The following is a 144,179-nucleotide window of genomic DNA, read 5'->3' as shown; positions in this document are numbered from 1 at the left end:
GGTCGGTAAAAATGAGTATCCAGTTTCCTGGAGGTAAAGTGTAGATGACTGGGGAAGGCAATGGCAAACCACCCCGTAAAAAGTCTGCCAAGAAAACGTCGTGATGCGACATCGCCCCATGGGTCAGTAATGACTCAGTGCTTGCACAGGGGACTCCCTTTACCTTTACCTACCTAAAACTTAACAGGTTGTGGGGATGGCATTCCACAGCCTAGTGTCCACCACAAAAAAAGTCTCTCTTTGGTTGCTACTCATACTACTTCAGCAAGTGGAGGTGCACAACTGAAGTCTTCCAATGCCAATCCTAACCGGCAGACAAGTTTGAACGTGTTATATATATCTGAGCTGCCTTGCAAAGGATCAGGGCGTCGGTCCGCTTTGCTCAGCACTGTTAACCCTGCCAGTGGATCTCTACAGGTCTCCGGCAGGCAGTCTTTTCCAGTATCTGCTGTCTGAGATCATTTTAACTTCCAGGGACTGAACCTGTAACCTTCCATATGAAAAACAGGCATTCTATGACTAAGCCACCACCCCGTTTCTTCAATGGACAGTCTGAGAAAACACACAAGACATGAATCATTTTATAATTCTTAACTTTTTTCAAGTGTCCAAAAAGGCTACTCCGTTAGTAAGCCAATTACAATTCAAATGGAGAGAAAGCGGTGTAATGATGGTATGAGATTATGACATAAAACTGAAAAGATCCCAAATATATCCACGGAGTTGTCCTCCTTAGGAATCGATGGCTAAAGGACTAAATGTTAGGGCTGATCCTAACAAGTCCTCCTGCTGTGCCCTTCCTGATATGCACTTACCAGAATATTCCATGTGGTTTTCTTTTCTGGGGGAACTTTGCTCAGGCTTGCTAATTTCTTTCTTCCACCTGAGCTGCTATCAAACAAAGTCAGAAAATCTCCATGCTGTTCTGCACTGCTGAGAAGCAAAAATCACAGAATTAATCTAGAGTCACGAAAGACTATGTTTCTTGGACACTTTCCAGAAAGCATCTGTCCAAACTACAGCGCAAGACAAGAACCCATTCACCCCACACACTATGATTAGGTTTCCACAGCACGAAGGAAGGCCTCGAGGATAGTCCCAATAAGAACTCTGAAAGGGAGGCCTATTAGGCTCCGTAAGGTTCTCTGCGCTAGTTCAGGCCGTCTTAATTTTCAGCACGGAATTTATTTAGGACTCACTTGAAGGCACCATTCACTTGCTGATTAACCTGAGTTGTACTGTTGGATCTTCTCAAATTGTTCATAGCTCTGGAGTTGCCAAACCCTGCATCTTCCTAGTAAACACAGAAGAGAACATGCCAACAATATTTCAAGACAGAGGATTGGTTACCGCTAGGAATCTTCAGGGACAAAGAACTTCTTTTCACCTAGACACTAAAAGAACCTCTAAAATGATGGCGCTGTCTTAACAAATCTCAGGACAACAAATTCGTCTGGACGGCAAGTTAAAGGATGTGTCTGCTGGTGCTCCTTAGCTACCGGTTGCATTTTTTAAAAAGACAGGACAAAGGTGACACTTTTATATAAATCAACAGAGAAAAAGGAGATACAAAATTGGAATGTTGGAGTTACTGTGATGGTTCCTTCTACTCTGAGACATAGAGAATTCCCACCAATCCATCAAGGAGACAGGTCTAAATCATTAAGACAGGTCTTAAATTCCAAACTTCCTATCTCCATTGGTGACAGGACTGATGATAGGTCCAATGATAGGACCATCTCCAATAGTCCTATCTCCTACTCTTCATCTCAGGTGTTCCCTGAACTGTATAAAAAAAAAACTTCTACAACTCTGAGAGTGAAACTATGGAGAGGCACACATGCCAAGTGAACAGTGCCCAACTCTGACCAGAGCAGATAACAAGCAAGAAAACAGGACAATAATTAACAACATAATGAGCATAGAGTCCCCCCTCAATTGTTTCCTCTCTTAATTCAGGGTGGGGTAAAATGCCATCCTTTCCTCACAGTAGAAGGTACTTCTAATGTTACTTTCTCACTCTGAGGGGGTGGGCATCTTAGCACTGGATGTACAAAAGCAGTTGCTCCCACCTCGGGTGGGAATGGCTGACATATTTTGTCTGAACAACTAGTAAGAAGGTTGTTGTGGATTTTCCGGGCTGTATAGCCGTGGTCTTGGCATTGTAGTTCCTGACGTTTCGCCAGCAGCTGTGGCTGGCATCTTCAGAGGTGTAGCACCAAAAGACAGAGATCTCTCAGTGTCACAGTGTGGAAAAGATGTTGGCAGGTCATTTATATCTACTCAGGAGGGGTGGGGTTGAGCTGAGTCATCCTGTAAGAGTTTCCCAGGGTGTGGAATGCTAATGGCGGGAGGCTTCACTGTATCCTGAGGAGGTTCTTTTGCATATGGAGGTTCTTTTCCACACTGACACTGAGAGATCTCTGTCTTTTGGTGCTACACCTCTGAAGATGCCAGCCACAGCTGCTGGTGAAACGTCAGGAGCTACAATGCCAAGACCACGGCAATACAGCCCGGAAAACCCACAACAACCATCGTTCTCCGGCCGTGAAAGCCTTCGACAATATATTGACTAGTAAGAAGACCCATCTGCCAAGGCTGCAAACATCCGAGGCAAAGGTATTTTAAGTCAAACCACAGTAGATGAAGACACCCAGGTGGTGGCTGTACCAGTTTCCTAAGCTGAGGTGCTGGTGACAAAGACTGCAGTAGTTGCAGCCCTACAGACGGAAAGGCAGAGCTTTTCCTTCCGCAGCTGGAAGGTCAGCGTGTGACAGACAAGGGCAGCACGTTGCCTGAGCTATCTGCTCAGTGTCAATCCGGAGACCTTCTTAGCATCTTGGAAAGGTGGAATCTGAAGAGAAAACTGGCTTTCCTGGATGACATTATTATCTTGAGAAATAACCTCTGCATCTTTCTCAAATCCCCACTTCTACCTGTTAGCGTGGTGGTTAATGTTAAGGGGAGTGAGGAAGAAATTTCCTTAGAGCAATGAGAGGAAAAATCAACTTTGCAGAAGTATCGGTCTGTTCCAAGGATGGCCTGTCCTAACAGAAGACATAAGGATCCATGTTCTCTGTAAGGCTCCACCTTGTCTATAAGGCTCCTAGCTCTAAAACTCTGTGTGATGAGGTCACAGCTAAAAGGAAGGACACCTAAAAGACAATAGCACAGAGGGGGCTTGCAAGGAAGTTTGAATGGCAGAGCCGCTGGAGCCAACAGGATCATATGCAGTCTTCACAACAGCATCTCTTGAAGACCAGAGAAGTTATTTGTATTAATTCTAAATTAAATGGGGCAGGAATGGTTATCTGGACACAGGAAACTTGTTTAGAGAATGCAGGATGGGCAATCAATTCACTCCCTGCCTGCATAGGGCACAAGCAATTACTTTAAACAAATTCCTACTGCAAGGAGAGAACTTAGGGTATACTAAGCATAGGTCTAACAAATGATGACAGAACTGTAGAGGAGAAATGAGTCCAACGGCTTAGTGGGCTATAGCTGGCCTGTGGATTTTATTGGTCTTAGGATCTCTTTTAACCAGATCAGAATTAGAGGATTCTTCTTGGAGTAGGGCAACTTGGTGTCTCCCTGCTTTACTTATAAGTGCCTTGTCCATTATACGGTTTGAGTCCAATAGTTTCCAGGGTGTAAGCTTTCATGAGTCAAGCTCTCTTTGTCAGACATTAGTAGGGATACTTGTACCTGACAAAGGGAGCTCGACTCTTGAAAGCTTATACACAGGGAACTAGTGTATAAGGTGCTACTGGACTGAAAGTTTGCTCATCTACTGCGGAGCAACATGGTTACTGCTCATAATATTTGTCCTGGTCTGCCCATGGGAATGTTCAGCCAGGAAAAAAGAAGAGGACCAGGTAGAGGCCTGAACCCCAATAGGCTGATGTTCTTCATCTGGCCAAGGACTTGGGACCTCTTGGTTGCACTGACACACACGCAGTTTACTCTTCACCTGGCTTGAGGCTGGCAACCGTAGTTACCTACACCAGAATCTGCTGACGAAGATTCCCCTGGAGAGCTTGTTCAGTTTGGACTGCCGTCTCCTTTTCTGTTGACAAGAAGACAAAATACAGAACCTGACAATCCTCTCTCTCTGATCTCCTGTTAAGGCAGGAAAAACTGGGGTCACCGGGGTCACCCAGCATGGCATCAAGACCTGGAATTATTTATTTATTTATCACCTACCTACCTACCAAGTGCCTCTTTAGAGAGCCTGCTGCATGCAACTTACAAAGACTCTGTTGAAAAGGGTTCAGAGAGTTCTCTATTCTTGATAAGAAAAAGGCATAATTTTAGGTCCTAGATTAAGATGGCGACATCTCTAAAATGAGTCCAGAAGCAGGTGAACTAGACACTTGTTAATATAAGGATGGATGTGCCTAACATGCTGACAGAGGAAGGCCGCCAAGACCACGAGAAGGCTCTGGGAGAAGTGACTGGAACAGGGGCAGAGCCCTGGATAGCAGTGACTGCTTGTGGGGACAGCTCTCCAAGGTTCCCATTGAATGGGTGAGAATATCACAGAGAGAAGACGACTGTGGCACAGAGCCTTTGCCAAGGAACTCGGGTCTCTCCCTCCAGAATTGCTAATATTTCATGGATTGTTCAGGGAGTTTCTGGATCAAAAATCGCCTGCCCCGGTCTGAGGACTGCAGAGATACAGAGACCTATTCCGCTGTGGTGTCTAAAGGGCACTGCGTATCATGCCGCTGTGTCTTCCTGAAAGCCAGGATTTGGCAATTCACAGAGTTTCCAGGTGGTCTCAGATCCAGACCGGCTTAGCTTCAGCAGGATTGCTGTATCAAGTGCCTTCAGTCCACAGCCTCTATCCACAACTTGTGGGGAGGAGGACCAATAAGCTGTGACACAGCTGATGCAACTGGCTTGCTATAGGTGTTGGAGTTGTCTTGGAAGAAAGGTTCCTGGCCCAACCTGGACCTGGGAGTATCGCTTCTATATCTGTTAAGAGTGCAAAGGGAGGTGATCCATAGGACTGTTTCCTTGCTCTCCTTGCCTGGTATCCTTAGCAGAACCTTCCCTGACCTTGTATTCTACAATCAGAATTGTGCTTAAGGCACAAGCATCCTCCCTCTAGAGGATACTGGCACTGCACCTGCCAGCAGCAATGTAAACTCCCCTACCTTGCTTTCCATAGCAGTCTTGCTACATGGAGGTGGGGGCATTCACTGAGTTGCTGTGAAGCCCCTGAGCCCTTAAGCTCCTTCCCATGTGTGCATTTTGTGCCTCAGGGAGACATACCAGGTCAGATTGTGGCAGATGCCAGCAGCAAGCCAATGCTGTTCTGCTCTCCTTCATTGCAGGGATTTTCCTACCAGAAAAGATCCTCTTCCTTGGCGCTGGCATCTTGCACCGCTCTCCCCTAGCCTGCATTTCCTATTGCATATTCATAGTGGTGTAGTGACAGCGGCGTCTGAGGGGAGTGGAGGGTCTGATCCCTGCTTCCCAGCTTTGCGACCAAAGGGAATCTCTATCCTAGTGAGAGTAAGGCGTCTTCAGCTGTATATGCCCCGTTGCTGCCTTTGCCTCCATTACGGCCATGTTAACACTGCCGTTCTCTTACTTTTGCTTTCCTTTCCCCCCTCTCTTGTTAAAGGGAGAGGAAGGCAGATGGTGGAGAAAGCAATAGGTTACTTTTGAAGAGAGAGGCTCAAAATCCAGGAGTAGGTTTTGGAATAATTACAATTAGCAAATCTCCTCAACGAGGCTGTGCTCCTCTTCTAGGCAGGAAATGAACTGGGGAGCAGGGTGATCCACTGGAGACAAGAAGCTTGGAATTAACATCTGCCGCCCTGACTGATTGGTAGGAAACACCCATGCTAAGATGCCTTCCCCCCTTCCAAGTGAGAATATATCTACTGAATAAAGCACATATTATCTCCTCATATTTACCCAATTATTTAAATACTTATTCATGATCTAAATTACTTCTTTTCATAATGAATCCCAATTGTCTACACATTTCAAAATAACTTGGAACACACAGTTAGGTTGAATTGGCTTCTCCCTAAACATGAATTAGATAGCAACCTTTCATTTTGCTCTTTTTGACCTGGAGGATGGGATATGAGGTTTTCTTGACATACGAGAGCTTTAAATGTTTGTTTAGTAATGCTGAGAGTTTCTATGGATTCAGTAGTTTGTACATGCAGGTTTTTTTCTGTTATTGTTAGTCAATTTGTATCGAGCAATTATCCATGTTGATACTATGTTGTATTTTTATTATTTATTTATTTATTTACTTACTTACTTACTTAAATTTATAGTCCGCCCTCCCCAACCAAGTGAGCTCAGGGCGGATCACAACAATTTAAAGCACACTACAGAATCACCAGCAGTAGCCATTAAAAATATAAATAATACATATCATTCATTTAAAACATATATTAGCACCATGTAAATACAGCTATCAAAAATAGAAACATAGCAGCACGTTATACATTCACCTATCACCGTCTATGGAGCAGATTACAGCGATCATATAAAGATGTGAGATGACTTTGGGTGTTGGAATTGTCTTGAAAGAAAGAAAGAAATTAAAAAGAGGATGGGGGCAAAAGGTTTGGGGGAAAGTAGAAGTCATTGTAAAACTCTGATCCTCCAGTCTCCTGGAAAGGAGAATGTAGCACAAGGCTCCAAGCTATATCCTCAGAGATCTAGTTAAACCAGATGCCCTCTCAAATTTCTTCCCCAGAAGCAATTATTTATTCCATCATTTTCCTGCATGTTAACTGATGAGTTCCATAATATCCCATTGTTTCCTTATGGCAGGTCAAAGAACTGTAATACACAATTGCAGTTTTCTGCTCTAACAATGGAATCTGAATTACTAAATCTCAACACATCCTTGTAATTTAGTGAGTTACTTTCGAAGTTCCCTTACCACAAATAAATCCAGAAAAGCCCTCCTATGGAGGGCTGATTTAGTTCTGGAGACTTTTCCAAGTTAAAAATTCTTGCATTATAAACTGATACTCTCTCTCTTAGGCTACTCCTGAGCCGCCTCTATTCCAAACAGTGATAAAGCACTTGCAACGCAACACACCAAGTTAAAGGCCATTCTTAAATGAAAATATTTATGTGGAAGAAAAATATACCATATAAATTACAGAGGAAAACAAGCCTTCCACCGCTAATACTCACTAGGATATTCCGTTTTGGCTTGTTTTCTGTGATGACGGAAATGGAGCGAGTAATGGGCTTGCCTGGAGAGGCGCTGCTTGGACGCTGAAGCACTTGCATAGGTAGACCTGTAAGGCTAAGATCAACACCACTGGAACTTGCGCACTGGAAAGAGGAACTGCTGCCACGGGCACTCTTCATGATGCGCCAGAAGGCAGGACACTGTAGAAACACAGGCGAGAGAGATGGAATGACACACACGAATGACATGATAAAGGGATCGTGGTGAACTGTATCTCCCCAAATACACTATTCTGAAGAAACCCTAGCATAGTTCTGGGGCCTCCACCAGGCTCAGCTTACTTGAAATCTAGCCATTCAGGTTGAACAGACAAATATGAAAAGAGGAAGGAAGACACCGACTGAAGTGCGTCTGAGAACGCGAGGCTCAAAAATATTCTTTTCGGGGACAGGGCACAGCACCTTTTCATTTTTCATCCTGCAGCTAATTCTGAACCTGGCCCCTGTGTGGATTCATACACACAAAGAATGCCGTCAGGTACAAACAAGAACCATTTCCTACAAACCAGGGAGGATCACCCCCCTCCAAGTTTGCAGAAAAATGTGAAAACAAAAAGAGGAGGAGGGATAAATCCCCCTCCAAGAAAGGAACATTATCTGCTCTTATATAGACAATGTACAATTACCTTGAGGAGGTGGCGAAGACGAGCAGTAGCTGGCTGAGTTCACGCGGTTGGTGCCGGCTCAGAGACTGGCACTGCCAGCAGTGACAACCCTCCAGTGCTGCTTCTCCTTTTCAGGCCAGAAGGAGCCACTGTACCTGCTGTCCCACCCTGTCCCCAACTGAGCCAGGCAGGGTACGGGGTCAGGTAGGGGGAGCAGAAGCTGCTGTTCCTCCCCTGCCACTGAGTCAGCAGTGCAAATGGCGAGTGAGAAGGAGGACCAGGAGTTGCTTCCCACAGCCGCTTCAGCTAGACAGACGGGGGCAGGAAGGGAAGAGGGGAGCAGGATTCTCCACCACCACCACCCTTCCCATCAGCAAGGCAGACGGAGACGGCAGCGGTAGTGCCACAGCGAGCAGGCTGGTCAATGAATGGCGAGCTTACAAGGGATCGTATTCCACACCACACAAGTCAAAGCCTTGGCTGGCTGGTTGTGGGGCAGATGGAGAATAGAAGGGGAGAGCTGAAGCTACTACCACTGTACTTGCCAGAGAGGCAGAAGCTCCGTATGCGGAGGGACAAGTGGACGGCCTAGCAAGGGGCAGGGGAAGACACGACCTCCATCTGCGATTCTTGCAGGTCCCTGCTTATAACATTCCTTCCCTTCCTCGGACCATGAATATCCTATGATTCCTACCCCTCTCTCTCGCTGTTCTACTACTGACGAATTTTACATTTAGTCAAAGGACTAAGTTGACAAAGTAGTACTGTCTCAAATATGTCACTGCATATAGCAAAATGATTTTCAGTAGAGTTTGTTTGCAATACATAAAATTTGACTCATCAATGAATCGTGACATTTCCATTATTTAATCTTTATCTGGTTTTTTATGACTGAAGTTATGATATTTTACTTGCAGTTAAGTGATGACAGAGGAACAGGGTAAGTTAGGCATACCTGTGCATCTCACAGATGGTGAGAGAATACCGAAAACTGACTCTCAAAACTTGACTCAAGGAGCTTAATCTTTGAAATTGCCAAAGGAGATGACTTGGAAACTAAAACGCGGCAAATCCTATTCAATAATAAGGAGGTTTTGTTTTAATTGAAAGAAAACTTGCACGTAGCTTTTTGAAGGAACTTCAGGAGAAGTGCTCACAGTTGTTACATAAAAATTCAAACCAAACTGCCTTTTAGAAGAAATTACCCTATGATAAAGCTATTCTTGACGCATGGAATGAAGCCAAATGACCTTGGTAAAAGATTTTATTGTCAGAAAAGGCTACAACAGAAATATGACTCATTTTTTTTCTACATTCTTGCTGAATCTAATCAAAGAGGAGCAATTCTACAGGTCATGATGTACTCAGCTCCCTACACTGACACAGCTTGTCTAAACAAGAGTGGCCACAATTCTGGATACACAACTTGTGCTTAGGACATACTCACAAAGATGTTTTTAAAAACCTCTCAAGCATTCATACTGTACATGTCCAACCCCTCCAGGGCACATTACAGTATTCAAAGATTGCCTACCGAACAGAAGCATTAAATGCAATCTACATACGGATAGCACTGTCCACATAGTTTATTTTCTCATGTTGGCCCCAGAAAATGCTTCACGCATTTCTTGTCTTGTGATAAAGAATGTACCGGGGGACAGGGGAAATTTCTGTGAGGAATATCTGTGCCTGGTCTCCAGTGATGTCACAGAGAATAACAAATTGATGCTTTTGACACACAAGCACATTGTACACAATGCTCTCAACAGCCATAAATACATCTGTGGGAGAAAAACTGCCATTTGCAAGTAATTTGCTTCAGTAATGTAAGGGACTTGAAATGGCAGTTCTTTCACAACAGGCACATTCACTGGATGAATGTCATTGGATTACAGGCAATGATTTAGTAACAGCTGTTACCATACGTGGTATAGGGGAACGCGTGTATTTGTGAACTTCAGTCCAAATTCACGCTAGGATAACCTAAGCATAAGGAAGCTACCTTCTTTCTGCGGTGCCAAAGGACCTACTGTCTTACATTCTGCCCCCGTCTTTAAAAAAACGCACCCAGCCTTGGCAGGGACACATGCAAACCATGATAAAGTCATCGGCTAACAAAGTTACAAATTTGCAAGGAGTACTGAGACTCTGGGCACGGTGAAGTCAGAGACAGTTTACTGAGGGAAATAATTAGCTAATCCAAGCAGTCCTCATGATAACATTGATCATACTGCAAGACAGTAGAATGCCCATGTTAAGATGTGAATATTCTAACAGTACACAATTGAACTGTACAATGTTTTTCATTCTTGAAGGGTGAGGCCAGAGAGGGAACGTAAGAGTGTGAAGCTGGGGATTAACTAACCAAAACCCTTAAGAGGTCCAAACAGAGGTCCAAATACCAAAGTGGGGTCCAGGCATTCAGGCAGCAAAGAATCAAAAAGGTAAAACCAAATAGGGGGAAACAGTGAAGACACACAAGGTGGCTGTCCGGAGAACCATGTTGCTCGCAGGAAAGAGGTGGTCCTCGGAAATTCAAGCAGGCTTGCCAGGATTCCAGCTCCTGGTTCCGGTTATAGGACCAGAGGCCTGAATTTAAAACAAAAGAATCTTTACATACTTGAAGAGCAGAGAAAAGGCCAGGTGAGTCAACAGACAGGCTGAAAGGGGCAACTTTTGGGTCCTGGTAATAATTCTACATGAGGACAAATAAGGAGTCAAGGAGGTATGCTGAAGGCTGTCTTGGTTATATCACTGAGTAGAAGTTTAGGCAGGAAAATCCCAACAGTCAAAATTACATCATTGAGTGTCTTTGTAGGAAACATTTTAATTCCAAGGAGGCCTTGATTAGCAACCGGAAAGCTAGGTGCAGGACAGTATCTGGATTTTCCCTGGTCATAGATCCAGAGGAGTTAGCCGTGTTAGTCTGTAGCAGCAAAATCCAAAAGAGTCCAGTAGCACCTTTAAGACTAACCAATTTTATTGTAGCATAAGCTACAATTGTAGCGAAAGCTTATGCTACAATAAAATTGGTTCGTCTTAAAGGTGCTACTGGACTCTTTTGGATTTTCCCTGGAGCTGCTACTGTCCAGGGAGTATGGTGAGAATAAAGAGCGGTTCCACGCCTTCTGCTAGTTTGAAGCTGTTCATGACTAGAAACCTCTGTTTCTTGGTTCCCGGTGACTAGCTCAAATAAGCAGGTTCCTTAAGATGGAGGGAGAAAGAGAAAGGCCAACCAAAATGAAGGCTAGATGGTAACAATCTGCACTCCTTGTGAAAAAAACCACATTTGATATAAAGAAAATTCTCTTTTTCTCGCCTGGTGTTTTCTTTTCGAAACTAAAAAAGGAACAAAGGCTGTGACTGAGAATGGGAAAGCAACTAGTAAAGAGATGCAAAATCAAAGAGTCCAGTAGCACCTTTAAGACTAACCAATTTTATTATAGCATAAGCTTTCGAGAATCAAGTTCTCTTCGTCAGATGCCTGATCAAAACTGGGCAGATACAGAAGAGGAGGGGGAAAGAGAGGGAAGGAGGGCTAACACGGCTAACTCCTCTGAGTAAAGAGATGCTTATCCCTTTTTGTTCAAACAAAAACTACTCTCCATACTCAACAGGGGAAAAGATACAGGATCCCCACGAACAATTCTGAATATACAAAGAGGTAAGTAACCATTTTCTCGGAGACTCCTCCACTGAAACTAGAAAGCCACCTTCAGTTGCAGTTTAGTTAACACAGACACATTGTGAGACAATTCACACATCTCAAACACATCCTCTAATTTGACCCGAATCCTTTCATACTCTCATGCTGAACCAGTTTTACAGACCTATCCCCTCTATGGTTCAACATCTCTAGCAGGAGGGCACAGCCCAGAAAGTAATGGATCACACTGCCCCCCACCCCATTGTTTCCATTTGAGGACAGAATGCCAGGAAAACCCACATGGTAAAGGAACAGAGTTTTTAGACTTTCAGAAAGCATACGGCACATGGGACCACAGTGCTAAATACTGGGTACTCTTCCAAGACCAGACACATTATTATTCAGTTTAGCTAAATTATGCAGTTCAGTTACACCACCATTCTACACTCCAATATTACGCAAGCAGATTCAGCTATTCTGGGGCAATGAGTTGATTCTCTAAAAGGCAATCCATGTCCAATTCCAACAGACTATCCTTGCTTAGTTACCTATAACAAAACTGTTCACATATCTACTTCCCTATACATGATGGCAAATGCCTTGGCCCAGGAAAAATAAACAAGAAACTCTCTGTGGAAACGACAAACGCTCACCTCAGTGATATGGGTGAGGCCAACAACTAGGCAGCACATAGCAGGTTTATCAAATAAACATGCAGTTAGTACTACAGATATATAGATTCCTCCCAGTTAGGACAGAATGAAAACTGTGAACTATAGACAGGCTTATAAGGTTTTAGGATCACTTGACAAAACAGGAAAATGTGCATAGCTGCAATTTCTTTTTCAGTTTTGTATTAATTTCTACCTTCTCCTCTGTAGCCCAAGTTTGAGTACCTTTGTGAGGAGCACTGATCTGAAGTACAAGAATGACGTGTAATTGTGTTTTGATGGGAGTCTCTGACAGCAGTAAAATCTGATGTAAGGTACCACATTGACCCTGTAGCAAGTCTTGCGATATATGCTGATGATCACATTTATGCATAATGCTTGTAGAGATACCTTCCTAACCTAGTTATAGAATCATTATGATATATCACATATGTTTTATGCTGGCTTAAGTAACAACAGAACGGACGGTGAAAACATACATAAGGTTTGGGAAGAAGGTTCATGCCCTTCTCACCTGTGTAAGGTGATTCTACAACCTAAAAAACAAGTTTTTCCCTTCAACTCTGCAGACATATATATTATGAATACACAGATTAAGAATAATTGCCTTTATGAGCATTCACATATTTCAAGAACAGAGACATCAAAAAGAGTCACATTCTTAAGAGGAGTCATTACAAACCATACACTCCTGAGTATACAAGACCTCCCAAACAGTAGCACGCTTCAAGCTAATCATGGAAGTATAACATAAAATATCTTGAGTATGATATAAAAAGTCCTGTAGCAATTCAATGGCAAGCCAGCAGACAGAAGAGATACCAGACAGATAAAAATGGGAGCATCTCTTACCTTTTTCTAGATTCCTGCAGCACTGGAAAGGTGCAGAGAGGAACACTGCTCCTTATTTCACCAGAATTCTCTGCCTGGGAACAGAAAAGAAACGGCAACTAAAGATTCTCCCAATATCAAGATGGGTAGCCGTGTTAGACTGTCTGCAGCAGTGGAAAAGAGCAAGAGTCCAGTAGCACTTGTAAGACTAACAAAATTAGTGGTAGGGGATGAGCTTTTGTGAGCCACAGCTCACTTCTTCTGATCTGAAGAAGTGAGCTGTGGCTCACAAAAGCTCATCTCCTACCACTCATTTTGTGAGTCTTATAGGTTCAGATCTGAAGAAGTGAGCTGTGGATCATGAAAGCTCATCTCCTACCACTAATTTTGTGAGTCTTATAGGTTCAGATACTGAAGAAGTGAGCTGTGGCTCACAAAAGCTCACCCCCTACCACTCATTTTGTGAGTCTTATAGGTGCTACTGGACCTCTTGCTCTTTCCCAACCTCAAGGCAGCCAGTCCTTTTCTAGCCATTACAGTTACTAGCCAGACCCACCCCCTATCTTAAGAACCAACCTTGTGGGGCTTTGCAAGACCTGCACTGTTATGCGGCGTTAGCCTACACCAGGATTTAGGGAATAAATCCACACATCGGCATGCAGGAGGAACTTGAAAAAGATGGTTCGAAGCCAGGGAAGCTAGTCATGAGGTCTGGTCTCTTTAGCCTCTCTTTCTCCACATACCTCAGGGCAAGGCGCCGTCCTTTTTTCCTTCTCCCCCGTCGAAGGTGTTCAGACGATGACAGGAGCTTAGATGGGGGGGTGGGGGGGCGCCTGTCTATGTGCCACAGACTCCCGTCCGCGCCGGGGCCTCCAGCGCGGCTGCCCCCCGCTTTGTTCTCAGGGGCCTGGCCCTGCGCCGGGGGTCATTCTTCTCTTCACCTCAGGCGCGCCCCCCCGCCGCCGCCTCCTCCTCCTCGGCCGAAAGCATGATGGGAAATTCCCGCCCCCCGTCCCCCTCCTGCGGCTGGATCGGCGTCTCCTGTAGAGACCGGGCGGGGAGAGAGCGCGGCTAGCAACCCGCCACTACACAGAGGCAGCCGAACTCAGCTGGGCCCTGTCGGCCCGCCTCCTTGCCGCCTTATTGGCTAGAGACTGGAGAAGTCGGCTTCCTAGTGGCCAATTCCGTCGTCTCTCTGGCGGCGGGGCTAGGTTGAACGCGCAAGGAATGAGACAGCGGAGCGCGGAAAGGAGCGAGGTCGTGGCGTTGCCAACCTCCAGGTGGGACTACTGTATACACACGACCATTGATTGAATAGATAGTGTATATATTCAAACCATTGGTTTTTGCACTCTGCATGTTTATAAAACTTACACATTTTGTAATTGTGCTTTTCCCCTGGTTGTGTGTATACAGTAGTTCTGCTAGTCCAGGGAACCCCCCCTTCGTTGTGGTTGTTGTTAACCTCTAGGTGGGGCCTGGAGTCCTCCCTTCATTATTTTCGAGCTACCGTCGGGTTGCCAGCTCCAGGTTGGGAAAATCTTGGATATTTGCGGGGGTTGCACCTGGGAAGGGCGTGGTTTGGAGAGGGGAGGGACCTCAGCAGGGTATAATGCTATAGAGTCTACCCTCCAAAATAGCCATTTTCTCCAGGGGAACTGATTTCTATGGCCTGGAGATCAGTTATAATTCCGGGAGATCTCCAGCCACCGCCTGGAGGCTGGCAGCCATCAGTTCCCCTGGAGAAAATGAGCTTGTGTGAGCCGCAGCTCACTTCTTTAGATACAGCTTGAATGTGAGTCTAGCTTAGTGTTGTCAGCTCCAAGTTGGGAAATTCCTGGAGATCTGGGGGAGTGAAACCTGGAGAAAGTGGGATTTGGGGAGGGAAAGGACCTTGACATGGCATAATTCCATAGAGTCCACCTCCCAAAGTAGCCATTTTCTCCAGGTGAGCTGATCTCTGTGGCCTGGAGACCAGTTGTAATTCCGGGAGAACTCCAGCCACTACCTGGAGGCTGGCAACCTTAGCTGAATCTGAAGAAGTGAGCTGTGGCTCATGAAAGCTCATCCCCTACCACCAATTTTGTTAGCCTTACAGGTGCTACTGGATTTTTTGCTCTTTTCTTGTGCTATAGACAGACAAACAGGGCTACTCACCTTCGGCTATCTCCTGAAGAAAATGGCTGCCTTGGACTCTATGGCATTATATCCTGCTGAGGTCCCACCCCTCCCTAAACTCTGCCCTTCCCGGGGTCCACTGCCCAATCTCCAGGAATTTCCTAACCTGGAGCTGGCATCCCTAGCCCATGCACCCAGGGGCGGTCTCTGCTTTGCGCACTTGCCAATGAACTGGGGTTTTTGTATAATTTTGCAATCTTGTTTTAAGAGATTTTGGACTGGATGCTTATGTGGAGCCAGCTTTAATCTTCCAGAAAGCGTTGCTGCCGCTGGTGTCTCGCTGTCCCATTTGCAAAAAAAGGGGGCTCTTCTTGCCCTGCTGCACATTAGTGCCATCAATGCTGTGTTATGGTTTCCATCCACAGTCTCACCTGACAGTTTAAAAAGAACCGGAGGAGCAAACAGATGCTTGTAGCTGGACTCTTCTAGCAGAGGCTGCACGCAGGAAGGATAGCAGCCAGATTTTCAGGTCAAAGCACCTGACCGGTTTGGCTAGGGTGCCTGATGGTATTTTGCCATCTTCTGGGCGTGGAGCAAGGGTCACTGGTGTGCGCGCAAGCGGGGGAAGGTAGTTGTGAATTTCCTGCATTGTGCAGGGGGTTGGATTAGATGACCCTACAGGTCCCTTCCAACCCTATGATTCTATGACCTTGTGCTGGGCTGGCCTAAGGCAACTCCGTGGAGGGGTGGAGCGTCCCACCTGCTTGGCTGAGAGAAGGTCATTTGAGAAGGCCTTGCCTCGCTGTGTGGCCTCCGATTTGAATGATGTTTTTGATTGCATAACAGCCTCGGCCAGCCTTGTCTTGCTCCATATATGTGCATTTTAGCTGTGCTGAGGGTGCGCTTGTGAAACCAGAGACAGCCAAACGGGTTTTGGCACCCTAAGTGAAGTATAGGGTTGCCAGCCTCCAGTTAGTGGCTGGAGATCTCCTGGAATTACAACTGGTCTCCAGGCCACAGAGATCAGTTCACCTGGAGAAAATGGCTACTTTTGGCTACTTTTGGGGTGGACTCTATGGAATCAAGCCATGCCAAGGTCCTTTCCCTCCCCAAACCCCACTTTCTCCAGGTTATAAAACTAAGTATGAAGGGTGCTCAGCATAGCCTAGATGCCAGCCTGAGCCTCCCCGATTTGAACCGAGAATTTGGCTGTGCCGAATGCATTTAGACTCATAGTGTGTGAAAGTGCATTTAGACCTATAGCGGAACAATGCAGGGGTGGGGAGTTGAGGGCGACTTGTCCTCCTTCACCAGGGAAGTGAGCACTCCGGATATGTAGGGATGCTCCGTTTTTCAGGGGTGAGCTTAAAAGATATGTTCGGGGGCTACGTGCCCAGATATGTTCGGGGGCTACGTGCATTCCACAATGCCAGACGAGAGAGAGGCTTCAGGTGGAGCAAAGACTTCAGCAGCATGATTAGCCTGCCTTTATTTTTTTACCCTTTAAAAGCAAACATCTAGCTCTGCAAAGGGAGATTTTAACCTGGACGGGGAAGGCCCTGTTTAAAGCCATGGAGAAGAGATAAGCCTGGCAGATTTCGCATATGCCACTCGAAGTGCTTTTGAATGTCTCTCCCAGTTCTGGCGTGCGTTTGCGATAAATAGATAACAAAGCTGTTTCAGATGTGCTAGTGAATGGATGGCAATGCGGAAAGGTGTCTTTTTCTAGCCTCTAGTAAGGAACTGCTAGGAATTGAGACTGACAGTGCAATCCTAAGCGCAGTTATGCCAGTCTAAGCCCTTTGATTTCAATGGGCTTAGACTGGCGTAGCTCCTTTTAGGATTGCACTGTAAAATACCCAAATGCTCTATAGACCTAGGATTTCGATGGGAAGCAAGTCAAAGGGGAAAAAATGAATATATGTGTGTGGGTGAGGGTGGGGGAATACATTATACCAACAAGCCAAGGAGAACATGATGAGGTGTAGAAACTGAAAGAGAAGATTAACTGCTCTGAGATATTGCTGCAATTATTTCTCACTTAGATGGCAACTCTGTCTGGGCTATACCACATCAGACTGCAGGTGGGGGCCCACAGAACTGAATGTTCCTCCATACCAAAAAAAAAATCCCTGAACTAAGTAGATTGTGTGTTTGCTTTTTTGTTCATTCTTTTGGCTTTCATTGGTTTGGAGATAACCAGCAAACACCCCTTGTACGCCATCCATGCCTAATTATTAAATGAGAAAAAAGGAACAAATTTAGGAGTCTGTATAAAAAAAATAGCTAAACAGAGGAAAAAGAGAAAGGAGGAAAACCATACAAAGCTAAGGAGGGTGGGGACATGGCATCAGTAGAAACCATGCTGAATAGAGGCTGAAGTAGTAATAATAATAGCAATAATAACATTCAATTTATATACTGCTCCTTCAGGATGACTTAATGCCCACTCAGAGCGGTTTACAAAGTATGTCATTATTATCCCTGCAACAAAACACCCTGTGAGGTGGGTGGGCCTGAGAGAGCTCTGAGAGAGCTGTGACTGACCCAAGGTCACCTAGCCAGCTTCAGGTGGAGGAGTGGAGAATCAAACCCAGCTCTCCAGATTAGAGTCCTGCACTCTTAAACACTACACCAAACTGGCTCTCAAACTGGCACTACACCAAACTGGCTCTCATAGTATATGTACTATGGGAAATATCTCAGTGGTATCCAATTATAGGTGATCCCTCCCTCTTTGACTCAGAGATCAAGAGTATCTTTGGCTCATTGCCACCAATCAGATCATTGCCCTATCAAGGTCACTATTATCTTCTCTAATTGGTAGAAGCTTACCCATGTGTCAGGTCAAGGTCTTTCACATCACTTGCTATCTGACAGGACAGAAAGTTCTGGGGATTGAACCGGGGACCTTCTGCATGCAAAGCCGATGTCCTACCATTGAGCCACGGCCTTTCCCCAGTTCCATAAACTGACCTTCAGCTACTAATGCAGCTCTGTGAATTCAGAACATTTGACAATTAAGAAGCAAAGACTCTTTCTGGGTGTAAACAGTTTCGAAGTTTTAAAAAGGATACTGGACGAATGGGGTACTCCCTCTCTGATAAGCACTGATCTCTAATAGTCTTAATAGTCAGGCAAACTGTATAGCACTCACACACCTACTTGATGTCACTTCAGCTAAAATTCCTGTTATCAGATAACTACTTCCGACTAATAATAATAATAATAATAATAATAATAATAATAATAATAAAATTCAATTTATATACCACCCTTCAGAACAACTTAATGCCCATGCAGAGCTGTTTACAAAGTGTGTTATTATCCTCATGACAATCACCCTGTGAGGTGGGTGGGGCTGAGAGAGCTCCGAGAAGCTGTGACTGAGCCAAGGTCACCCAGCTGGCTTCAAGTAGGACTATCCCAAGATATTTCTCAGCATGAAGTCTGCTTGCCTCAATGTTGTTAGGCGCCCATGGGGTGACAGTAGGACATTTATTTATTTAAAGTAATTTACAGTCCACCTTTCTCACTTGCAAGCAGTTGTGCCAATAATCCCCACCACCGCCTATCCATTCCACTTTAAACTGCCTGCCCGTATTTTGGCTAAGAGGCTCACTTTTTCAGGTACTGAAAGGGCCACCCTGAGTATAGATAACGTCAGCATCTTACCTACTCACAGCTGAATGCTTATGTTCCATTAATCAGTCTATTAAAACCAACAATCTTGACCATTACTAAAACTGGTGGCAAAAGTTCATCTTACTGGGAGGGCTGAGAGATTACACCTCTGGCCTTGATTCTCTCACAGCATCAAGGTTCAACCCTCTCACTTATGTAGAAAGTGCAGATATTGCTCACTGACCAATGACAGAGAATCTCTACACAACATGGACGAGAGAAAAGAGCTTCCATGTCATTTCTAGACAGGTTGGAGCCAAGCCCCACCATGTTTTTTTATATATAACATCTAAGGCTCAATTTCTAGACTGTGTCAGAAATTTTTCTGCTGGTTCAAAACATGCTCTGTTCTGTTGGATCTGGTATTCTATCCCATACCAGCATTTCCCAACCTGCTCATACTGTTTCGTTCTCTACTAAACCACTTCATATTCATGTTGAAGTTTCCCAACGTAAGCAACTTTTTTTAAATGTGGAAGGTTATTTTTTTTTGTCCAGTCACCCAGTTCTTCTAAATTCAGTACCAAAAATACTATACCCTTGATGGGTATAGTACTACACACCATTTTCCTCCCGATGCACATTCGGCATAATATATGAACCATCTGATGCTGCCATGTATTGATTCAAACTAACGATCCATCTAGCCTAATGTTACCCATTCTGGCTAGCAACCGCTTCACGGTGTCAAACAGACAGACCAACTAGTTGAGAGCCCTTTAACTGGAGATACCAGGAACTGAACTGGAGATTTTATGCAAACAAAGCTTGTACTCTACCACTGACCCACATATGCAGGGCATAGGCATCTGTACCTTTACACACAATTCTGCGAATCACACTACCCAGGAATCAGATGCTGGTGGGCACAATGAATGTCATGTTATATTGCACATGGGAAGGTATTTCATATGCTCACTTCTAAGACACAGTATTCTGGGCTTCAGAATGTATAAATCAGCCCTATGACAATAACTGGATGCAACACTCAAAACTAGAAATAACCTCACTGCTGTAAACTGGGACATTATAGCATTTTCTGATTGTTTAATAACTAGAGGCAGGCATGAACCAGGAAAATGGTGGTTCGTTGCAGTTTGTGGTTCACCCTGTTTCACGAACCATGAACCGCCATGAACTTGCCGGTGAGCAAATCTGTTCATTTGGTTCATTGGTTCGTCACTTCCAGGGCTGCAGAAGGTCTGCAGAAAGCCCATCCCCCGTTGCCTAGGTAACAGATTGATCAGCGCCAGGCTGTCTGCAGTGACGAACTGAAAAACAAACCATACAAACCGCTCTAAACATCATACCGGTTCGTTGCGGTTTGTCAGAAATGAGCTCTGACGAACCGCCAATTCGCGAACCCAAAAAAGGCCCCGTTTGTGACGAACTTTGGTTCGTATTTTGGTTTGTGCCCATCAGTTTTATACTCAGTTTTATACTAATGTACGCTTCAGAACAGCTAACCTGACATAAACTCAAGAATGTCAGCAGCTGCTGACTAGGACAAGTCCCTGCCACGTAGCTTTCCTTCACAGAACATCTCCATAGAAACTGAAGTGCATCAGTGCGTTGCATGTCCTTTTAGGCATTCCCATTTTGTACCATCAGAATCTCAGTTCTTAACAAGGGAGAAAGAACGGGACTGTTCGGGAGGGGTAAGTGGGAGAGGTCAAAACAGAGTATGATTAACACAGCCGATTTTTAAAAATGGGGTGCGATTTGAGAGCGAAAGGGAAAAGCAGATATTTCTGTCACTTCTGCAGGAGCCGCGTTGCCTCTTCGATGTAATCGTACCAGGTTGTTGGAGAATTTTGATTCAACACAAGAGCACAAACATTTCTGAGACTCAAGAGAAAACATAAGAGATTCAATTCTCTTTACAGGTGACCCAATAGGAACAGGTGGATGCTTTCAACCCACCCACCCCTTTTCCAGGAATAAGCAGTAACATAAACAAAAAGACAGCAGGATGGACAAGCACTGCCTGACTCGAGGCTTCTGTGTAACATGGAGAAAGCGAACAACCAAGATATGGGGTGGAGCTGGCAAGATGTCAATGGGGTGCCAGCTCAGCTGCCCCACAGTTGAATCTGAAACAGGCCCCGCTACACATTGAGAAAGGGGAAAGCAGACATTTCTTGGCTGTCCTCACTGTCTCTAGTGTTCCCAGTACAAGATGCTGTCCGTGGAGCCGAAGAAATGCATTCTGGCTCAGCAGCATCAGCCAACGTCATGCTTGAGGGTACTACCAGCTCCATGCCAGCAAACAGTGAAACCGTACCATCTGGATCCCCCCTTGGGGGCCTGTCCTCTGGGGCATCAGATCCTGGGAGTCTGCGTTCTGTCTGCTCTTCATACAGAGACGGTGACAAGTCCCCCAGCTGACTACAGGACCCAGATTCTGGCGTCAGTTCTTTTGGAAGGCACATAATGCTCGCAAGGGCATTGGGTGCTTGGGAGGGCAGTGGTGCCAGGCTGGTAGGCTTGAGGACAGTCTCTTCTGCAAAAAGCACTGTATCTGTCAGCAGATCATCAGTATGCTTGGCTGGGGTCTTGGTGGGGACAAAGAGGTTGACGGCAGGGGGAGAGTTCTTGGAAGTAGGGTGGTTCTTGCACAGGGCTTCCAATTGACGCAAGATCTGTTGCAAGGGGACAGAGGGAGAAAAAGGGAAGCGTGCCCGATGTAAGAACAGCAGTGGCATTCAAGACACAAGTGATCCCACACACGTTGGATAATGCCCTTCCCATCCTCTTTATAGAACGTTTGGAATGGATTTTTTTGCGTGCGGAACAAAAAAATCCTCCTCAAACGATTGATAAAGTGCATTGAAAGTGCATTATCCAACATGTGCGGAATCAAAGACTCCTCTGACCACATTATAGGCTCCACCTGAAGAGGATGCCACTAGGAATTCACAGAAATACATCTTCACAGCCCTTGCTGAACTAATTTTCACACTTCTCACTGTCTACCTGTTTTGTATCAAAACATTCTGGATTTTTCATTCAGAAGATTGGACCAGAACCAATGGATTGAAATGAAATCAAAAGAGTTTTCGGCTAAACATTAGGAAGAACTTCCTGACAGAGCGGTCCTTCAGTGGAACAGGCTTCCTGGGCTCTCCTTCTTTGGAGGTTTTTAAGCAGAAGCTAGATGGTCATCTGACAGCAATGCTGATTCTGTGAACCTGGGCAGATTGTGAGGTGGAGGGCAGGAAGGGTTACATCACTGCTTAGTTCTTGCAGCCTCTTCTTACATGCCCAGGATAAGGCCAATCACCGCCTTGGGGCCAGGTAGCGATTTTCCCCAGGCTAGTTTGGCTAGGGATCCTGACAATGTTTTTCCATCTTCTGGACATGGAGCAGGGGTCACTGGGGATGTGGGGTGGGGACATAGCTGTGAATTCCCTGCATTGTGCAGGGGGTTGGACTAGATGACCCTAGAGGTCCCTTCCAACCGTATGATTCTATGTATCCTGTTCTTCCACGGAAACCAAAGAGCAACACCAAATGTCTCCCATTTAGTCACTGGTCAAGTACACACTTGTGCTTAGTTAATGCTACATCATCAGTTTATTCTGGGCAAGAACTGCCATCAGTGTTTGTGCAATGCCCGTGTTCTTAGGTGGTGCGTACACATATGACAACACAGATCACCTCCGTTAGAAGTTAGTATACACAGGCTGCCTAATATTATTAGCTGTCTCCATAAAATCTCGTGTGCCTTAGCTGTGACTGAACTGCACACAGCGAAGAAATGACAGCAAATCCCATATGACAAAGGACAGGGGTCTGATGGGTTGCTTCTTGAAGATGAGGATACTCAAGGGTAGAAACAAAAGAAGCAGGAATTACCTTTCTTGCTTTGTTGGCTACAGGCCCAGGGCTCTCTTGACTGAGCTCCAGCAAGTGCTGTTGGGTAATGGCAAATATCTGATCATGGGAGAACAGGTCAGAACACACCAGAGAATAGATGGCACACATGGCCCTCTGCGGGGGAAGAATGCAAGGTTAGGAAGCAATCTGGGCTCAGTTTGGGAAGCTGGAGGGGAGGGACACCAATTTCAGCCTCTCGTAATTCACTGCAAGCCACCAACGCTCGGCTGTCCTCGGTCCAGGCCCAGCCTGGTGGGTTGGGAAAGGAGTGCCGCCGCTCGTCACCAACCCTAAAGGAGGGAGCCCCAAACCTGATTCGAGGTGAAGGTGACCCAGCCTGCTTTTCCTACAATCAGCCTACAGGCATCTTTCCTGGGAGACTCAAGGATTCCCTCACCATGCGGATGCACTCACTGGGGTCCTTCAGGGTTCGGTTGAGCATAGCCAAGACCACCTCACAATTCAGTCGCCCACACCTGTGAAGAAGGACAGCGCTGAGCCAGGCGTCCAGGTACAAAGGAAAGGAGCAGTGAGCAACAGTGATAGGCATGAACCGGAAAAACGGCGGCTTGTTGCGGTTTGCGGTTCATCACGTTTCATGAACCACGAACCGGCATGAAATGCCCGGTTCGTGAATTGGTTCGTTTGGTTCGTGAAAGCGTCCCTTCCAGGGCAGCAGAAGGGCTGCAGAAAGCCCATCCCCTCCATTGCCTAGGAAACTGATCGGCATCAGGCTGTCCGCAGTGACGAACCAAAAAAGCGAACCAAAAATAAATAAATAAACAAATAAATAAGAAAGGCAAGCATTACTAAACAGAGCTCTTTGGGGGAAGAGTGGGATACAAACAAATATACGTTAAGCAGGCCGGCCTCCAGTAATACAGAGCAGCTAGAAAGGGTTGGGAACAGTGGTATCCTAGGTTAAGGATCAAACTCACCCCTTGAGGAAGTGCTGTGTCTCCTCACGAGTTAGGAAGACTTTGGAGCCCTGAGTGACGCTGCTGACAAGGCTCACTTCCTGCAGGCAGTCACCGAGGTTTTCTGCTTCCATCCTGCGAAAAATGGGGAGATGCAAATTTCTAAGATTGTTTTTCCTTCTCGCCACCCCCTCCCATATTTCCTCTCATATGGAGGCACACCTGTTGCTTCTGGGTTCATGTATGCTGTAAGGGAACCTTACCGCACAGTGCAGGGAAGATGAAGAGATACACTCGATCTAAGATGATAGAGCTGGGGGTACTTCAGGCTCAAGCACGGTGTTTGGTATTGGACACAGGATTCAGTATCCTCCCAGCCCCGCTCTGCGCTAAGACAGAGTTGGAAGTGCTAGAGCTGCTGATATCACAAAAGCTGGAAGGAGGGGGGGGGGGAAACACCGCTAGCACCAGGGTTTCTGGCGCCTGCAGCCACTCACGCACGTGCACACCGCGCACCTGGGGACTGCATGATGACGAGACGACATCATCACGCAGTAAAGGCGGAGCCACTGGCCAGCGGGTGGCTGGGGTGGTGCGAGGAAGCTGCCCGCACTCCATACACCGCCCCGGCCACCAACCGTCCCTGGCCCGCAGCTCCTGCGCCTGCCCGGGGACGTGTGGCAGAGGCGGTGGTGCGGGGCTGGCCGGCGGCAGCGGCGCAAGGCAGGCATGCCAGCTCCGTGGTGCACGCCTCCGCCCCCGGCACACCCTCTGGCCCTGTGGCCCCCGCGGTGCCCGCCTCACCACCTCAATGGTGGAACCAGCCCTGGGGGGGAATGACATTACTGATCAGCATCTACAGCGGGCAAGTTTCCTTGCCTTTGCATGTGATTAGCAAAAGCAGAATTATGGAAAAGGTGATACAGTATTCTCCCTCACCCTCAGACTGGTCTTTTTCTCTGGATAGTATACCCAACCCTGCAAACAGTAGAATCACGTTGTCTGTCTACATATCTGCCATGAGTATCCTCTGTGCTCTGTATTGTGTGCTGATCTTCTGAGAACATGTAAAGTTGCATATTGGGGCCTGTTTAGCTGGGAGTTGCTTATCTTACAGGGGCCTACTGTGATGTCTACTTTCGATTTCTCAGCTGCTTGAGACTGTGTCCTTGAGTGCCGGCTTCTTCCTGGGAACTGAAAATAACTTCATCTCTCCTACAGTTCTTCTCTTCTCCTGCCTCAAAACCCTTCCCCCCTTTTGGCTCCTTTGCGCCAGAATCCTAACCGTCCAGATCCTAAAGGCGAGAACTTTCCCTATAACTAACCCCTCCAATCTTACCACGTCACTTCTGCCAATACCCTTGTCTGTGTATGCTGATACTGATGGATCTCTAATAAAGTAACTTTAACTCATACACTGGAGTGCGTGCAGTGGAGTACTATGGGGATCTAACTGCCAGAACCTGACACACGTTTCTCAATAGTACTCTAGACCTAAGGTTACAGTCCCATGCACTCTTACTTGGGAGTACGTCCCATTAAATTCAGGAGGACTTACTTCCAATGAAACTTGCACACGCTCGTGCTGCAAGGCAGAGGCCAAATGAATATTCGCCCCATATAAGCCAAACACTCTGAAAAGAAGGGGGAGCCCAAAGAAAATACAGTAAAGTATCAAAGATTCCATCTATTAGGCTGCTGCTGGGACAGTGTCTAAGGGAGCCATACACTTTTGTATTTATACTTGACCCAGGGGTGGTGGTCTGCCCATCCCCAACCTCTTGCTCCCCTTCCCCTTCTCACCTTTCAGCAACATGCCCTGGTTCCGGGGCAGACGACTGATTGTCACTGCTTGCCTTGCTGTAGGAATCCGACATCCTGCTCAGCTCACTGTTTTCCTGCAAGGAATTCTGGGAGCTTTGTCCACTCTCCAGCTCCTCCCAGCCCCCTCCTGCTTGCCCTGGCTGATGGTTCACTGTGGGAGAATTCCGGGAAATTAAGAATATGAGATAAGCAAGGCAGGAATTATCAAATTCAAGGGGGGGGGATCTGCTAACCACGCTTGTCACATCCTTTAAAGCCCTGCACAGTTTGGAATCAGAGTATTCGAAGGACTACCTACTCCCATATGAACTTGTCCAGCTGTGAATCAGCACTCTACTGGTTCGAAGCCCACTACTGCCCTGAGCTCAGTAGGTGGCCTTGGGTAAGCCACTCCTCCCAGCCCCAGGTCCTCAGCTGTATTGTAGGGATAATAACACTAACTAATTTGTTCAACGCTCTGGGTGAGGCACTAATCTGTCTAGAAGAGCGGTATATAAGCACAGTTATTATTATTTTATTATTATTGCAGTGATCAGAAGCAGTCCTACTCTGTGGCACCATAGATTGAAATAAAGTGGATATGAGACAGGGCCTTTTCTGCGGTGGTATCTTACTTATGGAATATTTCCTGCACAAATATTCGTCAGGTACTAAATCTGGCACTGGCTAAATGTTTACTCAGGCTGTCAATTATTTTAAAATCTTATTTTAATGTGTCCTAATTTTTAAATTTGTCTGTAAGATGCATTAATCACCACTGACAGAGACATTGGGACAGAAATTATTATAAACAATGATCTGCAGAATCAAAACACCTACTCAATCAAGCGTTCTTCAACCTCACTTGTACTCCCTTGCCAATAGATCTGTCTTCAAGATGTCCAGCAACCACAGAACTATTCCTGTGTGTAGTTCAACAAGTAAGCTTTACCCCAGAAGTAGCAAGGCTTACTTTTACCACTGCTGACAGTGAGGCATAAGCTGTTACCTGAGAGATTTGAACTGGTTGCTTCAACTTATTTTGCTTTAAGTTCTGATCTCCCCATATATTTTGCTTTATTTGCTTTAAGTTCTGATCTCCATATACGCCCTGGAGAGCACTCACATCAGCAGGAAAACATCTACTGGAGGTCCCTGGCCCCAGGGAGGCTCGGCTGGCCTTGACCAAGGCCAGGGCCTTTTCAGTCCTGGCCCCAACCTGGTGGAACTCTCTGTCGGAGGACACTTGGGCCCTCCAAGATCTTACATCTTTTCAGCGGGCCTGTAAGACAGAGATGTTCTGCCAGGTGTATGGCTGAGGCCAGTCTAAGGTTTTTTAGAAATACCTCTCTACCAGTCTCCCGTCAAGGGAGGGTACATAATCATCTGCCCCCTCATATGTGAAGTCACAATGCAACACCAGTTTGTACCCCCTCTCCCTTCTTGTTTATATTTGGGTTGGGGAAGAGTGGAAGGGGCTGCCATCTTGGATTCTGATTGTATATATATTGATGACCCTGGTTTTAATGTATTTAAATGTCTCTTCTTGTATTATTATATTGTTGTAACCTGCCCTGAGCCCACTTGCGGGGACGGTGGGCTATAAATTAAATTAATAACAACGACAACAACAGATGACCTCTGCTTATTGTTGATTGTGTTTTGGATAATTCAAACAATAATAATAATAATTGTAATAGTAACAGATCCAGAGGAGTTAGCCGTGTTAGTCTGTAGTAGCAAAATCAAAAAGAGTCCAGTAGCACCTTTAAGACTAACCAACTTTATTGTAGCATAAGCTTTCGAGAATCACAGTTCTCTTTGTCAGATGCATCAGACAGCACTATGGTTCTCGAAAGCTTATGCTACAATAAAGTTGGTTAGTCTTAAAGGTGCTACTGGACTCTTTTTGATTTTGTAATAGGAACAGTAACAGTAACAACAACAACAGAAAGTTCCGTACCTCGCATACTCTGGGCAACAACAGGAGGCATCTTTACAGGTAGCGCACAGCTTTCACCGGGAGAGGGTGCCTTCACCGGCTCATAGGCATCTTCCTTCAGCTCCCCCACATGGGGGCTGGCCAGCTCATGACTAGGGAGCACGGCACTAGCAACCGCCTCAGCCGCTTTCTGGATGGTGGCTAGCAGAACGTTGCCTGTGGATGCTGCAAGAGAAACAGAAGCAGGCTGTCCGCCCAAGCGCTTCCTGAATACGGCTCCCTGGCTGTTTGCGGACACCGGAAGACCCCAAGTTTCATGGGACCGACCCAGCAAGGAAAGGAGCTGGCTCACAATACGGGGGACAGAGATCAAGGTCACTGTTGGGATTTCCCCATTGCGGAGGCTCAGACAACACCAGGCTAGGCTGTCCCAGATATAAGGATGAATTTGGCTGCCAAAGTCCCTAGTTTCAAAAGCAAGATAACTGATGATGATTCCAGAGGGCATTTTTAGAGACTTTCTATCCCAGAAGAGGATATTAGCCACATTGCTGAGTTCTCTTGCTGCACGGTCTCCGTTGTCTTCCGCCGTATACCCTGAAACCTTCTTGATTCAATATGTCAAATGGCTCGGGGGCAGGATTGCCAACTTCCAGGTGAGGAACAACACAAGGGAAACGCCCGGATAGTAAGAGCGCAAACAAACAACGATTCCGGGAATCAACAGTTAATAACAATTCATTTTCATTTTATAGTGCAAAAGTGCCAATGTGCAAAGTGCAAAGATACAGAACAATAAATATAATAAATACAATAAGAACTTATGTTTCTCGTGTCCAATTAATCATGGAATAATGATGTCCAAAAAGGGAATAACATGAAAACCCACACAGGGGCTGAACATAGAGTCACAATATGGGATAAGAGATGACCCCAGTCCAAATTGTAGTAAAATCCAAACGTGCCGACGGGATTATGCGAGCATCTTATACAATTCCCGTTTCGTATAGATGATACTTCTTCCTGGGCACAGTTAATTCTGGACTGTAACAAAAATATAATCTCTTCTTAAAATTGTGAAATTTCCTTAAAACATTCAACAACAATTTATCACAATACATACTTACTGGTCACCATATGAATAGATACACCAATGTGACAGTACATATGTTCATCCCAACTTCAATACTTCAATACATCACAGCAATGAACAATAGCATGGACATGAAACATACAGGAAGAGGGAACCTCCTAAATACATAATTAACAAATGAATTGATTAATAGGTCCTGTCATCAGGGACCACAAAACTTACAGCAATCATACAGCCATCAGATAGTAAAACTTACAGATAGTAAAACTTACACACAGCTAACAAGTAAACCCATCATATCTATGTATCTGAACTGGTTACCTAGTTGGGCTTATACTAATGTGCAAGGAGAAGTGGAAGGATTACTGGGGAAAGTGGAAATAATACCGGCAAATTTCAATGTTACCCCAAAAAGCAGGAATAGTCAATTTCATTATTAAGCCCGCCCGGGGCCAGGCTCCGCAATTTGAAAATCCACCTCGTTTCCAATTGCAATAGTCTCCTAGGACTATCTTCAGTGAATGGTTCTTTAATCATGTCGGCCACTGTAACCCTAAGGTCCCCCAAGCTATGATGATAATTCAAATAATGCAAGACCAGAGGTGCCTCCCTGACTTGGTTCCTTATCCTGGACACATGCTCCTGGACTCTGATTTTGAGCGGACGCGTAGTGCTGCCCACGTAATACAGTGGGCAGCTGCATTGGATGACATAAACCACGTATGAAGACCTGCATGTGGTAAAGCCGCGGCAATATTCCTGTCTATCCCTAGATAGACCCATTGCCAGCGATCAGCTCGGCAAAAAATCGAGCTATGGGCACGCCACGGGAACAATTACTTGTTCCAAAATCCCGCGTAGGTAATAACCGTTTAAAGTGGGCTCTTAATTACACAACTTTGGCTACCCCAATTTCCCGCATTATTCGGAAGCATTGGCATTTAATAGATAATATCCCTGGGTGTGAAGTCTGTCCAGCTATCGGCCTCCGTAGAACTAAATCTCTCAAGGATATACTAACACGTTCTGAATTTGAACGTTACGATCCTTCTCAGAATCGTGGTGGAACGGCTCCCAAGGGACATTTTAGATGCGGGGATTGTAATGTCTGCCCATATATGGTTAAATTTGAGGAAATAATTAGGGATAGACAGGAATATTGCCGCGGCTTTACCACATGCAGGTCTTCATACGTGGTTTATGTCATCCAATGCAGCTGCCCACTGTATTACGTGGGCAGCACTACGCGTCCGCTCAAAATCAGAGTCCAGGAGCATGTGTCCAGGATAAGGAACCAAGTCAGGGAGGCACCTCTGGTCTTGCATTATTTGAATTATCATCATAGCTTGGGGGACCTTAGGGTTACAGTGGCCGACATGATTAAAGAACCATTCACTGAAGATAGTCCTAGGAGACTATTGCAATTGGAAACGAGGTGGATTTTCAAATTGCGGAGCCTGGCCCCGGGCGGGCTTAATAATGAAATTGACTATTCCTGCTTTTTGGGGTAACATTGAAATTTGCCGGTATTATTTCCACTTTCCCCAGTAATCCTTCCACTTCTCCTTGCACATTAGTATAAGCCCAACTAGGTAACCAGTTCAGATACATAGATATGATGGGTTTACTTGTTAGCTGTGTGTAAGTTTTACTATCTGTAAGTTTTACTATCTGATGGCTGTATGATTGCTGTAAGTTTTGTGGTCCCTGATGACAGGACCTATTAATCAATTCATTTGTTAATTATGTATTTAGGAGGTTCCCTCTTCCTGTATGTTTCATGTCCATGCTATTGTTCATTGCTGTGATGTATTGAAGTATTGAAGTTGGGATGAACATATGTACTGTCACATTGGTGTATCTATTCATATGGTGACCAGTAAGTATGTATTGTGATAAATTGTTGTTGAATGTTTTAAGGAAATTTCACAATTTTAAGAAGAGATTATATTTTTGTTACAGTCCAGAATTAACTGTGCCCAGGAAGAAGTATCATCTATACGAAACGGGAATTGTATAAGATGCTCGCATAATCCCGTCGGCACGTTTGGATTTTACTACAATTTGGACTGGGGTCATCTCTTATCCCATATTGTGACTCTATGTTCAGCCCCTGTGTGGGTTTTCATGTTATTCCCTTTTTGGACATCATTATTCCATGATTAATTGGACACGAGAAACATAAGTTCTTATTGTATTTATTATATTTATTGTTCTGTATCTTTGCACTTTGCACATTGGCACTTTTGCACTATAAAATGAAAATGAATTGTTATTAACTGTTGATTCCCGGAATCGTTGTTTGTTTGTTTTAACTTCCAGGTGAGGCCTGAAGTTCTCCCAGAATTTACAACTGATCTCCAGACTATAGAGATCAGTTCCCCTGGAGAAAGAGCAGCTTCAAGCAAGTCCACCTTGTCCTAAAGCAAAACATTTTGGTCACAAACTCATAATATAGAAAATTTTGAAGATCAATATACAACTTAAACCAGAGGTTTAAGTTGTAAGAAGCCTCTTTGTTGGGACTAACAGGCAAACAGTTGGAAAATAAACATGGTATCCTGTTTCTATATATGACAATGGCGGCTAGGCTTTTATATGAACAAAAATGGAAAAGTACAGTATTGCCTTCAATGGAGGCTGGATTGTGAAAATGATGGAGTTAGCGGAGATGGCTAAGCTTACACCTCTGATCAGAGATGAAACACTGTCCACCTTCATGGTTAATTAGAAAGCCCTTATTGACTTTCTGCGTGAGACAAGAAAAGAATGAATGAATGATTTATGGATTCGATTTCTAAGAAAAATTGGGGGGAAATAAATAGAAGGGGGACAGGAGTGAATAGGCAAATTTTGGAGGTATCAAAACTACAAGTATGTTTGTAAAGATATGATAGGTGTTGTAGAAAAAAATGGAAAATGAAATATGTATTATTTTTGGTGTTTTAATTTTTGTTTTCTCTCTTTTTCCATTCCTTTTTCTTTACTTTCTCTTTCCTCTGCCCTTTTTATTGGGCTTTTAATCTTATTATTCAACAAAAAGTATTCTAAAAAAAAAGAAAAGAAAATGGCAGCTGCAGAAGGTAGACTCTGTGGCATTACATCACTGCTGAACTCCTTCCCCTACATAAACTCTCCCTTCCCCAGGCACTGTCCCCAAATCTCCAGGAATTTCCCACGCCAGAATTGGCAACCTTCCTTGGTAGTGAATCGAAGCACTTAAAAGGTTAGAATCATTTAGCGTTAGAGCAGGAACTAAGAACCTGGTGCGAGTCTGGACCATTAGAAAGCTGGTATGTGGAAATAACCATATCCTTGCCCAGGGAACTAGGGCTGTTCCACTGAAACAGAAGTGATATCACTCAGACCCAGGGGTTTTTTTCAGCGGGAATGCAGTGGAATAGAGTTCCAGCACCTCTTGAAAATGGTCACATGGCAGGTGGCCCTGCCACCTGATCCTCAGACAGAGGGGAGTTGAGATTGCCCTCCGCGCCGGCAATCTCAACTCCCCTCTGTCTGGAGATCAGGGGGGCGGGGCCACCGGCCATGTGACCATTTTTGCCAAGGGCGATTTAAACTTTAAAAAACTCCCCCCTTGTTCCAGCTGACCCAAAGTGACGTCAATGTGCGGTCCTGAGTTCCATCACTGAGTTCCACCACCTCTTTTCCCAGAAAAAAGCCCTGCTCAGACCCATGTATCCAGTACTTACTGGAGCTGCTTCTTTCAAACCCAAAGCCTTGGAGGCAGCTGTGGGGACTGGGCCTGGAGCCCATTCCTAGGAAGATAAAACATTAGGGGAGTGCTGTTAGGAAACAAGTCTTAAGGTAGAAATGTTTTCTATCCCTTCCACAGAATTTAGAGAGCGTTGAGGCTGAAACTAGATGTGACTTATCACAATCTATAACAACAACAACAACAACAACATTTGATTTATATACCATCCTTCAGGACAACTTAACACCGACTCACAGCAGTTTACAATGTATGTTATTATTATGCCCACAACAATCTCCCTGTGAGGTGGCTGGGGCGGAGAGAACTCTGAGAGAGCTGTGACTGACCCATGGTCACCCAGCTGGCTTCAAGCGGAGGAGTGGAAAATCAAAGCCAGTTCTCCATATTGGAGTCCCACTGCCCTTAACCACTACACCAATCTATTTGGGACGTGTCACACTCTAACCCTAGTTATGCCAAATCTCATAAAGCTAGGAGGGAATCAAGTGTTGGGAGATTTAAAGCACAGCCAAATGATACTCTTTTAAAACAGCTTTCAGAAGGACGAGCACATGTTAATCTCCAGCAAGGTAACTTATTGTTACGGAACTCCAATAGGGAAAATATGGGCAGCAGTTAGTATCAAGCTCACCCCTCCCATGCCATGCTTTCTATTCCTGCTCCCCTCCTTGGAGTGATCCAGTTCCATTCCAATCTGACACATGGCTTTGACCATTTCCACACAAATTATTTGTGCCAGATTTGATGCTGTTGGGAAGAGTTCTTTTTTTTCCTGCTTCCCCATAGCATCACTTCCCAGTTTTCTCCAGCCTTTCCCTGAACTTTCCCAAAGCTACTTTGTTCCAAAATTTTGGAAAAGATTGCAGTAAAGCCAAGGCCAGATATAGCGTTCCCGGCGCCGGGGGGCAACACCTGTTGGTCCTCGCGTGCGTGCTCCCGACGCGGCGTGATGACGTCATTTTGGTGACGTCATCGCGCCGGTGCCGGAGGCAGCGTGCGGGGCTGGGAAGCTGCCCACGCCATTCGTTTCTCCGTAGGCGAATGGCATGGTCGGCTTTGCAGCCCCCCATGCTTTCTTTCGCCTGCCCCGTGGGACAGGGGGCTGCCGGCTGCCCCCTCTCCTGCGGGGCAAGCGAATGTCGTGGGCGCCCACGCTGCCCTTTGCTTGCCCTGCGGGACGGGGTGCACAGCAAGCCGGCTGCCCCCTGTCCCACGGGGCAAGCGAAAGGCAGTACGGGAGCCTGTGAGGCTGCCCGCGTCATGCACCTGCCCCGCGGGACAGGGGGCGGCCGGCTGCCCCCTCTCCTGCGGGGCAAGTGAATGGCGTGGGCGCCCGCACTGCCATTTGCCTGCCCTGCGGGACGGGGTGCGCTGCAAGCTGGCCACCCAGTCCCGTGGGGCAAGCAAAAGGCAGCGCGGCTGCCCATGCTGCTGCCTGCGCGCTCCAGCAGCTGGGAGCTGCTCCCGGCGCCCCCTCCCTGGCGGCGCCAGGGGCAGACTACCCCCCTGCCCCCCCTCGATCCGGCCCTGAGTAAAGCCTGAATGGCTGCTGGTTTGGGGGGAAAGTTCAGATTTTTCACAGTGCCACCAACACAGCAGCCATTTTCCTGACAGCAGCCCCCTCGTGATCACAGTTGAGGGGGAAAGACTTGTTTCTTTTTACTTTAGCAATTGAATATACTCAGGGCTCATTTCGAGGGGAAATGCACAGGAACACAGTTCCGGCAGTTCCCCAAAGAGGTCACATGTCAGGTAGCCCCGCCCACCTGACTCTCGGCCATTTTGGGCCCATTTCAACCTGGATTGGGGCTGAAACGGCCTGGATCGGGCCTCTGACAGGTGGTGGATCACTCTCCCACTCAGCAGAGGCCCAGTCCTGACCATTTTGGACCCCTTTTCAGCCATTTTCGGCCTCTTTTTGCCATTTTGGGCCTAATTTCAGCCCTGAATGGCCAGGATTGGATCCAAAACAGCCAGAATAGGTGATGTCAGGGGGTGTGGCATATGCAAATCAGTTATACCCATGACACACTTCCAGTGATGGCAAGAGGCATGGCATGTGCTAATGTGTTATGCTAATGAGTTCCTCCAGCTCTTTTTCTATGAAATGACTCCTGAATATAATTAAATGGAACAGTTTCTCTGAATTTCCCATTTTCATTTTTACAAAAATCTCTAGACACCTTTTTTTTTATAGAGATATAAGGGGAAAGGCATACCTCTGCAATAAAAAGGGTTAGAGATTTATTCTTTTAAAAAAACGAAAGGTGGGAGTTCAGAGAACCTGATACAATTATACATATTGTTATAACATCCTATCATAACAACAATATTTGCTATAGCCTCAAAGTGGAAGTCGCACTCTCCCCCAAATCTAGATATGTGGTATTCTAAGGTGCGGGAACAACTTATCATGGAAAAGATTACAGAAAGGATACAATTGTCATCAGATCCTAGTAAATCATCCAACTTTTATGAGAAATGGCACCCTTTCTTGGATTTTCTTACAAAAAATGATTTCCTAACTACAAAACTACCATACTATATGATCATTAACCCAGAAATTTGAACCTCTATATTTAAATATTTAGCTACTAAGCAATTTCTAGTAGTTGTACTTAACATGTAACTTAGAACTCATGACAATGCATGACTATATTACTTACTCAGCTGTGGACATCTATTGGCAATACTGTACCTTACTTGATGTTATCGCTTTGTTGATTGTTGAATGTTATGTTATTTTTTTGAAAAAATTTTTAAAAAATAAAAAAATAACAATATTCAGTTGCCAAGTTAAAAAAATTGAAAAAGCCCTGGTAGTGCAGGGGTGGGAAATGACCACTGTCAGGAGAATGGGGCAATCTGCCATATGGAAGCCACGCTGCCACTGCACTGGCAGCCACAGGGAAAATGTATGTGATGTCCCAATGTGGTAAACACTTCTGCCACCTTCATGTCTGGTAGGGTTCTATCGACAACACATTATTTGTAATGCACCACCTGGTGGGGAAATTCTGACAGTGCAGCAATTCTTCATCTCTCAACACACAAAGCTGCTTCACATGCTGTTGTTTCTAATACAAAGAGGTAAACTACAAGAGACGAATTACACGAGGACACTCATGTGAAGGGAGTCACCATGTTAGCTGGGAAGCCAAGTTTTAAAAGACAGATTGGAAGGCTCTGTCAATTTCCCTTCTCTACAGAGCAGCAAAGATCACTTCTCAGAGGATTTATTTGTTTCCTCTTCAACTCCTAGAAGGGGAGGTGAAACTGACAGAGCCTTCAGGAGGTGAAGAGGAAATAAACAAACCCTCTGAGGAGCATCTTTGCTGGCTCTGTAGAGAAGGAAATTGACAAAGCCTTCCGATCTGTCTTTTAAAACTCGGCTTCCAGGCTAACATTGCAACTCCCTTCATGAGTAATTTGTCTCTTTTAGTTTAGCTCAAAGAGTGCACATGCTCTCCAAGTGTTCGAAGGCATGTGACCCAATCAGGAAATAAGCTATATTGCCTGATGGAAAGGACAATGGCAGGTCCCTTCCATTGGCGGAAACAGTCCGCTGTAGCAATGAAGACTCACAGCTCTGTTAAAGAGAGAGAGGCTTACATATTCAGGACAAGAAAAACCAATATGCTAAACTTGGTGAGGTGGGAGTGATGGAGATCCACTCCCTAAAATCTATGAAGGGACTTTCGGAGGGGGGGGGGGGCTGCAGCTTTTGGGCTCACCCCGCAGCCAATTGCCCAGATTAAGAATCACCTCCACCAGGCTTTTTCAAGGGCCACATGAAAATAGATGTACCATTGATAGCTTGTTTCTGCCTCTCCTACTCTAGTATTAGGATATGTGAGGTAAAATGGCCGATGTAAAACATAGCTACAGTTACCACTTACACCCCTGAATGCTCAAAAGAGGTATATGCTGGAATTTATACTGAGATTTTTTTAATGTTTATAAATAAGAATATGAGCAGTAGTATTTATTTATTCTATTTATGTATCTATATGAGAACATTTTTAAGCCCACCTTTCTCACCATTCATGGTGAATAAAGCAGCTGACATCGGCCGCCAGAACTAGCAGACAAAAACGTTCAAACCAATATAACAACTTCACACAGATGATATCCTCAGCAGAAAATGCTGACATCCATTAAGTATAGCTCGCCACCGTTGAATCAAAGCCTTGTCTAAAGAAGATCGTCTATGCTGCTTGCAAAACTGAGCCAAAACAGGAGCCTCTTAACTTTTTACAGAAGGTTGTTAAAAAAAAAGAATTGGGGCTGCTACTGAAAAAAAACGTTGGTTGGCGACCAACAGAGTGAAACGCTTCTACCCTCACCAACTTCAATGAATTCTGCTTAGGATTGCAGGGTAAAGGTAAAGGTGCTGCATCTGACGAAGAGAGCTGGGGTTCCCTGAGCAAGCACCGAGTCATTACTGACCCATGGGGGGACGTCACATCACGACGTTTTCCTGGCAGACTTTAGGAATTGGATACTTTCACTGCTACAAACTAATACGGCAAACTGACTGCACACCAAAAGGAGATGTTTACATTTCCAAGCAAAGGAATGTTTTGACTGCCTCCACGCTAATTGCATTCTGTCTCCTTGTGATATATGTCCCCTTCTTTCTCCCCTCTCTCCCCTCCTCTTCTGTATTTGACCAGTTCGGATCATGCATCTGACGAAGAGAACTTAATTCTCGAAAGCTTATGCTACAATAAAATTGGTTAGTCTTAAAGGTGCTACTGGACTCTTTTTGATTTTGTTCTGGGGTGGTTTGCCATTGCCTTCCCCAGTCATCTACACTTTACCCCCAGGAAACTGGGGACTCATTTTGCCGACCTTGGAAGGATGGAAGGCTGAGTCAACCTTGAGCTGGCTATTTGAACCCGGCTTCTGCCAGGATCGAACTCAAGTTGTGAGCAGAGCTTGGGCTGCACTACTGCAGCTTACCACTCTGCGCCACGGGGCTCATCGATTTAAAATCAATTTAAAAGAGGACTCCAACAGAAGGAGAGTCTGAGAGAGCCCAAGATGGCACACAAGCTGTTTGTTGGATTTAGAGTCCTTTTGGATTGTTGGATTTTGAGTCCTTTTCAAAGGTAGCAGTATCCTCCATGCTTCCTTAAACAATGCAAGGGGTTAGGAGTCTACTTTTCTATTTAGCACACAGGAGAAATGGAGAGAAATGTTAATATCTGAATCCCCACATAACAGGCAATGCAAACAGGAGCGCTATCCCGGTGAAGTTAGCATGGAAATTACTGTTGCTTGAAAAAAGTGAATGTGCACCCAAGATTTCCAGTGCTTAATTGGGATCTATAAGACTAACCAACTTTATTGTAGCATAAGCTTTCGAGAACCACAGCTCTCTTCATCAGAACCCAGTGCTGCACCTGACAAAGAGAGCTGTGGTTCCCGAAAGCTTATGCTACAATAAAGTCGGTTAGTCTTAAAGGTGCTACTGGACTCTTTACTATTTTGCAACTATAGACTAACATGGCTAACTCCTCTGGATAAATGGGGTCTGGTTCTAGAATGTACCCCTGTTCTCCTTGGTAGTCGTGTTTTACCTGTTGAAGGCAGCTCTTTGGGTGGCTGAGTCGCAAGCGGAGGCAACAAGGCATCTGAAAATAAAGTGCTTGCCAGGTCCTACAAGGGAAAAAAAGAAAACTGCATTGTGGTAAACCCCTCTGGCCTTTGGGGAGGGGCTGTGGCTCAGCGGTAGAGCATCTGCTTGGCATGCAGAGGGGCCCAGGTTCAATCCCCAGCATCTCCAGTTAAAAGGACCCGGTAGTAGGGGATAGGAAAGACCTCTGCCTGAGACTCTGGACTGCTGTTGCCAGTCTGAGTAGACGATACTGATCTTGATGGATCAAAGATCTGATTCAGAATAAGGCCACCACCTGTGTGTTTGTACGGAGTTTGGAGAGTCTGCCCAAATCGCAGAGGACTCGAACCTGTCACTCACCTGTGCAGTCATCCGCACCTTCTGATATAAACTGTTGCCATGGAGAGGATCGGGCGGCCCTGAGAACACTGCAAAGCAGAACAGGGTTGTGGGTGAAGTGGTTGTCTTAGAGCCAAGCTACAAGTGACGCCTTACACAGGTTGGACACTTGTCAGCTTCCCTCAAGTTTTGATGGGAAATGTAGGCATCCTGGTCTTGCAGCTGTAATGGAGAGCCAAGCTGTAAAACCAAGATGCCTACATTTCTCATCAAAACTTGAGGGAAGCTGACAAGTGTCGAACCTGTGTAAGGCATCACTTGTAGCTTGGCTCTTATATAAGAACGAGAGAGGGAGGGCGGCTTGTCTGGGGCCTGCTGCCTAACACAGTCACAAAAGAAGCGAGCACACTAATACCAGAAGCTCACCATTCCCAGCTACACAAAACAGCCCAAATGCCACTTTTACAATTGCAACATTATAAATTGTTATGTAATTAGAAAGCATGCTAAGAACGTCATGAATCTAGCTAGAATTATAGGAGAACAGTTGCTGGATGTTGACCAAGAAAATCACAGCACATGCCGTTGCACACAGAAACGGGGCTAGCCCAGCCAGCCCCATATCACAAAGGGAGACTAGAGGCCTAGACTAAAACAACAACCTTGGAGAGAGGCACAAAACAGAGGAGTAACACTGTTATACGGCCTTGTTTAGATTAGAAGAGCCATCTAACTCATATCAATATATACAATGTGTTGGGGCCCATTTGTGGTGTACCTCTTGCCGGGAGTTAAATGATTTGATACAGGAAAACTCACTAGACACTTACAGCTTCTTAAGTGCATGCTTATATCTGAATCAGGCCTAACCAGAGTCATCCAGAACAAGGCTATAACTTGATTGTCCTTGTTCCTCAGCATGGACACCCTACCATCACTGACATACCTGTGGCTTCTTGGATGAAAGAAGAATTCCGCTTGAGTTGTAGAAGGAAGTGTGAGGAGCCATGGGTGCACATATACAGCAGGATCTTGAGTACCTGAGAATGTCAGAAGAATTTCATGGTGATTATTAGTATAGGGCTGAAAGTCTACAAACAAGGGCTGGGCTGGTCTCAAGATCCAGGGATGTTTATGCTACGGACCAATCCTGGGTCATCCAACTACCCTTTACCTTCAACTTGACATGGCATGAGTTGTTCTGAAGGCGGTTGAGGAGGTACTCAAGGAGACAGTGACTGCTTCCTGTTGAATCATGAGAGATCTCTGGAAATTTGTCAAGTTAAATAGTCAGCAGCAGGGGTCATTTAGTAGAAAAAGAGCTGGAGGAACTCATTAGCATATGCCTTGCCCCTTGACAACACTGGAAATGTGTCATTTGAGCAACTGATTTGCATATGCCACACACCCCTGACATCACCTATCCTGGCTGTTTTGGACTCAGTCCTGGCCATTCAGGGCCGAAATTGGGCCCAAAATGGCAAAAACGGGCTGAAAATGGCCGAAAAGTATCCCCAAATGGTCAGGATCGGGCCGCTGCTAAACAGGAGAGTGATCCACCACCAGTCAGAGGCCCAATCCAGGACGAAACAGGCCCAAAATGGCCAAGAGTCAGGTGGGCAGGGCCACCTGACATGTGAGCTCTTTGGGGAACTGCCGGAACTGCGTTCCTGCGCGTTTCCTCTCAAAATGAGCAGATGGATGGACTGGTGGCCAGGCCTCCAAACCATCATACCAGTCTCTAGCTTACTGTCTTGTTTCTACTGTTATCATTCACCTCATAACTACCTTCTCTCAACCTCTTTAAGAGAAGACGAGATTTTCTGTAACTTGTTTTTAATCTACAGCAATGCAATACTGTAATAAAATAACTGTCTATATACAAATCTGGTTTCAAGTACAGAAAGGGAGGGTGAAATGAAACGATAGCATGAATCTGGAAAACTACAGCTCCTTGCATTATTCCCAGGGACATGGAGCATCTGTTCCAGGTACTTAAATAGTTCAGTAAACACTATTCTGCTTTATGTTTCTTAATTTTCGTATTAGGCCAATCAGCTATCACTGAACTCACCTGACCAACAGGAAGCATTATTATTCATTACGATTATTTATTCGATTTGTAGTCCGCTCTCCCCACAAGCAGGCTCAGAGGGGATAACGACCAGTTAAAACACAATACAATATACAATACAGACAATTAAAACTGGGAACATTAAAAGAGCAGTTGCAATTGCACAACCCAGATAAAGAAACTTGAGTGATTTGACCAGGGCTATTTGTTTACACTTGAATCAGATCCTGTTTATCAGACCTGGGAGACCCAGGTGTGAATCCCCATTCGGCCATGGGAGCTCACTAGGTGAACTTGGGCCAGTCACACACTCTCAACCTCAAAGGGTTGTTGTGTGGATAAAACAGAGGAGAGGAGAAAAATAAATACAAATAAACAAGAAGCACGCTCTTTTAGAACTCTCATCAGTTCACATGCAACTTCCAAAGGATACTAGCAATTTCTTCAAACAAGTATCCGGGGCATGGGATTTCATCATCAGCGGTGCTTTTGATCAGAGTGGGTAGCTAGGGGGGGAAACACACTCAAATGAAAGGTTACCTGGTCCCGGCACATGTCACATCTTGAGAAGATCGTAATTGCCCTTTATGTTCTAGCAGGCTGTCCCTGAACCACTGACATCCAAGACAACAGCTGTGGTAGCCTTGTTCTTTTTTCACAAAGCTCCAGCTTTGATTAGAATCTGCATCTCTGCTATCCACAAGAAAGGCAAAGAAGCATAATCCGTTCCCCAGTATCTGGCAGTAAACAAATCCAACGCTGCCTCCCATTCTCAGGCCAAAACGAGCCCTAATCAAAGCCCACCTAAAATCCCTGTTTACTGTCCAGCTGCTCGTGCAAATCAGAACCATCTCTGGTTACCTGAGAGGGAAGCTGGTGAAACCTGTTCCTGCAAGCAACAAGTATGAAACTTTTAATTTCAGTGCAGAATTTTGCTGTCCTTGTTGAGCTGAGGGGTTGCAATTTTCTGATGCAGTTAAGGGTTAACCCAACCAACCTTTGCCACCATTTGCCATATCATCTAAATAGGGGGGTTACTAAAAAGAGATTAGATAAATTCATGGGGCATGGGTCTATTTACAGCTATTAATTATGAGGACTAAAGGGAGCCTCTATGGTCAGAGGCAATATGTCACTGGACACTAGTTACTAGAGGCAACAACTGTATAACTCCACTCTCATAAAGTCCCAAAACTTGGTGCAGGGACAGCCACCTAAATTAACTTTTCAACACTATGATCAGAAAATTATGCTTCAAGGCAAGGGCCAAGTTGTGCTGTTGCCATGATAATGCGAGTCATAGAGATTTCTGGGCTTTGCTTCCACTTTCTAAATCAAACTGCCAGCTAAGAGTCACTTTGCATGTCCACTTCCCCTGTGGTTAGAGTCCCATATTCATCATTTCCCTCGAGGATCTGCCTAAGGTATTTATTTTATTATTTATTTATGTCATTTACAGTCTGCCTTTCTCACTGAGACTCTAGACGGATTACACAGTGTGAGATTAGTACAATCAGTGGCAAGGACTTTTCCATACAGTGTCGAGGACATTTCCATAAACAGTGCCATAGGGTTAATAAATACAAGTTTACGAAGACATAGTATTAGCAAGGATCCAATACAGACTTGAAGAAATGCTGAAACAGAATATAATTAGTTCTAGGAATGAAATCAGACAACATGAAGCATAGGTAGCACATAGGAGAACATATTTAAAGCAACAGATAATATGTAAGAACTGAACACGGTAAGTGATACGTAGCCAGTGGAGAGACTGTAGGATGGGAGTGATGTTCATACTCCTGCTCGCTCCTGTTAACAGTCAAGATGCAGCATTTTGCACCAGTTGGAGTCTCCTAGTTATTTGTCTCCACAGAATAGGGGGAGAGTGTAAAGTAGGGTTGCCAGCTCCAGGTTTGGAAATTCCTGGAGATTTGAGGGGTGGCGCCTCAGGAGAGCAGAGTTTGGGGAGGTGATGGACCTCAACAAGGTATATTATCAAAACAGCCGTTTTCTCCTGGGGAACTGATCTCTGTTGCCTGGAGAGCAATTGTAACTCCGGGAGATCTCCAGCCACCGCCTGGAGGTTGGTAACGCTAGTGTAGAGTGGCTCTCGCCGTGCAATTCTAAACATGTTTACTGATAACTAAGCCTCACTGACTTTCATGGCTCTTACTCCTTAGTAAGTGAGCAAGAATTAGGGCCATCGAGCTGTCAAAAGAACCGATGAGCTCTTTGGCCGACACCAAGCCCTGCAAAGTCGCCGCAGTCGTCATGACGACCACCAACGAGCATGGTTCCCGGCTGCCCTGAATTCCCCGTCCCCAATAAATTTCCTCAGAAATCGCGCTATCCTTGCAGTACCCGACTCAAGAAGCTCAGCCGATCCCGCAGAGGTACCGCCGCCATGATAATCTCCGACCCCAACCAGGAGCTTCAGGATCCCGCCTCCCGGGGCTCCAACTGTCCAATCGAATGATGAGTTTGTCTCAGAGAAGCCAATCCCCTCTTCGGATCGCAGGAAGTAGCTGTCACACATAGACGCCGCCAGCTGGGGGCGGGACGAAGGGGAATCCTTTCCCCGGTTTCTCACCAATCAGATGCTTCTGTGTGTGCTCGGTATCCAATCAGGGCAAACACAGCCTGCCTCAATCGGAAAGCGAGGCCGTTTGCTGGCCTATCAACGAAAAGCCGCCTTGCGGGGCCAATGAGGCCGTCCTTTGGCGTAGCTATGGCCGCGCCCAGGCTGTGGGGCTTGAGGCGCGTCTGAACGGCCATGCCCAGCCAAGGGGTCTGGGTTCGTGTCCGAGAGAGGTTACGACGCTTCCCTTCGTTGCTAGCGAGTTGCGAGGAGCAGGTACGGGGGCCGGGAAAGACCATTCGTCCCGAGTCGTCAAGGCAACCGATTTTTTCTCCCCTCCCCCCCCCGGCCCCCATTTTGGCATCTGCAAAGCTTGTTTTGAGTGATCATTGGGGCTCACATTATCCTAACAACCCCGCACGGTAGGGCAGTATTTATCACTCTATTGTGGGAAAGAGAGTGGAGGATAGCGACTGCTTCCTGTGAGCTGGTTTACTCAGAAGTCACTGTAGGGTTGCCAGCTCCAAGTTGGGAAATTCCTGGCGATTTGGGGGTCGAAGCCTGGAGAAGGCAGGGTTTGGGGAGGGAAAGGACCTCAGCAGGGTATAATTCCATACAGTCCACCCTCCAAAGCAGCCCTTTTCTCCAGGGGAACTGATCTCTGTGGCCTGGAGATCAGTTGTAATTCCGGGAGATCTCCAGCCACCACCTTGAGACTGGCAACCCTAAGTCAGTCTCATTGGATGCAATGATTTACTTTTAGGGCCAGAGGAGTTAGCTGTGTAAGTCTGCAGTTGCAAAATGCTAAAGAGTCCAGTAGCACCTTTAAGACTCATCAACTTTATTGTCGCATAAGCTTTCGAGAGGCACAGCTCTCTTCGTCAGATGTATCTGACGAAGTGAGCTGTGATTCTCGAAAGCTTATGCTGCAATAAAGTTGGTTAGTCTTAAAGGTGCTACTGGTCTCTTTACTTTCAGGGAACTCACAGGAGTGCATTTTTGCAGCAGGGTGACTTGGGGGGAGAAACAGGAACGTCTCGGCTCATAACTCGGTCTTGAATAACGCTGCATCACCAATTTTGAATCCCACCCCCGCTTATATTACTTTCTGGGGCCCTGCAGTTCGGCAAGAGCTGTCTATTCTCTAGAGGATCATGCACAGGTATCTTTGCACACAACTGCATGCCCAGAGCCTGCTACTGCTCTTGCTGAGGACTGTAGCAGTGTTCCGTAACGTCTGCTCCGGCATTAGAACAAGATCTCTCTAACCCCATCCTAAAGCCATGCACAGTGGAAAGCCTGAAAGCCCCATCTGGCGCTGAACCCCTTCCCAAATTACGTTGGGATAGTGAGGCGCTGAGGATGCAGTCACACCCACAGCCCATAATAACAACAACATTTGATTTATATACCTCCCTTTGGGACAACTTAACGCCCATTCAGAGCAGTTATACAAAGTATATTATTATCCCCGCAACAATCACCCTGTGAGGTGGGTGGGTCTGAGAGATCTGTGACTGACTCAAGGTCACCCTGCTGGCCGCAAGTGGAGGAGTGGGGAATCAAACCCGGTTCTCCAGATTAGAGTCCTGTCGCTCTTAACCACTACACCAAATTGGCTCTGTGGATCACTGAGGAGTGGGAACATTTAATCCTTCCTAGTGGTGGAGGAAGTCACCATTGCTTTGGGGTTTTCCTCCTCCGTGCAAGTTTTCAGGTGCCCAGTGTCCCCTCCCCCTCCCCTCATGGCTCATGCTAGAGTTTGAGAATCACTGTACTATACTAAGATATATAACAACAGATGGTATGACTGTCAGTCATCTGCATGTGTTTTCCAAGGAGAAAGTAAGATAACATAGTACCTTTTTAAGGATTAGAAGAGGCCAGACATCTACAGGGAGTTGTGCTGCAACCCTCTTTCACCTTGTGCCAGAAAAGTAATCCATAATATCCAGAAAACAAAGAGAGAAACACGGTAAATAACCTCAAAAGCAAAAAAGACCCACGTAGACTTACTAAGTAACCTCATATGTAAGTTGTAATAAATATCTAAGTACTATTGAATTGCAATTCATCAATCCTTTAAATACACAGTGAGTAATTCAAACTTGCATTGAAAGAACCTTAAAGACATTCCAGCTCAAAGCAGGAATAATAATTCATACACGTGCAATATTACAACAGACCTTGCAACATTCAATCAATATAGCACCAGCACGTTATGAATATTGATTGAATATTTGTATATTGATTGAATATATTTATTACAACTTACACAAGAGGTTATTTAGTAAGTCTACCGCGGGTCTTTTTTGCTTTTGAGGAGAAAAGTAATCCATGGTTATTTCAGTCTTTACTGTTCAATGTACAAGGGTGGTAAGGTGTTGCTAACCCTTTTAAATTCAGGGAGGTTCCTACGCACCCACAGCAAAGTAGTACTCTAGAACATGGTGACCAGTCTGGTATCTGACTAGCACTAATTGTTGCAGGCTTCAGTCTATGGCAAGTGTGTCGCTTCCAAGACAACAGGTCACGGGGATCTGAAGAAGGGCGTGTGCGCCAAGGAATTTCAGATGCTGATGGAGTGCTTCACAAAGGCAGTGAGTCACATCTTTTTTGTTTTTTAAATTACAATGAGGCCTGCCTGCTTCTTCAGTTAGAGTACCATCCAGGCTTTAAACAGGTCGCTCAGGCTGGCTCTTTTGATGGGCGGTACTTATCATGTGATGTTATTTAATTTCATATCATTAGAAGCTTCAACTATTCATTTCCAGTCATTAAACATCTATTGGGGAACAGGGTTTTGCCCCCTGGCCAAACATCTCTTGGGGAACAGGGTACTGCCCCCTGGCCAATTGACAATCTTAGCTGTAAACTGGTATAGAATAGTGAGACAATACTGTGTAGGTGTGCTTTTGCAGTTGGAGCTCAGTTAATGGCATACGTCCTTAAGCTTCTTCCAATCAAGGCTCAAACTGTTTTAACGGCTAGAGCAACTTAAGCACCAAAGAAATTCATAGTGGCTCCAAGTTGATTTATGGAACCGTCTCAGTATTTATTTTATTTCTATAAATAATCCTATGATGCTGCTGTGCTGCCAGGAGTGCTATAGAATGCCTACCAACTTGCCTAGGCCAGTATATCTTGAAAATACGCTCTGTGCCAGCATAACATTAACACCGAGGTACTGCTGGAGCAACTTGACCACTATAGAGGCCAGGATTGCATGGCACTGAGGGTGTGTTGGGAAGTTATGGGCCTTGCCTACAAATTCAGCTGCAGTTATCTATGGACAAAGCTATGTACTGCCATGTTTGTTCTCATTAAAGAGTCCCGTGGCGCAGAGTGTTAAGCTGCAGAACTGCAGTCCAAGCTCTGCTCACGACCTGAGTTCGATCCCGGCGGAGGCCGGGTTCAGATAGCCGGCTCAAGGTTGACTCAGCCTTCCATCCTTCTGAGGTCGGTAAAATGAATGCTCATTTTCCTGGGGGTAAAGTGTAGATGACTGGGGAAGGCAATGGCAAATCACCCCGTAAAAAGTCTGCCAAGAAAACATCGTGATGTGACGTCCCTCCATGGGTGCTTACACAGGGGACTACCTTTTTTATTCTCATGTGCTCAAATTCCAGAGGGCCAACCATGTTAAAAGGAGAGTAACATTTCTTGTGGCAAAAGCTTCTGTGGATTAAATCACCACATTCAAAGCCTATTTTTTTCCTGCTGAAGAGGACTCTAATTCATGAAAGCTTGTGCCACGAGATCATTGCATGTTACTGTTATGCTTGTAAAAGGGTTTGGCTAAAGCAGCTGATAAAAGCAATTTGTGGTCTTTTGAGCAAAGGTTTTATTCCCCTGCTGGGGAATTATAGTAGTCTTGCCTTAAACTGAGGAGCAGTATAGGAGAGTTTCACAGTAACTGCCTGAGAACAATGGCTGGCCTATTATGCCATGACTTCAGCCAAGTGTTAAATATACTGCAGCATATATAAATCTAAATATATAATATATAAATCTAAATAAATAAATGCAGATACTTATGTAGTACTTGGTCAGTGATGTGAATCCTAAAAGTGGTGACTCATCAGCACTGGTCTTCCTTTATAGGCAAAGAGCAATGTAAAGTAAAGCTCTGAAGTGGATACTACTGGCTGGACACTTGGATTTATAGTTGCTTTCAGCGGAGAAGGACAAAGTGCTTAATCCATCTCTCATATTGCACTGAGAAGAGAGCTCTGAAAAATGAACAGCTTACAATATACAAGGAGCCGTGGGCTTTCAAATAACGTATCTCAACAAGCTGTGTCTAGAACTAATTTTTCTAAGCCAAAACTCGGTCCAGATCGGCTTTGATTTAGGCCCTTGCTACAAATCTTTACGGGCACAAATGTAGTTTTTGCTCAAGAGTTCCCTTGCACACAGAACTGAAGGCTTCTTGCTTTGGGAAACCTTGAATCAAACTCAGTGGTGGCACCTGGGTAAAGTGGAGTGGATGTCCTCCCCACAAATGGAGGTTTAGAATCCCCGTTTGTGGGAGGAAACAGACTTCAGTCTACCCTGTCATTTGCTTTTGGACATCACAGTTAAATAACTGGGAAGCCCTCACCGGCACTCACGAAAAGGAGCACATAAGCAGTAGAATAAGTTGCATATGTCCCCTGTACAAAGAGAGGTTTATTATGATGTTTGCATGTAACCTTAGTGTGGAGCAAACATGTCTGACAAGACAGTTTAAGCTAGAGGAATCTATGATCTCTCCAAAATCAGATTTTCTAGTTAGAATTTTTTTTAAAAAAATCTTCAGTCAGTAAAACTGGACCTGAATCAAGGACCAGAATTGTAATGCTGGAAGATACACAAAGGCCTTTTAATCCAGCTAATCCCATTCAATTATGGGAGTATTTCCCCACTATATTAAGATTATCAAAGTGCTGTAAGCAAGAGTAAGGTCAGAGGCACCTGTTTAGCAAAGTAAGGATTTAATAAACACACAGCCCCTTCCTTCCTTCTTCTTTCTCTCGCTCGCTGTCTTTTTCTGTCTTTCTTGCAGCAAGAGTCTATAACACAACTAAACTAGCATTTAGCATCAGTTTTGCCCTGAGGATTTTCTCATTCCCTTCCCACTTTACAAGGAGCAAAATAGGACAGTATGTGATTTTGTTGATTTTAGCTTGTGAAGATTTGGGGCAGACAGGAAGAAACCATAGGATGTCAGGACTCCCAGTCCTGGTTAATTTGCATAAGGACACCAATCCAGTTGCGGTGTTTTTTAAAAAAAAGACCTGACCCCCGTGTTGAGGGATCCAGGACTCTGAACCTCTAATTTCCCTTCTGAACACGGATTTCCTAATTGAATCTTGTGGGGGGGGGGATTCTAATCAGTGAAACTGCCTAAGGAGAAAACAGCTTTATAGGCCAAGGTTAAAGAACGGCTTGGGAATCTGCCCAATGGAACTGCAGAGATGACTGCAGTGCCGTGGTTCCCGCTGACCTCAGACAGCCCCTGCTTCATCATCTTAGTCATAAAGACACGGCACTGCCAAGGCCCTCCGGGGAACTGGAGGAGATTGCTCAAATCTGGAGTCAAGTACCAGCCAGATAAGTATTTTAAGTGGAGTCTGCTTCACAGAATGCTAGATCTGACCTTTTCACGTGGCTGGATGGCAGGAAAAATATTAAATTGTAATTCTGCGGTATGTCTATAAAGCCTTTTTAAAGTGTGCGAGACTGTTCAACTAATTATGTCTCACCAAATGATTTACCTTCTGCATGGAAGCCTCAGTGGCAGATCTAGCCGGGGTCAAGTAACCTGCCCAAGAGTGCTTAGTAATTTCACAGAGGAACTGAGAACTAAACTGGGGAGGATAAATCTCAGCGCTGATCTACTGGCTGTATGAATGGCACCTGTGATTTTAAAACAGTATTTAAAAAGCCAGTATTTACAAGAAAGTAAGAGGTGCATACTACATGCAGTTCCCCCGCTCATTACATTTAATTTAGTGTGAATTGACACCGTTTCCAATGAAAAAGAAGGCTCCAGGTAAAAATGCTTGAATTTATTTTATTGGTTTGTGCAGCCTTGTTATACCCCCAGCTGCTTGTCATCGTAAAACAGTGTAAATTGGAACTGGTGCTATGGCAGAGGAGGAGGAATTCCAGCAGAAGTGCACGCCCCCTTCCTTCCATTTCCCTCCCCTTAGGTTGCTTGGAGACTGTTTGTTTAAAATTCAGTTGCTCTATGGAGGAATGTCAGAAGTATCTTTGGTCCTTTTGGTTACAGGCACAGCACACAGTCACACCATTCTTGGTTGGAAAAACCCTGACAGGACAATAGTTGGCTGACACCTCCGTAGCCCAAGTTTCCTGGTATTGACAAAAAAACCCTAAAACCCTGAAACAAAGAGATCACATTTACATATAATTCCTTTCACTTTAGAACAATGCTTGAAGTGATAATAGTAATCCTGGCTATAGTTTAATTGTGCTTTAAGCAGCTTCACTGAATGAGACTCCTGAAGATCAAGGCTATAATAATGTTTATGACAAGGCAAATAACCTTCGGAGCAGGCGAGTGGAACCAGCCACGTTCCTCCGTCTCCTTTAATGGAGATATACTGAACACACTTTGCAGGACAAGACACGGGAAAAGACAGCATCCAATTCAATTCCATTTGTCAGGATCAGCAGCGTAACAACCCGGAAGGCCTCAGGGGTAATATCATCACTAGCATTTCCCAGACCCATGGTTGTTCTAGAAAAACTGAACAATATGAGATAAGAGGCCAATGTACCAAAATCAAGGATTTTTTTTTGCTTACTTATAACAAAAAATGCTCCCATGTGGCCAAGTTTTATCATGTTCATAACTTGGAAAATCACCATCAGATTGGATGGGCTGTTAGGCACATTTAAGAGTCAAAAATATCTCTGCTCTGTCATGTCGTTCGTTAACAGAAAAAGTCACAATCTTACCAGGACACCTGAAACAGACTGACTGTGCTCAACTGCACACACTGAGAGTCCAGAATCAACGTGACCAAATTTCACACAAATGACTGAAGAACTAAAAGAGCGGGTAGGGAGAGCTTTAAACAACACTGCATGCACTCTCACAATGGAGGAAAGAGGTAGATGCAAACTTTCCGCACACGTTGGAGAATGCACTTCCAATCCTCTTTAGAGATCTTTTGGAACTGAATTTTTCAAGTGTGAAACAAAAGATCCACTTCCAAACAATAGCTAAAGTGCATTATCCAACGTGTGCGGAATCAGCCTTTGATAATGCCTCCTTGAAATCCCTTCATTTCACTTTCTCACTGTTTCCTCTTGCAACAAGTAATTTTCATTTCATGCGCAGTATGAAATCCCAAAGTGTACTTGGGATAGAGATGGTTTAAAAGCATAGGCCTTAGATTTGCTAGCTGAGAAAGAACGGGTGATCTCTTTATTATTGCTAATCAATGAGCTAACTGGAAAAAACACCTGAACAGCAACTTACAAACGCGTTTAAAAATGAATCCAATCCTAACTAGCCCTGAAATCCTAAGAAGTTACCCAGGACCAATGGATCACCTTCCCATTTTAGACACTAACAAAACTTCTTTTTTCGCTTTCTTGATACTATTTGCAAAGGCAGATCAACTCATGCCCTAAATGGGTGAACTTGGAACGGGGAAGGATCCAGAATGAATTGAAGTGACACACAAACACATACAGCGTTTCCAACAAGAGCAAATTACCAACATGAAATTAGACTCAAGTTCCAAACACAGAAATTAAAGCAGACGGGTTAAAGGCAACTGAGCAAGAATCAAATTCAAACGTTTCTTTGGAAAAGTGACGAGCACAAAGCATTCTTTAAAACCCAGAAGGTGGGTGATCCTGGTTTCTGCGGATCTGTCACCAACCCATTGGAGAGACTAGGTGTTAACAGTATTGGAACATGAAACCGTCTGGCAGCAGCAGAGTTCCCTTCCCTACGGGGCAGGCACAGGACAGTTTGCTCAGTCGTCATTGCCTAGCGCAGGCAGACAACTGATTAAGGCTGCCAGCAGTTACGTTCTCAATTGCAGTTAGTTCAGTAACAGGCATCCCCAAACAGCGATCAGCCTCCTACGACCGGTCAACATTATAAAGTCCTGATCTCACACCTCTTCTTCTGCCACCGGTATCTGTTTTATCTGCCGACTATGAAGTGCTTGCTGGGCACCTTCCGCCGCCTGATTCAACTGAGTCTCCAGTGCGCTGCGTAGGTCATTGACTTTCACATCTGGGAGGGGGTTAAGTCCAATGATCACCCTCCCTATCTCCTCCTCCTCCTCCTCTTCCTCTAGGTCTCTCCTCCTGCGGCGCAAGTCCATCCCATCCTTCAGCTTCAGATCTCGGTTCGGTTTCACGTTTTCACGTTCCCTGGGAGCAGCGATCGTCTCGGTCTTTAAGATGGGGTTGCCCTCCGACTCCTGCGCCTTCGCCGGGTTTTTTGGCTGGCTGAAATCACTGGCACGGCTTGTCTGTGGGACGTGGAATCCAGCCGCTGCCCTGTCTTTGCTACTGCCTCCCTGGCCCTGCAGTCCATCAACCTGGCCCAAAGAAAAGGTCTGTTTCTCCCCAGTCCTGTCAGCGTTGGCCGCTTTTGGGATCTCCTGATTCTGCTGGACGCTTTCAGCAACCTTCGGCTTGTTTGCAGAATCCGCTTGCCGTTCTTGATCCTGGCGCTCCTCTTTATCATCTCCGGCAAGCGGCTCTCTCGCGGAGAATTTCTGAGGAAACTTCCCAGGCACCGCAGGGACTTCGGCTTCGCCAAGCACCTCATCGTGGCCTGCCACCCGTCCCCCAATCTCCTCTATTTTTTTCTGTGCGCTCTTCATTTTCTCCCGGGCGTCTTGGGCCAGCTGAGCACCGTGGCCTTCTTTCTGCTTCTCTTGATGTTGTCCATCAGCCCGGGAGATGTGCGAATCACTTCTGACTGGCTCTACTAACTTCTCTGCTGATTTTTTTCCTATTGGGTGTTGTGCAATATTCTCGCCCTCCTTTAGAGAAACTGGGTTTTTGGTTGGCGCTCTAGATAATTTGTGTATATGCTTCAGCTCTCCTTCCGGACCCAGGGCCGGCGGTCCTGGCTGCCCATCTGAGTCCAAGGGCTGGTTGTTGAGCCCGTGCAAAGGATGGTCCGGTTTCTCCTTAGGGGCATTCTTTGCTGCGTCTTCAATGGGACTTGCCAGGCCTTCCTCTCTGACCTTGTTCTTGGAAAGAGGCAGGCCAGGTTCCTGGTGAGTTTCTTCTGCAAAGAGAAAGAGATTTTTAGTTACTGTACACTTTGTTAAAGGGAAGATCTTTCTAACAACAGATGAGGAATTCACACACAGCCCTCTTGAACAACTGCCCATCCTCCCTATTTCACTTGCAAGTGGTAACAGTCCGATTCTCATGGTGGTTAATTTTGAAGCCACGAGCAAAGCATAAATGCCGTAAGAAGAGACTCTTAAGCTTCATGGACCTCTGACCAACTGCTGAGTAGCAGTGGATGGATCTCCAAGCCCAAGTATTACTTCCCCCCCGCCCACTTCCCGTGCCTGCAGTTTCTACTGATGTCTGAGCTGGAATTTTCACCCCACGAAACTCGTTCTCGGCCCGCTCTTTTGGCGCCCAGAATGAACGCGTGTTGCTCGACAGGAAGGAAAGCCTCTGGCAAGCGGCAATCTTGGTACTGAAGCGGGCCTCAGTAGTGCGGCTTCCTTCCTACGTTGCCCACTTCATGTCTTGTCTCGTGTATTCTTTTTTTTTACCTTGCTTCGGCTTTTCCTCTCCTCCCTCCTCTTGCCTCTGCTGGTGGATCTCCTTGTGTTGCTCCTCAATGACGGCCAGAAGTTTTGCTTGCTGGTCTAACAGCTGCTTCTGCTGAACTTGCTGTTCCTTAATCACCTGCAGCAGGACTTCATGGTCCAGTAGCTTCTCTTTGCCAGCTTCTAGAGAGAGAGAGAGAGAGAGAGAGAGAGAGGTGAGGCTAGAAGGAATGCACCAGCCTTGCCCCACTGTGTGTATGGATAGATGGACTCTAGAAAAGTTGGGTGCATGCTCTGGTCTTCACAACGTCTCCACCTCTAAACCTGAGGCAATGCCTATTCCTTGCTTCAGGCTAAAAAAAAACCCTCTCTGGCAAGACCTTGCTGTAATAACTCCGGCTTTATTTATTGTCTTACGACGTCTTCTTCGCCTGTACCTGAAAGAACAGCAACGTGCAATGCGTTTCGAGATGGAAGGAACAGAAAGCCAAGTTAGGCTGAAAGCAATCGGCGGATCCTGGCAGGAGCTCAGGCAGGCAGGCAGGCACTCAGAGAACGTACTTCCTGACATTTGAAAGGAGATGCACGTCCACTCGCTGTACCTGTCCTCAAAGTGCGGGGATCTTCAAGCACTTGAAAGGCAGGACAGGACTGTGCAAAGGCTGGTATGCATTAGAGGCCCTGCTGGAGTCCCCCATCAAAAAGAGAGGCTGTTATTTTGTGAAAAGAGTCCCGTAGCACCTTTAAGACTAACCAACTTTACTGTAGCATAAGCTTTCGAGAATCACAGTTCTCTTCATCAGATGCATGGAGGGTAAGAAAAAACTGGTCAGATATATAAGTGGAGAGGGGAGGGGGAGTAGATGCAATCAGTAGCTTCTGATAATGGGATCAGTTTGCTTCTGATAATGAAATCAGTTACTTCTGATAATGAGATAACCATTCATAGTCCCTATTCAATCCAAGCCTGACTGAGTCAAATTTACATATGAATTCCAATTCAGCAGCTTCCTGTTGGATTCTGTTTTTGAAAGGTTTCTGTTGAGGACTCTTCAGTCTATCAGGACATTCCATCAAGGACTTAAAGGTTACTGTGGTTCAACAGAAACCTTTCAAAAACAGGATCCAACGGGAAGCTGCTGAATTGGAATTCATATGTAAATTTGACTCAGGCTTGGATTGAATAGGGACTATGAATGGTTATCTCATTATCAGAAGTAACTGATTTCATTATCAGAAGCTACTGATTGCATCCCCTCTCCCCTCTCCACCTATATATCTGACCAGTTTCTTCTTACCCTCCATGCATCTGACGACGAGAACTGTGATTCTCGAAAGCTTATGCTGCAGTAAAGTTGGTCAGTCTTAAAAGGTGCTACTGCTCTTTTCTATTTTGCTACTACAGACTAACACGGCTAACTCCTCTGGATCTGTGTTATTTTGTGTCTCACAGTACAAGGCTACAGCAGCTCTAGTTAACCTGCAGATTGCAGGACTTGCTTATGCCAGGACTTGCTTATGCCGGGACTTGCTTATGCCGGGACTTGCTTATGCCAGGACTTGCTTATGCCGGGACTTGCTTATGCCGGGACTTGCTTATGCCGGGACTTGCTTATGCCAGGAGCAACTCTTATCATTTTGAACAGGACAGAGCCCCTCTCCACCAGGTAGGAGGGAGAAATATCATTAAAGACAAATGTACGGCTGTGTTTGTTTTTGGTCTCCAAACTCATCTTCAGCTCAAACTCAACACAACAGTGAAGGCGGGGCGGGGGGGGGGGAGGGCAAGGTTACCTCTCTTTTTGTAAAGTAACCATACAAGCCCCAACCAAGTAGTGGGTCTTCTGTCTTTCACCCCCACCCCCAGCTTTGCATCTAGAATTTGGACTGCTTATGAGCTGCTTATCAGGCTCCTCCTACTTTCCATCCTCCCTACTAAGGCGTACACAATAGCTGCACCTCGGGCTGCTAGATGACAAGCAATATCCCCTGCTCATTGGTGCTGACCGAAACGGGAGGTTTCTGTTGCCTAGCTACAGTCCAAAGAGAAAAGAGGCACATGGCTCAGGCACCTTCTCCCAGCCACTGGAGGTATAACTGTATTAGGCTGCATCTGATCCAGGTGTATCGGATCTTGTTCCCTTGCTCTACGCCCGTTTCAAATTGGCTGGAAAACACTGAGAGATCCATTTCCTAGCGGGGAATGGCCCCCATGTTCCTGTTCATTAATCTCTGCCATTTAAATGGATCTCTTGGAGAAGCTGGCGTCACCATGAATGTATGGTTGGGGTATGATGGGGGTGGGGGGTTCAAATCTGATGGGGGTGGGGGTGGGCTTAGGTCACACCAATTTTTAAAGAAAAATGGATATGAAGCTAGGTGTGAGAACAGGGTGCAGCACAAATAGTCACTCATCCACCCGTAGGGACAAGACAGGTCGTGGCTTTAATATTTTTTAAATGAGATGTTGGCATTCAACTTTGTTTGGAATCCATGCCCATCTTAACATGGGTGTGTAGACAATGCTTTTCAGTGAGGAGACCTTGGCACTTGGCATATGTTTTTATATGCTTTTTCTTTGCCTTCTACCCTTCTTTAGTAGGGATATGGGTCAGAGCCGTCTTTCCTATGTGGCGTCCACACCACCTCCCTTGCATCTCCTCATTCCCAATACGTTCAGCACGTACAAGTGCCAGTTAACCCTCGGGGCTCTCGCAACCTGCTGAAAACGGCTGGCCGTTCTAAGGAAAGGAACCTCTCTTATTCTAGAACGCAACTGCCCCACAGATCCTCATGGATCTGGCTTTGTTTAAAGAGCTCTTGATTTCCCAAGTCTCTCTCTCTTTCAGGACCAAACCTAGAACTGTTCAACTGGCTGAGAAAAGGGATGGAGGCAGAGAGTCAAAAAAACGTGCGGGAATTCAGGGCAAAGGAAATATAGTCAAGGAAGAGCATTCCTTTCCAGGAAATTACAAGAGGTGCTGCCAGCTTTAGCCAACGGAGGATATGTTTCAGTGCAAACTAGGAAACAGCACGGTCTGCTCTCCATTACAATCCTGGCCACTTCCCCCTGCAAACAGTTGGTTTAGAGGGGCGACAGGACTGTGGCGCCCATCTGGCTGCAGCCTCAGATTACGTGCTCCCAAACACCAGGGCAAACCGACCTGGCCTTGCAATGGAGCCTTGATTCAGTTGTTTCCTTCTTGCCTAGAACTCTGGCAGTCTGAGCTGGGCATATTGCGCAAACAGGCTGCCAGAGAGGCAGGTGGGGAACCTTGGCGCATGCTCCTGCTGCGTGGAGCAAGGACAGAGCTTACCCTCCAGCTTGCTGTCTGCGTTCTCCTCCGCGTTACGGATCTCCCTCTGCTCGGCTTGGGCAGGTTCCGGTCGCTCTGGTGGCAACGGCTCTTCTTTTTCACCTGCAAATGAGGAACAGAGAGAGATCACTGTACGGAGCAAGAAAAGGGACAGATGTTCTCTGCATCTCCCTGTCTTGGCTGTGTTCAGTATGCAGTTCCTGTACAACCTGACGTCTGCAGGAGAAGTCATAAAAATATTTAACAGCTTTAGAGCCTGCTGGCAACAAACCAGCACTCACTGCTTAAGCTGATTAAAATGCAAAGTCTGGCTCTTACAGAACTTTTGCAGCGGGCAGTTAGCAACGCGGTTCTGTCAAGCACTTCTAGCTCTGGGTTCCTCGTGAACAGCGAGGTGTGTACCAGCAAGACACATCACCTGCATCACCTGACACCAGCAAACAACTGTGCAACAGGTAGCAAAGGAGACTGTCTCCTACCCAAAGGGAGCTGTGCCATTACACACTGCTAGTTATGAGAAAACTTGGGCAGCAGGCAAGTGGTAGTGCAAGAATTCCGTGACCTAAGCCACAGACCACACTTGTTTGTATCTAAGTGCAGAAGCACACAATCTCATAAGCCCAAGGAATAAACGAATCGCTCCAGGAACAGAAGAAAAAGGCCGTGCAAGGGACTTACCAGGTTCATTCTCCTTCTCGGCAGGTTTCACTCCTTCCTTGGAATGTTCACCCAGCTGAAGACCAGCACTGTCCTTCACACCTACGGCCTTCTCTCTCCTCTCATTCTGGCTGTCCAGTTCCAGGTCTTTGTAAGGGGGGTGCTCATCCTCACGGGCAAGCACTTCTGGCACAAGTTTGGGGTCTTTCACAGGATGGTCCTTCAACTTTTCCTGGGCACCATCTTCCTTTGCTTGTTCAGGAACAGGCTTAGGCTGTCCCTGCTCCTTCCCCAGGACAGGTTTCCCTTCCACCAGGACATCCTTGTTGGCTGGTGGCTGCTTCTCTTCAGGCTCCTCTCGGTCCTGACCCTCGTCCACCACCACCTCGTCATGTGGCACCGGTGGCTCGTGGCGGTGAGCTTCCCCTACAGGGAGCGCAATGCCTACAAGGGAAAGCAGGGAGACAGTCCGTCAGGAAAAATACAGAAAAGGTTTGCTTTATGCAGATTCTTAAGATGGTCCTTGCCAGGGGTTTTTTTCTGGGAAAAGAGGTGGTGGAACTCAGTGGGTTGCCCTCCGAGAAATTGGTCACATGGCTGGTGGCCCCGCCCCCTGATCGCCAGACCAAGAGGAGTTTAGATTGCCCTCCGCACCACTGGGCAATCATAGAGTCGGAAGGGGCCATACAGACCATCTAGTCTGAACTCCCCCCTGTCTGGAGATCAGGGGGCGGGGCCACCAGCCATGTGACCATTTTCAAGAGGTTCCGGAACTCTGTTCCACCGAGTTCCAGCTGAAAAAAAGCCCTAGTCCTTGCAATCTTTTATCTGGCTGTGGACAAAAGCAAACGAGAATGGGAAACAGCCACACAGAAAAATCTCGAGGCACAGGCCATCAGTGTCTGGCCTGCTGCTGCTTCTCTGCCTTCAGAACTCCCCACCTGAACTCAACGCTACCTTGATCAGGTCGATCCAGCTGCACCTCCTCCTTCGGCTTCTCCTTCTCGTCTCTCTTGGGAACATCAATGGGGACCCTGATCTGCGGCTGTTCCATTTCTTCTTTCTCAAGCTCTGCTTTCGGTTTGTCATGGTTATCACCTTCTTTCCCCAGTGCCAGGTTCTGGTCTGAAAAGCATGGATACCGTTAAACAAACACACAAATCCACGCACTGTCCAGTTGCCAAGCTACTTGTTATATATAGAATTGTGCCTAGATCTCCCACCCTCCCCCTTTTAAAAATGAAGCTGAGCTACCAATTTGATTGTAACTGTGGAGCTGGGGATGAAATGCTTTACCAACATGCTGTTGCCCAACATGTGAACCTAGGCAGATCATGGGAGGAAGGGCAGGAAGGGTTACACCAGTGCTTCGTTCTCGTGGCCCCTTCTTACATGCCCAGGATAAGGCCAATCACCACTCTGAGGCCAGGTAGCAATTTTCTCCAGGCAATTTTGGCTAGGGATCCTGACGATGTTTTGCCATCTTCTGGGCATGGAGCAAGGGTCACTGGGGGTGTGGGGAGGGGAGGTGGTTGTGAATTTCCTGCATTGTGCAGGGGCTTGGACTAGATAACCCTAGAGGTCCCGTGCAACCCTATATGATTCTATGAAATTGTACCCCCCTCTCTCTTATCTCCTCCAGGCTGCTATAGGACGGACAGCAGTCTGGAGGAGAGATTATTTAAATCAGGCAAACAAAGTGCAAGGAAGGAGGTAAGCAGGCTCTTCTCCAGCACTTCTCTTCCCTGGGGCTGCATTTCATTTGGAAAAAAAAGGAAGGAAGAAAACATCTCCAGTTACAGACTTCCCTCCTCCGTGGCACAAAATGAATACTGCTGCTTGGGACATCTGGCCACTAGATGGCAGCATTGCACTTGCTCATTTGCATGCCATGCATAGAGGGGGGAAGGGAGACCATCACCCATCATGCAAGGCCAAAGGAAGCCACTTGGTAGAGTTAACCACCCAAAGTGGCCATATTGGGGGCTGGCTAACAAGACTGAAAGGAAAGGGCAGAGGCTGGAGCAGCAGTTGGGAAAGACTGCAAAAAAACAAGAAGAAAGATAAGGACCAAAAGAGCCAGGAAGGCCACAGCAGAGAAGCAGCAGGCTGCAGCCTTCTCATTTCCATCTCCTTCCACAGGAGTAAAAGCGTATCTTGTAAAGACCTGGGCAAGAAACAGACTACACGACTGAACAAAGGGAGACACGGTTTCAGGTATATCCGATGATACCCCACTTTCAAGCCTACAATTACCCCTCTGTGGCGATTCAGCCTCCAGCAAGCAAGCAAGAACAGCTGCCCGTTCCCAATTTTTGATAGTCTGGAGACCAAATCCTGGGTGTCTGACGAGAAGGGGAGGACGTAGGGCACAGTCATCTTGCTGGCAGCTGCTCTCGCTGAACACCCTCTGCATTGTCCCATGGAAGCAGCTGATATTCGTACAAAGAAGTTGTCATGAAGGAGCAAATAGACGAGATCTTGTTTCTTACATTATTGGGGGCCTCTGTTATGGAAGTGCCTGAAGGAAGTCTCTTTGCCAGAGAAACAGCAGCTCAAACTGTTCCCTCACTTTGGGAAGCTGAAATCACACCAAGTATTTCCTGCACAGTCAAGTCTGAAATAGTCATTTTCACACTTACACGAACACCTTTCTCCACCTTGTCCCGTTCGCACTCTCTCTCCTCCTCCCGAGAATCAACTCTGCCTACGTCTGCACTCCCTCAAAGAGGGAGGGTAGGTACAAGGCACTTGGGAGTAGAAGGGAGAAGGCCGGAGAACATATGAGCAAGGGTGCGGCGTGCCCTGAGTTTAGGTGGCCTCTGGGGTGCTGGAAAAGCTGGCCAATTACGAGAGAAAGTTAGGCAATACGGAGTAGTGGTTAAGAGTGTTGGGACTAAAACAGGTAGACCAAAGTTCATATCCCAACTCAGCTATGTAACTCCGTGTTTGACTTGCGTCAGTCACTTGCTCTCAGTCCAACCTACCTCATTGTATGAATAAAACTGGGGAGGGAAGAACAGTGTATGCTATTCTGAGCTATTTGAAAGAAGAGTGTGACAAAATAATGTGAATAGATAGGAAGAAAAATAGAAAAACAACGGTCAGGGCTTTGCTTGCAAGAGGGAACCTGGTTCCTTCTCCCTCAAACCTAAGGAGATTCGCAGCGACACATCTGTGTATTCACACAAACATGCACGTATTTTAGCAAGTGGACTGATTTCTGTGGAGTGAATTACAGCTGTGTATATATAATGACATAAAAATCATAAAAGCTCCGTGCCAAGGAAAGCTGAATTCGACAAGAGGCATGATTACCTCAAAAACATCAAGCCCACCTTTCCACATTAAAAAATTGCCAGCAAAAATTAGATAAACAGTTAAAAACAAACAAAAACTATAGAACAGAGATTAAATTTATTAAAAAGTGGCAGAACAACAAAAAATAGCAGCACAAAACAACACTCGACAAACACTGGGGAGGGGAAGTCTTAATTTGGTGCCTGAAAGCTAACAGAGAATGTACTGTTCAAACCTCTTTGGAGAGGGAACTTCCGCAGTAAAGGCCCTCACATGAGACACCAGTTTATCCTCAGAAATGGCGGGGGGAGGGGCTAGTAATGGGCTTTTGAAGACAGTATCAAAAGGTGGACAAGTTCATATGGGAACAAGCTATTCTTTGGGTATTCCGGTCCAAAGCATTTAGAGCTTGAAGGTTATAACTGAGGGCCAAGCTACAAGAGACGAATTACACGAGGACAAGTGCGTGAAGAGAGTCGCAATGTTAGCTGGGAAGCTGAGTTTTAAAAGAGATCGGAAGGCTTTGTCAATTTCCCCTCTCTACACAGCCAGGGAGATGGCTGCTCAGAGGGTTTGTTAATTTCCTCTTTGCCTCCCAAAGGCTCGGACAGTTTCGCCTCCCCTTCTAAGAGGCAAAGAGGAAATTAACAAACCTTCTGAGCAGATCTCCCTGGCTCTGTAGAAAGAGGAAATTGACAAAGACTTCTGATCGCTTTTAAAACTCAGTTTCCAGTGGCTACCATTGTGACTCCTTTCACATGTGCACCCTCATGTAATTTGTCTCTTGTAGCTTAGCTCTGAGACTTGAAGGTGTACTTGGAAAAAGCTTTTAATTCTAGCACAGTAAGGTCCACCTGGCCAGTCCCTGTTTATAGCCCATACTTGGGGTCAACTGAAATTTCCAAACACTCTTCACAGGCAGTGCACTGATGCAGCCTAAGCTGGGCGTTACCAGAGCATGGATAACTGTGGCCAGGCCCCCTGGGTTCCAGAGGGACCACAGTGGATGTCCCAGCTTATGCTGGGTCCTAGAAGGGGTGTGTGATCCAATATACAGGAGCTTATTATAAAAAATGGAATCTGATTCTGCTGGCCATGAGAAGGCACAAGGAGTTATACAAGGTACCTAAATCCCATCCGTCTGCAGAAATCATGGTCAACCCGCCTGTAAGAGTCAAACTACAGAGCGAGAGATCTATGGCTGAAGTCTTGTGCACTTTTTTAGGAAGTGAAAACCAATCATCAGTATGTGGGGAATTAGGGCTGTGACATTGGGAGGGAACTTTTTTTTAACCCAGCCTGTTTTCATGATCTGAACTGTCCCCTCCACTGCGCTGCTACTTGTTCCACAGGGTAAAACACACAAACACCACAGCAGCAAGACAGGGAGACAGAGGGAGATCTAAATGAAGAAAATGGCACTGCTTTAAGTTTAGAACAAAACGGGGAGAGAGACTGTATTTGCTGAGAGAGCTTTACCGTGGGCTACAGTACACAGCTTCAGACTGCAATTTGGAGGAATCACATAATCCATACACACACCCCACCTCAAATTTCTCCAGGTCTCCAGATAACGAGGAGATCTTTCTATTTCAGCCCTCACACCACTTGCAGTGGTACAGCTCAGACACAGTTGTGCCATCTCATAGAGAACTAGGCCTGAAGCAACAGGAAATCCATGGCCAAAGCCATGGCACAACAAGGGGAAAAGAAACGGGCACGGAACGCAGCTGAAAGGCCACTCGCTCTGCAGTCTGGAATTGTATCTTAACCCTACAGAGTTCCAGATGTTAACAAAGCAAATGAGATGCACCAAGAATGTTCAAGATAGCCAGAAATTGTCCAGAACGGTCCGACTTCATTACATAACCAGCCCAGATTCACCAGAATGATTGATTGCAATACTACTGGCCCTTTTGCAGGGTGAAAGCAGCAAAGCTGGACTGGTCAGAACTTGTGCTAGATCAAGGTGACACAGGCAGAATCCATAGACATCTGACTTTTCAGACCCCAGCACTGGCTACTCGAGTGAACATGAATTCACTGCCTAATGAGACCAGGGCCCGGCAGGATTTGTTATCATTCTGCTGGGCCTATAAGACAGAGCTGTTCCGCCAGGCGTTTGGTTGATGCTGGGTAGAGGGTCCCCGCCGGCTGAACAGGGCAGAACGGGGCTCTCCCTATCAGTACATCCACCTCCAAAAAAACTCTTTTTCTTCCTTTTTAACTATTTTTCAGTGATGGTTGGAAACGAATCAATGAACTGTTTTGTGCTGCTTGTATTTGTTTTTAAATATTCATATTGTATTTATTGTGTTTTAAACTGGATTGTAATTTTAATGTATATTAATGTGATCCGCCCTGACCCTGCCGGTGCAGGGAGGGCGGAATATAAATTTAAACAAACCAACAAATAAATAGAACAGGAAAACAGGCACTTTTGACAACTCTTGATAAACAGCAGCTTGCATAGCTGCCGTGAAGATATAAAATCGGCAACAGGTGTTGTCAAAAATACGAGACTAGCACATTAGAGGAGCACACCCAAAAAGCTTTGCGCCATACTGGGCCTCTGCAAATGTTTTCCCAACCTCTTTTTGCTCTTATGTGAGATGACTGTGATTAGCTATCAACCCCCCACCCCCACCCCGAGAGGGATTTATAACTGGGCAGTGCAATTTCAGCCGTACACTTCTTGGGCGAGTTGCGAAACAGAAGAGATGCTGCAGAATCAGACGCTGGCATGGCAACTTGCCCAGAACACGGGTGAATCTTTGCCCTGTAGCACCGCTGCAAGAAATGCCAGAGATTTAAAGCCCGGCTCCAAGTCGAGGCCTCTGCTTACATATTGTAGGTCGAGGGGTGAAGTAATAACATCATCGGCCCCCCTCTCCCCACCCCCAACAAGGTGTCAGGTGCTGCAGGTCATACGTCTTGCAAACTCTGTGGTGTTAAGTGGAAACCGAGCTCACGTTTCTCACGGAATTGCGGGCAGAGGACCTACAAGGCTCTGCTAAAGTATTTTGCTTTCTGTGGCCTGAAAGTCCAAATCCAGCAGTCAGAATGTATCGTGCAAATGTAGTTCAAACAACAGAGTTTCCCTACTTCATCCTTGTCGAGCAGCTTATCAGCTTTCTTCCCCTGCCTAATCAACATAAGGCTGGAGAAGGGACAAGGATGTCCGCACTGCAACAGAAGAGGACAGGCATGGGAAGTTGCAGCGAGGAAGCAGAACTGCAGAGCACAGGGCTCTTGTTCTCCAGTCTCGGAAGGCCACATCTTAATAATAATAACATTAATAACATTCGATTTATAATATCGCCCTTCAGGACAACTTAATGCCCACTCAGAGCGGTTTACAAAGTGTTATTATTACCCCACAACAATCACCCTGTGAGGTGGGTGGGGCTAAGAGAGCTCAAGAGAACTGTGACTCGCCCAAGGTCACCCAGCTGGCTTTGTGGAGGAGTGGGGAATCAAACCCGGCTCTCCAGATTAGAGTCCCGTGCTCTTAACCACTACACCAAACTGGCTCTCAAGGGATGAGGATAAGTCTCAAGGGATGAGGACCACTTCAAGGGATGAGGACCACTTCACACTGAGTACTTTTCTTATCTGGCTAGGGAAAGGAACCACAGATATCACTACATATGAAAACAACATGTATCTTTTTTATTACATGTATATGTGTTTGGAGGCTGCTGTAAACTGCTGCTGTGCGTGTACATACATCTACAACAACAACATTCGGATTACATACCGGCCTTCAGGACAACTTAACACCCACTCAGAGCGGTTTACAAAGCGTGTTGTTGTTATGCTCACAACAGTCACCCTGTGAGGTGGGTGGGGCTGAGAGAGAGCTCTGAGAGAGCTGTGACTGACCCAAGGTCACCCAGCCGGCTTCAAGCTGAGCAGTGGGGAATCAAACCCGGTTCTCCAGATTAGAGTCCTGCCGCTCTTAATCACTACACCAAACTGTCTACACAGCACATCAGTTGCAAGCACAGCACTGTCGCCCACCTATACCCACATTAGAAAAACATCACGTGTGAAGCAGATACAGCCAGCCAGTTCTCAACTTTTCTTTCGCCATAGTAATATTTACAAACAGTAGAGGAATGGGGCAGATATCAAACGAACCAAACTGCCTGGTATGTTGGCAGCCATGCTGACTGCCACGACCTTCTCCTCTCCTCTCTTCTCTCCACCCAAATCCTGATTAGGAGTAACTTTGGAGATGCTTACACCGCAGCTGCAAAGCCAGAGGTTTAGATATAAGCTTGCCTGCTACATTCCAGGCTGATAAACACAACTGCAGCATTAATAAATTAACACCACAGAGGCTCTCGTCTTATCAGAAGGGAATGGAACGGCAAAAGAAACACTGAACATGCACTATCGTTCCTCCTCCTGCGGCCTGGCTGAAGTTTAGCCAGGCAACCGGTACTAATAAACCTGTTGATTGTCCAACATTCCAGAGCAAGTGAAAAGACCCAAGGTCTTTGGGAGACAGTCAAATTCCTTGCAGAACCTCCTCCACGGCAAGGGCTGACTCAGGGATAGCCCGCAAGCTGCAGATTTATATTATTCACTCACACACACACACACAGCCAAACAAAAGGGGAGAAAGAGATAAAAATCTCCACTCTGTAATAAGACAAAGTTGCCTCTAAGCCGTCATTTTCTCAGCAGGAAGCAAAATTAAGTTCATCATCAGGGCGTGAATTAATGGCCTCTCACGCTGCTTGGAAATCTATAAGGGGCTGTATGTGGTTTGCAGAGAACCATTTTGCCCAGGATGTGTAATAATCGCTGAAACTGTAGAGTCGCCCTTGTGGTCCCTTTGGATAATGTTACAGTAATGCTGTGCCTCTTAATGTTTTATGAGGGGTGCTGGGCTTAACAGGAAAAGGCGAAGAGGCAGTAAAAGCTTCTTGGCTTACAAAAACAACAAGAAAAAATATCTCGGGGCTAAAGAGTTGGGCAGGCAAAGGCGGTGGAGGGGGGGGGGGGACCCAACACTGGGAGGAGGCCCGAGCGCTGACGGCTGAACGATGGTGCGCACAGAGCCAACGCAAACTAATCAGACTCTTCTGCCTGCATTAGGACCTGAGTGAGGAAGGGACATTTCTCACGGGTTTCTGAAGCATCCACTTTTGTTTTTAATGGTACGCTATCATTCTCCAGGCTGTAATAAAATCGCATCGCGAGCAACCCTAAAAGCTTTTCCTACCCTCTCTCCAAGAATCTGACTAGGAGAGCAGCCCAGGAAGACCAGGCTCTGCACTAACTCTTGCCCACCGTGCCTGCCGCATCGCAGCTGGTTCAAATTCGTAAGGAGGCATGCAAGAAGTCTCCCTCTTCGGGGCCCGCACCACTGCAGAACGTGTATCAGAAGTAACGTACTTAAAAGCGCCACCGGGTCAACGTCTCCCCGGGTGACAAAAGTGCGTCCGTTTTGCTTCCTCCACGGGGCTGCACAACTTGCTCAGGGTACAAAAAAACGTTTTTCGTTCCGCTTGATCGTGGAAAGGCTCCCCCCTCCTCCGTTTATTGTTATTTGTTTGGCTTAATAAGGTCAAAGCCTTGCTTGTTGTCTTGTATTAGCTCCAGTCTGGTGCACAACTTGGAGAGTATCAATGAGATGTTCGCTGGGAAACTCTTGTGTCATGGAAAAGCTTTTAAAATAAATAGTTAAAACCTCCCTCCAACTCAGAACGGATCCTTCCTCGTAAAACCGGGAAGGAACGGAACACGCTGCGGAAAAAAAGAATTAAGGAAATGGCCCGTGGCCCGCATGAGGAGCAGATTATCATCTGCAGTGCAAGATATTTTAGGGTCAGGTGAAACTGGGTAAAGAGGGGGGAGTAAGTATACGTTTATCCAGTCCTGTAACATGAATCCCAAAGGATCTAAAACCTCAGCTGCTGTGTCAGAGATTGAAGTGTGTGTCTCACAACAATATCTGGCACAGCTCCTCTGGCCGTTGCTAACTTGATATCGCACTTTTCTTCTACTCAGGACAAGCTGCGTCTTGGGAAGAAGAGAAAATGCATGACTTGGGCAGGGGGAAGACCCAGCTCTTGTTTCTGACGCCAGATGAACACAACTGAGCACGGGGCAGTGGTCAGTGTACCGGACTAGAATAGGGAAGAGTCCAGTTCAAATTCCCACTCAACCTTGAAGCTTGTCACTCTCTCTGAGAGCTCAACCTACTTTGCATGATAGCTGTGGGAGAACGACAGACACACACACACACCCCGAACATCTTGGAGAAAAGGCAGCAGATTTAAAAGGTACTAGACAGACAGGTAAAATATGGCGTTTCTTTCCAGTAGAGGGAGATTACAGCTGCAGATGGGTTCACTTTTGAGTATCTGTTTCCACTGCTATCTCCACTACGAATACCTCCATAAAAACCCAACGGGTTCCTAAAGGAGATATCTGTGCAGACATCTGTTGTTTTAAAAAATCCTCCAGGTTCTGATAGCATCACTTCTCCATGGCCACAGTTGCTGTTGTCCAAATTCTTCCCAAGGATTACATGTTAAGCAGCCTTTGGAGCTCATCAGCCCTCATGCTTCTATACTTTTAAAGTTCCACCGAGGAACTCAATGGGCTCACAGAACACTGTTACACTGAAAGCTACACTGAAACAGTAGCAGGCCCTTTAAGTGTGTGGGGGTGGGGGCGGGTACAGGCAGAGAGCTTAAGAGATCAAAGTGTCCCCTAACACCCCTGGATGCATAACACAAAGCAGAAATTTTGAAAAATAAACCCGAAGTACTCAAGCAGGCAAGCCAGCCACTGCATAAGAGAAGAAAATAAAAAGCTCCAAATAGTTTTGGCAGGGCGGAGGGGAAGAAATTTCTTTCCCTTTCATAAACGGAGAATTTCTTGGACTCTTAGCACAGAAGGAAGCACTTTTAGCAGTGAAAACACCTGGTGCTTATTCTATTCTACTGGTGGCTTCATTTCATTGTTGTCTTCGGTGTTTCTGAAGACAGTGAAAGAAGAGAGAAACCTCCTCAAATCAGGGCAAGAAGCTTTAAATAAAATAACCCGTGGCAGAGTCTTTGTATGTGTGAGCACAAATGCAAGACTGCCAACGTTTAGCAAAGAAACGAAAAAATTAACATTTCAGCAGTTTCAAGAGTTCTGAACAGTGCAACGTGGAACACTGACAGCACGAGCCGTTAACTACTGAGATGCAGCCAAAACAGGGCAATAAAGACAGCGACAGGACGATTTGAAAAGGGGGGGGGCACAAGAACAGCAAGGAAAAAGAGTGCAGAGCAGATACCTACCCAAGCCGATGCACCTGAAAGCAGGTAGAAATTGGATTCAATAAAAGAGAAACTACCAAGAAATACTATAGAGTACATCAACTGCGACTTCTGGTTCATAAGACAGGAAAGGTTGAATCTGTCCGAGAAGATCCTGCAGCTTCATGCTGCTTACCAAGGGCCTTCCCAGCGCCAACCCCCGACCCTACTATGCTGGCAGTCATCTGACATTTACTCTAAACCCGGAGGAGTGGCATTCATGGCTGAGCACCTTTCCCGATTCTGACCCCTGGCACGCTCTGGAAGGTCTGCTTGGTTGGGCCAGATCCTTCACGGTGTGTGGGCCACATCCCAAGCTAGGACTGCATTGTGCAGATCACACAAAAAGGAGGCGGCAAATGAATCTGCATGTGCTAGCCGAGCTGGAATAAGGAGACAGACTTTCCCAAGATCGGTAGACTGTACCCCATTCTCGTTTTTTTCACAAGGTTACCGAATGGCATCAGGGAAACTAGTTCACCGTTTTCTCCTGACACACCAACTGTAAAACCGAACCCAAAAAAAAAAAATGACAGCAGGGCAATAGCTCTTTTTTCTGTGTCGCAAGAGCTATTAAAAGATTGCTCTCCCAAAGCACTAGGGAGTGCTCCAGCGAGCCAAGCTGTTCTTGCAGCTATCAGAAATTAGAGGAGGAGCAGCCCATCATCCACGTTTTATACAGGGCCGTGGATTCTTTTCTAAATAATAACCTACCATCAGGCGGGTGGGGGAGAGAGAAGACAGGTGTATTCAAAATGGCTATCCCAGGTACAACCAAAAACTTGTGTTGCCTCCACCATACCCCCCCCCCCCCGCAATATCCTCTCTGGCCAGCATGCAATGCAGATGCCACGAATGCAGGCTAATTGTGCATGATAACCATACATTACACAGGCCAGCAGCATGCACGAGACACCAAGTCACAGCCCCATCTCATCGTATGTAAAAACGGTGAATCCGAGCGGAGGGATTCAAAGCAACAAAGCGCTGTGTCCAGTTTTTTGTTTGCTTAAACGACTGTCTGGAACTGCTGAGGAAAGGGCACGGAATGAACGTGAATCGGGCCTTTGATTCAAGCAGGTGCAGAGGGATTGGTGCGGGGGGGGCAGGGCGGAGGAAACGAGCAATGATGTTCAAGTAAGGAGCTGAAAAAATATTACAAAATCTTAATCTGCCCAGGGAGACCCTCTGGGGGATGGGAAGGTATCTTTCAAAAGCAGAAAGAAATTGCCTAATTAGATCCTTTTTTTAAAAAAAAAATGGATAATTGCCTTCATGTGCTTTCAAAGGCAGCTTAGCAACCTTTTAACGTCCGTATGCACCGTGTGTAATAGCAGAGCCTCTCTGAAAGGGATTTTATACCTTCCCAAAGAGCAGCTGACAGTAAACCCTCAGCAATACAGATGGGGGCGTAATGGGCACTTGGGTGTCGTTAGTGAAAACGCTATTCAAAGTTCGCTGGTCAATACGTGTTCACATAAAAGGGCAGCGTTCTAATATTCATAATCCTTGGACCCGTGGGGCAGGGTTTTTAATGAAAGTCTGTACAGTTCTGGGCTCTGCAACATCAAAGAAGCCAATAAAATAAAATAAAATAAAATAAAAACTCCTAGTGTATGCTGACAGGCAAGAGGCATACGGCAAAGCAGAACGGAGAAAAAGGCACAGCGTAGTCGCAGGGCTCGCCTCAGCAAGCCAACCCATCAATTAAAGGGGGGTGGAAGTGACCGGGAGAGGGGGAGGGGGCCAAAATCAGGAACATACTAAAAACAAACTGCATGCTGCCTGACAAGAAAAGCCATGTGTTTCTGTGAGAGGCTCGTGCAAGAAATAAGAAACAGATGTGGGCTGAAGGAGGGTGCGCTGGTGATAGCCCAGCAACCCTGCAGCCCGTGCATGCTTTGAACGACAGGATGCAGCTGCCTGGGGAAAGCCAGCCCTCTTGCCAAACAAGCCGTAAGAGGATGAAGGGTGTAGATCAAGACTGTACGATTCCTTGACAGTCAGTGAAGTGAGGAGAATGAAAGCACTGGAAACAAAGTGATCTGTGGAACTAACTGTGGTGCAACGTCACTCCCATCATGCTTTGTGATTTTGGCTCATTGTTGCTTTTCCTTCAGGTACAATTTTTCTTTCTGTTCCCTCTCATGTGTGAATGAGGGAGTTTTCATAGGTAAGAGATGCAGAGAAGTTAGCCGTGTTAGTCTGTGGTAGCAAAATCAAAAAGAGTCCAGTAGCAGTCTCTGTATCAGGCATCTGACGAAGAGAACTTGATTCTCGAAAGCTTATGCTAAAATAAAATTGGTTAGTCTTAAAGGTGCTACTGGACTCTTTTTGATTTTTCATAGGTAAGGCTTCCGTCAATCTGTGTTTCAATTTGCGATAGCCAGGGGTACATTCCATGCATACTGCTTCTTGAGTAGGCCGAGATCTTTTCTATTAGATGAAGACCTGGCGGCTGTCATCCATCCTTCTGTCCCCTCAGGATTAGACTACTGCAATATGGTTTACATGGGTCTGCCCTTGAAATCTATCTACAAGACTTTACTGGTACAGAATGCAGTCGCTTTTCTCTTGACGGGCAGGCTGCAATGGTACATTACCGAGATGCTCTGCTATCTATATGGACTCCTTGTTGTCTTCGGGACGCATTTCAAGAAGTTGGTTCTAACCAACAAAGCCCTATATGACTTACGATTGCTGGGATCCGCTAAGGATGCTAGCTAACCACATCACTTCTGTACCAGGTTCAGTCAACAAAAGCATGTACATTCCTGATGGCTGTACCTGTTACAGAACTCCACCCCACTACAGGCTATCCAAAAGCTCCCACCCAAGCCTGCCCAACTGAGCCTTCTGGAAATGACACAAGACTGACGGCAGCATCAGGAAAGGGTGGGGAAATTCCACGCAGAATAATCTTATTGTTTTGCAGAAAAAACATTCTGGGATTCCAGTTTTGGGGATGGGATCACACACCACATTCAGTAGGTGAGGCGCCTACTTTGGCTAGAGCGTCCGCTCCATTCTTCTACGCATTCAAGCCTCTGTCAACAACATTCGCTGAGGGTATAAATAGCAGGGGAGAGACTCAAATACAGAATAAGGGATAAAAAATGTTCCAGGGCCTTAGAACTAGGAGATCTATCCTAGCAGTCGACGCTGTAAATATAACTTGGAAGGAAAGCGGATAAGCAAGATTTTGGTGCTGGTGTGCAGAGGAGGAAAGGGCCGTTTCCCCCAAAATGAAGGGTATACTTCATCTTCCTCCAAGGCAGCCAGTTTGCTTAATCCAAGAATGGACACCTTTTTCAACCCTCAGGGCTGCATCATAAATATATCATGAACTAGAGAGCCGCAGCTAATTTGTATACTTCGGCTGCATGTAACTAACAATTTGTATATCAGTTTTATGAGTCTGGAAGATCTCCAGGTACAGTCAGTGCACATACTATCCCTATACCACCACATCCTTCTGCTGAACTCCCTCTCTTAAAACCTGATGTATTTGATCCACCCCTTAAAACTGTTAGGTAAAACTGGCAAAAATCCTGAAAACGGCATTTTTAAAAATGACAAAAACAAACAAAAAAAACCTGGCATATTTTCAAATGCATTGTTGCTGCTACGAAGGCAAGCCACTTTTAAACATACATAAACTGGGATCCTTCGGGCTCTACAAGAGACACAAAAGCATTTCCTGGAGGATGCAAGCTTAACAGTGCCAACCGTGAATGCCAGCCAATGCCTGGCAAGAGCCAGGCATGTGCTAGGCTGAGTCTCGGATTCACTATGCTGTAGCAAGGCTGCGTCGCGGTTTCTTTCTCAAAGTGAAATGCAGTGAAAAGGAGACTGTGAATAGATGCAAGGAAATTTGTTATTTTTTTCTGAAAAGTGATTTAGGCACTTAAACCAGGCAGAGTCTCTTGAGAGAACCATGTGCTCTGTAATGATTCAAGATTCCCTGCTTCAACTGAATTAAACCCATGAAGCTGTCTTTCCCCTAGTCAGACCATTGGCCCATTCAGTTCAGCATTCTCTCTTCAGCAGAGCAGCAGCTCTCCAGGGCAGAGATCTTTTGCCAGCGCCTCCTATGGAAAATCCTTTAACTGGAGGTGCTAGAGATTGACCTGAGACCTTCTGCACACAACCCCCTACCCCACCCCAACCATGGATCCTCCCCAATGGAATTCTAGTCCGCCATATTTCTCCAGGGCTGCACTCCTACCTCAAAAAGGCCATCGCAGAAGGCCTTATAAAGCCATTACAACTTCACCCCTCCCCTCGGGCACTGGATGTTCTCGGGGTGGGAAAGGAGTTTGCAGCGCACAAGCTACTCTTAGCAAGAGGTACATAAAAGGCTAGCAGCTGCATGGGTGAGCGAAACCCAAACGTGAATGTTAGTGGCCAGGGCTCTAGCATCTCTGAAATGCTCCCGACCACAGCAGGGACACAACCAACAGCTCCAAGGGAATTAAAAAGACCTTCCTTTACCTGTTTCCATTCTAAGTTTCCACAAGGGCATTTCAAGGCATTTTCAAACATAATAGGTGGAAAGCGGGAGGGGAGGAGAGAGCAGCACACAGAAACGGGACATGGCCTGAGCGGAGGGGCAGCGAAGGGTCAGCCGACACCTGCTTGCGGCGGCCTTGTGAGATGGTACTGCAGCTGTGGCGAGGCGTGCCAGCCCAGAATCCCATCCACGCTCTCGGCAAACAAATAATAAATAATGCAAGCCAGTCCACAAAGCTGAGGCATAATCACAGGCTTTTGTCAGGGCTAAAACGAGCTCCAAATTTATATCCCAGCTACGTAAAAAAAAAAAAAGAAAAGCGGGAGGGGGAAAGAAAGCAGGCTCCCATAAATTTACATACCTTTTTGAGCATGATGAATGGGTCACTACTGAAACCTTGGGGAAATACATCAGCGGAGAGGCTGGAAACAGCCGAGGTTTTGGCTGCGGGCGCCTTTCGTACAGGTGGCCCGGACAGCGCTATCTTGAGACCGGTGTTCAAAGAGGCTCTGATGGAAGCGGCTTGTGCAGTTCCTAGCTTGTTCAACAGAGGGCAGTACAAACTGCCGCCTCTCTACTCAGCAACTCTCCCATCCCACAGGACAAAAACACGAGGACAGCCCGTCTCGTACATTTCAAAGACGGCCCCAAGAGGGGGAAAGTGAGATGACAGCCTTCGAAGTTCAAACTTTGTGGAAAGGTGCCCCTCCGCCCCTTTTCGGTTCGGTTGGTGGATTCAGACACGTGGCAGGGATTTGGCTGATGTGGTGCAAGAATACTTACAGCCGGAGCAGGCCAGGATCTTACATACCTGAGATTTTGACAGAGTCTGGATCCAGTACATTCTTTATCCCTTCGGGCAGCTTGCCGGGTTCCACGGCTTCTATTTTTGCTGGGGAATCTTCTACTGCTGATAAGGTAGTGTAGGTGCTCAGGACCAGTACGCCCAAACCGATCCCTAATATGATCTGTGCAGAGAACGGATTAGATTCTTTAACGCAAAGGACAAAAGGAAGAATGGAAAGAGAAAGGACATGTAACAAATAAACCTAGAGGCCTGCAGCCAAAGATCTGGCGGGTTATTTCAAACCAATGTTCTTCGCCTGGGTGCAACTTCCCTCTCCCATGAAGACAGTTTCTGGAGGGTAGCCACGATGGTTTGCAGTAGAAGAGCAAGATTCGGGTCCAGTACCACCTTAGAGACCAATTCGATTTCCAGAGTATGAGCCTTCAAGAGTCAAAGCTCCCATCTAATTGGTCTCTAAGGTGCTTCTGGACCCAAATCTTGCTCTTCCCTCTCCCAGTTTTCCTTCCTCTAACTTCTCCCCGTAGCCACATTCATTTGGACCAGTTCTTTCCCCAGCCTTCCATTTGTAGTATCCTTGCCCATTGCCTTCTCGAGCCCTGGTTTATTCCTTTTCTAGAGTTCTTCTACCCCTTCTTCTCTAAAGACCACTTGGCTTCCCTGTCTCTCCGGTTACCTAAAAAACGCACTCAACAGAAGCCAGAGGCCCTTCTTCCCACTGGGCAGACCTTTGTGTGAAGTTGCACAGCTCAACCCCCTGTGGGCAGAGGCTTCCTCATCACCATTACAAAATCCTGAGTGCGCTGCAGAATCGATTACACTCCATTTATATCATGCTTTGCATTATATTCCGTAGAAGTGAAAATTAAGTGTGCTTAAGTGTGTCAATGGGCTTAGATACAGTTTAAAAAAATAAGCTACCTTGATTCAAAAGGTACTTGACAGTCTCTGGATTGTATCATAAAATATAAATCTTCAGGGTATCAGATTTTTTTTTAAAAAAAATTATAATATCCAGTTTACAAATGAGAGCTAAGGTTGGGCAACGGCTTTTTTCCTTGTAACAATTTGTTTCTCGCCACTTCTATAAAGGAGAAATATGGAAATTATGGATGTTTTTCTTACAAAGGTCACCTAATCAGATATAAAGGTTCTGGAAACCTGGGAGCTGTTGTCTGAGCTGTTATCCACAGGCACAACCAATAGTTGCATACAGATCTGTACAGACTTTCCATCAGGGTATAGCAGAGCCTCTGTATAATAAGCCTCCTCCCATACAGCCCCTCTAGCCAAAAATTGTAATTTGATGTCGCTCCTGCCACGGCCAAATAGAAAAACAAAAATGGCAACCAAGATTCAGGGCGGGGTGGGCTTGTGCGGCCCTCCGAACACCCGAGGGTGTGTAGCAGCTGTTCAGTAAGAGTGATGTGGAAGCTCACAGTCGTGGGAATGCATGATCCCATCAGCTATGTGCTGGAAGCTAAAATGTGTTTGGTTCTGACCACACCCCATCTAGGCAGCTTGCATAGAACCTAACGTCAGATGTGATCTTGGAGCCCACTAAAAACCACAGAAAGTTTCCCAGCGTCAATCCAGGGGAGCAGGGCCTGAAGACAAGGGAATAGTGTGCGCTAGTGACTCAGAATCGGGGCAAGAGGCTGTGGGTTTCACAGTTGTCAAAAGCAAGAATTCTCCAGGCACCACATTCCTTTTTTGCTCTGTGCTTCCTGGCCCAATATATTGGCTCTCCAATGCCCTACTCATCCCTTCCGCACCCACTACGATAATCCCTGCCCTATGATTCTGCAATTAGAATTGGGAAGATTAAGAAAATGTAAGCTAGGAAAGCTTACTTTGTATTACTGACTGCAGAATCTGGTTACAGAATCTGGAGGAAAATCGAAAAGACTCCAGTCGCACCTTTAAGACTAACCAACTTTATTGTAGCATAAGCTTTCGAGAATCACAGTTCTCTTTGTCAGATGCGTCTGACAAAGAGAGCTGTGATTCTCAAAAGCTTACGCTACAGTAAAGTTGGTTAGTCTCAAAGGTGCGACTGGACTCTTTTCGATTTTGCTACTACAGACTAACACGGCTAACTCCTCAGAATCTGGAGGGTTTCGTTATATAAACGCTGCAGAAATGTAGCGCGCCTGATCATTACGGCACAAGCTTCACTGCGTGCTCTGAAAACACGCCCACACGCGCACACACATACAGCACTTTGATTTAAGATATCCCTTGAAGTTTCAGTAATTTATGGGGTACTGGGTGGGGGCGATCAGCTGAGCAGATACACAATAATAAGGGATAAACAATATGGGCACTGGGCACATTTGCCTCGCTTGAGCGGCCGGGGCTGCCAAGCTCCAAATAAAAAAAAAAAAGGTACTGGCGGAGAGAGAAGCAAATGGATTGTTGGCTGACAGTGAAGGAGATTTAATTAAACTCTGATGTATTATTTTTACCTAGTTAATCACTGTAATTGTCACTGCAAGGGCTTTACGCGGAACCCGGCCTGCATGTCAACGACATTACTAGTACAGGTGCTGGGAGAACCATGTTAAGAACCGTGCCCGGATGGCAGGCCAAACGGTAGCAAAGGAGTCAGCAGGGAAGCAGAAAAGAGGTCATTAAGGTATAAACGGAGCCTCTGTTATTCGTCCTTACCGTCCTCAAAGGGATATTAGATCAAGTGGAATAACGGTCTGTCCAGGGCTTTTTTTCTGGGGAAAGAGGGGGTGGAACTCAGTGGTGGAACTCAGGACCGCACAATGACATCACTTTGGGTCAGCTGGAACAAGGGGGGAGTTTTTTAAAGTTTAAATCGCCCTTGGCGAGAATGGTCACATGGCTGGTGGCTCCGCCCCCTGATCTCCAGACAGAGGGGAGTTTAGATTGCCCTCTGCATCAGGCGCGGAGGGCAATCTCAACTCCCCTCTGTCTGGAGATCAGGGGGCGGGGCCACCAGCCATGCGGCCATTTTCAAGAGGTGCCGGAACTCCATTCCACCACGTTCCAGCTTAAAAAAAGCCCTGGGTCTGTCACAGAACATAGAGGTGGTGTTTGAAAAAAGGGAAAAGTTACTTGTAGGAGATATGAGGGAACAGGCACCAGACCCTGAAAAATGGCAGTGACTGTCAAGCTGCTCAACTGGAAGGAAGATTTCTAAAAGAGATCTTGCAGATAGAATCCTGGCTCCACAAGCCACCTCTCTCTCTGTCACTAGGACCTCAGACCGTGTTCTTCTGAGATTTCAAATGCTCATCACTGATAGGCTACATCTTTCATTGTTCACCCACATCCCAGTAAGACATACCTGTGCCTAGAGATGCATCAAGATCTTGAAATTTTTATTTATTTATTTATATTTCAATTTATATACCACCCATCCCCAGGGGCTCTGGGCAGTGAACAGTTAAAATCGATAAAAACAAGAACTAAAATCAATATACAAACAATAAAACAAATTAACAAAGTGCAGTGATGGGGAGAACCCTCCCCCACCCCAAAGGAGGGTGGCCGACATGGCACCGCTCCCTTCAATCACCAAACGGGCCCGGGTTTCCATTGACAGAGCGTTCCACCAGGCTGGGGCCAGGACTGAAAAGGCCCTGGCCCTGGTTGAAGCGAGGCGGGCTTCCTTAGGGCCGGGGACCACAAGTAAATATTTATTCGCTGATTGAAGCGATCTCCGGGGAACGTACAGGGAGAGGCGGTCCCGAAGATATGCCGGTCCCAACCCGCTCAGGGCTTTAAAGGTAAGAACCAACTCCTTGAACCTGATTCAGAATTCAACCGGAAGCCAGTGCAGCTGGCGCAGGACAGGTGTGATGTGTGACTGGTAAGGTATACCAGTCAGGACCCGCGCCGCCACATTCTGGACCAGTTGTAGTTTCCGGATCAGGCCCAGGGGTAGCCCAGCATAGAGTGAGTTACAGTAATCTAGCCTGGAGGTGACCGTTGCATGGATCACTGTAGCCAGGTCCTGGGGCGTCAGGTAGGGGGCAAGTTGCCTGATCTGATGAAGATGGAAAAATGCAGACTTGGCAACCGCTGACCTGGGCCTCCATCGATAGGGAGGCATCCAGGAGCACAACAAGACCAATGTTCCCTCTAAGCTTTGCAGTGTTGTGAGCTAAAAATCTACTTTGTGAGCCGAAACAACAACTTTTATTAAAGTTTTGAGTGCACCTCCTTTAAAAAAAAAATTACAATCAAATTGTTTTGATTACAACCAAAACAATTTAACAATAAAAGCCATTAGGTGAAAGGGCCACAAAAATCAGAGTATACTTATGTATAAAAATGGATATGTCCATGCTGATTACAAAGAGGTAGTTGTATTAGTCTATTGCTACAAAATAAAGCAGACACGCAATGGCACCTTAAAGACTAGCATGTTTATTTCAAGATGAGCTTTTGTGAGTCAATGCTTCCTTCTTCAGGCTCCTTCTGCACCAAGGCCAAGTTAAATGACGCCTTCACCATGGTGGCGGCTGAGACGCTACCTCCTCTCTTCAGCTCTCTGGGGCTGAGGGAATCCTAGAGATTTCAGGCTGCATGGGTCAGGCCAGACCCGATCACTCAGCTCTGCTCTGTTCCCCAGTTAGAGAGCCAGCAGTGGCTGGAGGCGCTCTCTGGAACCACCCTGGGGGCCAAACCAGCCACAGCCAGGAAGGGAGGAGAGAAGTGGGATGAGGCTCCATCCCTGCTCCATCCCTATAGGGCCCACCTGCAGATGCTGGCTGACTGGGAGGGCGGGGCCGCCTGAGGGTTAGATTCTGTGAGCTACATCTGAGAAGCTGTGAGCGGAGGAGTCAGGATCTGTGAGCGATTGCTCACGTGCTCACATTAGCGGGAACACTGACCCAGACTCTTTACCACTGGCAAAGTTGCCAGTGGTGTCCCATCCAGGGCAGGGAGCTGGATCCCAACATCTGGCAGCCCCCGTCCCAGCTGCAGGACCTCCGTCTTCACTGGGTTCAATTTCAGCCTGCTCTGTTTCAACCATGCCGTCACAGCCTCCAAAGCTCTGGCCAGATTGTCTGGGGCCGTGTCTGGCCGGCCGTCCATCAACAGAAAAAGTTGGGTGTCATCCGCGTATTGATGACAACCCAGCCCAAACCTCAGCACCAACTGGGTGAGGGGGCGCATATAGATGTTAAATAACATCGGGGAGAGTATCGCCCCTTGGGGAACCCCGCACACCAAAGGGTGACGGGGCGATAGATCTCCCCCGAGCGCCACCCTCTGTCCCCGACCCTGGAGAAAGGAGACCAGCCACTGTAAGGCTGTCCCCCTAATCCCCACGTCGGCAAGGCGGCTGGCCAACAAATCATAGTCAACCGTGTCAAACGCTGCTGTGAGATCAAGTAACACAAGCAGCGCTGACCCGCCTTGATCCAGATGCCTGCGAAGGTCATCTTTGAGGGCAACCAAGGCTGTCTCCATCCCATGGCCAGGACGGAAGCCAGACTGGAATGGGTCCAGGACTAGAGCATCATTCAGGAATTCCTGCAGTTGTACCGCCACCACCCGCTCAATCACCTTGCCCAGGAATGGGAGGTTCGACACTGGGCAGTAACTGGATGGGTTGGTGGGGTCCAAAGATGGTTTTTTTCAGGAGAGGCCGCACTACCGCCTCCTTTGAGCAGGTCTACCACAAGTGACACACACTGCTAGTGCTACACTTGCTCCATAGCTAATGTGCAACTTTAACACCAAGGCAGCAACACAGCCTAACTGTGCAGAGCTCCCATTGAGCTAGCCCATGGGAGGTACAGTATGAGGAGCCAGAGGTTCTCAGTAGAGCATAAAGCCTCACTGCCCAGTATTCACCGTTAAGTATTTCCTGTGCTCTTCAGAGTAAGAACAGCCCATCATGATCAGTACCACAGGCAGGTATAACAGACAGGAAACTGAAGAAGACTGTAGAGTATGAACGAGGAAGAAGAGAATAGGCCAAGCAGCAAAGTTGTTCACAGAGGCCAACCTAGCATGATGCCAGATGGCAATTAGTTATAGACATTTCAGAGAATTAGCTTCAACAAGCAGCTTCTCACAGATGTGACTGGGGAAGAGATCTGGAAGGCATCAAATCTGAACGTTCTGCAATTAAAAATTTTGGGGAAGAGTTGCTCCATGTACAAGGAGAAAATGGATGATGCTTTGACACAGGAATTGGCAAGGCTTTGCTTCTGAGAAAGAGCCCAAATGGTTAGGATGAAAGGATCAAAAGCCTTTCAAAAAGAAAGGTTCGGGGAACGGGAGAGAATCCGAGAAGAGCGCAATGACAGGGACGCATAGGAGACACTGGCAGGTATTCCAGCCATTTTGAAGAACCACACATGAAGATTAAAAGATCCAAACACATACATATATTAGCCAGGATGGAAGATATTGTAGTTCTTTGAACTATCTTAGAAACCTTGACAGACAAAACCCAAATCCTTGGTCAGGTCACAAAGGAAAAGGCTGGAAAGTGGTTTACAACCTCCATCAAGAACTGGATTTTGTGTGCGGATTTTCAGGACGAACGATATACCGGCAGACCTTACAGATTCTGCCCTCAGCCCTTCATGCTAGCACGAGAGATTGTGAAACCTCTGGGCACTTGGGCAAGAATGAAAACGGAACAGATTATATTGGCCACCAAAGAAACAACACAGGGGAAGAGAACAGAATGGCCTCAAATGGATTCCTGAGGCAGCAAAACAAATTTGAAAAAGATGTGCCTTAAAAAAATACAAAGAAGTAAAACATGTTTAGAGATATGCGCGTACATTCTTAGGCAGATACTTTAAAAGTTATTCTAGATTGGAACCACTGCCTGGGAAGACCGAGGCCAGTTGTTAGCACGGAATGCAACATTCCACTTCAGAGAACCAGAATCTTTTAAGGTTGATCTATTAAACAAATGTCTTAGGAAGGCAAGATCCACAATCACAATTAGCTTGCAGAATTGTGCAGAATTAGACGCAAGCTTCCTGTTTCAAACTCCTGCGAGCAAGCATCAATGCTCTCTAGCCTAGGTTTGTACCTGTGACACCAGGGCTCATGCAAAAAACACCACAGTTGCTGGCATAAAGCCACCTTTTCTTAGATGATCTTGCAAAACGGCTTGCTTGAATAGGCTATGCTTGTTGCCCCATAAAAAGACAGAACAAACAGCACCAAGTCTCTGTTTGCAATTTGCAACAGATCAGACATGGACAAAGGGAGGGTAGATAAGGAAAGGAGGAAATCCACCCGTTTATTTTCAAGTCCTTGAAAAAGGATCCTCGTTGTGTCAGGTTTCAGGAGGTCAGACCCTGAATCTCTCACTACTCTTCCGATCAAGCCTCAGCTCTGCCGCTACTTAAGGCGAGGAGGCACAACAGCCTCCAATTATGAAAATGCAATAAATAAATAAAACCAAATAAAGAAGAACATCAAGAGAATGTTCTGGAAAAGTAAGGATACAATTGGTTGCTCAATTGTGAAGTTTTCAGCTGGTAATTACAGCCGGAATTGAAACCGGGCACTTGGGGTTTGTGGTATGGGTGTGCTGGATTCACACTTAATGAGATTGATACACTGGAGTAGTCAAATCAAGTTAATTTCCCCCAACGGACAGGAGTCTAACTGTCAGTTCCCCCCCACCTAGAAGTACAAAGTAGCACACACACAGAGCAGAGTGCAAGCACCAGGGGCTGGGATCCAAAGAGCAGTCATGTGGGTGGGAACTGGGTACACACAGTGGGTGCTTCGACTTGCTGTTCTCGCTGATGAGAACAGCCACCGTTCCTTTAAAAAGCAGCTTCTTTCTTCAGCAGGAGCCTCAGCAAAACAGAAAGCGAAGCTCCAGCAGCACGTGCAGTTCTCTCCTGTGTGTGCCTGTCCTGTCCTCTGTGGAAAATTAACGTTATTTGGCTTCTCTGGTGTATCAATCTCATTAAGTGAGAAGCCAGCACACCCAAACCAATAGAGCCCAAGTGCATGGCTTCAGCTCCTAACACAGAAGATGGAAATCTCCATGGTCTTTAGCGAGAGTGAGCATCTAGTCACTCAACTTTTCAGAATCTTTTCGTTATAGTAATGTCTCCAGTGCTTTCCTGACCTTCGCTCACCAGCTGAAAATCTGGCTTATTTTAAGCCAATATAAGAACTTCAGCCTCCCTCATCTCATCAGTTCCTGGAGAGACAGTTGCCTTTTGTCTACATTCCTCTTCCCCCAGTATCACTCCCAGGGCTTTTTTTCTGGGAAAAGAGGTGGTGGAACTCAGTGGGTTGCCCTCAGAGAAAATGGTCACATGGCCGGTGGCCCTGGCCCCTGATCTCCAGACAGAGCGGGGTTTAGATTGCCTTCCGGAGGGCGATCTCAACTCCCCTCTGTCTGGAGATCAGAGGGCGGGGCCACCGGCCATGTGACCATTTTCAAGAGGTTCCGGAACTCTGTTCCCCCGCGTTCTCCCTGAAAAAAAGCCCTGATCACTCCCCTCTCATTGCTCCTCATTCTGGTAGACTCTAAACCACTCCCTCCCTTTCTTTTAATAATTATGATGATGATGATGATGATGATAACTGCGCTTATATCCTGCTCTTCTAGACAGATTAGTGTCTCATCCAGTGTGGTGAACAAGTTAGTGTTATTATTATCCCCACAATACAGCTGGGGCTGAAAGGAGTGGCTTACTCAAGGCCACCTGCTGAGCTCATGGCAGTAGTGGGATTCGAACCAGTAGAGTGCTGATTCACAGCCAAACCACTTAACCACTGTGCTACAGCAGCTCTCTACAGGCCCCTGCTTTGCCTCCCCATCTTTGCCTTGCCCAGAACCTTCTTCCTCACATGTCCCTCTGAAGGACTACAGCAGTTTCATCCATGCTAACCAGAACAATGAGCCAAAGGCAATCAGAGGTCCTTTTGACTGACTGGGCCAGTCCCTCATGACAGCCAGGCAACTGAGCCGATCATTGCCAGAGACGTTATCACCAATATGAATCCTTTTACAATATTGGTTTCATGGAAAGGTTAGCTATCGCTGGGACAATTTTTTTTTTAAAAAAAATGTATGCTGGGATCTCATGTTTCTTGTCCCCTCAGGAAGAGCTTGATTCATTAAGTCTCAGCCCCACCCCCCCATCCAAGCAAAGCGTTTCTGCGGGGGTTAACATCTTTAAAAGCCCCCTTCCCATCTGCAGGTGGATAACTATTAAATATAATGGAGAGGACAAGGCATCTGTAGGCAACCAGCAGCAGTGACCTCAACGGAATGAAATTAAATATTTTTTCTTGAGCTTCCCGTAACACCAGCACAGTAATTAACAAGATGGTGGTGAGAGCACTTAAATAAGAATAAAGGAACTTTGTCTGCTTCTGCGTCACCCATGGGGAGAACTGTCACAGAATGGCAATGAACTGAAGCAGATACTTAGGTAGGTTGAGGTGTGCGATTTGAGGTCAATGTCTAACAGAAGCATTCCCAGACACAGTGCATCAAAGGACACGTATGGGTATGGGAGGAAATCACAGGAGCCTTGCAGATAGTTTGGCAACAGTGGGTGATCGGGACTGGGCACCAAAGGGAAACAGGAGAAGAAAAACAGGAGAAATTACTTCCAGAATCAGAGACAAGGGAGGTTCATGCCACTAGAACACCTCGGGGATCACAGATTAGCTCATATTAGAGGTGGGCACAAACCAAAATACGAACCAAAGTTCATCATGAACTGGGCCGTTTTTTAGTTTGCGAATAGGCTATTTGTCAGAGGGCATTTTTGACGAACTACGACGAACCAAGATGATTTTTAGACCGGTTCATTTGGTTCGTTTTTCGGTTCGTCACTGCAGGCAGCCTGGCGCTGATCAATCAGTTTCCTAGGCAACAGGGGGAGTGGGCTTTCTGCAGACTTTCTGCTGCCCCGGAAGTGACGTGTTCACAAAGCAAATAAACCAGTTCATGAACCGGGCAATTTCATGCTGTAGATCATACTAAAACAGACCTCTGGAAGTATTCAAACGTATCTGCTTGGTATCAAGAGCAGAGGGCCTCTCTGCCTCCTATGAGAGACTCCAAAGGGCTTCAGGATTGGAAACAGATGCCCTCCTCCCTTGCTGCACTCATCCTCACAGCTATCCTGGCAGGACCACATTCCCAGCACTGCCAACCTATTTACTCCCAAGCTCTCATCAATCCAAGAACAAAAATGACTCAGAAAATTCACTCTGCACATACAAAGCACGTATGTGCAAACCTCTCTGAGTACAGACTTTGTCCTTGAAAATGAGAGCAGCTGTTAGAAAAAAAAATTAAAGAGACCAGCATTCCTGTAACAGCCACAAGAGAGCATGATTATTTTTAAAAAAAAAAAAGTGAACAGCATGCAGCTGCTTTGGTATACTTCTCAGTATCAGTAACCTAGTGGAGGTAAATCCAGCTTCAGAAGGCTCCCTCTTGTATTGGCAGGGCTTTTTTTCAGCTGGAATGCGGTGGAATGGAGTTCTGGAACCTCTTGAAAATGGTCACATGGCCGGTGGCCCCGCCCCCTGATCTCCAGGCAGAGAGGAGTTTAGTTTGTCCTCCGTGCCGCTCAGTGGTGGGGCCACCAGCAATGTCACCATTTTCTCCGAGTGCAAGCCACTGAGTTCCACCACCTCTCTTCCCAGAAAAAAAAGCCCTGTGTATTGGTAATACGGTATGGAAATAGAATATCATTCTAGGGACAATAGTAAAGGGTCCAGTAGCACCTTTAAGACTAACCAACTTTATTGTAGCATAAGCTTTCGAGAACCACAGCTCTCTTCCTTTAAGCTCCTTTAACCAAAGGTCTTGAGCAACCAAGTCAATATCTACGAGAATTCTAGAAAAAGTAGCTTGCCTAAAAAAAAAAAGGCAACAGTTGTGAATTTTCTAGACCAGTCTACAGTTATGAAGGACACATAAGGAAGAGCTGAGGGGCCCCAAATCACGGCAAAATCTAAAGCATATTATGTAGAAAGACTTCTACAAATCTCTTAAGTGAATGTCAACAAAACGGCAAGTGAGATATGAGAAAAGTAAGTGGAAAGTGTTGCACATAGGGGCAAGAAATCCTGATTGCCAGTGGACATCTACTGACAAAGTGGGGAAAGAAAACTTGTGCAACAATAAATTCGTTCATCTTTTAGGTATCACAAAGCTCTGTTATTTTGGTTGCAACAGACGGTAATCCCTTGGAATCTGACTTCATATTTAAACTGCTAAGATCTGAATCAGTTGAGATAACCTCAAAGAGAGATCTTGGGGGGCAAAGAAAGCAGCAGCAAAGAAAAAGGCAAATGATACTGAGAATTGAAAACTGCCACATCATAACATCTTCCTATAAATCAATTTGGAGCACTGTATACAGTTCAAAATGCTCTATACCAAAAAGGTTATAAAGGCACTAGAGAAGACATCCAAAATGATCAAGAGGGTCGTGCACATTCCCTATGAAGAAAAACTAAAAGATGTGGGACTTTTTAGTATAAGAAAAGAGGACTCTAGGAGGAGGACATGACAGAGGCTAATAAAATTATGAATGATATGGAGAGATTTCTCTCTCATTCTACTAGAATGCCAGAACATTCAACAAAATCTGACAGGAACCAGGTACAGAACAGACAAAAGGAAATACTATTTCACATGATCTATAGTTTTCATGGCACTCCCTGTCACGGGATATGATTATGGTCACTAGCTTAGAGGGCCTTTTAAAAGGGTGCGAGACGGAGATGTTCCACCAGGCCTTTGACTAGGGGCCAGCATTTTGTCCCCCTTCTGACCGCCATACCCTCCTTTTGCAGCCGCCCTGGAGTTACATCATGGCGGTGCCCGTAGTTTATGGTGATTTTGCAGTAGTCTGACTTGCTTGGTCCCCCTTATCCCACACCGGCTCAAAGTGCCAAGGGGATGGCAACGTATGACTTACCATTCGTGGCTGTTGTACGGCTAAGTGTGTTGGGCTGGGGAAAGCAACGGTGAACTACCCTGTAAAAACTTCACTGCGAGACTCTGCGGATCTCTCTCGACGCGCTATAGGACAGAAAGGCCTGGAGGGGGACGATCTACGGAGTAGCTGAGGGTCGGACGCAACTGCGTGGCTTGGATCGGATCGGACTTGCTTGGTGGTGCCTGGACTTTTTATGCTATGTGGATCAATATGGCTATGATATTTTACTGTATTTTAACAGTATATCTTGTTGGAAGCTGCCCTGAGCCCGCTTGCGGGAAGGGCGGGGTGTAAGTCAAATAAAGTAAATAAATAAATCCATGGATAGGTCTATCTGCTATGATAGTTAAACGGAACTTTCATGTCCAGAGATAGTATAGCTCTGAATACTAAATTCTGGTGATACATTATGATGGTGGGCTGTCTTGCTTGTGGGCTCTGTAGAAGAGCCTTGGCTGGTTGTGGCCTGAAAGAGGACTAGATGGACCCTTGGTCTGATCCAGCAGGGACCTTTATTACTCTATCCCCTGCTGTGGATTAAGTTGTCACAAGTTGTCTAAGGGCCAAACTAAGTTACCCAGAACAAGATGTAACATTGGCCCACCGGTCCTTTGGGAGGGGGTGCTTTTAAGAAGAGAGTGAGAAGTGGGGTGCTTAACCCTTCCTGTGCAAGTTGCTTCTAACCCAGCCAGAGTTCCAGGCCACGTTTGCAGGTCAGGAAACACAAGGACACTTGGCAACGGGGAAAGGGCTGTTAAGATAACATTATACACAATTGTAACAAGTAGTCTGGTTCTTTGAGCCAGTAAGACTAAAAGTAAAATGGCACCAGTTGTCAGTGGCCCAGGAAATATGTATCCTTTCAGTAGTGTGTGTACAAATCTAGATTTCCAGACCCCTCTCCACAAAAATCAGATGTGATTCCACATACATTACAAACCGATCCAGCTACAAAATCACTGGTGGGTGGGTGGGTGTTAAAAAAGTGGATTTTAAAGTGACTTGATAGTTAATAGAAGCTGAGGACATGTAGGGAAGAAGGACTCCAAAGGGAAAAGCACAGTCCAATTTCTCCCTGTGGTAACTTCGTATCAGTGCCTTCTGGACTCCAAAGTTTAGCATATTCTGCCACGTAGTTCATGCTTTTGTCCCAAGAGACAATGCCTTTCAGCAGGCAAAGGTTAAAAGTCATACACTTCTAGATTTGAACCAAGAGAACTAAATTCAGGAGGATTTCGATGCATGGGAGTCTAGCTACTGTCTCAGCAGCAGTTTAATGGGGGGGGGGAGTGCCTGGTGCTGCCGTCATCCCACCGTGGTCAACACAGCTACAACCTCCTCATTCACCTGTTCCCTACCTGCCCTGCCCCACCCCCATCCAAGAGCTGGAAGAGCCAAGGGCTCCTTCTCTCTGGGTTCCTCATAGCATATAAAGGTGTATTGTTTTGAAAACGCCTGGGGATCCCAGAGAGAAGAAACGCTTGCTTTTCTGAGATGGGTGGTGAGGTGTAACAGGGCGGAGGCCAGGCAATGTATAGAACACAGGCTACCTAACCCATCCCCCCTAAGGCCACTGCCTCAACGCCTCCATGCACTACCTGTTCATTTACCAGCTAGGTACAAAGAAGGCTCTCCAACACCAACACCAGAAGGCTCTTCACACCAAGGCTTCCCTTGCCTGTGAAACATGGGACAGCACCATGAGCTCGCTCTTGCTTGGAGAACCTTCCACAAGGACAAGATTTTCCCATCAGAAATTGAGCCCTTTCGTTTACAGGCCTTCACATGACCTGGGTCTGTCTCCATGCTGCCCCACACAACAAGAACGGATATGGTCCTGCAACAGGAACTACAACAAAAGGAGACAGTTCCCCAGTTCGTTTGCGCCTCCGCAAGCCTGGCTCGATGTCCCGATACTTCCCCGAGTCACTCAGTTACTCACTCATCTTTCCAACATTCCAAGCTTTTTAACTGAGCCACCCCCGCCGCTTAATCCAAGCTGCCGTTCTTGGGCTCTGGCCCACTGCCAGCTGTTGACTGACCAGCTGTCTGTAATAATTAACAACTCCAGTTGGCAGAATTAGACACCCTTTTGCCGGCCAACAAAAACATCTGGGGATGCATTTCCTCCTCCCTCTTGGGAATGGGTTTGATGGGGAGGGAGGAACAGGTTTTGGATTCACCTCCACCAGGTTCCACCTTGAACTATAGCACCTCTACTGTCCTCTGGCTCGCAGCTCAACAGGGCATCCCATTTCCTGCAGAGCCCCCACGACTGGCAACTGGCAACTAGTCTAATCTTTGTAACAGCAGGTGCGAGTTAGAGAAGAAACACTGCTTGACTGAGGAGTGATTCATCTACGCATATTAAGAAGCTCGTTAGGATGGATTTAAAAACAAGTTGACTATGTAAACTAACTCAATGGCAAGCTGCATAGGCCTACACGGAGGCTGTAGAGGCAGCAATAAGTTATTGCCGGGGGGTGGTGGTAAATGGGGGCGTAATTGTCTAGCTTGAATCAAGATGTCATTCAGGCCCCTCTGATCTGCTCAGTGCCATGCGTGCCAGAGCTGTGAAGGGTTAGGGAGGAAAGGAACGAAGCGGCATGGGGTCCTCTGCCTAAAATAGAGATGATAGCTTGCAGCACTTTCATTATCACTAACACAGGATGCCAGTTTGCTATGCCCGAGATCTCTCAGAACAAGCTCAAAGAGCACACCTGGTTGGGACAAGAGCCCAGTCCTCCAAGATCCAGCCTGAAAAACCACCTTGCTTGAACAGTCGCAGGTGAGCTTCAGTCACAAGTATATAGAACAAGGTGCCCAGAGACCATGTTAAAAGGACTATGGGCAAAAGGGGGGGGGTGTATATGGAAATAAGTGAAATAAGTCTGTACTTGGTGGACAAACAAAAGGTAAGCCAGTAGTACTTGTGATGGACGAGAGTGCAGAGTTCTGCAGGGTCTGATAGAAGCTTCATGACTCTCGGCTCTTATCAAAAAAGTTGTGAAAATGTGGGGATGGTATCTGTGGAATGGGTAAGCATTCCAGTAGCTTCTAGTCACCATTCTTCTATTCCCCTCTCCGATATCTTCTGATACACCACAAAAGCCACAATCAGAATATCCAAATGTAATACAGTGCCACAAAACTGAACTATTGGTGTGTTTTTACTTCCTGCTTCGAGAGGGATGGATACCCTTTCTGAAACTTTGCACAAGTGTCTGGCCAAAGAATCCTAGTCCGCCTAGACAACTGGTTGGCCTCGTGCTCTCTAAACTCAATGGGCATTTTCTTTTACAATCCGCCCTCCCAGGGTCAGGGAGACAGTAAGCCCCAGTTTTGGATTGGAAGCAGCTGACACTTGCCTCTGGGCAGCTAATCTTAACAGATCATAACTAGAGTATAATTTTCTTCATTGAGGGGAAGGATTTTGCTCCGCGTGCATTAAAAAAAACACTTCCTGACAAACATGCTTCTTCTCATTGTAAGTCCAGTCTGCAATTCAGTCTTTCAGTTAAAAGTAATTCAGTTAGAACTAATATTTGCGCCAAATAGATTGCATTGCTAAGCAGTTCTGTTCATTGCTTGTAGAACACAGATGTATGTGAAATAGAGATGGGCACGAACTGAAATACGAACCAAAGTTCGTGACGAACTGGGCCGGTTCGGGGTTCGCAAACTGGTGGTTTGTCAGAGCCCATTTCTGATGAACCGCCACAAACTTTAGGCTGGTTGGTTTGGTTTGGTTTTTGGTTCGTCACTGCAGACAGCCTGGCACCGATCAATCAGTTTCCTAGGCAACAGGGGATGGACTTCCTGAAGACCTGCTAACACAGAAATGGCCTTCCGCTGGCCCGGAAGTGACCTTCTTCTGACCTGGAAGTGATGATTTGCTGACCTGGATGTGACATTTGCATGAACCAAACAAGGTTCATGAAAGTTCGTGGTTCGTGAAATGCGATGAACCACGAACCACATGGTTCGTTTTATTTCTGGTTTGTGCCCATCTCTAATGTGAAAGCATGAAAGATTGTGCCTTAGGATATGTGGTCAATCTTGGTAACTTTGGATTCCTTCCAATCCTGTGAATTCTATGACACATCATGATGATTCAGAGGAACCACTTTGCATCAGTAACACTGAAGCAGCCACAACATTTGTCATGCCAGTTTTTTAAAAACCACACATTTGAAGTCCCTTAAAAGAGCCCTGATGTTATGCTATGCTATGCATCAACAACTTTTTTTCATTTCAAGTAATAATGACATGAATGAGAACCACACTTGGCAAAATTATGGGCTAAAGAGAACACTGAAGGAATACCCCTTTTATTTCAACATTTTTTTAAAAAGTATGTGACGAAAAATAAATTCAAAAGACTGAAATAAGCCTTGTTGAACTTGAGTGAAGCAACAGCTCCCGTATGAAAGAAACAGGGTTTTTAAAAAGAACACTTTTTGCAAAGCAAAATCTATTCCTGTAGCAACACTTGTTTGTGTATGTGTGTGTTCCTTTTTATTATTGTTATTTTTGGCTGGAAACCAAAAGCCAAGGGTCAGCAGTAGGACTCACAGTGTCAAGAGGGGCTGTTTGTTTTAGCCAAACTCAACGGGTCGAAACAGGCGGCTTTGTTAAGCTGCCTAAGTTGTCCATACTGGGAAAGCTGGAACATACTGGCCTGGAGACTGCAGGCAGTTATTTAATGCACTTCTGTGGCTCCTGGAGACAAAAGTGGGGGATGTTCCAACACTATGCAGGCTAAAGCATGCGCATGTATGTATGCGCACACAAGCACACACATCCTTGAGGCTGCATATTCTGTTCAGGCAGCAGACTGCAACACCTCCCATCCATGGGAAAACAGGAGGGTTGATTGGGTTTCTTGGCTACAGGAAAAATAACCAAGTTCCCAGACTCTATTGCTGGAGACAGGGCTTAATTAGATCGGCACTGACCTGTGAGCAAAGGGCATTCTTGTGGATTTTCTTGTAAATAAGAGCTGGGCAGATAAAACAGATGAGGCTTCCCATCGTCGCACCTGTTAGGCCCAAAATGGTCTCCACTGGCAAGGAAGATCAAGAACAAAAAACAAATGGTAAGCAATGGCCCGAAGTTGAGACAGACAGAGACTGCAGACAGTGCAAGGCAAGGGAATAGTTCTCAGTGGCTCCAAGGGGACACCCTCGGGGTTAATTAACTTGGATTCAAGAATCATTCACAACCAGAGTTGTGAAGGAGGTGCTTCTTCTGCCCTTTCCTCATACACTTGTGCCCACTGTAATCTGCTTTAGTGTCTGGGACACCACAATCACCGGATCACGCTGTTAATACGCTGCATGCCTCAAGCTGATGAACACATACCCCTTGTGTCATACTCTCATTCACTAAAGTGGAGTAGAATACCTCTTCATCCATAAATATGCATTAAAAGTGTGGGGAAAGTATGTCTCTATGGCCAGGTTATGAAAGGGAGACTCATTTGTATTAAATAATTCTACAGATGTGCCTGAGAATAAGTCCAGGAATAATGGCTCTTCTTGATTTCTTAACAAGGGGCACAGGGCTTGATCGTTTACCTGAAACTCTGTATTGAAAGACAGCCCTGCTAAGGACGAAGACCTTGAGGTAAGAAGATTAGTCACTGGGACGCATCTTGCATGGGACCCTCCAGCGAATTCATCCAGCTAACAGTTCACATTAGAAACACCCTTGCCCCTTCCACTAGCCTTGAATTCCTTAAACATAAATTCAGTTCTCTACCATTATCTCCTTGCATGAATCCACAGCAATCCTTCTGGGGCTCAGCTCCACCCCCAATACGTTGTTGTTGTTGTTGTTGGTAGTAGTAGTAGTAGTAGTAGTAGTAGTAGTAATAATAGTGATAATGATAATAAATAACCAGGGCTTTTTTTCAGCTGGAACACAGTGGAATAGAGTTCCAGAACCTCTTGAAAATGGTCACATGGCTGGTGGCCCCACCCCCTGATCTCCAGACAGAGGGGAGTCTAGATTGCCCTCCACGCCACGGCGCGAAGGACAATCTAAACTCCCCTCTGTCTGCAGATCAGGGGGCGGGGCCACCAGCCATGTGACTATTTTCACCAAGGGCGATTTAAACTTTTAAAAACTCTCCCCTTGTTCCAGCTGACCCAAAGTGACATCAGTGGTGCTGGGAGCATGTGCACACTTTGTACGCGTGCATCTGATATCAGGGCCACCACCTCCTGCCAGAAGTTGCCCCCTGTGCTGGCAACCCACTGAGTTCCACCACCTCTTTCCCCAGAAAAAAAGCCCTGACAATAACAATAAAATAACAATGATAGCAACATTTGATTTATATACCACCATTCAGGTCAATTTAACACCCACTCAGAGCGGTTTACAAAGTATGTTATTATTATCCCCACAACAATCACTGGGTAAGGTGGGTAGGGAGCAGTCGTGGCCTGACTAACAAAGCAGCTGTAAGGATAAAGGGAACTGAAGGCAACAAAGGCCAAATAAGCATTTCAGAACCATTGGTCATCCATGGCACTATGTACCCTAAAACGATGGCAGGAAGGTGAGGGAAGAGAAGGTTCAGGTCTAGTACCGATTAAGGGACTATAGGCCACAGGATACTTCCAACACGTTCAGTCAAGTAAGGGACATGCTAGCAAGGGACATGAGCAGCCGGGCCCAATTATATATAAATTCTGTCAAACTGATCTCTTTCCCCTACCTTTCCCTTCAATGTCATGTCCTATGAATAAGGCCTGCCTCTCTTTATGGATGTAAGTTGCTTTGGGAGACAACAACTGTCAGAAAAATGGGATTTAAATATAACAAATAAATCAAACCAAACCTAAAATACTATGACTTCAAAGCAAAATGTCCCAGATCTTGAAAAGTGTTAGGAGCAAGAATGCAACAGAAGCGTATGGAAACACAAACGTAGGGTGGGTCACATGAAACAGGGATGCGTATGTGATGAACAGCTGCTCACAAATATGATAATTCCAAGCGCATGCTGTATATGTACACATACAAGTCCTCTAACGCAAAGCTTTAAAAAACAGCATACAGATACACATTGAAGCTTATTCTAACACATGCTGCTATACGACACCCACAATCATCAACTCAAGAGGTGGTAACTAGCAGCATGCTGTTTATCCACACCCACACACTATAAGGCATGTTCAGAGGCAGTTCACAAACGATGTTTACAAAACCCACGGCATTCTGAGCAAAGAAAATAAAATGAAAATAAAAAGCAACACCGCGTAAATGGCTTGAGACCTATTTAGCAACTGGCTTCTTCTTCATATTATGTTATGTCCAGGAATGATTCTATGATTCTTCCATCCAAGCATCTAGCAAAGATACTGAAGGGCTACTGAGAGGAGCTCAGTGACTGCTTCAGAATCCCTGGACTCTGGTCTACCGCAGAGTAGTCAGTGCTCAAGCACTTTCTGGAAGAGCTTGGAGTGGGATTTCAGTAGCTAAAATCCAACTAATACGGTGTGAGCATTTCTAAGCTCGTTCCCAGAACAGAAAACAATTATTTTAAATATTTGTATAGCCTAAATACATGTATACTAGAAATGGGCATGAACTGAAATAAGAACCAAAGTTCGTCACGAACGGGGCCATTTTGGGGTTCGTGATCTGGCATTTTATAGGAGCGCATTTTCTGATGAACCGCAACAAACTGGTATGATTTTAGAGTGGTTTGTTTGGTTCGTTTTCCCGTTCGTCACTGCAGACAGCCTGGCTCCGATCAGTTTCCTAGGCAACGGGAGGAGAGGGGCTTTCTGCAGACCTTCTGCTGCCCCAGAAGTGACGAACCTCAAACCAAACGACCGGTTCACAAACCAGGCAATTTCATGTGGGTTTGTGGTTCGTGAAACGAGACAAACCACGAACTGCAACGAACCACCGTTTCCCCGGTTCGTGCCCATCTCTAATGCATAACCATTATAAGACCTTAAGATTATAAAAAATATAACTAAATAAATACCAAATTTCACTTACCATTTGGGATCATGATGCCTCCCAGCATGGTTCCAAAGACAACAGCCAGTGTCAGGGCTTTAAATCGGAGAGGTGGCATATAACCTCCTGCAGCAAATGTCCCATCTTTTTGCTGTTTAAAAAGATAAGGCTAATAAATCAAACCATATTGATTTTTTAAAAAACAACTACCCCTAAATGCCCCATGGCGCAGAGTGGTAAGCGGCAGTAGTGCAGCCCAAGCTCTGCTCACAACTTGAGTTCAATCCTGGCAGAAGCCGGGTTCAGATAGCCGGCTCAAGGCTGACTCAGCCTTCCATCCTTCCGAGGTCGGTAAAATGAGTACCCAGATTCCTCCAAGTGTAGATGACTGGGGAAGGCAATGGCAAACCACCCCGTAAAAAGTCTGCCAAGAAAACGTCGTGATGCGACGTCCCCCCAGGGGTCAGTAATGACTCAGTGCCTGCACAGGGGACTACCTTTACCTTTACCTACCCCTAAATGCATGCTGCCTCTAGAAGATCCTCATTAGTTGTCAGCATAAGATGTGGATTGCTAAACGACATCTTTTCTGCCATTTCATATTACATGCCTATTAAAAGGTTTCATCACTGCCTCAAATGATTTTTAAATGTATTGAATGGACTGCAAAAAAAATTTGAAAGAGCAGGCCGAAAGAGTAGGAGTTATACCCCAAATCATTTCTGACATAGGGACTACCTGTGGGCCCCAACTACCAAGTTTTCAGCATGACAAAATAATTTCATTTCCCTAGCTGCAAGATACTTCTTAGAGCATTCCTACATTACACAAAATATCTTCCACATAACTACATGTGATCTAATCAAAACCCTCAGCCACGGAGTCAAACCATTCAAAATTTGGGTTTGGTTCTGGTTTAGGTTCAGGATTATTTTTTAACTTTCCAGTTCAGTTCAGGCAATATTTTAAAAAAGTGGTTCCGTAACCAGTCCAAACACATTTCATGAAATTACACTGTGGGTAGGAAAGGGACTGGGGTAGATTCTGTTTAGCAGCTTTAACCTGATTATTTTATTAATCGCTTTGTTACTTTGCCTGAGATTTCCGGGGGGCGGGGGGGCGCTAGGCCTCATCTCCACCTTGCTCCTGACCACTGTATGAAAAGGTTTTCCTCCTGGGATAGAATGATAACGTACTGATTGCTTGATTGTGTGTGTGTGTAAACTTTTGTTTGCAATTGGTGTAAACTTTTTGGTGTAAACTTAGTTTGGTGCAAACTGTGTTCGCAATTTCCTGGTGCCTAAGCTAGCTATTGAACTATATGCACTATCGACACAGTCACAGTTCTTTCTCTCCCCTAGGCCTTGGTTTTTACTAACGTTGCTTTGCCTGTACTGTATAACATAAAACAAACAAAAATCTAGCTTTTGCATCATGAGTCTGCCCCCACTCCAAGTCATATGAATCATAGAATCATAGAATCATAGAGTTGGAAGGGGCCATACAGACCATCTAGTCCAACCCCCTGCCCAGTGCAGGATCAGCCTAAAGCATCTCTGACAATGCAATTTGCAATTATTCTATTTTAAGAGAAAAGCCACCTCTTAGATAGCGGCCAGAGATGAAAACTAAGCTTTAGGTCTAGCCATACAGGAAGAACTTGGGCAAAATAAAGTTTTTTTAAAAAAATTCATCTGCTAAACACCATTTTACCTCACCTTTCAAACAGAGCTCCCTTTCCTCCCATTCTATAGACTTATTTCCTTTTAAATATCTCCTCCCCTACGCCAAACTGCCTAGGGCTGTAGCTTTTCTTTCAAGAAGCACAACTAGCATAGAGAGAGAGAGAGAGAGAAATCACTTAACCTGTTTAGATATGGTAGAAGGGCAGCAAGAAGGAACTACCACGCCAAGGAAATACAAGAAGCATCAAGGTTTTAAAAAACCCTTCACGCTGAGGCCCTGTGTCTAGCCAAGAGGGGGAAACCCTCTCTATTAGTATCAGGAAGACTGCCGCTCCTGGGCCTTGCCTACCAATCTCTCCTGCTCCTCTTCCTCCTCTTTTCGGCTGGCTCACTGGGAAATACAGTTTCTACCAATATAACCGGAGCAGAGAGGCACATTCACCACCCCTTCAAATGATCTCTTGAGCTTAGATCATTTTGAGCTTAGATCGTTTAGAGTCTCCTGACTCTTAGATCATTTATTTTTTCACCAATTTCTGCTTTTTGTACTACAGTGAAGAAAGCTGACAGGAAGAAAATTGATTATTTGAAATGTGGTGCTGGAGGAGAGTTTTGCGGATACCATGGACAGCCAAAAAGACAAAAAAGTGGGTACTAGAGCAAATCAAGCCTGAATTCTCCCTAGAAGCTAAAATGACAAAAGTGAGGCTATCATACTTTGGCCACATCATGAGAAGACAAGACTCTCTAGAAAAGTCAATAATGCTAGGAAAAGTGGAAGGCAGCAGGAAAAGAGGAAGACCTAAAACGAGATGGCTGGACTCAGTAAAAGAAGCCACGTCCTCCAGTCTGCAGGATCTGAGCAAGTCTGTTAATGAGAGGACGTGTTGGAGGTCTTTCCTTCATAGGGTTGCCATAGGTTGGAGGCGACTTGACAGCACATCACACACACACACACACACCTTTTTGTGTTTAAGGTATTGATTCTGGTTCAGGTTCAAAACAACCATGATTTCAGGTTCAGGTTCAGTTCACTGAAAAAATCCACTCTGAACCTGTTTTTGGTTGGGGCACGGTTTACCTCCCTGCTTTTAAGTTATATTCTAAGGTGCTGCTCCAGGTATTCCCCACTATTGGAGGTATAATGAAGCAACAGTGTCATCTTGGTGTTGGCACCAAAGTTGTGGAACACTTCAAGGGAGGTCTGCCTGAGATGGTTTCCACAAGGGGGGAGGGGCTTAGGTGGTTTCCTCATTCCACATGGCAGGTTTTCCTGCAGTTCCCTGCCCCGAACTCCCCGCAGTGGCCATCTGCTCCTTCCCTAGGTCACAAGGGCTTTTGCCATTTTTCTTTTAAAAAATCAGCACTACAGTATCATTATAGATATACCATTGTAACAATAGATATAACAGGTTATTAAAATTCCCAGCTTTTATTTTTTTTGGAAAAAGCAAGTCTCTAGTACCTCCCATTGCCAAGATATATCTTTCTCTTTATACCTCTGCAAGGGAAGGGACTAGAGACTTTTAAAATGAACGGCGAGAATTCAGAGAACCTGTTACACCTACTGCTACAACAGTATATCAATATAGCAATATTCTAGTAAGGATTTTTAAAAAAAATAAAAATAAAGAAGTCCTTTGGTAGCGAGGGAGAGGGAAATGGATGCCGTAGGCTGTCGTGTGGACAGGAAAATCTGGATTTTCTCATGCACACAGCAGCCATCTAGGCTTTATTCCAATTTCTCCCAAAACCTTGGAGCAAAGGAAGTTTAAGAAATATCTGAGACAAGCTAGGGAAACCTTGGGAGGTACACGAATGTACCATAAACATGCTCCCCAACAGAGGAAAAACCTGCTCCCCAACAGCACTGAACAGGCAGATATCCTGTGTGGAAATGGCCTGACTCTGAAACGGCTATCATTTAGGAGACAAGCGCAGATTATTATGTTTCCAGTTGTGAAAAAATATAATGGGCTGGACGGAAATTCTTGACACTTTAATTTTTTTAAATGCTCTTTTAGTTTGGAAACAGTTGTTTTAAGCTGTCAGTGGTCCATTTTTATGTTGGGCTGGGGTTTTAATGCTGGGTTTTAATTAATATATGTTAATGTTCTGTTTTTATTATTTTTATTTTGCAAGCCACCTTAGGCAGGTTCTTGGAGAGGTGGCATAACAATCTTCTAAATAAAGAAATATCAAGCCATAAAAGCTTACCTGCTGCTCGAAAAGAAGAGTATTTAATGCCTGCCGGCACGGCAGAATCATCATTGGAAATCCAACTGCTACAGACATCATGAATCCCACACGTATCATCTCCGTCACTGGATTGGACGGGAAGTTCATTAGAACATTCCCAGCAATTTCTTCAGTGTGGCTCACATAGCCAAAGAACCCCACCTGTTCAAGCAGGATACAGGAATTACTTCCAGTGCTTGCATACATTCATTCATTCATTCATTCATTCAACAGAAATGGTAGAAGCCTGGACATCCCTTGGGCCTGTCCTCAAGACAATGGAGAAAATGTATTTTCTTCCACTCATCATCCTTAATTTATCACATTCCTCTTCCCCCTCCTCCCCCACTTCTAAAACTGATTAGACCTAATCCTTTATACTATATCATTTATACTTTGCTCACAAGGGAACCATCTGGAATTCCACATTGCTTTTGCTGCATTTATCCGTGTGTTTCCAAATTCCGGTGTATCTTTACCAAGATTAGATGACCAGAGCTGCGTGCGTATTTTAAAGAGCAGATGCACAACGGGATTATGACTGAGCAAAACAAATGCTCCAGTGTAACAGAAAGAAGTGGGGTGGCATCAAGCCCCGTCCACTGCACTTGGCTAAAACCGACATGCAAAGTTGCTTTGTGCAAAGAGAAAATTTTGCAATTTTGTCCAGCTTTATAAATGGCAAAATGGGGACTTTTACCTATAAAAGCCAAGCCACATTTTTATGTACATGGGGAATGGGAAACTGAAGAGTTACTGAAAGCAAAGCTACAAGTGACTTTCTTCATGTGGAGAACACTAGATTTTTCTCGCAAGGTTACCTGGGAAGTGAAGTCCGAGTGGTCCTTCCCCTCTCTGTTAGAATCGCTGCCTGAAGAGCCACAAGAGGGCTTTGTTTGGGGGCGGGCAGCTGCTACTTCCTCCAGCGCTGGATCTAGGGTTGCCCACGCCCGGGGCAACCCTTGGCTGATTGCCTTGCGCGCACGCACTCCCCACACTGTGTGATGACATCACTTTGGTGACGTCATCACGCAGGGTGGACGGAAGCAGCGTGTGGGGCTGAGAAGCCACCCGCCCCATTCACCTCCCCGCAGGTGAATGGCGCGGGGGGCCTCGCAGCCCCCCGCGCTGCTTTTGCCTGCTCTGCAGGACAGGGGGCAGCCGGCTTGCCGTGCACCCCCTGCCCTCCAGGGCAGGCAAAAGCAGCGCGGGCAGCTGCGAGGCTGCCCACGGCATTCGCCTCCCCGCAGGACAGGGGGCGGCTGGCTTGCCGCGCACCCCCTGCCCTCCAGGGTAGGCAAAAGCAGCGCGGGGGGCTGCAAGGCTGCCTGTGGCATTCGCCTCCCTGCAGGACAAGGGGCGGCCAGCTTGCCGCGCACCCCCTGCCCTGCAGGGCAGGCAAAAAGCAGTGCGGGGGGCTGTGAGGCTGCCCGTGCTGCCGCCTGCACGCTCCGGCAGCTGGGAGCTGCTCCCGGCGCCCCCTCCCTGGCGGCGCCGGGGGCAGACTACCCTTCTGCCCCCCCTAGATCTGGCCCTGACTTCATCCCAGGGTGTCCTGCGGGCTGCCTGCTCCCGGGGAGCTGCTCTGGAGAAAGCGGCCGCGTCGGTGAAGCTTCAACCGCAGCGACAGTGGAAGAATCTGCAGCAGATCCTTTCACTGTTGCTGCGGCTGAAGCTTCGCCGACGCGGCCACTTTCTTCAGAGCAGCTCCCCGGGAGCAGGCAGCCCACAGGACGCCCTGGGAGAAAGTAGCAGCTGCCCGCCCCCAAACGAAGCCCTCTTGTGGCTCTTCAGGCAGCGATTCTAACAGAGATGGGAAGGACCACTCGGACTTCACTTCCCAGGTAGCCTTGCGAGAAAAATCTAGTGTTCTCCACATGAAGAAAGTCACTTGTAGTCACACTCTGAGATGCCTGCCATGATCTCAAACTGCTTGGAATGCAACTACTGAAGGCACGATAGTATCTGAGCTCCAAAACATCTCCCTTTTAAAAAGGAGAGGATATAAAAAACCTCTCAAAAAGGAACTCTCCCCATGCTCTATTCTCTACATTCAAATTTGTTTTACTTACTGATGATTTTATGAAATATGGCATCCTCGAAGTCTTCCTAGTTGCAACAAGCTTACTAGAAAGTATCTCAGCCCATTCTACAAAGGTCTCTCAGAGCCAAGCTACAAGTGACTTTTTTCACGTGTAAAACACTTGATCGTTTTTGCGAGTTTTCCTGGGAACTGAAGTCCCAGTGTCCTTCCCCTCTCTGTTAGAGCCTGAAGAGCCAGAGAAAGCTGGCAGCGGCAACAGCTTTTGCAAATCATTCCTCCAGTCACAAGCCTGCTCTCAACGATCTTTGGGGGCGGGCAGCTGCAACTTTCTCCCTGGGCGTCTTGCTCCCGGGGAGCTGCTCTGGAGAAAGCCGACATGTCGGTGAAGCTGAGCACGATGCTCAGAGAGAAAGTTGCAGCTGCCCGCCCCCAAAGATCGTTGAGAGCAGGCTTGTGACTGGAGGAACGATTTGCAAAAGCTGCTGCTGCATCTGGCTTTCTCTGGCTCTTCAGGCAGCGATTCTAACAGAGAGGGGAAGGACACTGGGACTTCAGTTCCCAGGAAAACTCACAAAAACGATCAAGTGTTCTCCACGTGAAGAAAGTCACTTGTAGCTTGGCTCTCAGTATGGGTGGTTAAAATTGGGTTTCCTTGCTCCTTGCCCCCCAGATGACGTCTATTAACGACTCAAGAGCACTCAGAAGAGGACTTACTGCAGCTCAAAGATGTAGTTACTTCCAAGAATTGATGGGATGCTAACACATTCACAGTTATGCTTCAGAATGACAACAGGGAGCAGCATTTCACAAGTTCTCCCCCCTGCCTCTCCAGAGTCTTTTATCACTTCTAATTCCAACGGCAGCAAAGGACAGATCAGTATGCAGGGAGGGTATGCAGTGTTTACCCTGATCTCTGGATATATGAAATGCTGATCATTTTTTTGATCAGCAACAGGATTTTCTCTTCTCTGTTCAGGCACTGCTGAAAATTATGGATCAAGTAGTTTAAAGGCAGCATCTCTATTTGGTTAATTGCTCAGACAAAGTACAGCTAACCTATCTGGATGAAAGATAATATTTTGGGTTCTGTGACTGTCTCCCCAAGGAACACACACTGAACACGCCTGAAAGCGTCATTACTCACCACCGCCAGTTGTTCTACTGCTCCAAAACTTACCAGGAAGAACTTTTTTATTGGGGGGAAGGAGGGAACGGTCAAGCCAAGGGAGGACTCAAGAAGGGTTCTCACCATAACGTAGAAGGTGGTGACTACATTTAGCGAGGAGGCGAATATGGAACTCATGATTTTAACAGACGGCTCATCCAGACTATCGTAGGTGGGCAAGACCTGGCTGCAGAAAAGACAGGTAACATTAACTCACATCAGAACATCCTTTTCAAGAAAAGAAAGGTTCCTTTGCTACGGGCCGGCAGAAGGGAACTGCAGGCATCTTCCTCACATGGAGTTCAGACACTTGCCACTCTACCGCAGTTTATGCTGCTCGTGCCAAGAGATTTCAGAACACTCACATGTTTAAGCGTTGCACAAATATCCTGGCCTCCCCCCACATCACTGCCACGTGTGCAATGTAAATATTTCATGTTTCTTTTTTTTAAAAAAAAAACACGTTGCAACGTGAATGACCGCTTGTTTGCCTGAAACACCAGTGGCAGAGCTCCAGACAGCACACTGGAGATTATTGTTCTTGGAGCGCCCCGAGTTGATAATTAAAGCAATGCAGTGTTTACAGAATTACGAGCAGGGAGAGAGCGAAAGCATCATATTGTCAAAGAGAAAAGTTAAACAACCCGATTCTAAACACTGCGCCTGTCATATTTCAGCACTGGTGCTTGAGTCCAAGCTTGCGGAAAATGCAGAGAGCCAATTACACAGGGCCTGACTGGGCTTATGTGCTTGAGAAAAGATTTTTCCCAACATCAGATGGATAGATTATAACAGCAGCCAGAAGCTGCGTGGACCTAAAGAGATACTTTGAGGGGGTAGAAAGGAGGGTAAGAAGAAAGGCAGACACTCCCAGTGCTTCCAGGCAAAAAGCCAGCTCAAAGTATATCCGACAGAAGTGAGCATCGGGAGGGAAGGGTTCAGCTAGTGAAGATGTTCTCAAGTTCACCATCAAGCTGATCAACAGAGGACAGTTACGCAGCATACTGGTGGTTAGGCATTTATGGAGACCACGGTTGGTATGCTTTCTCACACGCTTGCTGAAGATGTCAGCTTCGTTGCCATAATTATTGTTTAAAACATTCATGAAGCCTGCCTTTCTCTCAGGCAACTGGGACCCAAAGTGGTTGACAGATTGAAAAAAAACCCTTATCAATCACAAAAAGTTTAAATCACCAAACTATTAAAACTGCCAGCAGAATTCTTACAAACAATACCCTGAAGAGGCCACTGCCCCTTAAAGCCAGGGCTTTTTTTCAGCTGGAACGCGGTGGAACAGAGTTCCGGCACCTCTTGAAAATGGTCAAATGGCTGGTGGCCCCGCCCCCTGATCTCCAGACAGAGGAGAGTTTAGATTGCCCTCCGCGCCGCTAGAGCGGCGCGGAAGGCAATCTAAACTCCCCTCTGTCTGGAGATCAGGGGGCAGGGCCACCAGCCATGTGACCATTTTCACCAAGGGCAACCCACTGAGTTCCACCGTCTCTTTTCCCAGAAAAAAGCCCTGCTTAAAACCTTAACAGGCTACAGAAGCCATCAAATACCCCCCCCAAAGGATCGCTTAAAAGGTTCTGTCTTACAGCCCTTTTGAAATGGCAAGAGAGTCGGGCCTCCTAATTCCTTCTGGAAGGCTGTTCCATAGGGAGCGAGTAGCTATAGAGAAAGCCTGCGAACGGACAGAAAATGGAACGTGCTGCATGCGCAACGTAAACATTATCTGTCAGAAATGACCGCCCGGCACATATGCTTGTATGCAGAGAGAGAATTCACAAACCCCAGAAAAACCACAGACTATGCTGTGATCATTTAGGGTGCGAATCTACATGACACTGTATCAGAAACCTTCCACAGGGAAAGGTCTCTTTTGCTTTTTCATTTTCAATAGGCTAAAGTGGAACAAGTTGTAGGATGGGATTCTTGAAGGCACTAGGGTAAGAATGAAGCTTCCATATTTGGAGGCAGTATATATCTGATTACCTGTAAAAGGGGTGGGGGTGTTATCTCCACCGTGGGCTGCTCTGTGAGCATTCCAAGGACGTCTGTCTATTTGGAAAAAGAATGCCAGCCCTTGTTACTTGCCAGGCTAGAGGGGCTTTTGGGTTTGATACACCAAAGCAATTCTTACATCCTAAAGAGACAGTAAGATCAGGAGACAGTAGGATCATATCGCTGACCACCTCTGCTCCACGTAAACAAGCCTTGAGACATCTTGACTTTCCGACCGCAGCTGTGCAGAGTCCCTCAAGCCCCACACAAGGTATGCAAGCCAAACCTCCCTGCTAGTCAAGATTCCAGTACACGCACCACGCAGCACTTCTCAACGTGCACGGGTATTATTTTTAAGCTCAAATGCCCATGCTAAAGGCCAAGACAAGAGCGAGCCACACAGGATGCGCAAGCCTTTTGTCTGACAAGCGTTTTGTATGCTACAGGCTGAGGATTCTTCACTTCACTTGCAATCACATAAATGCAGCTCCTCAGGGTAGACAGAAGAAAGATATTTAGACCAAATGCCCTTTACATTTATCTCTCTATTCCCAAGATGAGCACAAGGAGAGAAAGAGCACAAATAAGCAGCTTCGGCGCTTGATACGGAGAAAAAAACAGCAGTTTCCTCTTGGTGAAGAGAGAGCCATTTCTTTTGTGAGCAGATTTTCATCTCTATCATAAAAACCTCTCCCTTGTGTACAGAAAACAGAAAGGGTGCCTCTCCAGCGTTATTCTTAGATTCATTATGGGCAGCAGGCAACAACCGCCCAGAGAAAGGATCAAATCCTGCAAAAAACAGATCTCAGGTCTAAGGCATTCCTCCGTTACAGTCAGGGAATCAAGAATCCCATTTCATCTCAAGCAGGAGGGCCACTCAGCTGTAAACAGGGCTGCTTCCCTCCTGTTGAGGAAGTCAAAAAAAAGCTACGCATTGTCAACATGCCCAACAGCCACGAATCATGCCACACTGTGTGACTTTTATTGCACCAGCAATGCCAATGAAGTCAACCAGACAGCAGATTCACACAAGATTCCACGGCAACGCTCTTCAAAACACATTCCCCACGAAGGTTATGTCCTCCTCATCCACAGAACAGAGGAACTTCTGAGAAAGGGAGAGTATCCAAAGGTCACCCAGGAAGGCTGTAGCAGAGCTAATATTCAACTTCTAGGCTTCCTGGCTCCCAGTCCTACGCAGTTTGTTACCACCGTTACCACAATTAACACTGCTGCACCGCCGGCCTGTGAGCCTCAGCTGCTGATCTGCAGCAAGTTCAAGACAGAAAGAAACATCACACAGGGATTCCTCCAAGAAGGATTATCAGTCAATAAAGTCGACATTATTGACATTTCCAGATTCTCTGGTAAAGTCAATAATGCTAGGAAAAGTGGAAGGCAGTAGAAGACCTAAGACGAGATTGCTTGACTCAATAAAAGAAGCCACGTCCTCCAGTTTGCAGGATCTCAGCAAGTCTGTTAATGATAAGATGTTTTGGAGGTCTTTCCTTCATAAGGTCACCATAGGTTGGAGGCGACTTGATATCACAGAACACACACAACAATATGAAATAAGAGAACTGTGCCATTGCGCCACAGTATATACAGTATATGTATCACATTAGCGCCCCTCCCACCAACTGAAGTGTTTTCTGCACATGTGCAGAAAATACACCTTCTCTTTTCTACTCAGTTCCATGGTGTAGCCACTAGGGCTGGGTCAACCAGCACCTCAGCAAGGCGACCCACCCCGGGGTTGTTCAGCAGGGGCCCCCAGCCCTTCAGAGATGGAAGGTAAAGGGTTAGGGTCTTTGAGAGAGAGAGGATGTAAAGAGTAAGCTTCTTTGGGAGGTAACAACAGTAACAGCCAAGGATGCCTGGGGGGCCAAGCAACAGGAAAGCAGGGGGAACGTAACAGGGAAAGGTGGCTGGGGCAACTTTGGTGATAATTGTCTCCACAATCCACAACATTTTGTTGCAGCACCCTGCTTGCAAGAATCTATACTTGTTTGTCATTTGGGACAATCAGGGCTCATTTCGAGGGGGAATGCACAGGAACACAGTTCCGGCAGTTCCCCAAAGAAGTCACATGTCAGGTGGCTCCACCCACCTGACTCTCGGCCATTTTGGGCCCATTTCAGCCAGGATTGGGGCCAAAACAGCCTGGATCGGGCCTCTGATGGGTGGTGGATCACTCTCCCGCTTATCAGTGGCCCAATCCTGACCATTTTGGGCCTCCTTTCAGCCATTTTCAGCCCCTTTTGCCATTTTGGGCCCAATTTCGTCCCTGAATGGCCAGGATTGGGTCCAAAACAGCCAGAATAGATGATGTCAGGGGGTGTGCCATATGCAAATCAGTTATACTAATGACACACTTCTGGTGATGGCAAAAGGTGTGGCATATGCAAATGAGTTATGCTAATGAGCTCCTCCAGCTCTTTTTCTACGAAATGACCCCTGGGGACAATCTTTTCAATCTTTTTTAAAATGACACTTTTTTTGTGAACTTCTTTATTCATTGGGGTTTAAACAACTAAAGTAATATTTTCTTGGATCTTAAATGAGTAATAGTCATTTCATACTGTCTGCACAGATGCCAAGCCTTTCCGTCAGTCTTCAATGTACTGCATACTTCCGTTCCAATTAATACAATGAAGAATGTTAGTTTTTCGGAACGGATGTGCTACGTACCTATGTCAATACCAAGATTTATGCTATATTATTATCGTATCAGTCCTTGGCACACTAGAAAACAAATTTCTTGTTTGCCACATCTGATAGTTCGAGAAGTACTTGGACCGTATGGGATGGGGGGAGATATGTTTCGTGTTGAATATGGCAAAGGTGACATCAGAAGGCACCAACTCCACGAGGAAAGCATACTTGGGCATTCAGGGTCAAACACAGCACTTGGCATTCCAATGCATAGTACGCCTTCACCTGTAGAGGGAAGAATTCAAGACTTGCATGTCATAATCTTTTAAAGACTACTGGGAGGTCACAGCCTATCCACTCCAGAATTCATCCATACGTGACATCGCACCGGCCAAGAAATATGTGTTATTCTTGCCCTTGGGAAAAATTATAGGTTTGAGCTTTGGGGTTTGGCTTGCCACATTGATACTGTAAAAATCTATATTTAGACAGATATGTGAATACACTAGCCCAGAACATATAATTTTCCTGTGTTTCCCACTCCCAACAAATGAAGGCTGGTTACTGAATGGCCACCACAAGAAAATGGACAATTTTGGATTTTAAAAAAGCCTGCTGTGGCTAACTAGGAAAAGCTATAAAAGAAAGAATCGACCCTTCTGTCACCAATTATAACAGAGACACTTAAACTGAATGAGGCATGTTCTGATCGAGAGAAGAGCCCAGTTATGCAAAACTAACACCAAACAACTGTCCATCTCAGGTCCATACTCTTCCCCTCGATACTAAATACATGCCTATATTTTCAGCTAGGGTCCTTTTCAGACCAATCATGAATCATAGGCTGGAGAAACCAATGCTATCAGACAGATGGAAAGTGGGACTTCTTTGGCGCTTCCATGTCCCACCACAATAATTACAAATCCCACACCTAAACGACATGCATGCTCTCCAATAACCCTCCTGCACCAACACACAAAGGCGTTCAGAATAAACCGTTGCAATGTGCAGCGCCGCTTCTCGTGACTGAGCTTTGCTGAGCGATTTGGAGTGGAATGGAGTTGAGATATACAGAGGAAAGAATAGGATGGCAGAGGAAAGAACGCCATGAAGAGAGGACAGGCAAGAGGAAGGAGAACAGGTTCCCCAGGGAAGAACAAGAGGGCTAGGTTTACAGCACAGAAATTCCACTAACTACTGTGACTTCTGAGATCCTTGTACCCCCAGCTGTCAGTGACTCAAGTTTCCACCCTAAAACCCAGAAGGTTTAAAAACTTGTTTTGAAGAGAAAAAAAAAGCTTTTCTTTGTGCAATGCATAAACATACTGCGAAGAGCCCTGCCCATAACCCAAGAGGGCAAATGGAACCCTGTAATCATCGTTGTGAACTCGGACCAAATGCTATTTCCTTTTACTTAAATATTCTCAGCTAAAAATGTTGTTCAGCTTAATGAAGATGCTCACGTAAATCATTGCTGGCCTATTGTGGCGTAATTACGTCCGTTTAAGTTCTTGTTACCTCTCAAGAACTGGGGTCAATACCATCCTTAGCGACAGACATTAAGGCCAATGGAAAATTACACTGGGGATGTGTTTGCCTCCTACGAACAAGAAGCTTCTTAAATACAATGACTCCGGAGTGAAATATAACTCCCTCTCCCAGCTAGGTAACAAAAGGGTCACAACCCAGTCAGATGCTGTACCTCAGTGGGCTGTAAAATATTTTGATTAAAATAAAGACGAAGGGACCAGATGGTATCTATCCCACACAGGCCACCCTGACCCTTTGCCCTTAGCAAAAACTCGTTCCCCCCCCCCCCTTACACACAATCTCTAAGTAGATAGAGTTGCTGGTACTTACGACTGACAGGCAAAAGACATGCCAAAGATAGGAATGCAACGAAAAATGCCCTCCCAGCGTGCGTAACTGACCCGCTGCAGCCACTGCCCGCCAAACAGGCCGTGTTTGAAAGAACTGAGCACGATCTGCAGCCAAGGAAAAGAAAAGAGAGGTTACAAGCTAGACAACAGAGACGCCAAATGAAACCATAGTCTGGCAAGCCAGGTTACAACAACTTCACTGCTGCTGTGAAAGCGATCACGGGGGGCAGCAATTCCAGCAGGGAAACTAACAGACTCAAAACTGCTTCGAGGAGACTTCACGGCACGATGTCTCCTAAGACTTGCTCCCTGCACAAGGTGAATGGAAGAGCAAATGCCCACGGGGGCTGCGCATATTACAGCAATCCACACACAAGAGGGATGTGAGGGGATGATACCATCTATCCATCGAATTCGCTGTCAAGTGAATGTTTTGCATGTCACTCAAATCTCTTCACTGACATATTTATCCATATCTAGCAAACCTCTCCAGTCTCGTTCCACAGTATTTTTGGCCCCCTTCCCTCATGCTATACCCACCCATGACATTCGTTCCTCAACCTCAGCTGTCACAACAGTTCTTGCCCTCTAAAATAACTCCACCCTAACTGCCTCTGTGATGATTTTAAGTAAATGTGTGTATGCGTCTTTAAATGCTTGGTGTAGTGTTAGATAAGAGTGGGGATGAAAGAGAGGGCTGAGGGAGTGAGATGATCAGTTGATGACTGAGAGGGTGGGTGGAGTGAATGCAGTTTAGACTGAGAGTGGAGAGGAAAGATTCAGTCAGGGCAAAAGAGGCAAGCTGTGTGCAGCATGAGTATTTTTTAAGCAGTTTAGTTCTGAGAGAAATATAACCTATGTGGAAACCTGAACTGTGTGTTTGTGAAAGAACATTCAGTCAGGGAAAAGCAGGCAAACTATGTGTGCACCTGAGAAAAGGTTTTACTTGTAACTGAGAGAGAAATTAATATTAAAAGCAGGCAAGCTGTGTGTGAAGCCTGAGAGAAGATCTGTGTGACTGGGTTTAAGTAAAGTAACTTTAAGAATTGAGAACTACTCTTTTGAAACGAGAAATAAGATGAAACTGATACGCTTCTTATAAAAATAAAAGTTTACTTTGTGTTTTTTTTTAATCCCAGAGTTATTCCTATATCCCATTCCTATCCTCAGGGCCACATAGTACCATGAAAAAGCCTGACCCTTGGGCACATTACTAAAAGGAGAAATGTAAGCTATTCTGGAATTTAATTCCTGGTGGCAGCAATCTACCAAGAGGGGCAAGAATAAAAGGCTTAAAGACCAAATCTACCCCAACAGGAAGAAAGGGTCATAACCAGGGCTTTTTTTCAGCAGGAACGCGGTGGAACAGAGTTCCGGAACCTCTTGAAAATGGTCACATGGCTGGTGGCCCCGCCCCCTGATCTCCAGACAGAGGGCAGTTGAGATTTCTCCCCGCACCGCCGAGCACGGCATGTTTTGATCTACAAGTATAAGGCAAGCACTGAGAGAAACAGGCTAAAAGCTCTACCTAATCTCACCTCAGAGGTGAGATGAGACAGGGCCTAAAACACAAGGCCCGTTTCTGGAGAATTTGATAACTGACTCTTGGCTTGAGAGAGGACCTGGCAAACCTTGACAGTGCCAGGCCTGAAGGAAGCATTTGATTAAACGCCCTGGGAGGGAACAGGAGAAGCAATCAAGGAATTTGGGTGGTCCAAGAGCCCAGAGTATAGTGTGGTATATAAATACACCAAATTGCTGGAAGCTGGGGATGTGGCACAGTCCCCCTAGAAGAATATGTAGTGTTAAGTCACCTACGGGAGACACATTCTCGCAACTGTGGCCACTTAGGACAGCAAGAAGCCTTCCTGTTACTGGTAGCGGTCGGCTTTTACCACACAGTGCCAGGAACGTTAAATAGAATCTTTTCAAAATGAAACCCTGAGCCTATGAGCTGCTGCCAACAGGCAGACCTGGCATCCCTTTATGGGTCTTCGGACAGCCCACCCACAGGGAAAAGCAATGGACGCCACACAGAACTGAATTTGCACTGAGGTTTCCCCGAGACGAATTAACCACTAACCACTGAAGAAACAAAAGCCTCCCAGTCATTAATACCGACCACAAACATAAACACGGTGTAGAAGATCAGAGCCATGGCGCTGAAGGACTGTATGGAAGCCATCATGTTCCTCTGGAGGCTCAGCGGAAGCACAATGCAGAGGGAGACGATAATCAGCAGGACGACCCGGAAGACGCCGTTCACCTGAAAATTGAATACCAGGACCAGTGAGGGACACCTAGAAGATGCCTAAGGGCACGTGGAAGGAGACCAGAGAACTAGACATACAAGAACAAGACTTAATTGCCAAAAAAAAAAGAAAAAGAAAAACATGGAGAGTTTAAAGGTCATCTTGCCGTTCTCTGAAAGCAAATTAAAAGGAAGGTTTAGAAGTGTAAACCCAAGTTGCTCTCCGCAAACCCTTCTGTGATGAGCCCACCTAGTCACTGGGTGCCACTGTTGCTCTACAAAACTCTTACAAATGCAATTTTAGAGCAAACGCTCGCTGGCTCTTTTAAATGATAATCCGAACGCAACCTATTTGAATATCTTTTATGCACTCCCGGAAAATAAAACTAACCTTGCTGCAGAAACGAAAATGAAGGAAGAGATGGAGGCCTTGGAAATTCTGACCCAGAAAATTAACCAGCAGCTTTCCCCCCCCCCTCCCTGGTATTTATTATAGCGGAAGGCTTGGAAATGGCTAGAAATATTTAATACCTAATTTGGCTTTGGTTATGACGCATCGTTTTAACTTTTCAGCTTCTTAATCAGAGCTTAACTACATCAGGCTGGAGCAGATAAAAACCATGCCAAAACTCTAGTGAATGTCCATTTAGCTTTTCTGGCCTGTCTCTGCCCCTATGGATTGTTCTCTGGTCCCTGTTTCTCCACTGGGAATTAAGCTATTGCTGCACTGAAGAGGCAAACAACAGATATGGTTATCAGCATTGTACTTTCTTGACCAGGTTAGTTGGGTTATTCACCATCTAGCTGTGCTTCCCTTTTTGAAGTTCTGAGATTAACGAAAAAACTGATACATACACTCACTCAGTTCTCCAGTTCCATCAAAGTCTACCCCCAGAGACCCTGATAATATAAGTTTTGCATCTCTGGCTTTCAGCTCTTCATTAACAGGAGGAGAATAATAGGCCTATCTTGTCCTACCTCACATCACCAGCAAAATAAACATGTTCTAAGCATCATGAAAAGGCTGAAATGCTACTATACTTGGGGGCTGGAAGAGGCGTGATGGGGTATAAATTTGCAAAGGTATGATTGCTAAGTAAACAGATTGCAGAAACACACAATCTCACTGTTATGCAAAGGGATCCACATAGGAAACATTCTTTGTAAAGCATGCACTTGGAACCAGGGCTTTTTTTCTGGGAAAAGAGGTGGTGGAACTCAGTGGGTTGCCCTTGGAGAAAACGGTCACATGGCCATTGGCCCCGCCCCCTGATCTCCAGACAGAGGGGAGTATTAGATTGCCCTCCACGCTGCAGTGCGGAGGGCAATCTAAACTCCCCTCTGTCTGGAGATCAGGGGGTGGGGCCACCGGCCATGTGACCATTTTCACGAGGTTCCGGAACTCCATTCCACCGTATTCCAGCTGAAAAAAAGCCCTGCTTGGAACTGACTCTTGGCCTGTATCAGTACGAGGATATTTGCCTTAGGTCAGCCTATTCCAGGGCGCAGCGTTCCATGACTTCAGTGCTTGCAGCTAAATGGCAAACTGGTGAACGATACTTTCAAAACTTTAACATGTCTTATATGTAAAACAACAGGAAAGGGAAAATGTTCTAAATGTTCTGATGCTGATAAGGTCAACAGAAGCAAGCTTACCTCGACTCCAATTAGCCGGGCAAAGAAGTTTGATCCCAAGTCACCAATAACAACGTAGAAAGCAACGCAGGTTCCTAGCATCAGTCCAATCATACTGCAAAAGAACACAAATGGGCAGGTCATTCCAAAGCAAAGAGCTCCCTTGGAAGGCAGCCTTTATTACTTTTGCCAGATATGTGATAACTGCTGCATTCAGATGGGATCTGCACTCTTGCAACGTGTTGAACAGGGGCGTCTTCTACTGCAGATGTCCTAGACGTCTTTCTCTGAGAATTTCGCACCGTCTTGCCAATAGGGCACTTTCCGGAGCAGCATTGATTATGTATATCAGGTACTGAGAATCAAATTTATCACTGCTTGGCAGACTGCAACAGAGACGCCGCATTGTATTTTCCTAGGCATCAACTCGCTGCTAGCAGAGTATGATACCAATAAGCTCACCTGTGTATACTGAACGGTCTCTGTATTGCATATCATCCTGCAGAACTCTAGAGAGACCACATACAATCAGAAAGAATAGGTCACACAATAGGTCACATTATCCGTCGTTGAGTTTCCCCTGAATTTGGTAAACCAACTATCGTGAGAGGCAAAATTAAAGCCTAATTCTTGTAAATTATTTTGTAAATTATTTAGTACATTTTTATCAAAGTTTTGAATATTTAAAGTGCTCAGTACTCAGTGTAAGCACTTTATTCAAAATTTTGATAAAAATTTACTAAATAATTTACAAGAATTAGACTTTAATTTTGCCTCCCACAATAGTTGGTTTAGCTTGTTCAGTGGGTGGAGGCGCCCTAGTTTTGTCAGTGTTAAGTTTCCTCTGTCAGCTTTTATAAGCTTGGAAACAAGTGCTCTGACTTAAGTCTTACGTGGCAGGTGAAGCCCAAAACAGTTTCATCTGTAGGCAACATTCCGGACACATCCAAGATGAATGAAGAATCGGTACCTCAGAACTGGGAAGGACAATGGTTCTTCAACACATCAAGCAATAAAGTGATTTTTTTTTTCACTCCTGAAATTTATTCAGAAAGGGGTGCTGAGTGCTTCTTCGCAACTTTTTCTGAGCAAATGTCTTAAAATGACTTTGGATTTTTAAAAAAAAAATTATATATCAGTTGTACAATTGCTTTCATGTCATGAAACTGTTTTATTAAATAGTTTCAAACAGCCACACGTTTGATACTAGAGAAAGGGCCACGGGGGCACCTGCTTTATGAGGCTCTAATAAAAGGGACACGAAGCGCCATACAGCAAGGAGAGTTTAAAGCCTTCAAGTGCATGCATGTTAATTTAACTGCTTTCCCAGAGCCAAAGATGGAAGCTGTACTTTGGGAGTGTGCTTTAAAAGAGGCTATTATTCACTTATACATTGGAGGGGGGGACACGGACTAATAAGTGATTCTCACAATACCCAAGGGTGCTCCATCACAGTGAAGGAGGGAAAAAACAAGGAAACCTAAACTTATTCAGTGTGTGTGTGTGCGGGGGGGGGGGGGGGTTCTTACCTCGCTTTCCCAGTGGAAGGGGAGCCACATTTTAATTAACACATCACCCTGGGAACACAAATGCCCTTCCCTTTCATGACGGCGTGGACCACTTCCCCTCCCGTTTCCGATCATATAACATCCCAGAAGCAATTATAGCAATTGCTTACATAGAAATTAATGGCAATGAAGCATTGAGAATATTTTTAGCCATCTTTTTCAAAGCCGTTTAGCGGCTGGGAACAAGGAAGAGAGCCAGGATCACACGACTGGCCAACTAGCCAGGGATCACAGTTTGGGGAAACTCAGTCAAAAAGAGCAATCCTGTGATACCACTAATGCTCAAATTACAGCTTGAGTTTGCCGGGGGCCCTCTTGATATTGTGTTAGGGACACACAGCTACACATCCACAGGTGCAGGAGAAGAGGAGCCAGAAGCTTAGGTTTCACAATTCAAGCACTGGGCACACCCAAGTAAGATCTAGTAACATTTCTCTTTATACAGAACCAGCACAGGCCTTCAGACAACAAGAGCTACAAGCCTTTATCCCAAAGACATCACTGTTAGCATTTGGCTAATGTTGTCCAGCGCCCTTCTGGCTCTATGGAGAAGGAAACCATCACAGACAGGATAAAAAAGCAGCTACTGAATTATGCACAACTCCCTGCACAGACTGAAGTGAGAATGACGAACGGTTCTCGCCTGTGTCAAAAACCAGGCCATATGGGGCTTGCTAAAGGTTTTGTGAAAAAGTGGGCAGCAGGAAGGGAATTAACCGCAATCTCCCAAACGCCTCAAGTGGACTTCCATTACCTCCAACTTGATAATGCGTGGGGCTGTCCTTGAAAACAGCCCAGAAACTACCACTGGTCCAGAATGCGGCTGCCTAACTATTGTCAGGGGCTAGCTACTACGAACAGATGTTGTCCACCGTAAAAACAACTACACTGGTTGCCGGTATGAATCCAAGCTCAATTCAAGGTGCTGGCCATGACCTTTAAAGCCCTTCATGACCTGGGACCAACGTATTTGAAGGACCTGCTTAAATAATCAGTGCAGCCATACAGATCTTCAGTCCAGTCGAGCACCCCCCCACAGACACACACACAGCTGAAAAGTCCAGGGCACTGGGCAGAACTTTTCAAAAAGGGGTAAGTACCTCTAAATGTGCATCACAGAGACAAGGGAGACATCATGGTCACGCTACAGATTAGAACAACATAGGTAGTATGACAAGTTTCCTCAAGACAGCTGTTGTGATTGGCCAGAAACCAAAAGCTAGATATAAAACTGTAGACAGACCACAACATCTTTAGGGCTCATACTTGAACAATCTGCAGTCACTCCATTGCCTACCTATCAGTTACCGTGCTCAGTTCAAAGTATTGGTTATCACATACAAAGCTCTTCACAGCCTTGGTCAAGCATACCTACGGAGCCGCCTCTCTCGATATGCTGCTCCACAACAGCAGCAGCCCGTAAACGGGCTTTCTCTGTGGTGGCCCCCTACCTTGTGAAATGGCCTGCCTGAGGAGATCAGGAGAGCCCCCACTCTCTTGACTTTCCACAAACGATGCAAAACTGAATTATTCAAAAAGGCTTTTTACTCAGATATGAGGGCTGTATTGTAGGGAGAGGGTCTCAGATGCTTCGCTAATGAGTTAGGGGCCATAGATCTCACCACTATGTTGCATTATGTATTATCTGTCGCTTTAAATATGTACTCCGATGTACTACCTGTGCTTCATGTTGTCTAATGTCAGTCCTAGAATTGATTATGTTCCGTTTCAGCATTTCTTCAATTCTGTATTGGATCCTTGCTAATACCATGCTTTTGTAAACTTGAATTTATTTAACATATGGCATTGTTTATGGAAATGTCCTTGACACTGTATGGAAACGTCCTTGATAATGATTGTATTAATCTCACTGTGTAATCCGCCTTGAGTCTCAGTGAGAAAGGCGGACAATAAATGACATAAACAAACAAATAAATGTATTTAAAACTACAAGCAAATAATTTAAAATACTTGAATCTCGAGGACAAGTTTACCTGGTTTCCACCAGCATTTTCCCAGCTTTTCCATAGGCATGGAAGGCTAGCAAGAAGGAAAAAAAAGAGGGGGGGGGGGAAGACATGCACACATCACCACAATTATTCAAACATATGTTCAAAGTATGGAACGTTAAAAATGAACAACAGTCACCAGAGGCAATTCAGAAGGCAGGACTCTGCTAGTTTTATATTTCAGAGTTGGTTTTCTCTCCCCCCCACCCACCCCCAGCTGCCAAACCCTGCTTTACTTTTTTTCCTCTTGACATACCATTCACAAATCAGAAGCCACATAAAAACAAATTTGGGCAAAAGATTCAAAGCAGGTTCCCCCCCTCCCATCAAAAGGCCAACAGCGCTAAGTAGGAGTTACACATGGCAACAATTAGAAGAAGAAAGTCAGCGCAGAAAAGAAAATATGCAAGCCTAAGAGACTGTGTGGCAAAAAGTTACTGCAGTGCAAAATTTCAATCAAGTTCCCATTTTTATCCCTTCCTTCCCCATCGTGACTGAACCACTTTGTGTTGCTGTTGGGAGGACAGAGATGGAGCCCACACTGTTCAGCCACCCTGAGCATGCCCACGATTCACAAACCACACCAAAGGGATCTGACCAGAGAGATTTCTTTTTCATTTCATAGGCCAGTCACCACTTTCGGCACAAAGCAATCAGCACCCTTGAAATCACTGCTTCTCTGGAAAGCAGCAGCTTGTATTTTCAAAAAGGCATTTTTAACATGGGGATAAGAGGAAAATTACCACCTCCGCTTCTGAGAGAGAAACCCTTTTTAACCAGCCCTGTTACTAATGCCACATTCATGTGAAATGTTTACAGAGGGCAACTGCCTTTCAACCCTCGGTTGTGCAAAATGTTCATCTTCGCTTGGTGGAATCCAAGTGTTAAAAAGGGATCAGTCACCCTAGGGCAGGAATGTAACAACAACAAAAAGCGGACAGTGGAAAGGGCACAGTCCTTCCCCAAAGTGACAGCCAGGGTTGATGCCCCCTTAGAAATTTTTTTTAAAAAACAACAACTCAGAAGCAGAACCCAGCTTCCCATCAGGACCTAAGGAACCACCCTTGATAATGTAGGATTCCTGAGGGGATTAGAGGAGATGCCTCCCTTATATTTCCTTTGAAAGCCAACGGAACTTATTTTCAAGTAAACAAACATAGGACTTGGCTGAAAGTTACTCGTGACAGAAGAGAAGATGCCCTGCTGAGTACACGCATGGGCTGGATCAACATGAGGGTCAATCCTTCTGAAGCAACCCCCAAATAAGGCTATTTCAGCTGAGAATAAAAACTGGGAGTCTGCTTATTGCTTAATTTTGTGGTCTTTGAAAAGGGTAACTGTAAGATCCAGAAGGTACTAGTAACATGAGGGGGTCTCAGACGTTTCGCGAATGAGTTAGGAACCACAGACTTCACCATTATGTTGCCTTACATATTATCTGTTCTATTTTATTTACTTTATTATTTCGATTTATCAACCGCCCATCTTCAGGGGCTCTGGGCGGTGAACAACAGTTAAAATCAATAAAAACAAGAAAACAATCATTCTAAAATCAACATACAATAAGCAATAATAAAATAAATTAACCAAGTACATTAAAGTGTAATGGTGGGGAGGAACCCCCCACCCCAAAGGTGGGAGGCTGACATGACACCGCCTCCTTCAACCACTAAATGCCTGGTGGAACAGCTCCGTCTTACAGGTCCGGCGGAACGATAATATGTCCCGCTGGGCCTGGGACTCCATTGACAGAGCTTTAAATATGTACTTCTATATACTACTTGTGCTTCATGTTGTCTAACGTCAGTCCTAGAACTGATTATGTTCTGTTTCAGCAATTCTTCAACCCCGTATTGGATCCTTGCTCATGCTATGTCTTTGTAAACTTGTATTCGTCTACCCTATGACATTGTTTATGGAAATGTCCTTGACCCTGTATGGAAATGCCTGCCCTTGTCCCTGCTACTGATAGTACTAATCTCACACTATGTAATCCGCCTTGAGTCTCAGTGAGAAAGGTGGACTATAAATGACATAAATAAATAAATCATAAACTTGTAGGACTAAGATGTCTTCTGTTCCATTGTGGAGATGTTTTAATATAAAGATATTAAGAGAGCACTGAAACAATGGGGCCCAGAAAAGGAAGTTAGCCCAAGCCTAGCCATTAATTCAGCAAATGTTCTTGAGTCTATTTCTCTCTCTCTCACAGACAATTCCTATGCTATCTGAGCTGGCTAATACATGCAAACAATTGTTCATGTGAGCAGTTTCACATCCGAGGATGCGTTTACAGAAGACCACAGGGGCGAAGGGATTCCTGGTTTCTTGTACAACATTTTTATGGAAGTACCTCCTCAAGTATTACATTCAGGGCTCATTTTGATGGGGAATACGCAGGAACGCAGTTCTGGTAGTTCTCCAAAGCGGTCACATGTCAGGTGGCCCTGCCCATCTGATTTTTGGCCATTTTGGGCCCGTTTTGGCCAGGATTGGTCCCAAAACGGCCAGGATCGGGCCTCTGACGAGTGGTGGATCACATTCCCGCTCAGCAACTGCCCAGTTCTGACCATTTTGAGCCCCCATTTGGCCATTTTCAGCCCCCTTTTGCCATTTTGGGCCCAATTTCGGCCCTGAATGGCCAGGATTGGGTCCGAAACAGCCAGGATAGGCGAGGTCAAGGGGTGTGACACATGCAAATCAGTTATGCTAATGACACACTTCCAGTGATGGCAAGGGGCGTGGCATATGCTAATGAATTGTGCTAATGAGTTCCTGCAAGTCTTTTTCTACGAAATGACCCCTGATTACATTGCTCATACGAACAGGCCACTTGTGGTAACAACCATTTGTACATGTGGGCTTGCTCTCTCAGTACCCCATTGGTAAGTGGAACCGTGAGAAGGAAGAGCTCCTACCTGATTCAAGACTTAGCAATAAGGCATGGCAGAAATGCAAGCTAATAAACAAAGCTTATTCATCTGTGCCTAGCCTGGCTCATCAGCCTTTCAGATTTTTAATTTGGCATCTCATCAATGTCAGAAGACAACTGACTATATAACAGCAGGGGGGCAGAACGGCATGTGAAGAGATATCCCACAGAAAACAAACTGAGCCAAGCTACAAGTGACGCCTGACACTTGTCAGCTTCCCTCATGATGAGAAATGTAGGCATCCTGGTCTTACAGCTTGGCTCTCCATTTAATTGAAGTTTACAGAAACCCACAGTCACACACCCAGCGGAGGGGAAGGAGGGCGCCTGGCGAGAGCCCGACGCCAGCAATCCCTTCCCAACCACATGTTCTTCCTCCCATAGACTGCTGCTCTGTAAACTTCAATTAAATGGAGAGCCAAGCTGCAAGACCAGGACGCCTACATTTCCCATCAAAACTTGAGGGAAGCTGACAAGTGTCCAACCTGTGTCAGGCATCACTTGTAGCTTGGCTCTCAGACGAGGGTGTGAGAGAGAAGGTGGAGAATGATTCAGTGAAAAATGGCTGCTGTGTAAACAGAAGGATCCTGTCAGACACTAAACTCCGTGTCCACAGAGAAGGAAAAGGGACATCAAAAAGAGCAATGCTGTAGGATTTCTCATTATTCCTCTTAGGTGGTTCCTAACTAATGAGTGCTCAAATTAAGATGTGTGCCTGGGAGCAAAAGGAAAATTCGATGCGAAAGTAAGATAACCCCTTAGGTGACAAGTTATTGTTAGGAACAATTTAGACAGTCCTTTGGTATACAAAGTACTTTACAGTCCTCATTACATTCATCCTTACGATGACCTGTTAGAAAAAGATCATTACTCTCATTTTACAAATGAGGCCTCTGGGATAGTGAGTGACTTGCCAAAGGCCGTTTAATAAGACTGTTGCAAAACTGAGCTTTAGACCCAGGTCCTCCAGATTCAAGGCCAACATTATATCTATCACAAATGAACCCACCAATGGTTTTTAAAAAACACACACACACACAATATTGAATTGTTTCAGGGAAGTTCCTGATACAACCATGGCATTAGGATATAAAATATAAGCATTAGGGTGTTGTAAAATGAATAGGTGGATATCTCAGACTTCTTAAACTGAGACAGATAACCAGGGTGCTAGATTAACACAATGCAGTTCTAAGCAGAGCTGAACCCACAGAAGTCAATGGGCTTAGAAGAACATAACTCTGTTTTGGACTAGGGCTGCCATCTTCACATTGTAAAATTCCTGGAGATTTGTGGGTGGAGCCAGGGAAAGGTGGGATTTGGGGACTGGAGGGAGCTCAGCAAAGGTACGTTGCCGTAGAGTCCATCCCTGAAACTGCCAGCTTCTCTAGGGAAGCTATTTCTATAGTCTAGAGATGAGTTGTAATTCTGGGAGAACTCCACTCCCCCTTCGCCCATGAAGTTAGCAAGCCTATTTAGAATTGAATCATTTTAAAGGGAAGGGAAGATTCTCCTATACAAAAGTATTCATCCGCCTTCATAAGCTTGATATGGTCTGGGTCCAGACTGGCGATTCTCCATCTTTCCATGAAGTCGGATCAACCAGTTAACGACAAGCAAGCTCCTCTTTGGCCAGTTCTCATCAAGAGCAGATGAGGACGTCCACATGTCCATCTGGGCTGCATCACTTCAGACAGCAGCTGACTAATTACATAATGGAATGCTCCTCTAGCAAATGAAAATCCTTGCACACAGAAAACAAGCACAGGGAAAAGGCTCCCTCCTTGATCAGCTCATTTTCTGCCTGCAAAGATATTTTATATAATGCAAGAAAATCCAACGTTGTGAAGGGGTACAATCAAGATGTAAATATACCTCCTCTTCTGCTGTTTGTGAAAGCTAGGCTTTTGTGGGATGTCTTTGGTATTCCTTTCTAAAAACTCAGGTGCACTTTCACAGGCATGAAAGTGAACTCAGAGAACCACAATACACAAAACGATGCTTTAAAAAAGAGCCCCGGAGCGTTGGAGCATCTTGCTATGCGCAAGTCTTTCTTTAGGTGAGTTTGACCCACAAAGCTGTATCAGTCAGTGCTATAAATAATAATCAGAAGGGGTCCCAAGCCAAGACTTCATCTTGTCCAGGGTGCTGACGGTGAGAGTTTTCAGTCAATATCTTGACCGATGCTATAGTCAACTAAAAATCAGTAAAGTATTCATTCATTATCTTCTACAGGAAAGGACTATATTCACTGTTGCTTTACCAACAGGTCTCTTTAAACTACCTCTGCAATCACTGCTTCTGAATATTCCAATTTCTTGCGCAGTGTATAAGTGGCTAAGCAACTACACAGACAAAGAAAACATTTTTAACCTATGGCTTCATGTATTTAAATTTGTATCCACTTATGTGAAAGGCATCAGGCAGCTAACAACATGTACCTACATTCAGATTTCTGTATTTTTATTTCATAATATGGAGGGGGGGGTTGCGACACTGACCACAACAACCAGGCTTAGTAATCCAGGCAAGGTAGAAATGTTTTGTGTGTGAATTTCACAAGTCCTTGTAGACACACAACCTTATATATTTCTGAACAGTAAGCTTGTGAGAACAGTAGTACCTTTACAGATGTGATGACTGTTTTAAAAAGATAAAAATATAAATTCTCCAGCTGCCAAATTCCCAAGCTTACACAAAAATAAGTTGTCTTCTTGGAGGTAATTAGACACAAATTTTGGTAAATGTCTAAGTGGTAACTAAAGAACAATTGCTGGAGTCAGTAAATGACTTTGTCTTTGAACCTGGCTAGTGTTCAATGAACACCCAATTCCTATTTGACAGCATACAGGGAACGAGATGGTATGTGGAGGCTCTCATCAGGCATATATTCCTCTGCAAATGGGTTCATATTGATTGATTGATTGACTTTATTTATACCCCACCTTTCTCTCCAATGAAGACCCAAGGTGATTTACATAATCCTCCTCTCCTTCACTTTATCCTCACAGCAGCCCTGTGAGGTAGGTGGGGCTGAGTGTGTGATTGGCCCAAGGTCACCCAGAGAGCTTCCGTGGCAGAGTTGGGATTCGAACCTGGGTCTCCCAGCTCCTAGTCTGACACTCTAACCACTACACTGCACTTGCTTCCAATAAAGGTGAATGACACTAGGTACATCTTAGGAACAGCTATTCAAGAGTACTGTTCACAGACATAAAAGAACAGGCGCTCACAAGTGCAAACAAGGATACGGCGGGATTACCTCTACCTCTGAAAAATGCACAGAAAACTCTTTGAGTTAAATGGTTAAGAACTTTGTTTTGAATCATCAGATCAAAGCCCGAGAAAACTGACACCCATAAAGTGTACATGCTATATATTTTTTTTTTACAAAGAGGGTGCTTACTTTCAGAAGAGAAGCGCTACTGAATTGAACTTGACACACATCAAGTGTTTTTCCTCTCCCCTGTTCTATTTAGAGGTGTTTATTCCCATTGTTTTGCTGCCCCTTCAGCTCTTGCGGCAACAGCTTTGAATATGCTTCCGGAAGACACTGCTTAGATTAAGTTAATTTGTAAAACTTTCCTGCGCTCTTCAAAGCTGCCAAAGCCTCCCACAGAATCGGCTTGGGCCTGCCAGGATCTCTTGCAGCTGGACCGACGTAGAAGAAAGCGAGCGACAAAGGCTGCTGTGTGTAGCTGCTCAACCTTGATGCATTAGGATGACTGAAGTTGCACTGCCTTCATTGGGGCCGAGGGCCCTTTTCCCAGGCACTCGCCTTACCCGGTCTGATGGCATCTCTCCCAGGGCAAAGGCGGGCAGAAAGAGAGACCATTTCTTTCCGTACCAATGTTTGTGAGCCAGGGAGTTTGGAAGCCTTCATTGGCCCTTCTGTGTATCTAAGCTGCTTAGCTTTGGAAAGTGAAGGGGACCTCTTCTTCCCGGGAGACACTCCAAGGTGAATGGGACTCTATGTATTCAGGCAAAGAAGAGGCATGTACAAAGGCTTATTGTAACACAGAAAGGGAAATCAAGGACTGTGGTGGTAGGCAGAAAGAACTATGTTTGACTCCCTCCCCCCAATTGGGAAGTAAAAAACGGAGACTAGTTATAATGAGGCATATCTTTCTTTCTTTCTTTCCTTCCTTCTTTCCTTCCTTCCTTCCTTCCCTCCCTCCTTTTTGATAGCAAAGGTTTAGCCTTCAAGACCATGGGAGTTTTCTCATTTTTGTTGTTGCCCCAGACGTATCTTGCGGTAGCTGTACTGTGCAGCTAAATGAGGGAGCCTCAGGCAACAGAGAAACTGAGGGTATCCATCTGTCAGCAGTCACTAAGGAGACTGCACATTTCTTCGAATCCTTCACAGGCGGAGACACCAGCCAATTCCCCAGCCTGACTCCCCAAGAGGCAACTCAGGAAATATAAGACTGGGTTATGGTTGTGGGAGGATAGAAAACAGCATGTCCTGCCATGGGAATCTTTCACTTCTGCCACCTCAAGGGGGGAAAAAAATCCCACCTCTGCAACAAGCAAATGTGCAGGGCAGGATTGTCGCTGCTCAAGAAGCAGCGGCTTAGGAGAAACTGCTGAGAGGGGCTATTCCACCCAGCTCACGACTTGTTTTCCAGCGAGAGGAAGAGCATATCAATCAGGAAGGCTCCAGTCCTCAGCCATGTCCATCCATCTCCTCCCCCACCCAAATCCTTGGGAATTGGAGGAGAGGTCAAAAATAGATGGCGATCCCAGCGCCAAGGCACAGCAGACAAACTATGAGGAAGAGGGCTGCTGGGCTCTGCCAAAAACCCACACATGAATCTCGCAGATGTTTCAGTTTTCTTGGCTGTTTGAAACCTTGTACGCTGTTTCCACTAGCCTCCCTCTTCGCGCTGCCGCAAGCACACGATCCAAGGAGCCCACACTCCATGCCAGGCACTCTACTGGCAGAACCCAATGTCCTCGGCCACATGCAGGGCGGGGAAAATGAGTGGGGTTTGGGCGAAGACCAGTCATTTACAGCAGACGCCCACTATGCCAGCTCTCTAAGAGCTTATGTTCGGACCATTCTCCTCTTCCTGGCCGGGGCAGTCAAAGCCGCTCCAAGCCTTCTTCAAAGAGTTAAATCGTCGTGCTACGGGACTGCTGTTACATGAACAAGGAGAGGAACAAGCAGGCCGAGGGGGGAATAGATCTCTCTCTCTAGAATAATGTGAATAATTCAGCCACGCCAGTATGAGAACTGTAAATGAGGAAACGGGAGGAAAAGCAAGGCACAGAACGACCCTCCGCTGCCCCCAATTGACCACTCTCACCTAGCCCAGGGTAGGTCCGGCGTTTGCTTTGATTGGCTGATTTCACTAAGAACATACAGGATTGATGAGTCATCCAGGAGCAGAAAACCAGCAGCAGGGCTCCCAAAAAGATGCCGCACTAGAAGAGAGGAAAGGAGGGGAGGAAACACAAGCACCGGATGAATAATAAGCATTCCCCCCCCCCCCCGTACAGCTCTTATTTCATGCATTCTTATTGCTGCCCCACATCACCTAGAGGCTGCCTGGGACATTTGTAGCCACACGCTAGCCTGTTAAGGGAGTTCCCCTGCCTCTCAGCAGCAGTCAGCCCAAATGTGACGTATGAGTTCAATTTTATTCACACACACAGTTTATGACAGAAACATAGAGCGGCCACCTGTTTACTAAGTGGCTCGGTTGCAGTACCTCCTTGCCTGGAAAAGGAAGCCAGAGCAATCTGGGGAAAGGAACAAGCCTTTGTGCCTTGCTATGGCGCCGTTTTCGGGGCACGTTCCAGAACAGTGATCCATCTCTAGCTCCTACCAGATTCATGTTAAACAAGTTAGCATGCTTTGTCGAAGGCTTTCACGGCCGGAGAACGATGGTTGTTGGGGGTTTTCCGGGCTGTATTGCCGTGGTCTTGGCATTGTAGTTCCTGACGTTTCGCCAGCAGCTGTGGCTGGCATCTTCAGAGGTGTAGCACCAAAAGACAGAGATCTCTCAGTGTCACAGTGTGGAAAAGATGTAGGTCATTTGTATCTACTCAGGAGGGGTGGGGTTGAGCTGAGTCATTCTGTAAGAGTTTCCCAGGGTGTGGAATGCTAATGGCGGGAGGCTTCACTGAGTCATTCTGTAAGAGTTTCCCAGGGTGTGGAATGCTAATGGCGGGAGGCTTCACTGTATCCTGAGGAGGTTCTTTTGCATATGGATTGGTGCTTGATGTGCTAATCTTCTCTGCAGGGCTATTGTCGGGTGTGGAGTGTTTTGTTGGCCTGGTGTTTTTCAGAACTGGAGCCCATGCTCTGTTCATTCTTAAAGTTTCTTCTTTCCTGTTGAAGTTTTGCTTATGCTTGTGAATTTCAATGGCTTCCCTGTGCAGTCTGACAAAGTAGTTGGAAGTGTTGTCCAGTATTTCGGTGTCCTGGAATAAGATACTGTGCCCTGTTTGAGTTAGGCTATGTTCAGCCACTGCTGATTTTTCAGGCTGTCCAAGTCTGCAGTGTCTTTCATGTTCTTTTATTCTTGTCTGGATGCTACGCTTTGTGGTCCCGATGTAAACTTGTCCACAGCTGCAGGGTATACGGTATACTCCTGCAGAGGTGAGGGGGTCTCTGCTGTCTTTTGCTGATCGTAGCATCTGTTGTATTTTTCGGGTGGGTCTGAATACTGCTTGAAGGTTATGCTTTTTCATAAGCTTTCCCATCTGATCAGTAATTCCTTTGATATATGGCAAAAACACTTTTCCTGTAGGTGACTGTTTTTCCTTGGTTGTTTGATTCATCCTGGGTTTGATTGCTCTTCGGATTTCATTTCTGGAGTAGCCATTTGCCTGAAGTGCGTGGTTTAGATGATTAATTTCCTCATTGAGAAAGCGCGGCTCACATATCCGTCTTGCACGATCCACTAATGTTTTCATTATGCCTCTTTTCTGTCGGGGGTGGTGATTGGAGTTTTTGTGTAAGTACCGATCAGTGTGAGTTGGTTTCCTGTAGACCTTGTGACCTAACTGAGAGTTTGCTTTGCGGATGACCAAGGTATCCAGGAATGAGAGTTTTCCCTCACTTTCTTTCTCCATTGTGAATTGTATGTTCAGGTGGATGTTGTTGAGATGATTCAAAAACTCCATCAATTCTTCCTCCCCATGGCTCCAAATGATGAATGTATCATCCACAAACCGGAACCATACACTGGGTTTGTGGGGTGCTGATTCTAGAGCTGTTTTTTCAAAATGTTCCATGTAGAACATTTTGAAAAAACAGCTCTAGAATCAGCACCCCACAAACCCAGTGTATGGTTCCGGTTTGTGGATGATACATTCATCATTTGGAGCCATGGGGAGGAAGAATTGATGGAGTTTTTGAATCATCTCAACAACATCCACCTGAACATACAATTCACAATGGAGAAAGAAAGTGAGGGAAAACTCTCATTCCTGGATACCTTGGTCATCCGCAAAGCAAACTCTCAGTTAGGTCACAAGGTCTACAGGAAACCAACTCACACTGATCGGTACTTACACAAAAACTCCAATCACCACCCCCGACAGAAAAGAGGCATAATGAAAACATTAGTGGATCGTGCAAGACGGATATGTGAGCCGCGCTTTCTCAATGAGGAAATTAATCATCTAAACCACGCACTTCAGGCAAATGGCTACTCCAGAAATGAAATCCGAAGAGCAATCAAACCCAGGATGAATCAAACAACCAAGGAAAAACAGTCACCTACAGGAAAAGTGTTTTTGCCATATATCAAAGGAATTACTGATCAGATGGGAAAGCTTATGAAAAAGCATAACCTTCAAGCAGTATTCAGACCCACCCGAAAAATACAACAGATGCTACGATCAGCAAAAGACAGCAGAGACCCCCTCACCTCTGCAGGAGTATACCGTATACCCTGCAGCTGTGGACAAGTTTACATCGGGACCACAAAGCGTAGCATCCAGACAAGAATAAAAGAACATGAAAGACACTGCAGACTTGGACAGCCTGAAAAATCAGCAGTGGCTGAACATAGCCTAACTCAAACAGGGCACAGTATCTTATTCCAGGACACCGAAATACTGGACAACACTTCCAACTACTTTGTCAGACTGCACAGGGAAGCCATTGAAATTCACAAGCATAAGCAAAACTTCAACAGGAAAGAAGAAACTTTAAGAATGAACAGAGCATGGGCTCCAGTTCTGAAAAACACCAGGCCAACAAAACACTCCACACCCGACAATAGCCCTGCAGAGAAGATTAGCACATCAAGCACCAATCCATATGCAAAAGAACCTCCTCAGGATACAGTGAAGCCTCCCGCCATTAGCATTCCACACCCTGGGAAACTCTTACAGAATGACTCAGTGAAGCCTCCCGCCATTAGCATTCCACACCCTGGGAAACTCTTACAGAATGACTCAGCTCAACCCCACCCCTCCTGAGTAGATACAAATGACCTACATCTTTTCCACACTGTGACACTGAGAGATCTCTGTCTTTTGGTGCTACACCTCTGAAGATGCCAGCCACAGCTGCTGGCGAAACGTCAGGAACTACAATGCCAAGACCACAGCAATACAGCCCGGAAAACCCCCAACAACCAAGTTAGCATGCTGTTGATCCAGGAGTGAACCCCTCTGCGAAGTGTTACTGACTGTTCTCTATCCACTTAGAGCACAGACATAAATTACCCTGTTCGCTACCTGTCCTGAAAGCATTGTGCCGGCTCACCCTCTGGACATATTTGTAGAGGAAGCGGAAGGAGTTTGAAGGAAGGCGGGGGAGAGGACATGAATGGCTGATCGTTTCTGAAAACAATGCGAGACTCTGGGCAGGAACAAGCGGTGCTCAATTTTAATCACAGCTGCTATTTGTGCCGTTTTAGTCAAAAGAGTTGTAGCTTTGGGGCTCCTGGCAACTGCGTTCATAACAAACCAATGGGCAGCTCAGAGGAGCCTTAAAACCCAAAGAGCTGTAAAGGACTTCTTCCTCAAGGGAAGGCTTATTGACATCAACTGGCAGCTGTGGGGCTGGAACAACGAACAAAGGCTCCAGAGCTGTCCAAAGGCTCTTCGACAAAACAGTCACAGGATATTTTTTTGCACAAGATGAAGGCAGTCACAAGTTACCACTTCCAGAGTTGGGTGCATTGAACTGAAAAAGGATGGGTAAGCTCAGCTCACAGGATCTGCTGATGCAAAGGCGACCAACTGCATTGCTGGACAGTAGCTTTAGCAGTGCAGGTACCCCTACCACTGTGTCCCATCAGGGCGTTCACGCAACAGAGCACAACCGCTTCTATTAGCAGCATCTGTTAGCAAGCACTGCCATGCATGGCAAAGCATCTGTGACCAGATGTTCATGCACATAACCACATTTCATTGGTAGTAAGCATTTTTTTTAACAACCAAGAAGACTTTAATTACTACCAGCAGCCTTAACTCCTCATAAGTCCAGAAGTTCGTAGTGGGTCAACTATGACTCTGCCCATGAATATCCCAAGACCAACTTCTGCTGTTTCTTTAACATGGAAGAGGGCATTTGGCTACGCAGCCCAAACTGAAGGCAAGTTCCACAAAGTGTTGCCTGCAATGGCTATATTTATTGATTTCATTTTTATACTTCTCTTTCTCCAGGGAGCTGCGAGCAGCATACATGGTTTCCATCTCTCTCACTTTATTCTCCCAGTAATCCGGTGAGGTAGGTTAGCCTGAGAGAGACTGATTGGACCAAGATCACCTAGTAAGCTTTATAGCTAGAGTGAGAATTTGTACCTGGAGCTTCCCAAATCCTTGCCCAACAATCTATCTGCTATACCACGTAGAAGGATCTCACAATACATCAGGAACAAATCGTTATGTGCTCCAGGAGGAGTCAGCAGTGTACACAACGTTTCTAGTAAGCCTTATTCCCTACCCAAATGTTCTCTTCTAATTCCTTGATGCCTTGTGTAATAGGTACATTCCCTTACACAATGATGTGCTTACTGTTAGTTGGTCTATTATTTCAATAAAATCCTTCCTAGGCTCATTATGCCTCTCTGTTGTTTATATTTCTATTCTTGCCTTAACATTTATTTGTATTTTGCTTATTTGTTTTAAAATATATCAGTAGGGAAGGGTGTTGAGTTAATGGAGTTTATTGGCTTGAATACTGAAAAAATACATACTCTAAAGTAGGTATTTTATTTTTTAAAATATCAAGGGCAGTGAAATAGTAAATAGTCCAGTAGCACCTTTAAGGCTAACCCACTCTGTTATAGCATAAGCTTTCGAGAACCACAGTTCTCTTTGTCAGATGCATCTGACGAAGAGAACTGTGGTTCTCGAAAGCTTATGCTACAATAAAGTTGGTTAGATGCATCTGATGAAGAGAGCTGTGGTTCTCAAAAGCTTATGCTACAATAACGTTGGTTAGATGCATCTGACGAAGAGAGCTGTGGTTCTCGAAAGCTTATGATACAATAAAGTTGGTTAGATGCATCTGACGAAGAGGGCTGTGGTTCTCGAAAGCTTATGCTACAATAAAGTGGGTTAGCCTTAAAAGTGCTACTGGACTCTTTACTATTTTGTGACTACAGACTAACATGGCTAACTCCTCTGGATCTATGACCAAGGATTGTGAGATGTTTACACACTCCAAGAGGCAGATCAATGTCAAGGACTGATCACTTCCTTAAGTATTCAGACAAATTTTACCCTAGGAGTCCCTATCTTCCTCTGTCCAAAAGACAATGCAAACACCCAATGCAGGCTGGAGAAAGTGAAATAAATCCATTGCCAGGCTAAAGCATGCCTTGAGATACTGCAAAACATATTCCATATTCACACCAACAGGAGATACTTACTGAGAATGAAAATGTCAAGCAAACAAGCACTCAAGTTGGCAAGCCATTCAAAAGACGAGTCAGTTGATATTGTCTGATCAAAGAGTATGTTTATTATTTGACTACAGTCAAATATTCTAGCAAGAATACTCTGATGCAGAGCTCCCTACATGTGAAAAATATAACTGTATCGTGGTGCCATCTGTTAGCGGACCTACTTAAATGACTCAAGTGTTTTGCTTTGCTACATGCTAACGCCATCTGTTGGGAAAAGATGGAACTAACAAACAGCTCAACATCTTTATTGGCTGGAACCTCCGGATACAACAATTTTAATTGGATGGAATCTTCTCCCAAAGTTTCACGTATTCTTTAAAGTCATCCCAGGCAACTGATGAGTATTGCAGCTTCAAAAACACAATAAGTTTAGACTCGGATCACAACAAAACCTGCATTCTAAAATAATATAATCTTTCTTAGGAGTAAGTCTTATTAAACTCGGGGAGATTTTCTAAAAAGTAAATACGCAATCACGTTGTGGGGCTTCTATTTTTCTCAGTGTATTATGTTCGACACAATTTCAGATAAAAATATCATCATTAAAACAACTTATCTATAATGATTTTGAATCCACGAGTAAGCCAGCAACAGACCAGGGGACAGGCAAAGGCTCTGCTTTGAAATCTGTGTGTTCCTGCAAGAATTTAGAGAATCCCAGCTTCCATGAAGAAAACAAATTTTCTAGCCATTCATAGCAGCAGAGATTGCTCGAATATCTGACAAAAGTTTCCAGTGGTGTTTGTTACAAGCCAGATTACCTACCTCTGTCATATATTATGCAGCTGATTGTTTATAATTACTCCATGTATAAATTAAATGATTTTGAGACAAAAGTGAAAATAACAACAACAACAACATTCAATTTATATACCGCCCTTCAGGGCAACTTAACACCTATTCAGAGTGGTTTACAAAGTGTGTTATTATTATCCTCACAACAAGCACCCTGTGAGGTAGGTGGGGCTGAGAGAGCTCTGAGAGAGCTGTGACTGACCCAAGGTCAACCAGCTGGCTTCAAGTGTAGGAGTGGGGAATCAAACCTGGTTCTTCAGATTAGAGTCCCAGCACTTTTAACCACTATACCAAACAGGCTCTCATAATACAAGTTAAGACAACATGAATAAAAACAAAAAGTGTAATGGGCCCACTGCAGAAGATAAGCCAAGTATAAAATGCTGAAAGAAAACCAATGCCCGAAAAGCCAGACTAATTCAGGCCAAGCACCAATGGCTGTTAATGTGAAAAGAGCTCTTGGGTGATGAATCGTTGGGCCACTGGCAAAAAAGGATCAACAAACCCTATAGTGAAGGGTTTGCAGATTCCAAATAAAAAAGATGGCATTGGCAGTTGGAGCTGAAATATAAAATGTCATTCAAGGATTCCCTTACCTTTCACAATACTGTTTATCAGGGCTTTTTTCTGGGAAAAGAGGTGGTGGAACTCAGTGGGTTGCCAGCACAGGGGGCAACTCTTGGCGGGAGGTGGTGCCCCTGGTACCACATGTGTGCGCGCGCGCAAAGTGCACGCATACTGCCAGGGCCAATGACATCACTTTGGGTCAGCTGGAACAAGGGGGGAGTTTTTAAAAGTTTCAATCGCCCTCGGCAAAAATGGTCAGATGGCTGGTGGCCCCGCCCCCTAATATCCAGACGGAGCGGCGCAGAGGGCAATCTAAACTCCCCTCTGTCTGGAGATCAGGGGGCGGGGCCACCGGCCATGTGACTATTTTCAAGAGGTGCCAGAACTCCGTTCCCCTGCGTTCCAGCTGAAAAAAAGTCCTGCTGTTTATGTTTGTAAGGTGAGGTGCATAACATTATCAAGCATGAAAGTCTGATGTACAAATTTGAACAGCAAATACCAAATGTGTCTTTACAACCCAAACATCAGTGTAGAAAAGAGAACATTAATACTTCAATTTTGTACCGGCATTACCTTAGAAACGATAACAATTTGTGACAGAAAAAGAACAGGTTACTGCAGCCACATACCTTTCACAGGAATTTCAGAGTCCCTAAAGGTGTTAAAACAGATCCCATTCATGTGTGTTTTGGAACCATGAAGGACAAAATTGGCACACACATGTACTCACAACATATCCCGTACCATGAAAAAGCATATATTTAGTTTTGTAAAGAGTACAAGGAGGGTAAACGGCTGAGGATGCCCATATCACATCAATGCTGCAAGTTAATACACTCAAAAATTACAGGATGCAGCATGATTTAAACATGGTTTACACCTGCTAATTTCTTAAAGTGTGAAGCGCCGTTGGTGATAAGTTACACAAGTGATTCCACAGTCTACCTTCTACTGGGCTCTGCCATCTGGGACCCCCTACATATTCAAAGAAGAGGGGTTGGGAGGCAAGCGATAAGAAACAAGGGCTATCATATCCCTCACAGAAATACAAGAAGGTGTTAACCGAGAAGGAGCAAAGAACATTTCCTAATGTTTTCCATTACAGGAACTTTTCAACCACAATTCTTGCAGGTTACCTAATCCTGCTACAGCTTCTGTACCTATCAAATAAGTCATACAAGTTTTACTGGACTGCAGCATAAGGTCCAACATCTAAGCTACGTTTTTAAGTGAATCATATAGCTAACTTCTAAAACAAAACAATAAATACAGAAAATCAAGACTGATAGGTCAAATCGCAACCCTTGGTCAAAGAAATAATCAAAACACTCCTAAACAGGTCCATAAAACTTAAGGCAATATTTTACATAACATGCTCTGCAAAGCAATAACCATTAACACTTCTAGCAGAATAATGGTATACACCTGAACTGGTCTAAATGCAGCTTGTCTTAACAAAAACAAGCATTAATCTGCGTCCCTCAATGTAAAAGAAAACAGAGGGCAACACGAGGGAATACAGATTTTTTTTTAAAAAAAATAGAAGAGCAATCTAACATCATTATAAATAAAATAATTTATTTATTTATTTATTTATTTATTTATTTATTTATTAAATAAACCCAGGACCTTCTGCAGGCAAAGCATGTATTCAGCTATATAAACAAAGGAAGCATAACCAATAAAAGGGCAAAGTGATTAGTGTAGAATCAGCGAGGAGGTGAAGGCATGTGCCATGCAAGGGACAAAATTAGAAAGGCAGCCACTTCTTCATTAATCAGTCAACAAAGTTGCTAGGCCAGTTAAAATGATTTTATTTTGCCTGTAGCAGTAGAATAGAGCAAGAGTCCAGTAGCACCTATAAGACTAACAAAAATTTGTGGTAGCGGATGAGCTTTCCTGAGTCACAGCGCACTTCCTCAGATACAGCTGTGAGTCCATCTGTGCTTATATCTTGGAGGGATTACAGAAGCCGCGGGTAAATGACAACGGCAAGAGTGACTGAATAGGGTGGGGTATGCAGAGGGGTAGTGGGCGTGGAGAAATCAGCATTGGTAATGAGACAGAAAGTCCTTCTCTCGATTCAATCCAGGTGGACCATTGCCTTGAGCTTTATTATCAGTTGCACTTCAGCAGTCTCTCTTATTTTGCTTGGTATGACAGCAATGACAGGAGGGTGTGTGGGTGGACAAGACTGAAGTGGCATCACAGAACCAACCAACCAATCTTTGGGAGGGGGAATAGAGCCGCTGAAAAATGCCCGCGCCCAAACCAGACTAACCTGTCGAAAGCAGAAGGGCATGGTGAGCACGCTGACCCCCACGATGCTGTTCACGATGTTCATGATCAGGCCCCAGTTGGAACCCGAAGAGGAGGTGGCAGCCATGCTGGCAGGGGGGCAAGGGGAGGAGGGCAGCGCTCGAGGGGGGGGAACCTCCCGGGGGCGGAACCAAGGGGGGGCGGCCGCGGGGAGCGGAGGGTCGTTGCGGGGCGCGCTCTACCCGCGAGCCACAAAACCCGCTTCCGAGCCGGCTCCGGCTTTCCACGTCGCACACAGTTCCTCTTTCCCCTGCTCTGCTGGCGCTTCCGGCATGCGGGGCCACAGAGCGCAGGTGGCCTAGAGCGGCAAAATGGAGAAGAAACTCTGAACCGCTCTGGCCGGAAGAGGGGAGAGCGGCGGCTGGGGCGAGCGGGGAAACCCCGCACGAGGGGAGCCAGGCCGGCAACGCCGCCGGGAAGTGGCTGGAGCGGGTGTTGTTGTCGGGGTTTTATTGTCCCGAAACTGGTTGCCGCGTTATTGCCCCACGATAACTCACCTCTATGGTAGAAAAAGAGTCCAGTAGCACCTTTAAGACTAACCAACTTTACAGTAGCATAAGCTTTCGAGAATCACAGGTCTCTTCGTCAGATGCAAGATGCATCTGACAGCTCTCTGATGCAAGATGCATCTGACAGCTCTCTTCAGGAGATGCAAGATGCGAGAATCACAGTTCTCTTCGTCAGATGCAAGATGCATCTGGAAGCTCTCTGATGCAAGATGCATCTGACAGCTCTCTGATGCAAGATGCATCTGACAGCTCTCCATCAGATGCAAGATGCATCTGACGAACAGAACTGTGATTCTCGAAAGCTGATGCTACTGTAAAGTTGGTTAGTCTTAAAGGTGCTACTGGACTCTCTTCTATTTTGCTACTACAGACTAACACGGCTAACTCCTCTGGATCTATCACCACTATGGATGGACCATTGGAGGGTCTCTTCCAGCGAGAGGGCCCCTGAGCATGTGCAAAGTGCTCTAGTTGGTCTTTAAGGTGGGGCCGTATTATTCATAAGGCTGACTAGGCCGAAGCCTAGGGGCCCCACAGGGACTAAGGGGCCGTCTATATTTTTTGTTTTTGCTGAGACATACCCCCATATAAATTACAATTAATTGATTCTCTTATATAACTTCAATTAATAAGATAATGAACTGCTTCCTGGTTGAAGTGAAACAAATTGCCTCTTATATTAAAACAATTATCCACAAATTATATATTTTTAATAAATAATAAAAATTTTATTCACTTCAAAATACTACAGTATTGAACAATTATAACCCCAAAATGTGCTTTCTGGAAGAGTTCTACTCATGCAAAAATATTTTTAAAATTGTGAATAGAATTCTTCAGGAGACCCTCAAAATGGATGTAGGACTATGTACTGTGAGCTGTACCAGGGTCAGGCTGTCAGTTGTAGTGAGGTGAACGATTGAAGTGCTGGAGGGGCCCTGGAATACCTGATGAAGGACTGCAGTATGTTTCACTTGTTGTGGTTCACTAAAGGTTGACCAATATGATATGATATTACAGGAAAGAGTTACTGTGAATGCACCCCTGCACCTTAAAAAGTGCAACTCTGTTTAGGATTGCACTGTAAATTGCAATGAGATAACAAAGAAGATAGGTAGCTGACTGATGATTTCCAATCTACAGATAATGTTAGGTGGGTAGCCATGTTACAGTGGAACCACAAGTGACAAAAGGCACAGGTTGGACACTTGTCAGCTTCCCTCAAGTTTTGGCGGGAAATGTAGGCAGCTTGGCGGAATGTTGGACAAGCGACAGTTGAAAAGTCCATTGGACAGCAGTCGGAGAGCCAAGCTGCAAGACCAGGATGCCTACATTTCCCATCAAAACTTGAGGGAAGCAGACAAGTGTCCAATCGGTGCCTTTTGTCACTTGTGGTTCTGCTCTTAGTCTGCAGTAGAATAGCAGGATTTGAGTCCAGAGTCACCTTAGAGACCAGCAAGATTTTCAGGATATAAACTTTCGAGAGTCAGGGCTCCATTATTCAGACGAAATAAAAGAGAGCTTTAACTCTTAAAAACTCATACCCTGAAAATCTCTAAAGTGCCTCCGGACTCAAACCCTGCTTTCCAATCCATAGGGTTATACAGATCAGGGTAACCAATCTACTGTTCATTTCCAGACATTAAGCCTCTGTTAAAGAGCCCTGTGGCGCATAGTGGTAAGCTGCAGTACTGCAGCTCAAGCTCTGCTCGCAACCTGAGTTCGATCCTGACGGAAGCCGGGTTCAGGTAGCTGGCTCAAGGTTGACGCAGCCTTCCGTCCTTCTGAGGTCGGTAAAATGAGTCCCCAGTTTCCTGGGGGTAAAAGTGTAGATGACTGGGGAAGGCAGTGGCAAACCGCCCTATAACAATAGTCTACGAAGAAAACATCGTGATGTGACGTCCCCCCCATGGGTCAGTAATGACTCGGTGCTTGCACAGGGGACTAGCTTTACCTTTAAAGGGACAGGACAATTTTCCTCCAGGCCTGTTGGAACATAGATCTATCTATCTAGTGTATTTACTGCACTCCCACTTCTGGCTCACTGGCTAGATAGGAGCTTTGATTCTGTATAAACAGTGGTTCCTGTTTGCTTGCTGTTCCGTTCTCTGTTGCTTTGCCTTTTAGGCACAGAAGCCAACACTTTTCTTGCACACCCTGGCATGCAGGCAGCATGATAGACAAGGATGGGAATATAGTAGAGAGTCCAGTAACACTTTTAAGACTAACCAACTTTACTGTAGCATAAGCTTTTGAGAACCACAGCTCTCTTCTTCCAATGTATGGGGCAGGGGATGGGGTAGAGATTAACATTATACTCACCTCCTCCCCCCTCAATTAGCAGGCAGTGGTGTCACTGGGACAGGTGGACAGAGGCAAATGTTTTGCTTGCACCTCCGTGATTCACAGAGCCATGCTCCAGATTAGAGGAAGAGAGAAAGGCAAAAACTGCACTCCCTTCTCTCCCCTGAACACCAGGCAATGACTGTCACCTTCTCTCAAGCATGAATGTTCACTGCAATCAACAATTGACAGAGAGAATGTGACACCTCTGGAGGCCTGGCTCCAATTAATTTTTTTCAACTACCGTCTGTTAAAACAATCACAGAACTACACATAATGTGGATTTTTACCCTTCAGGAAAGGAAGGAAAGCTCACACACCCAGGGCTCATTTCGAGGGGGAACGCACAGGAACACAGTTCCAGCAGTTCCCCAAAGAGGTCACATGTCAGGTGGCTCCACCCACCTGACTCGGCCATTTTGGGCCCGTTTCAGCCTAGATTGGGGCCAAAACGGCCCAGATTGGGCCTCTGACAGGTGGTGGATCACTCTCCTGTTCAGCAGCGACCCAATCCTGACCATTTTTGGCCCCTTTTCAGCCATTTTCAGCCCGTTTGCCATTTTGGGCCCAATTTCAGCCATGAATGGCCAGGATTGGGTCCAAAACAGCCAGGATAGGTGATGTCAGAGGATGTGGCATATGCAAATCAGTTATGCTAATGACACACTTCTGGTGATGTCAAGGGGTGTGACATATGCTAATGAGTTATGCTAATGAGTTCCTCCAGCTCTTTTTCTATGAAATGACCCCTGCACACACCAATGCTATAGAGTGGTTATAAGAACTGAGTGTTGACCGTGTCTTCTCATTTGATTCTATTCCCTGCATGCTTGGTACAGAGATGGCCCTGTGTTCCCCATGGTGCCTGCCAAGGGGCATTTTTATTTGTTATTTATATATTATTTGCGCCCATTCTGACATGCTAACTGCTTTCTTGGATTGCCCAGTACCTCCTTGTGCCTACTCAACAAGTGATCATTTTAATTGCCTATAAAATAGGGCCATATTCTCCTCTATTAGAAATCTGAGACATGGGCAAGAGGTACAATATCTGAGAATTTCATCCCAATTGGTGTATGTGCGGGGTAGAGAGTTACACTAGCCCTATTAGCATGTTACAGCTAATACACACACAACTTACCAGTATGTGTGTACACCTGTTTATAAGAAAGAGCCAATGTGAATTCACTTTAAAGATGAAACCAAGAGCCAGTATCTGGATAAATGTAGGGTTTCAGTCACATTCAGCTGTACATGTGCTGACTGTAATATGAGAGTAACTCAATGCGCTAATAAAGAAAAGTTAAGAAAAATGTACACAGATTGTATGTGCATTCACTGTAACTTGTGAACAGGGCTAGTCAGAATGTGTTTCCCATTGGAACGAATGGAAATCAAAACAAGTTGAACCACTAAATAATAATAAATTTAACAAAGCCAATAGCACCATCCTAAGCAGAGTTGGTGGTGGAGAATGCCATCAAGTCATACCTGACTTATAGTGACCTCTGGTGTGGTTTACACCTTTCTAAATCCATGGAGTTAGAACTATATAACTCTGTTTAAGATGGCACTGCAAATAATTTCAAAAAAAATTAATTCTTTACCGGCATTTTCAAGGCAGCTGATAAATCTCCAGCATCCCGAAGCCTGAGATTCGTTGGACAAGGCCTGGTGATGTTGCATGGGCTTTTTTTCTGGGAAAAGGTGGTGGTGGAACTCAGGACCACACAATGACATTACTTTGGGTCAGCTGGAACAAGGGAGGAGTTTTTTAAAGTTTAAATTAGTTTAGTTGAAAATGGTCACATGGCCGGTGGCCCTGCCCCCTGATCTCCAGACAGAGGGCAATCTAAACTCCCCTCTGTCTGGAGATCAGGGGCGGGGCCACCGGCCATGTGACCATTTTCAAGAGGTGCTGGAACTCTGTTCCACCATGTTCCAGCTGAAAAAAAGCACTGGTAATACCAATAGTAATACTTCCACACACCCTTAGGAATATTATTACATGGTATCTTTGAATGTATGTAGTTATGATAGCAAATATTTGCACACACAGAAACTTCATCCTGGATGATTCTCAGCACCTCTTTGCTTGGTAGGCAGGAATCTATATGCCAGTTAAGTTTATACAGTCATTAAGGAGTGAAACTTCTTTTGCAATATAGTAAAAAGTCCAGTAGCACCTTTAAAACTAACTCACTTTATTGTAGCATAAGCTTTCGAGAACCACAGCTGTCTTCGTCAGGTGCATGGCCAAGGCCATGAAGATGTAATAACCATTTTGCAACTACAGACTAACAGGGCTAACTCCTCTGGATCTTTTTCTGCAATGTACACTTTCAGGGTATGGGGGTGGGGGGTGGATTCTGTGCAACCCCCCACATTTAGAAAACAAGCTCAGGAGAGTATGCCAAACCGTCCTCCTTGACTTGCTAGCCCTGTATATGGAAAACTTTCTCCCCCCATGGGTGCATTCAAAATGCAACATTGCCCACTTCCTGCAGTCTTGTGTGTGTTATATGTCATCAAGTCACCTCCAACCTATGGTGACCCTATGAATGAAAGACCTCCAACATGTCCGATCATTAACAGACTTGCTCAAATCCTACAAACTGGAGGATGTGGCTTCTTTTATTGAGTCAAGCCAGCTTGTTTCAGGTCTACCTCTTTTCCTCCTGCCTTCCACTTTTCCTAGCTTTATTGACTTTTCCAGAGAATCTTGTCTTCTCATGATGTGACCAAAGTACAATAGCGTCAGAGTGGAACTACAAGTGACAAAAGGCACAGGTTGGACACTTGTCAGCTTCCCTCAAGTTTTGATGGGAAATGTAGGCAGCTTGGCGGAATGTTGGACAAGTGACAGTTGAAAAGTCCATTGGACAGCAGTCAGAGAGCCAAGCTGCAAGACTAGGGGCAAATCCACATTACTCATTCTAATTCGCATGTTCCCCGCATTCCCCATGCAATCCCGAGTGGTGGTCACATTACCTCATTAAACAGACGCATTTCATTCGCATTTCTCCCGAATATGTGGTCACAGGTTTTCAACGGGAGTTTCACGGTGGCCGTGAACAGGCCAATGTGCAATTTACGTGGTTTTTTAAAAAACCACCCCCCTTCCTGTCTCTCCGGCCGTTCCGAGAGTTCCTATTGGCTGATTCAACTTGCAAGTGCTCCGTAGTCTGCAAAAGACTGTTTTTGACTTCATAGCATTGGATTTATTGATTATGCTGTTTCTGAATCAAATCTGGTAGTTTGAAAAATCATTTTGGGGTGAATCCATCCTCAGAACGGACTTGCGAAACTTCCTTTTTAACTGTTTTTTATTTTTTTTATTTTATATTACTGTAATATCGAAATTACGAAATATTGAAATAATGACACTCCAAGGAAGTGAAACTTCAGTAAAATTCAGGCACTGAACTGTCCTGCATAGGAAATGCCCACGAAAGCTTCCCACATGCTTCCAAATTTCCAAAAAAGAAACGGGAGAGAGCCATCAGTGCTGTCAGTGGGGGAAAGAGAGGCATCTTTATCTTCAATGATGTTTCTTTATAAGGCAAGATCGAAATAATGGAAAAGTGCGCTCAAAATTTTTTTTAAAAAATGGGCGGGAAAAAAAGGTCCCGCCCCAAAAAGCGGTTTTCGAGCGGCTGTGTGACCAGAGGGACACACGAGAAAGACGGATTGGAAGCAGGAATGTGAACGAAGAGGAAAAAATCGCGGATTGGAGGCAAACGGAAGATATCCGATAAACATGCGGGTAATGGGTGAATGTGGATTTGACCTAGGATGCCTACATTTCCCATCAAAACTTGAGGGAAGCTGACAAGTGTCCAACCTGTGCCTTTTGTCACCTGTAGTTCCACTCTCAGTGTTGTAATTTTAGTTTCTAGGGAAAATTCAGGCCTGATTTGATCTAGTACCCACTTATTTGTCTTTTTGGCTGTCCATGGTATTCACAAAACTCTCCTCCAGCACCACATTTCAAATGAATCAATTTTCTTCCTGTCAGCTTTCTTCACTGTCCAACTTTCACATCAGTACATAGAAATGGGGAATACCACAGTTTGGATTATCTTGGTTCCCAGTCTTTATCTTTAAATATCTTATCTAGCTCTCTTATAGTAGCTATTCCAAGTTTCAGTCTTCTGATTTGTTCATTGCAGTCTCCCTTTTGGTTGACGATTGAGCCAAGGAATAGAAAATCTTGAACAATTTCAATTTCCTCATTGTCAACTTTAAAATTGTGTAATTCAAGTCAAGTCAAAAGAGTTTATTGTCTATAGCCATAGGCCGTCACAATTCACCAAACATTGACTAATAAACAAGTCCCTGATCACAGTTTATATAGGTTACTAAAATTAATTAAAACAATACAGTATGCCAAACTATCCCAGGGATCATGACGCAGCCTCAGTCAGTACAAAATTGTGTAATTCCTCGGTAGCCATTACTTTTGTCTTCTTGCTGTTCAGCTGTAAACCTGCTTTGGCGCTTTCTCCTTTAAACTTCATCAGTAGTCGTTTCAAGTCTTCACTATTTCTGCTTGTAACGTGGTGTCAGCTGCATATCTCAAATTGTTAATGTTCCTTCCACCAAATGTTCCTTCTTTCCCCGCTTAAGCGGTACAATAAATGTTTTATGCTTGATTTCAATGGTTTATATTTTTTAGTTATTTACTTCATTTGTACCCCACTTTTCCCTCCAAGGGGGACTCGAAGTGGCTTACATAATTCTTCTCTCCTCTATTTTATCTTCATAACAGCCCTCTGAGGTAGATTAGACTGAGAGTGTGTGACTAGCCTAAGGTCACCCAGCGAGCTTCCATGGCAGAGTGGAGATCCTAACCTAGATTTTTAGTTTGACACTTAAATCCAGGGCTTTTTTCCAGCTGGAACACGGTGGAACGGAGTTCTGGAACCTCTTGAAAATGGTAACGTGGCTGGCGGCCCCGCCCCCTGATCTCCAGACAGAGGGGAATTTAGATTGGGCAGCGCAGAGGGCAATCTAAACCCCTCTGTCTGGAGATCAGGGCCACCAGCCATGTGACCATTTTCGCCGAGGACAATTTAAACTTTTAAAAACTCCCCCCTTGTTCCAGCTGACCCAAAGTGACGTCATTGGCTCTGGGAGCATGCGTGCAATTTGCGCACACACATGTGCTACCAGGGCACCACCTCCCGCCAAGAGTTGCCCCCTGTGCTGGCAACCCACTGAGTTTCACTACCTCTTTTCCCAGAAAAAAAGCCCTGCTTAAATCACTGCACCACACAGACTGTGCAAACCACACTGGCTCTCCCATGTAGCTCCTATGGATTTTAATTGGGTCATGCAGAAGAGATCTCCAATGGATGCACCCCCTATTTGTGGGGAGGATTTTCTGCCACAACCACCCAGAGGTTTACTGCGGATCCTAATCTATGCAGGCCTTCCATTATTCCCCTGCTTGAATGGTTAGTTGGTTTTAACTCTGCTTACAACAGTACCAATTGTTTTGTACTGCTACATGTCCCAAATATTGAGATGGGGTGTGTGACCTTGGATCAGCCCCCATTAGCCGTGCTCTTGAAACAGTGGCTAAATGGAAAGTCCTATTTCTGATGCTGCTTCAAAAGCAGAAATAATTTCACATGCTATATTATAGTTCCCATCAGTTGCTGGCAGAGGAACAAGGTCTTCTTGAAATTTGAATTCCCCACTAAAATGGAAGAAAGTAAGGCAAAAAGGACTCATATACTCATCCCACCATGACCAAGTCTCACATTTATTTTGTAAAAAGAGGAGAACTTGTCCTAACTGAATAGTCATCATGAGTACACAGGGATACATAAGATCCATGCTAGATCTGACCTATAGCCCGTTTGGTCCACCGTTTAGTCCGCCATCTTGTTTCACATAGTGGCTAGTCTGAGGCCGTCAGATGGCCTACAGGCCTGGAATGGCCAAGACTCCCTCTGTTGTTGCCTGCCAGCGCCAGCATTCAAAAGGTTCCTTCCTGCCTCCGAACATGAGGTTCCATTTAGTTATTGTGGCTAATGGCCATTGATGAATTTGTCTAATCCCCTTAATTATTATTTTTCCAGTATTGTACTTGGGGTTAACAAAGCTCAAGCTTTTACTTATGCACTGCTGTCTCACCTCCATTTACCCAACAGCTATTACCATTGTTATGCTGCTGGTAAATGGTACACATGTGTGACTACTCCTTGATCTGGTTAACTGCTCGTTTAGCTAATTTTACAAGGACAGCATGTCTAGATCACATCGACTTTCCACTTATATCAGTTTTGCTACACATTCTACAGCCCTGTGTGAAGCAAAGCAGGACGCTTTCTTTCATTGCGTGCTTAATGAGGGATACTCCAGAGGACAAAGAAGTGATTTGCTCTCTGGCATCACACAAATACTCTAGTCCAGCTAGAGATGCCAGCCTCCAGGTAGTGGCTGGAGATCTCCTGGAATTACAACTGGTCTCCAGGCCGCAGAGATCAGTTCACCTGGAGAAAATGGCTACTTTGGGGGTGGACTCTATGGAATTATGCCATGCCAAGGTCCTTTCCCTCCCCAAACTCCACTTTCTCCAGGTTTCTCCAGGTTTCACCCCCCCAGATCTCCAGGAATTTCCCAAGTTGTAGCTGGCAACCCTAGGTCCAGCAATCCCTTTGGGGAACAAGGCTGCAGTGCAGCCACTGAGCTCTACCACCAAAAAGAACTTCCCCATCCACTTTAACGGGGAACGCTGATCCAAATGAGCACAGAAGTGCTTGCTGAGATTCTCCCTCCATTGAAGTGAATGGGGAAGCCTGAATGTACAGGTGGTCTATACCGAGTCATCATCCAGGGGACTGGGAGAGCAGAAAATTAAAACTTGCACTTCACTCGTAACCATATGCAGCTCTACAAGTATGTGTAATACACACACACACACACACACACACACACACACAATTAACTATAATTTGAAACATTCTTCCCCCTACTCGTGCTTTGTCCCATGAGCTAAGAACTCCACCCCGACTCCCTTCTGTTTTTTCACTATCTGTTTCCGACACATGCCAACAGCTGTTTGAAGTTGCCTCTTGTTCTCCACATCAACAAGTTGCGTTCCAGCCAGGGACTGACATTGAGTGAGATTTTTATAAACTGGCCAGAATTTTCAAAAGTGAAAAGGGAGAGAAGGGAGTTTGGCAACCGTGGGCCAGTCCTTTGCCTGCCTGCCCGCCTGCGCCTCCCTCTCTCCCTTCCTCCCAACTCTCCTATTTATATAACCCCCAAAGTCGTAAAAATGACAACACATCCAATAGAAAGGGATGGATCTAATTTACCGCCAGCAGCCCCTATAAAACCACAGATGGGCTGTAGCCTGGGACTTCTCAATTAGATTATATGCTAAAATGAAATTCCATGGATGCTGTCCCAGGGCTGATGGTGAGAGTTAAACTCAAACGATAGAGTATCACGTGGCGGGTCTGGGGAGCTCTACATGGGCTACCTTGTCACAAAGAGCTTCCCAAGGGCATTTAAAAAAAAAATCATATCTTTGCATTGTTCGGTAAAGTCTGGCAAGAAAGAGTGCCGGGTAACCTGGCCCAGACAATGCTGCATCTCAAGATCTTGTGCAGATTGGAGGTCTGTCAGAACTGTGTACTCTGTACCTTAAAAAAAGGGAAAGCGACATTCTGCGCCACTACCCCAAATTCTGTGGCAAGAAAAGCTGCGTTCTTAAATCTATGTAGATTATGCACACCAGGCGAATGCACATATAGTTGCATAGATGGCTTCATTTGTTCTATGTCTGCTAGCCAGAGGGAGCAGCAAGGAGCCGTGCGGGAAACTGAACCTCCCTGGATCCAGAGGAGATAGCCGTGTTAGTCTGCCGTAGCAAAACAGCAGAGAGTCCATCTGACTCTTTGCTATTTTGCATCTGGCGAAGAGAGCTGTGGCTCTCGAAAGCTTATGCGACAATAAAGTTAGTTAGTCTTAAAGGTGCTGCTGGACTCTTTGCTATGAAGCTCCCTAGAAACCCTACTGGGCTTTGGCGATTTCACCAGACATTACCGACAGATTTTCACATTTATTACGATCAGTTATAAGGTTGGAACCGGCAATCTGACCATGGAATGTGCTAACCGTTGCTGATTTTCCAGCTTTTGCCTCTCCCATCAGCTGTTTCTGGCTCAGGAAAGTTACGGGGGACATGTATGAACTGCATGGAAGCTGAAATGCTGGTTTAGGAGCTACAGCAGGAGGGGGAAGAGGGTTACATTGCCGCATCCTGCCTCTTGTGCAAGTGGACAGAACAGGAAGACAGTCGAATTTTCAACCCCCTTCTTCCTTCTCACTACAGCCTCACAGCGTTTGTTGCTCACTACAGCCTCACAGCGTTTGTTGCCAGGAGAGTCCCACAGCCCCAGGAACGAAGTTTTCTGGGGTCAGAAATCACTGGCGGAGGGGTGGAGAAAGCCAGGAAGACTAGTGATCTCTGTGTGGTCCTGAGACGGCCTTTGTGCTAGATCCAACCCATAAAGTCTAACCCCCAGCTTTCCCAGCATAGTTTGGAATCCTACCACATAGTCTTACGCCCTGCAACGTCTCTTGAGGGAGGAATACAAGGATGTTAATTAAATCAATAGAAGACTCATTGTATGATCGTAAGCAAATCATGTCTCCCTGAATAGCTGGTCATATGTCATATTACAGATATGTAGAGCTTTGGGAATGTAGGCTATTGTGTGGAGCCAGGTCTTTTTTTCTGGGGAAAGAGGTGGTGGAACTCAGTGGGTTGCCCTGGGGCAGGGGGGAAATGGTCACATGGCTGGTGGCCCCGCCCCCTGATCTCTAGACAGAGGGGAGTTGAGATTGCCCTCTGCGCCGCTCAGCAATCTAAACTCCCCTCTGTCTGGAGATCAGGGGGTGGGGCCACCAGCCATGTGACCATTTTCAAGAGGTTCTGGAACTCCGTTCCCCTGCATTCCCCCTGAAAAAAAGCCCTGGGTGGAGCAATACAATGACTGAATCTGCACGTTGGGAGGAGTGTAGCTGTTTTGTTCGTGATGACAAATGGTGGACTGAGTGGAGCATGAGGGCTGGTTATGCTTAAACTGGGAGCGAAAAGGGGTGCGGGGAGACTTTCAAAAGTCCTTCTGTTTGCTCCAAGGGCTGACCTAAATGAGCTGCATGAACCTGAGCCTGATCAGGCCTGTGGTGCAGAGCTCTTTCCACCACCACCCACCCCCATTCTGGCACCCTGTGGCTGTTTCACAACTTTAAAATGTGTGTGGAGGGGGGAGCCTCGTGTTCCAAATTCCACTACCCTCACTTCATATGTGTGTGTTATGTGCCGTCAAGTCGCCTCCAACCTAGGGTGACCCTATGAATGAAAGACCTCCAGGACGTCCTCTCATCAACAGACTTGCTCAGATCCTGCAAACTGGAGGACGTGGCTTCTTTTATTGAGTCCAGCCATCTTGTTTTAGGTCTTCCTCTTTTCCTGCTGCCTTCCACTTTTCCTAGCATTATTGACTTTTCTAGAGAATCTTGTCTTCTCATGCTGTGACCAAAGTACCATAGCCTCAGTTTTGTCATTTTAGCTTCTAAGGAGAATTACGGCTTGATTTGCTCTAGTACCCACTTATTTGTCTTTTTTGCTGTCCATGGTATCTGCAAACTCTCCTCCAGCACCACATTTCGAATGAATCAATTTTTTTCCTGTCAGCTTTCTTCACCGTCCAACTTTCATATCCATACATGGCAATGGGGAATACCATAGTTTGGATTATCTTGATCTTGGTTCCCAGAGAGACATCGTTATCTTTAAGGATCTTCTCTAGCTCCCTCACAGCTGCTCTTTCAAGTCTCAATCTTCTCCTGATACTTCATATACCACACTTTAAACGTTGTGGGAAGTGCCATATCCAGTACTACAAATTCTATATTCTTTTAAAACAATAAATACTTTAACCAAGGTGAGTGAGTAGAATGTGATAAACTCACCTTTAATCCCAATACCTCACTTCCCCATACTTACCTTGTAGCCGTGCCTGAATATAAATTTCAAATGGGCAGAATAATTGGCGCTAACACTTCAACTACATTTACCACATACTTAATTTTCATGTTATTTCTTACTCTGGTAAATAGTTTGTTTCTTCAAAGCCACATGATGGTGAGCAGGGCTTTTTTTCAGGGGGAAGGCAGGGGAATGGAGTTCTGGAACTTCTTGAAAATGGTCACATGGCCAGTGACCCCGCCCCCTGATCTCCAGACAGAGGGGAGTTGAG

General features: G+C 45.6%; 3 protein-coding genes across 11 annotated transcripts in view; all 3 read right to left on the bottom strand.

Annotated features, from left to right (window-relative positions):
• Window positions 1-14,068, bottom strand: part of CEP131 (centrosomal protein 131) — a 52,846-nt gene extending 38,778 nt beyond the window's left edge. For 5 of the 8 annotated variants that reach the window (XM_054977016.1, XM_054977018.1, XM_054977020.1 and 2 more), the window contains exons 1-5: window positions 13,739-14,068; window positions 13,017-13,090; window positions 7,183-7,383; window positions 1,200-1,294; window positions 816-933 (exon numbers count right to left, since the gene is read on the bottom strand). In XM_054977016.1, coding sequence (XP_054832991.1) covers window positions 816-933; window positions 1,200-1,294; window positions 7,183-7,362 — 393 coding nt within the window. In that variant the 5' untranslated portion in view covers window positions 7,363-7,383; window positions 13,017-13,090; window positions 13,739-14,068. Of the gene's footprint in view, window positions 1-815; window positions 934-1,199; window positions 1,295-3,973; window positions 4,035-6,485; window positions 6,557-7,182; window positions 7,384-13,016; window positions 13,091-13,738 lie in introns of those variants that run through there. The other 3 variants (XM_054977017.1, XM_054977022.1, XM_054977023.1) reach the window with 3 other exon arrangements.
• Window positions 14,069-20,645: 6,577 nt separating this feature from the next.
• TEPSIN (TEPSIN adaptor related protein complex 4 accessory protein) lies at window positions 20,646-42,619 on the bottom strand. Of its 2 annotated transcripts, none has more exons than XM_054978052.1 (13): window positions 42,568-42,619; window positions 40,637-40,709; window positions 39,304-39,395; window positions 39,076-39,169; window positions 38,151-38,218; window positions 37,753-37,831; window positions 32,142-32,207; window positions 27,360-27,563; window positions 25,397-25,568; window positions 23,615-23,728; window positions 23,074-23,152; window positions 22,656-22,790; window positions 20,646-21,439 (listed from the first exon to the last, which is right to left on the bottom strand). In XM_054978052.1, the coding sequence occupies exons 1-13, from the start codon at window positions 42,610-42,612 to the stop codon at window positions 20,906-20,908; spliced, it is 1,755 nt and encodes a 584-aa protein (XP_054834027.1). In that variant the 5' UTR covers window positions 42,613-42,619; the 3' UTR covers window positions 20,646-20,905. The 2 variants fall into 2 exon arrangements, with proteins under 2 accessions (XP_054834027.1, XP_054834028.1); XM_054978053.1 differs by having other exon boundaries at window positions 22,656-22,712.
• Window positions 42,620-48,822: 6,203 nt separating this feature from the next.
• On the bottom strand, window positions 48,823-131,235 carry SLC38A10 (solute carrier family 38 member 10). Its single transcript, XM_054977694.1, has 16 exons — window positions 131,004-131,235; window positions 121,790-121,907; window positions 113,534-113,579; window positions 109,993-110,086; window positions 108,208-108,351; window positions 106,066-106,190; window positions 99,634-99,736; window positions 96,320-96,502; window positions 92,457-92,568; window positions 89,396-89,502; window positions 72,490-72,646; window positions 57,495-57,662; window positions 56,559-56,981; window positions 55,881-55,982; window positions 52,567-52,746; window positions 48,823-52,061 (listed from the first exon to the last, which is right to left on the bottom strand). Exons 1-16 carry the CDS (start codon window positions 131,106-131,108, stop codon window positions 50,926-50,928), a joined length of 3,303 nt encoding a protein of 1,100 aa, XP_054833669.1. The 5' UTR covers window positions 131,109-131,235; the 3' UTR covers window positions 48,823-50,925.
• Window positions 131,236-144,179: the final 12,944 nt, after the last annotated feature.

The sequence above is a fragment of the Eublepharis macularius genome, chromosome 4, assembly GCF_028583425.1.
Source record: "Eublepharis macularius isolate TG4126 chromosome 4, MPM_Emac_v1.0, whole genome shotgun sequence".
Lineage (NCBI taxonomy): Eukaryota > Metazoa > Chordata > Lepidosauria > Squamata > Eublepharidae > Eublepharis > Eublepharis macularius.
Note: the sequence above shows the minus strand (reverse complement) of the source record. Positions and strands in the feature narration are given on the sequence as shown.

Coding starts and splice junctions, on each gene's coding strand:
- SLC38A10 (XM_054977694.1), bottom strand. CDS start 131,108: ATGGCTGCCACCTCCTCTTCGGGTTCCAACTGGGGCCTGATCATGAAC. Junction 110,087..113,533: donor AAAATGCTGGTGGAAACCAG/GTAAACTTGTCC, acceptor GTTCTTTTGCAG/TATGATTGGACTGATGCTAG. Junction 52,747..55,880: donor CGCAGACAGCAAGCTGGAGG/GTAAGCTCTGTC, acceptor CTCTCTCTCTAG/AAGCTGGCAAAGAGAAGCTA.
- TEPSIN (XM_054978052.1), bottom strand. CDS start 42,612: ATGGCGGCGGTACCTCTGCGGGATCGGCTGAGCTTCTTGAGTCGG. Junction 40,710..42,567: donor GGCTGAGCTTCTTGAGTCGG/GTACTGCAAGGA, acceptor TTCCCCCCCTAG/CTACCCACTCTGATCAAAAG. Junction 37,832..38,150: donor AGGTGCGGATGACTGCACAG/GTGAGTGACAGG, acceptor TTTCCCTTGTAG/GACCTGGCAAGCACTTTATT.